Source organism: Rhinatrema bivittatum, chromosome 17 (assembly GCF_901001135.1).
Source record: "Rhinatrema bivittatum chromosome 17, aRhiBiv1.1, whole genome shotgun sequence".
NCBI lineage: Eukaryota > Metazoa > Chordata > Amphibia > Gymnophiona > Rhinatrematidae > Rhinatrema > Rhinatrema bivittatum.
In genome coordinates this window covers 35,727,809-35,871,987 of record NC_042631.1, presented here as the reverse complement: position 1 = coordinate 35,871,987, position 144,179 = coordinate 35,727,809, and the positions used below count along the sequence as shown (strand labels likewise).

The window sequence follows — 144,179 nt, the reverse complement described above, 5'->3', positions numbered from 1 at the left end:
GGTCTACCAACCTGTATAAAAGCAGGCAAGGAGAGAAATAGGTGGGACAGTTTTAGTTATAGTTAGAGGAAGAGGAGATTCTTAGTGGTTCTCCCATTTTAGGCCCCACTGCTTGACAGCAGGGAAAAAGGAGAAGGCGGATTCTTGGCCCAGTACCCAACTGGTTTGGCAGGGTTGGATAAGAATTTTGGAGAGATTGAGCCTTGAGATTGGAGTCCAATTTTAAAAAGTTCAAATGAGGGCTTTTTAGTAAAGTGTACTCGAGCCAGGCCTAAATGTGTACTATGCTGTCGCACCTGATACTAGAATTATCATATGGAAGGACTAATACTGACTGTATTTATATTTGTTTTAATTAATTTTATTCATGTTTTATTCATTAAGGGGTAGATTTTCAGACGAGCGCGAATAGCCTACTTTTGTTTGCGCTCCAGGCGCAAACAAAAGTACGCTGGATTTTAGTAGATACGCGCGTATCGGCTAAAATCCTGGATCGGCGCGCGCAAGGCTATCAATTTCGTATAGCCTGCGCGCGCCGAGCCGCGCAGCCTACCCCCGTTCCCTCCTAGGCCGCTCCGAAATCGGAGCGGCCTAGAAGGGAACTTTCCTTTGCCCTCCCCTCACCTTCCCCTCCCTTCCCCTACCTAACCCACCCGCCCGGCCCTGTCTAAACCCCCATCCTACCTTTGTCGGGGGATTTACGCCTCCCAGAGGGAGGCGTAAATCCCCGCGCGCGAGCGGGACTCCTGCGCGCGGGTACGGAGGGCGCGGCCACGCCCCCGGACCGCCCCGGGCCGTAGCCACGCCCCCGTACCCGCCCCCAAAACGCTGCCGACATGCCCCCGCAACGCCGCGCGCTCCGGCCCCGCCCCCGACACGCCTCCCGACACGCCCACTCCGAAAACCCCGGGACTTACGCGAGTCCCGGGGTTCTGCGCGCGCCGGTGAGCCTATGTAAAATAGGCTCACCGGCGCGCAGGGCCCTGCTCGCGTAAATCCGCCCGGTTTTGGGCGGATTTACGCGAGCAGGGCTCTGAAAATCCGCCCCTAAGTATAATTTTAAGTGTGTTAGGATAAGAGTTGAGTTATTTCTGATGTTTTATGATTCCAGGAATCTATGTATTTTAAGTTAAGAAATATTTTTTGGTTATGTTACTATGCAGTTTTTAGGCTTTTATTATGTACATTAGCTGTTAGGAACACTGTATTTGAAACTGTTGTGAACCGTTGCGATGGATCCTGAGTGACGGTATATAAAAATAATTAAATACATAAACATATTCAGCCGCTGTGTGGCTCTGCTAATTTGTCAGATAAAGTTATCTGGCTAACTAGTGCTATATATTCAGCGGTGCAGCTGTGCCGCTGGATAAACCCAGCTATTTAAAAGTTAGCTGGATAAGCTTATCTGGATGACTTTAGGACAGCTCTACGGGCCAACCAGAGTTAGCCAGATAAGTCATCTGGCTGTTAATTTATCTGGCTAAATCAATTCCTCCCAGTTATGCCCCCATAATAGACAACGTATCCAACCAAATTCTAGCTGGATAACATTATCCAGCTAAGATTTATCCGGATAAGTGCTCAAATTTTCAGTTTGAATATGATCATCTCTAGTCTTTTTAGAAGAATATTTAGTTTTCTGTGGATCCTGGAACTGTCTTTGAAAAATAATTTCCCCCCTCCTGGAGGAGGTCAACGTAAAAGAGCTGTGGTTTCCTTCCTGCACTACAGCAGAGAAGTAAATTGCAGTTCTGGAGAAGACGTTTGGTTCCTGTTTCTTAATGGAGTAACTTTTACCCACTGGTCCAGCTCAGGAAAAAAGAGCTGAGGAGAACAGTATTTTTTGTTGTTTAAGGCTCTGTATCAGTGAGGTCCCTGGAATACACCCATATTCCCAATAGGGACATCATTTCCACCCTCTGGAAGTACAAGGTTATCCTAGTGCCTTGCCATCCTCACATGGACTGCTTTTCACACCTGAATGTGGAAGTTTAAATGTGAAGATTCCTGTGATTACTTCTGAAGATTTCATTACAGTAAAGTTTATTTTGGAACACCTACCTGAGTGTTCTGAGCATCCTATGAGTCCTTGGATACTGGGAACCAAGACAAGGTTGAGAGAAGAAATCATCTAATAGTGAGTATTCCCATGAGAAAGAGTGTGCAAGAGAAAGAGACTATATTTTTCTACCTGCTACACATTGGGCCCTGAAGGTCCCGTCCTCCCCCAATCCCCCATAGAGAAAATCCACACCTCAGGGTTGAAAGTGAACTGGTACTTAACCTTGGGATTGAGTGTGTCCCCTGCACCAACTCGGCCCTGCACACCAAAATAAGGGGGCTACATCAGTAACAGTGACACAAACTCCTTCCATTATCAGGCAGGTGAAGTAACAAAAAACACTGCAAACAAGACACTCAGAATCTACACAGTAAAGCAGACCTTCCATACCAAAATAGCACCAACTCCTAGAACTCCAACAGCAACAACCTTACTTATGAAAATACAACACTGCAATTATTACACCAACATTACTATTCTTCTTAGCTGAGAAAAGGAATGATCTAACAGCTAGAGTAATGGACTGAGAAGCAAGGAAACCACTTGACCCACTGTCATTCTTTGAGACTGAGAACAAGTCACTCCATCTCCAGTTGTCTCAGGTACCCACTTCCATCGTGACTTTAGGGAAAGGACTTTTTGTACCTGAATTCTAAAAATGCTGTAATCTACTTAGAACATTTGGAAAGGTGGATTAAAAATCAACACTTATTATTAGCAATATTCCTCATTTTGGGGAAACAGAACAAGCTGGATTACATAGAAACTACACTTTAGAAGAATACCTCATGTTGGTCACACACATAGAACACAACAAATAACCCTCTCACCAAATACAGAGTAATTGACCACAAATTATAAATAGAAATATGCAGACAAAAACTGAACTCTTGTCCACTCTAACCTCATCCCTTCCCCTCCTGTTCCTTACCGGACAAGGGAGAAGAGGGTAACAACCAAAGAAGAGGATCTGGATCAGGAAATCGAGTGGTCCTATTTTGCTTTGCTCTGTCCAGTCTAACCTCACACCCTCCTATCCTGTCCTCTGCATGACAGAAGGGGAAGAGGGAAACAATAAGAGGGGAGGGACTGGATTAGGGAGCAGATTGACTCTTCCTTGATCTGCTCTGTGCTTTTTCTGCTTCAGGCTCTCCATCTCTCTTCCTGTTCCCTGCAGCTGCTTTTGCCTGAAATCGGAGTACTCATCAACAGCGTCACTCCTATGTGCTCATGCATAGAAGCCCCTGGTACCAGCCACAAAATTGCTGAACTCTTGGCAGTAGCCTAATATGCCTAATGGAAGAACTGGCTCTGAGCTAAAGGATATATCCCTGTCGTCCACTGTATAACTTCAACCATCTATATGATATATCACTCCTAATTCAAGTCAATTTTATTGCTGTCCCACTATGGTCTTCTACCATTTTAGCTCTTTTTATTGCCTGGGCAGTTTTCTCCTTTTTTGAGCTTTTGTTCATCTTTGCTTCCATTGCGTTACCTTGCCTTCTGTTTCTTTTTCCAGATCATTCTGCTTGCCCTCCGCTTGTGTTTTTGGGTGTTCTTGTATGAAGAACCAGCAAGAATGCCTTATTGAGAGATTATGTCTGCCTGTCTGTAACCTCGTATCCAAGGCTAGTCAGCAGCAGACATGGACTTGCAGTTTGGAGGCAGAAACCAAAATATTATCGAGGTCCCATAATACCTATTTTTGATGTTTCTGATCCTGTGAATTTGCTATTGAGACAAGGAACAGAGCGGAGCAGCAAAATGTATCCTTCACAGTAAAACTTTATTCAGCGATGCTAGGACTGCATGGTAGGGAGGAAGAGATGACAGCAATGTGACAGCACCAAAGACATCACAGACCTGCTGTTGCGACAGGAAGATAAAACAGAAAAGGGGTGGACTGCACAATCGAAGAAGTGTGAGAGCAAGCCACTGAAGGCGGTATAAGACGAGGCAGCTATGAGCTGCATGTCCTGATGTCACTTTAAGACAGCACTCTCTCAAAAAGAATGGCACTTCCACACGTGCACTCTTAGTAGGAGTACATTTCTTATACTTGCCTGTATTTTCTGAATACTAGGGATGTGCAGCAGAAAAAAATGCATTTTATGTCTAAATACATTTTGTGGGGACCCCAATTTGTATCCGTAGGTTTAAAAAATTGTTTTTTCTTTTTATTCATTTTTCATTTACCATTAAAGTTAACGGGAGAAGCATTACAGCCTATATTGGGCTTCAGAATTGGGGTTTTATAATTAATTATCTTGTGGGAAGAAATCATCAGAAGGAGAAAAAAACTCAAAGGTACGTAGAAAGACTGTGGAAAGCAGCACCAAAAAAGGCATGGACAGCGTAAGGGTCCTTAAAGGGACAAGGGGTACTGCATTGGTAGGAGTTCTCCAAATCACTGTGAGAGGAGTAAAAAAAGCAGTGAAAGTGGAAAGAACACCCAAGGCTCGAAAAGAGGTCTCCAGCAACAGTGACATGAACCCTTGATGGCATCTCAGGTGGCAACCTGGCACCTAAAGCGACAACAGCATCCTAAGGCACCATGGAGGAGAACGAAGCAGAAAAGGTGGCATGAAAAATCCCAAAGCAGGCACTGATAAAGGGACCAAGCAGCACAAAGAGTGGTTTAAAGACACTAAAACAACAGGAGAAGTACAAAGCAGTCCCCCCCGGACTGGCAAGAACAACTCAAAGTGTAACATCTGGGATATGACAGCAAGGCACAGTGGCAAAGAGAACTCCAAGGTTTAAGGTCTGGGCATGGAAGCAAGGCTGAATGGCGCAAAGATCCCAAGGTGCTGGGTGGAATTTTGATTTTCTTGTGCAATGGGCTTTCCAAATGAAACCGAGATCACATTTAGATCATGTAAATAGTTTCACAAAGGAGTTTAGATAGGTTTTAGAGTAAGTTGTGGGAATTGTGTTTTATTAGAAAATATTTCCTATATTCTGTATCTCAACTATAATATTGGAGCAGAATATGGAGCTGTTACTGCTCTCCTTGTTGGACACACTGTTATGTAGTTTAGTTTATTGGTCCAATTGGCCCTGTCTGTTTTGATACAGTAGATCATAATATCTTATTAGAAAGAATGCAGACTTTTGGAATTTCAGGAATGGTGTTGAGTTGGTTCCGATCTTTGTTGCAGACTAGGAAACTATGTTCAGAGAGAAGATCAGTGCTATGAATGGCATATTTGGAACTGGGGAGTGCCACAAGGTTCAGCACTGTCTTCTGCTTTATTTAATATGTACCTCTGCCCATTAGGGGCTCTTTTACAGACCTTAAATATTTCATATTTTATTTCTGCTGATGCTATTCAGCTGTTTTTTTCCTTGTCAAAATGATGGAGAATTGCCTGATAAATGTTTTCAAGATTCTCTGTCATTTATTAAGGACTGGTTAACACAAAATCACTTAAGTCTGAATATCAAAAAAACAGGAATTCTCTGGGTGGGTAAGCACCCGTTGGAAATGCACCAGACACAGCACATTTATCATTAAGGCGCCCCATTTCATATTCTTTTCAGAAATGCTGAGTCTTGGGGTTTACCTGGATTCCCAACTCATCATGATGAAGCAACACATTTGTCAGGTAGCCAAGGTAGCTTTTTACAAGCTCAAATTGGTAACACCATTAAAGAAATTACTGCCACCTGAGTTTTTTCATACAGTTCTTCAATCGTTGGTTTTAAGACTTATGGATTACTGCGGTTAGGCCTACCTGATAAACTTACGAAGGATTTACAGCTGGTTCAGCATGCCACTGCCCGTTTGATAAGTGCATTATCATGGTGGGAGCACATTACTCCGGTACTGAGGGTTCTTTATTGGCTTCCAGTAAAATGGAGGTCAAAGTTAATGATAATTTTTTAATTTAACAGTGACTAATCGTGCTTTACTAAATAGTATTATTTGGAATAGTCCTTCTAGAACCCTGTGCTCAGAAGGAACACGTTTGTTACAGGCTTCTTCAGTTGGCATCTTTAGGTACGAGCGACCAAGATCCAGAGTATTCTTAGACACAGCGATCACAGCATAGATCAGGTTGCCGACGAAGACGAGGGGGATGCAGGAGCTGAAGCCATTTAGAAAGCAGGTGAAAGCAATATTGCTTGAAGAAGCATATAATTGAGAGGGTCGATAATATGAGATAGAATATTTTATTTGTTAAGTTTTATGTGTTAAATCTCTGCAATATATTATAGGATGATGTTTTATACTTTTATTGCATGTGGAATAATGATATGATTGTAAGCTGTATTATCTGCTCTGGACAAATTGTTATAGGAAGATGCAGACTACAAGAAATTGGAAATAAATAAATAATAAATAAACTCTTGCTGTTCCATTTCCTGATTTTGTGGTTTTGCATGAGTTCTCTCTGCCCAGCGGATACTTTTAATACACTCAGAACATGTAAATGGTTACTCTAATGAGTGTGGTTAGGTTTTATAGTACGTAAGTTGTAAGGATTTTTTTTTTTAGAAACTTTATCCCATATTCTTTATCTGGCTGTTCCATTCCCTGATTTTCTGGTTTTGCATGAGTTGGCTCTGTTTGACTGACACTTTTAACACATTCAGAGCATGAAATGTTTGTTCTCCTCTGTGTTTTCTATTCTGCCTGTATTTCTTACTTAGGACTGAGGGCTTTTGAGGACAAACCACCCCAGTATAATCAACAGACAGGGTGGGAGAACTGGGTTGGGATCACTGCAGATGGGTTAGAACAAAACAAAGAACCGTAAAATATATAATTTTTTTCTTTTTTTTTCTGGGGAAAAACAAATATCCTAGTACAACCTCCCCCCCCCCCCCCCCAAAAAAAAGTAAAAAAAACAGCAAACAACACAGAGGCACCAAAACTCCCATCTTCATACATATTAGGCAGATAGGTGGAGCAGTAGCACCAAGACCTCTGTGGTGGTATAAGGGGCATGGCAGACAGTCAGGCCACTGTGGTACTATAAAAGGCATGGCAAGTAGACATATGGTAGTAACTTGCAAGTTCTCTAGGGTGGCATAAAGGGTATGTCAGGTAGGCATGTGCCAGCAAGCCCTCTATGGTGATATAAGGGGCATGGCACCTAGACATCAGCAGCAAGTCCTCTATCCTGGGACTAGGAGTATTGCGGGTAAGCTTTGGGTAGCAAGTCCCCTATGATGGCACTAGGGATATGGTAGCTGGGCATCAAGCAGCAAGTCCCCTATGCCTCTACTAGGGATATGGCAAGCCAGGGAGATATCAGGCACCAAGTTCTCTAGGGTGGTACTAAAGGTAAGGCAGGTAGGCATGTGCCAGCAAGTTCCCTTTGGTGGAATAAGGGACATGGCAGGTAGGCATGTGTCACTGCAACAAGTCACCTATAGTAAATGTAGGAGCACAGCAGGTAGGCATATGCCAGCAAGTCCCCCATGGTAGTATTAGGGGTATGGCAGCTAGACTGAGGCAGTCAGTCCCCTATGGTGGTACTAGGGGTATGGCAGGTAGGCATCAAGGAGCAAGTCCCCTATAGTGGTACTAAGAGTATAGAAGCTGGGCATCAAGCAGCAGACAGACATCACAATGACTAATACATGATCATATTATACCAAAATTGAAAACCTTGCACTGGCTTCCTATTGAAAAAAGAATAAAATATAAGATTGCCATTTTAGTAGTCAGGCCTTCACATGAAGGTAATCCTTTTTTGAAAGATTCTTTGGGTTGGTACTGTCCCCCCGTCCCCCCCGTCCCCCCCCCCCCCCCCCCCCCCGGACTCTGTGTTCAAAGCATTTATTTTTCCTGGAGTTACCCAATAAAAGGAAACTCCTTCTTAATAGGAGGTTATAAAGTATGCAGGAAGTTGTTCAAACACATTTGTATATGGAGGCTTTTACCCTTGACGTGTGACTTGTTTTAGCCAATATTGTTAGGTTTACTATTATGTTTGCATGTTTTTATATTATTTGTTTTAGATGATGTTGATGTTTTATTGTAACCTGCCTAGAACAGAGTTTGGAAATTGGCAGGATAAAAACAGTGCAAATAAACTAATATATAATAAATAAATAAGGAATGCACACATTCCATAGTACATCTCAGATATGCTTGGTCTTCAAAATCAGTGATGAGTTAGTTTATAAAAATGCTTCACTGCAAAATGTTGTCTCCTTGCTGTCTGACAAAGCAAATATGACTCACTGGGCTGGCTACTAATAGCTGTACAGTAGCAATTCCTAACTGATTGCATTGCACCTGTTATTCTCCATAGACTTTAATGGCCATAGAAATGAATGTTAAATGGGTTAAAAAAAATGAATGAAATTAATAGGATTTATTTAATTTGGAGATCTCTTTCATTTTGTTTTGGGAACCCCCAAAGAAACAAATTAGACCCAATTCATTTAGGGATTCCCATTCATTTTAATGAGCTGCACCATATGCAACACAACTTATTACTAAGCAAAATGTGAAATGCTCATTTTTAAGTGCAAATAACAATGGAAATAGGGATCAATCCTGTTCTGTGAAATAATGCAAACTTTTCAGATGCCCAACCTTTTTTTTCTATGGCTGCAGAGGGTCACTTATAGAAGGCTTTAATCCAAGTGATACAATGTTCCCAAACCTCAGATTTTGGAGAAGGTTAAACAAAACAAATAGAGCCATACCACTTGATCTAATGGCTTTCAAATGTCTAATTATGTCAACAAGGCTTTGGTTTTCTCCTTTTGCAGAGCATATATGATGTTTACTATTCTCATGACATTATCAACGATCTCCCATGAATGAATGAAACCTATTAAGGTATATAATTTGTAAATCATCTCATCTATTCTTTTCACAGGAATTTTGAGCAGAATTTTGATTCTCCATAAGTCTATGGAGAATCACAATTTAATAGGGCTATTGGTCGATAACTGGTACATGATTGCTTAGGTTTTACCCTCTTTACATATGACTGGTGTCAACCCACGTACTTCCAACTGGGCTTTTCATTGGGGTTCAGTTGCAAAAATGGTATGAGATGTGATTTGACTAGGTCAGGATATCAGGTTAGCAAAATGGCACAAAGTTGGCACAAACCTACATGTACCTTTCAATATCTTTCTTTCCTTGACATTCACAGTGATACATGAATGTTTGCAGCCTTCTTTCCACTGTAGAAGTGGCCGTACTTAGCTTTATATAGAGAAGTGTAGGATCTGATGTGTAGCTAAAAGTTACTGTATATAAGCATTCCTTCCTGTACAAAGCACCTTGGAAAAGCTAGTGTTGTAAACAATGTGTGGGAAATGAACCCTCAGGATAAGTGATACCTCTCTGTTAATATTATTTTCTCAGAAAATTCCATTTATTGCTCCTTTGGTTTCTATTAGTTCAATGGTACAATTTTCCCATTGACCCATTTTTCCCAAATGTTGAGGATGGTTATTTAGAGGTAGTCCATGCATGCTTTAAATTCCCAAGATGGACACATTTTCTTTTTCATTTGTTGCACTAATATAGAGTAATCAAATAACACCATGAACAGAGAGTCATTCCAGTCTTCACATTTCAGGTGTCATTATAAAGGATTCTGGGATTAAGCTGACCAATTGACCATAGCTATTTCGGGGCATGTGGTATAACTGAGGAACATCATAGAAGTCCATTGAAATACATGATATTGCTTGCAGGATAGTGCATAAAAATGGTCATGTTTTAAAACCAAATATGTATGATATGCAACCAAGTACAAGAAATTAGACTTCCTAAGGACTGGACTCTGATTTGATTCAAAAAGCAATGCCCAATATCCAAACAGGCTTTGGGATGGGACTAGAGTATTAGGAAGAGTGCAGGACCTTAGTCCTGATCACCCTACACTTAAACAGTTTCACCAAAGGTGAGCCATGCTGAAGATTTACCTACTCCAGCTTGAACAGAGGACATGGTGCAGCCATATAGTGCTCTTGTAATACTACCCTGCGTGAACAAACATTATAGCTAAGTCATTGTACTGCTCTGTTTTATTTTACTGGCTTCATTTTAAAATAAGCATCCAAGGTCAAACCACATGAACGTAATACATGACATTAAGGCATAACAGCGATGGCTGTGCCTGGCCATTCAAACACACTTGGGTGCATTATGTGGCAAAATGCCAAGTGCTGAGTGACAAAAGCACCTGAGAACAGTGGACACTGTTAGCAATCAGACACTGATTATTTGTCTTTCAATGAGGAAAAGCTATCATAATGCATTTAAGACTCAACAAACCCTATATCTGATCCGGCACTGTGAAACAGAGTAAAACAGAGCCTACGCCTCAGCACAATGCTTCATGGAATGGTGCACTCCTGAGAGAGAACGGAGCTTGTGTTGTATAACATGGGTACAGATCTGTACAAGATGTAGAAGGGGGCAATTTTCAAAGGCCCCAAGCAGCTTTCTGTAAGCTGCTCAGGGACCTACGGACCTGCACAGTTTTTTCAAAGAGCAACCTCTCCCCCCCCCCCCCCCCCCCCCCCCCAGTCCCCTGTGGCATTTTCTTTTGAAAATTCAGGGCACGCATAGTGAACACTTTTATTTTCCCCTCCCACAACCCCAGCTTCGCCCCTTTTTCCATCACTAAATGTAAGCAAAAAGTCATAGGGCACGTGTAGTGGTAAAATGCTGTTTAGTGCAAGTACGTCATCTTGGGCTTGATGACTGAGAAAAGATGCCTGATAAACAATTAAATTATAAAGCTTTGAAAATTGTCCCCGTTGTAGACAGAGCTTTAATAAGAGATGCATGTAAGTATTGTGTTCTTCGATGCGACAAGCCTATTATTTGTAATCATCAAGAAATGTATTTACAAAACTTTTCCATTTGTAAGAACAACTTTGACTGAAATGAAATTAATGTAAGAAAAGAAGTATTGGACAATTTAGTGGCGGAAGAGTCGTCTAGTGGTTGGACTATATCTCTGGAGAACTCCTTGGTCATGAGAATAAAGCTCTCCTCAATGTGACTCAATATGATGCTGGACACTGGACACATCAGGTCAGGGTCCGCTTAAATACCTGCTATTTGTTTTAATTTGACTTTCACTGTTGCATTTTCAGACATATCACAGATTATATTTTAAAATAAAATAAAAATAAAATATTAGTTTATAATTATTACTACCATGTTCTATGTACAACGCTCTGACGTTTTGTTTTGTTTTACTGTAAACCGACGCGATATCCTTGGATGAACGCCAGTATATAAAAACCATTAAATAAATAAATAAATAAATAAAATAAATTCTGAATGCGCACACTAGAACTAGTCAAAAAACAGAATCATAGCACAATAGGGCTGTAAGGAAGCTCAAGAGGTCATCCATATTTAATTGCCTCAAAGCTGGATCCTCTGCATCTAAACCATTCCAGTGAGATGTTATTATAACCTGATCTACTAATGCTAGCAATAATTACAATGCACATAGTTTAAAGCCACCATTACAACACATACTTGATTTTGGCAGCTAGTTGGAAGTCGTAGCAGAAAAGATAAGAACTGAATTTGCCTTTCTCGTTCCTGGAGGTGGTCCTTCAGAGCAAGGCTGAAGTACCATTCAGTTCATCAATGGGAAAATGAGCAAGAAGCTTGCATCACCACTGCCTGTATTGTTCCTATTCTTTTACGTGCGTGTAGGATGTCATTTTCCAGTACCATAAATCTGGAAATTGCCACCACAATCACTAAATTTGTAAAAAAGTAAAGGCAGGAACTCAAATAATGATGCGAACTGCTCTCCCAACTGCAAAAAGACAAGAGAAAACGCAACTTACCGGGATGGATGATAGCAGAAGCCAACAAAGATGTTCTGTAGAGAGATGGAACTTGTTGAGTGACTTCCTGAGAGTGCTGGCCACATTTATATGCTCATTGGCTTTGCTCTAGTTACCTCAGCAACTGGTCCTGCCCAGATTGGCAATTTTATTTTTGCCCATGCCCCTGGCCAGAATATATGCTGGGTAGGCACATTAAGGGATATAAGGAGCGTCAACAGGCCATTGAAAAAGAGACGAGTATTAAAATTTCTGCCTCATTTAATGGGCATTTGCTAAAAAGAAATCTCACAGCTTGCAATCCAAGTAGCTTTTAGCAGGAGATAACGCAACTACTAAACACCTAGTGGAGCACTTAGAGCAGTCCTTATGTGCACTGAGAGGTGTGACAGCTGCCCATCTCGAGAGCTGCTTCTCCTAAGTGATGGTTGACAAGGAGAATTAAGGCAAATAAATGCTATCATTGAATACCGTTCTGCCCCAGAGCTCTCAGTCCTTCTGACAAATATGTACTGGTTTTAGGCACTATTTGCTTGGTGATGAAGTCAATCAGTTAATAACATGGTATGTACGCTATGGTGCCCTGGGCTTGGTAGGCTTGTGTCTGCCAGGAAAAATGAGATATACACACACAAAAAAAAGCTGTAAAAAGTAAGGAAAGCTGCTGAGTATGAGTCAAACTAATAGTTTGAATAGACTGACCGAGAGTCATTAAGGCAAGTATTCCTAACCCTGCCCTGGTGATCCCTATAGTCAGTCAGATTTTCAGGATATCCACAATGAAAATGCATGATATTAACATGCATATATTGGAGATCCAGCATATACAAATTTACCTCATACATAATCATTGTGGATATCCTGAAAACATGAATGGCTAGACTAAGGGGTAGATTTTAAAATCCCTGCGCGCCGGCGCGCACATAAGTCCCGGGGCTTTGCTGGGGGGGCGTGTCCGGGGGTGGGCCGAGTGCTCCGGCACAGCGGCCTGTGCCGGGGCAGGGAGCCGGCGACGCAAGCAAGTTATGCCTGTCAGAGGCAGGCGTAACTCAACGAAATAAGGTAGGGGATTTAGTTAGGGCTGGGGGGTGGGTTAGATAGGGGAAGGGAGGGAAAGGTGGGGGGGGGGGACAAAAAAAAGTTCCCTCCGAGGCCGCTCCAATTTCAGAGCGGCCTCGGAAGGAATGGAGGCAGGCTGCGCAGCCTTGCGTGCGCCATATCTTTTAAAATCCGGCATACTTTTGTTGGCGCATACTTTTTAAAAATCTGCCCCTAAGGTTATTACCTATGGGGAGGAAAACTGCTTCTCCATTCCACTGCAGTGCTGAGTGCACTTCCCATAGACGCAAAATAAGAAAACCCCTTTATTATATCTGGTTTATAGGGATGGAAGCGGGTAATGAGTTGGATGCATGGATACATAGTTACTTTTCAGATGAAATGATAAACCAAACTGCTGGATGGACAGATAGTGGACATAGATGGAAAATAATAGAGAGACGTTTAGAAAAGGAGAGAACATTTGGAAAAAAGTATTAACTATTAATCTTGGTAGAATAATTGTTTAATCAGTTCCAATGGAAATAAATATTTCCTGCTTACTGTGGTTGGGGCTACATTAATGTTACTAGCTGGTGTTACGGTGATAGTACTTAACAATTCAAGGGATCAACATAGCAGGGAAGCCTATCTGTCCCCACAATCCTTTCCCTCAACAGTGCAATCTAGAACAATGAGGAAACTCACACTGCTAGTTCTTCTCCCAGAGGTTGGGAGGAGGGGCTGAAATGCAAATAAGGATGATAAATGCAGATCCAGGTAGGCTAGTTTGCCCTATTATATTCTAGATGTTAACAATAGTTTACAGTAATAGTTTTTTCATCATAAATTTATAGTCAGGACACCAATATTTTATTTATATTCAATTTTTCAATGCAGTGTACATTCAGGTACTGTAGATATTTACCTATCCCCAAAGGGCTTACAGTCTAACCCCTAGATTTATCAAAATGCTATAAATATAGCGGAAATAACTCCTGTGATAAAAAAAAGGGGAATCGTGCGTCATTAGCCGCATCGCGTACTATTAGCCGGGTCTTGTGTTGTTTTATGCACTTTGTGCAATTTTTGGGTTTTATACATATACCCACTTCCTGCAGCTGCCCCTTTGAGGGTGTCTCAGGAATAGGAGAGCGGAGTTGAGGAGTTGCAAAGAGCTCCTGGCTCTCAGTGAACGTGTCTGATCTCTGGAGGCTAGAGTGACAGACCTGGAGGAGCTGAGGCAGACAGAGAGGTATATAGATGAGACCTTCATGGACATAGTAGCCAACTCCCAACTTCAGACTGGCAGCCCTGGTGCTGCCTTGGAGGAAGAAGGTCTCATGATTGGAGAGCATCAACCTGATGCAGCAGGAAAGGATCCTGTAGCAAGGACCTGCTCTCCAGGTGATGCATTGTCCTTTCACACCAAGGATATCTCCCCCAGGAGGGAAGGGTTAGGTCTGCCATCATAGATGGTGATTCGATTATTAGGAATGTAGACAGCTGGGTGGCTGGTGGGTGTGAAGATCGCCTGGTAACATGCCTACCTGGTGCGAAGGTGGCGGACTTCACGCATCAGCTAGATAGGATTTTAGACAGTGCTGGGGAGGAGCCAGCTGACGTGGTACACGTGGGCACCAACGACATAGGAAAATGTGGGAGGGAGGTTCTGGAAGCCAAATTTAGGCTCTTAGGTAGAAAGCTTAAAACCAGAACCTCCAGGGTAGCATTCTCTGAAATGCTCCCTGTTCCACACGCAGGTCACCAGAGGCAGGCAGAGCACCGGAGTCTCAATGCGTGGAAGAGACAATGGTTCAAGGAAGAGGGATTCAGTTTTGTTAGGAACTAGGGAACCTTTTGGGGAAGGGGGAGTCTCTTCCGAAGGGATGGGCTCCACCTTAACCAGGGTGGAACCAACTGCTGGCACTAACCTTTAAAAAGGAGATAGAGCAGCTTTTAAACTAGAACAAAGGGGAAAGCCGACAGTCGCTCAGCAGTGCATGGTTCGGAGAGAGGTATCTTCAAAGGATACTAATGATGCATTAGAATTAGGGCATCCTGACAGTGAGGTTCCAATTATAAGAAAAGTAGTCCAAGTGCCTGTAACTAAAAACTCACCTGAGCTAAAAAAATTCTAACTTATCCCTATCAATTAAAAAGCAGAATGAAAATACAAACAAACAACAAACTTTGAAATGTTTGGGCCAGATCTTAAAATCTACGTGCGGGCGTAGTTTTGTTCGCGCAACCCGGTGCGAAAAAATCTATGCCCAATTTTATAACATGTGCGCGCTGCCATGCGCATGTTATAAAATCCAAGCTCGGCACGTGCAAGGGGGTGCACATATGTGCACCTTGCGCGCACCGAACCCCGATGGCTTTCCCCATTCCCTCCAAGCTGCTCCAAAATCGGAGCAGCCTTGGAGGGAACTTTTTTTCCGCCCCCCCCCCACCTTCCCCTCCCTTCCCCTATCTAACCCACCCCCCATCCCTAACTAAATCCCCCCCTACCTTTACTCCAAAAGTTACGCCTGCTCAAGGCAAGTGTAACTTGTGTGCACCAGCAGGCTGCCAGCACGCCATGCCCTGGTACAGGCCGCTGTGCTGGAGCACTCGGCCCCACCCCCAGACCGCCACCATGCCCCAGCCATGCCCCCGGAACCGCCGCCATGCCCTCGGCCACATCCTTGGACTGCCCCTTTTTGCGAGCCCTGGGACATACACTCGTCCCAGAGCTTGCGCGGGCTGCTGAGCCTCTGCAAAATAGGCTCTGAGTACTCAGGGGCAGCTTTTCTTGGATTACGCGTGTAGCCTTTGAAAATCTGCCCCTTTGCAGCTAATGCCAGAAATCTAAGAAGTAAGATGGGACAATTAGAATGTATAGCAGTGAATGATGACATAGACTTAATTGGCATCTCAGAGACATGGTAGAAGGAAGAGAACCAATGGGACAGTGCTATACCGGGGTACAAATTATATCGCAATGACAGAAAGGAGCACCCGGGAGGCGGTGTGGTGCTTTATGTCCGGGATGGCATAGAGTCCAACAGGATAAACATCCTGCATGAGACTAAATGCACAATTGAATCTTTATGGGTAGAAATCCTTTGTGTGTCGGGGAAGACTATAGTGATAGGAGTATACTACCGTCCACCTCATCAAGATGGTGAGACTGATAGTGAAATGCTAAGAGAAATTAGGGAAGCTAACCAAATTGGTAGTGCGGTAATAATGGGAGACTTCAATTACCCCAATATTGACTGGGTAAATGTATCATCGGTACTTGCTAGAGATAAAAATTTCCTGGATGGAATAAATGACATTTTTATGGAGCAATTGGTTCAAGAACAGACAAGAGAGGGAGAAATTTTAGATCTAATTCTCAGTGGAGCACAGGATTTGGTGAGAGAGGTAACGTGGTGGGGCCGCTTGGCAATAGTGAACATAATATGATCAAATTTGAATTAATGACTGGAAGGGGGACAGTAAGCAAATTCACGGCTCTCGTGCTAAACTTTCAAAAGGAAAACTTTGAAAAAATGAGAAAAAATTTTAGAAAAAAACTGAAAGGAGCAGCTACAAAGGTAAAAAGTATGCAAGAGGCATGGTCATTGTTAAAAAATACTATCCTAGAAGCATAGTCCAGATGTATTCTACACAATAAAAAAGGTGGAAAGAAGGTGAAACGATTACTGGCATGGTTAAAAGGGGAGGTAAAAGAAGTATTTTAGCCAAAAGATCTTCATTCAAAAATTGGAAGAAGGATCCAACAGAAGAAACTAGGATAAAGCATAAGCATTGTCAAGTTAAATGTAAGACATTGATAAGACAGGCTAAGAGAGAATTTGAAAAGAAGTTGGCCGTAGAGGCAAAAACTCACAGTAAAACCTTTTTAAAATGTATCCGAAGCAGAAAGCCTGTGAGGGAGTCAGTTGGACCATTAGATGATTGAGGGGTTAAAGGGGGACTTAGAGAAGATAAGGCCATCGTGGAAAAATTAAATGATTTCTTTGCTTCGGTGTTTACTAAAGAGTATGTTGGGGAGATATCTGTTCCGGAGAAGGTTTTCATGGGTAATGATTCAGATAGACTGAACCAAATCACGGTGAACCTAGAAGATGTGGTAGGCCTGATTGACAAACTGAAGAGTAGTAAATCACCTGGACTGGATGGTATACACCCCAGAGTTCTGAAGGAACTAAAAAATGAAATTTTAGATCTATTAGTAAAAACGTGTAACCTATCATTAAAATCATCCATTGTACCTGAAGACTGGAGGATTAGCTAATGTAACCCCAATATTTAAAAAGGGCTCCAGGGGTGATCCGGGAAACTACAGACCGGTTAGCCTGACTTCAGTGCCAGGAAAAATAGTGGAAAGTGTTCTAAGTATCAGAATCACAGAACATATAGAAAGACATGGTTTAATGGAACATAGTCAGCATGGCTTTACCCAAGGCAAGTCCTGCCTCACAAATCTGCTTCACTTTTTTGAAGGAGTTAATAAACATGTGGATAAAGGTGAACCAGTAGATGTAGTGTACTTGGATTTTCAGAAGGCGTTTGACAAAGTTCCTCATGAGAGGCTTCTAGGAAAAGTAAAAAGCCATGGGATAGGTGGCGATATCCTTTCGTGGATTACAAACTGGCTAAAAGACAGGAAAAAGAGAGTAGGATTAAATGGACAGTTTTCTCAGTGGAAGGGAGTGGGCAGTGGAGTGCCTCAGGGATCTGTATTGGGACCCTTACTTTTCAATATATTTATAAATGATCTGGAAAGAAATACGACGAGTGAGATAATCAAATGTGCAGATGATACAAAATTGTTCAGAGTAGTTAAATCACAAGCAGATTGTGATAAATTGCAGGAAGACCTTGTGAGACTGGAAAATTGGGCATCGAAATGGCAGATGAAATTTATTGTGGATAAGTGCAAGGTGATGCATATAGGGAAAAATAACCCATGCAATAATTACACTGTCGGGCCGATAGAGTACAGTGCGCTCCGGCGGAGCGCACTGTTAACCCACGTTTTCGACGCACTAGCTTTATCCCTTATTCAGTAAGGGGTAATAGCGCGTCAAAAACGCTTGGCCAACCCCCCCAAAACTAATAGCGCAAATGCATGTTGATGGCCCTATTAGTTATTCCCGCGCGATTCAGTAAGTAAAATGTGCAGCCAAGCCGCACATTTTACTTTCAGAAATTAGCACCTACCCAAAATTTAAATCAGCCTGCGGCTCGTGGGTTGAAAACCGGATGCTCAATTTTTCCGGTGTCTGGTTTCCGAACCTGTGGCTGTCAGCGGGTTTGAGAACCGACGCCGGCAAAATTGAGCGTCTGCTGTCAAACTCGCTGACAGCCGCCGCTCCTGTCAAAAAAGACTTTTCAGCTTGGAGAAGAGAAGGCTGAGGGGGGATATGTTTGAGGTGTTTAAAATCATGAGATGTCTAGAACGGGTAGATGTGAATCGGTTTTTTACTCTTTCAGATAATAGAAAGACTAGGGGGCACTCCATGAAGTTAGCATGGGGCATATTTAAAACTAATTGGAGAAAGTTCTTTTTACTCAACGCACAACTAAACTCTGGAATTTGTTGCCAGAGTATGTGGTTAGTGCAGTTAGTATAGCTGTGTTTAAAAAAGGATTGGATAAGTTCTTGGAGGCGAAGTCCATTACCTGCTATTAATTAATTTGACTTAGAAAATAGCCACTGCTATTACTATAAACAATAATATGAAATAGACTTAGTTTTTGGGTACTTGCCAGGTTCTTATGACCTGGATTGGCCACTGTTGGAAACAGGATGCTGGGCTTGATGGACCCTTGGTCTGAACCAGTATGGTATGTTCTTATGTTCTTATGTTCTTACCAACACAGGCCTCCATACAGGAGCAGCTGGATTTGCTAGAAAGGAGCCATCGTTTTCAGCTACACCAAACACAGGCAGAGCTAGTGCACCTGAGAAGGGCTGTGAGTGCAGTGCAGACAGCAGTGCAGGCACAGGGTCGCACTACAGTGGCAACATCTATAAATAATCTTACCGCCGTCATGACACAGATTCTCCAAAGAATGCCAGAGCCAGCACTTGTGCCTTCCTTAGCATCACAGGACTCAACACCACACAGCACCAACACCACACAGCACCAAGATGACTGAGAGGGAGCCCCCGCCCCCCCCGAGGACAAGCTGCCTCCCAGTGGAAAGTCACGATGTGGCAAAGGCCCATGAAGCCCCAAGACCTGGCCTCTAAAGCTGAAGAACAAGATTTGTAGGACAAGCCTGGCCAGGCCTCTGTACAGAGTTCCTGTGCTGGCTAGATGGAAGAAGCCTGCTGGGCCCGTCCTGACTACAGAGTTCCTGTGCCAGCTAGATGGAAGAAGCCTGCTAGCCCATCCTGACTACAGAGTTCCTGTGCCTGCTTGATGATGGCGATGGTCTAATGCATGGCACTGTAGTCCTGCAGTCTACTTCTAATGCCATTCTCTAGGCTCTGCCCATACTCCATCCTCCTTGAGGTCATCTCCAGTCATGGTTCAGCTGTTGTTTCATTTCATCATGTCTCATCTGCTGCTCCTGATGCTTGTGTCTCATCTCATCTCAGCCATCTGCTGCCTCATCATGTCTCATCTGCTGCTCCTGATGCTGGTGAGTCATCTTATTTCAGCCTGCTGCCACCTCCATGCTGCTGTGACTTCTCCTGGGCCTCCTGCCTCCATCTCCATGCTGCTGTGTCTTCTCCTGCTGCCCCTGCCTCCTTGCTATGCTCTTTGGTCCTGGTCATCTGCCTCCATGCTGTGCTCTTTGGTCCTGGTCCTACTGCCTCCTTGCTGAACTCTGCTGCCTTGGATCTTAGGCTATCCCCCTTTGAGTGTGCTCTTTCAGCATGGACTGCCTGTGGCCTTCACTTGAACTCTTCTGCCTTGGCCCTTAGGCTGTTCCCCTTTAGTGCACTCTTTCAACATGGACTATCTGGGGCCTTCTTCTTGCCATCACATAATAATGTTGCTATCAGCTCTCACCTGAGAGCTATACTATAGCTATTAGGGGTACCACTTCCACTTTCTATGTTCTTTGCGCTAATCATGATTGTGCAAAAAGGATAAGATGCAAAGCCTGTATATGTAATGATGCCATTTCTAACAATGTATATACAGGTCTACACGCAATGTGCTGTTCAGTTCATTTACAATGTTATGTGCTATTTACTATCTTGTCCTTGCAAAATGTGATTACCAAAGACATTAACTTGCTTTAAATCTGTTGACTAGATTGATTTACTCAGTAATAAACTGGTCACAGGTTAGAAATATACATTTTGTGATTGTGACTTTTCATTGTATGTTCTTTGTCTTAAGGGTTGAAGTGGTCAAAGGTGTGGCCTCCACATGACCTTGCATGCTAGTGTGCCCTTGCACATTACAACTAGGCACTTATCTGGCAGGCAAGACCATATGGCTTAGGCCATACAACTGAAAGCTCAGTGTATGCTCCCAAGGAAGACAGCAAAAGCTAAACCTGAAGCACCTTACTATGGAACTTCACTCTTGGCTTCTGTTGCCTTCTTCATTCAGCATACTGTTTGCTAAGTCCTGGGTACATGAGCCTATATGTGATATGGCCACTAGGTAGCTAGTGTTCTGCTCCATATACTGACTGGTTCAACAAACCATTGCTCCCTTCTATTGTGACGATATATCACCTCTGACTTAACAATGGGCCTTTTCTCTGGCTCTGGACCTGAATGCTCTTATTATATCACTCTTTACTCAGAGGCCTAAACAGTTACTAAAGTCTGAGGTTTTTTCATCAGTAGTGAGCCAAAATGTGCAGCTGCAGGGGCCAGGGCCAGAGAGTACATTTTGAACATGTCAAGCTTGTGTGGTGTTAAGTGGAAGTTTCAGTCATTGCCACACAAAACTTTACCTTGGGCCCTTACTTGTGTCCTCAGTTCAGTTAAAATACTATGTGGACCCTCCTTTTGAGGGGTCTGGAATGGCCATCCCCCTCAGAGGCTTTATAATAGCTCTCTCCTGAGAGTCTGTTTTCGGAGAGTTAGGAATCAGTGAGGAGCGTTACCTTTTTTCATGTTTTCCTGATAAGCTCTGGAGCATTTTCCTTCCAGGCTACTTCATAGCTGATTGGGGCACTCCTCTGGGTTGTTTTCAGGACTTTGAGATTTTCATGCTGGAGCCTTACTGGATACCTGGGCCTTTCCTGGATTGAGGGCATGGGGAACACTTTGTTTGGGATGTCCAGGGATAGAGAAGACCTGTCCATTTGAAGTGGTGACTTGCTGCAAGGAGTAACTCCGGTGTTATTTTCAATTAAGGGAAAAGGACATTAAGTTAAGCTATCCAGGAGGAGCAGGATAAGACATCTGCATCCAAGGATCCTTCCCATCAGGGATCCAGAGGAGAGACTGATTCTATGATAAAGAGTCACAAACCATGTGAAAGAGAACTGTAAATATCCTTGAGGACCCCCGTCCGGAGTCTTCACTCCCTGTGGAGAGAGAACATTTACTCTCTGTGCAATGATAGGATTTTTGGGCCATCTTTGGAAGGGGTTTTCCGATCGGCTTAAGGGTTACCCTGCCCACTGGGACCTGCATTTCACATAATCCAGGTGAGTGGATGAATCCCTTTCCTGCTTGAAAGATTCCTGAACAGACAGAGGTAAAGACTGTAACCAAAGTGAGAAACACTGTGAGGCTGCAAAAGTATTTATTGTGCCATTTGCAACCATGTTAACAGTAAAGACTTTAATTTTGGAACTAACCCAGTGCGTCCAGTGTATTTATTTGGGTACATAGCATGCACAGTGAAAAGAAATTGCCCGTCTCTCAGGGACACCCAGAAGGAAGGAAAAACCCACTGAGCAACTTGCCTCACATAAACTTCCATTGAAAAACTTGAGCCCTACAACTCCACTGATCCCTGCCGTTACTCGACTGGCAATAAAAGCTGTGCCCCCTGTACGGAATACGGTGCTGTCTTCGCTAGTGGACTACCCTGGGTTTAACACAGATCTCTGATTTCTATGAGGAGGAGAATCCTATCTGTCTCTCCTGATTTCATCAGTTTTCCTCCTCTCCGTTTTTTGCTTTTCTACAAACCAGAGACAGTATTTGTCAATGCTGAAATGGTCTGATGCAAACTTCGCAGTGGAACACTCTTTAGTGCAGGACATTCAAAATGTATTGGTTAAAGGAAACATTATCTCTGGATGGCACAAGCTATGTAAACTGCATCTCCGGGCTCAGTACTTAAATTCTCTCAGCAGCTACTAGACTGAAACACTGGAGGAAGAGATTTCTCCTGGGAATATAAAACACCATTTCAAGCTGTTCTACAAATATATTAAATATTCAAATCTGAGAGAAATGAAATTAAAATTACTACACCACTCTTAGATTGAATATGTCAAGCACCATAGGATGCGAATGGCTTCGACATTTTTGTGTATTTAGTGTCAGGCTGAACATGGGTTTTGATAAGTTTTGTCTGTGATTTGTAGTTGTACAGGAATTCAATTGTCTTGCACTGAAAGAAAGGTATCAGGCCTCACAAAGCACTTTCATGATTTGGTGAAATTCATGCATCTGGCTATATCAGTGGCATACAAATGCATTTTGCTTAACTGGATAGGTGAAATAATGCCTACAATCGAATTGTGGCAACTCAAAATATCACAGGTCATGCAGCTGGAATGGTTGGATACAAAAGTGGCCAAGCGCAAAATATCTATCCAATATGTGAATGAGTTTCTCCAAGCAACTGAAACCAGAAATGCTCTGCGGTACTCTGCAGATTGGGAAAGTATTTTAGATTTAGAGCACTAGCCCCAACATTTATGTAGCTTCTGTCTTGAAAACTGACCTATATCTGCAGTAAACCTTTGATGACTCTAACCCACCACAGCTTGGTTTATATATTTCTGGTTGTATAGGAATGGTTAGTGGTTTATGCGCGTGTGAATGTGTGGTTTATGTGTAGGGCTTAGGGGCCACTTTGACATTCAAAGTGAGACGTATCTCTATGGGAGGCCCACCTAGTAACTCGAGGTGAGGTTTAGGTATTAGTGTAGGGGTTAGGGGCCCAGGTAGAGAGTCCATCAAGCTAGGTTGAGAGAACATTGCACAAATCTCATCTTTGGGTGAGATTTGTGAGAGCACTGTTCTGTTCATACGTCTCACTTTGAATGTCAAAGTGGCCCCTAACCCCTACACTAATACCTAAACCTCACCTCGAGTGGCTAGGTGGGCCTCCCATAGAGATATAAATACCTATCTAGTGTGAGGGCATTATGGCTAGTCTCTCTCTCTCTCTCTCTCTCTCTCTCTCAGATGCTCAAAACAGCATGTGCAAAAAATATCCTCCCCTTTTTCTCAAACGTTATGGTGCTTTCATATGTGTTAATGTCGTTTTCGTATGCGTTAAAGGCATTTTTTGCATGCAAAACGCCATATAGTACTTTGATAAATGACCCCCTTAGTCACTTAACTGTGATGACTCAAAGAAAATATATCTATTATTATCTAATTTCATCATACATTTGCATGGATATCTAATATTGATCTGTGCCCCTAATTGTCTGACCTCCTGGCACATTCCCAATCCAGATGAGTGGATCTAGTGATATCAGGGTAGATCCAGATTTTCTGTCTGTAATACAGCTTATCTCTATTATGAAAGAAGAGTCTCAAAACTGAATCTCTGTCTGCTGAAAAAACAAGATACCAGTAACGATCCATGGAAATCCACTTGTTCTTCAGTTGATGATTCCAAAAATGCTGTGAGATCTGTGCCATGTATTTTATTACCTGCGTTCATCATACATGCGCAGGTTATAAAATACCGGAGCAGTTTTTCACACACCCATATATACATGCAAGGGCATCGCTAGGTAATTAAAAGATTAATTTATTTATTTAAAATAGTTATATGTCACTTCACCCAGGGTTCTCAGTGGCATCCAAATAAGCATTCATAAAATCAATAAAACATTTAAGAAAAACGGGTGAAACAAAACTTACAAATAAAAATAATGATCAACCACTGTAGATCAAAAGCAACCTTACATTATCATATTGTAACACTGTCGAAGAAGGTGGTCCCTTGTGGCTGCGGCATGATTGGCGCCATCTAGTGAGCAAACTCATTAGGCCCACATTGGCAGCTGTCAGAGAAGCCCGAAGGTGGGACCGGCTGGAGCTTTACCTATACCAGCTTCTTCCCCCGCAGGTTAAGCCCTTAGGTTCAGGCAGCCGGCAGGACTTAGATGTGTCACTGGAGCTAAGCTGAGTGAAAGTCTGATCTGAGCAAGGGTTGTGGCAGGCAGCAGACAGCGGCACGGGTAACAGGCCAGAGGTCGAGGCAGGCAGCAGACAGTGGAAGGTCAGGGACCCGGCCAGGGTCAGGATCCAGGTAGTCAGTGAGACAGACAAGACAGACAAGTCCAATAGGACAAGCAAGGCAGGAAACAAGCAGGGCCAGGAACAAGGGCAGACAGGCAAGGAACCAGACAAGGAACAAAGCACAGAAGAGGTAGGGCAATACAAGGAATCAAGATGCGGAACACAGAACAAGGCAAAAGGTAAGAACAAGACAAAGAAGCACCATGCACTGGAACACAAAGACACCAGGAAACCTGTTGCAGAAGCACTGGCTGATTGCAAGAGACTTTCTTAAATAGTGGATGTGACATCATCATTCAGCACCACTGGAAATCCTGGCTAGGGGACTTATAAAGGCAGTCCAGAGTTGGAGGAAGTTCTATCCGGGGTCCTTGGAACAGCATGCTGCCGGAGGCTCTGCCAGAGTCGCTTCGGATCGGAGGTGAGGGGCTTAACACATATCTTAAACATCATACTTTAAAAATACGCCTGCTCAAATAAGTGTGCTTTCAGCTGTTTCTTGAAGGTTTACAGCAGGCCTGCTTGCCTAGGGCCAAGGGTAGCTTATTCCATAACAATGCGCCTGCCACAGACAAAAATTTATCCCGTAGGTCTGACAACCTAATCATACATGGATTTGGAATGTCAAAAAACACTGACCCTCAGACCTTGAACCTTGTGCAGGGCGATGGATTTTCAGCCAAGAGTTGATAAAGAAAAGAGCATCATCACTAAGAGCAATATGTATATTGAATATGAAAGTCAATGGGTAACCAATGTAGAGATTTTTAAATGGGTGAAATATGATCATGTTTGGATGTCCCTGTCAGACCCTTGCAACCGAGTTCTGGATCATCTGTAAAGTTTGCAGAGTATATTTGTGTCCTTTCCTCTCCTTTCCCCCCTCCCCGAGTGTTGCCAACATTTCCACAGGCTGGAACTGGACACTTGAGGACAAGAGAGAAGAGAGACACCCATCCCAACCCTCAATTGCATACATTTGCATAAATATGCCACCATTGTCCTTGAACCTGCTTTCTCTTTTTCTTCCTTCTAGTCTTTCTAGTCTAGCATCCCCAGGACAGTGGCAATGGACAATCTACCAATGGATCAACAGAAACAACAGGGCCATCAATGACAAGTGATGCACTCATTAATCTATCTGAAACATCATAAGAATGATGGAGCATAATCTGCATAGATGCATGCATTCCATTAACTATGTTTATACATGTGTATTATGGGTGCATTAATCATTTTACCCAAAGTTATGGAAATATTATGAGTGCATCAATCATCCACACCTTTCACTGATCTCTTCTCAAGGTGCACTGACAGCTGGCTGAGGGACCCAGATATAGCAGAGCACATCACACAGTCACTTACATTCAGCCTTTGGGTTACAGTACTGCACAGATTTAATTAAATGTTGTCTTTGTTGCATGTACTGGCTGTGGCAGACCCACGGCTCGGTCCCCTCACCTCTCTTTGCCAAATCCAGTGTCTAGCTCCATGTCTCTGGTGGCAGTGGGCCGCCAGCTCTGTCCTCAGGCCACCCCCGGTGCTCCAGCTTCTGCTACAGGCCGCTGTGCTCCGTGACAGGCCTCTCCGCATGGTCCGCAGAGAGACGCTGCTGTTCAGCGCCGCGCATCACTGTCGCTTATGAAGGGCCCGCAGCGAGAACTTGGCCATGGCCCCGGATGATGATGTTGCCGAAGCTCCGGTCCTTGAGGCCGGGCTCGGCTCCAGGTAGTCGCCTTTGCAACAGGTTTCCACACTGGTCGTGTACTTCATTGCCTCTTGATGATTCTCCTGCGTTCCTGATCCCTGCAAGTTCCAGTTCCTGTTCTCCTTCGTTTCTGCATTCATGATTCATAGCCCTTCTTCGGATTGACTTCTTGGACACAACCTCTGATTTGTCTGACTATGCTACTGATCCTTTCCAAGCCCGGACCTCTGCATTGCCTGACTATGCTACTGATCTTCTCCAAGCCTGGACCTCTGCTTTGCCTGACTACGCTACTGATCTTCTCCAAGCCCACACCACTGCTTTGCCTGACTATGCCATTGATCTCCTCGCTCAGACCTCAGCCTCGCCTTGCCACCGCTCCTTGATTGCCGCCGGCCCTGACTCCAATTTGCTCTACGAAGCCTCTTCAGTCTATGTTCTGGACTTGCCTATTCAGGCTTCAGCCTATTCTTGCTCGGGCGCCCCCTGTCTGACTTTGGTTCTATTGGCGCTCGGGTCTCCGGGACTCTGCCTCGTCCAGTACAGACTTCCCAGCTTTGCTGTTGCTGCCTCTGGGCTGACCTCTCTACCTTTCCATTGACAACAACATATGGAGGCCCACCTAAGCCCAGCCAGCCCCGGTACCCAAAGGTTCAACCTGCGGGGAACGAGGGCTGATATTGGTGAAGCACCAGCCGGCCTCCATCCATCAGCCCACTCCGCCTGCTGACGGTGGGGACCCGTACGATCCTTCCTACGGGTAGCATCAACCCCACCTCGGCCCAAGGGTCTACTTCTGGTGCAATAGTCTTTAATTAAATGCGGACAACAAATTGGCAATGAATCCTCTGAAAAAAAGTGAATCACAATTACAATATAGTAAACCTTCCATACCAATAGAGCACACCTGCTAGCACATAAATAGTAACAACTCTAACTATGAAAAGGTAACACGGCAAATATTACACTAGACCCTACAACACCAGTACATCTCCTATCAGGAAAAAAGAACAAGCCAAGCTGCTATAGATCACAGAAACTACATGCTAGCAAAATACTTTGTCTTGATCACACATGCAGAACACAGACAAACCCTCACCAAACACAGACTAAAGAGACTATAAAATATAAAGAGAAACATGCAAACAACTTGAAACCACATTAAGCCAGACTCTGAATGCAGTACAATAATGGATAAACACAAACATCATAATTCTACATAAAACATAAAAAATAAAACCAATAAATATAAAACATCATAATAATAAAACCATACTCAGAGAAAGAATAAATATTTCAAAACAGCTGACAAAAGAAATATCCAATAATTAAAAACTCGTATAAAAATTTTAAAAAATTTCCCAAGCATCACAAATAATACACAATAATGAAAACAAATAAGGATAAAAGAGTCCTTGATCTCCATACTTGAGAACTTTTGATTTCCAATCACTCTGATATTGTCATGGATTAATGGGGAAGGGGGTGCACAAACTTTCTTTACTTTCTCTCTCTCACATACACACACTTGCTCACACTCACATACATGCTTTCTCTCTACTATAAGCTCTCTCAAATACACACACACACACAAATGCATATCCAGCATAGCTCTCTGCTTCAACGGCAGGGGAGAAGAAAAAAACTGATACCTCACGCATATCCAGCATAGCTCCCTGCTTCAACGGCAGGGGAGAAGATAAACAACCAATAAGGGCTGTATAACATAATCTGGGTAAAAACAAATAAGCATGGGTGTAGCTTGCTTATTGCGGTGGTTACTACCCCTACTACCCCCTAACTAATCAAGCTAGATATTTCACTTGGATGCAGCTCCATCACTGCTCTCTACATTAATGGTGGGGGTGGAAGGGAATTAGAACCAAGAGCTAAGAGAAACAGATAAGTATGAGAGAGAAAATGAGGGAAGCTTGCTGGGCAGACTGGATGGGCCATTTGGTCTTCTTCTGCCGTCATTTCTATGTTTCTATGTTTCTATGTTTCACATGCTTGCTTACACATATGCTCTCTCTCTCTCCGGAACATACAGGCAACAGCAGCCTCCTTGGACTTTCACAGTATCTTTTTAGCACACACACACACACATTCTCTCTCTCTCTCACACTCACATATACACTTTCTGTTTCACACACATACATATATGCCCTCTGTCTCTCTCACACACACATACACACACATCCTTTTACACAGGGATGGTGATCTCCAGTCCTCAAGTGCCACAAACAGGCCAGGTTTTCAGGATATCCACAATGAATATGCATGAGATAGATCTGCATACAACAGAGGCAGTGCATGCAAATCTTTCTCATGCATATTCATTGTAGATATCCTGAAAACCAGGTCTGTTTGTGGCATTTGAGCCAGCTGATAAAACTGTCTCCTCCTCTAGCCACACAGGCCTGGCCGACACAGCAGCTTCCTCCTCTTCCTCTTCGGACCATGCAGGCCTGACTGATGCACCAGTCGCTTCCTCCTCTTTGGGCCGCATAGACCTGGATGATGCAGCTGTCACCTCCTCCTCCTCAGGCTGCACGGGCACTGCCAACACAACTGTGCTTCAGCCTCCTTCTTAGCAGGAGCTAAGGCTGAGATTTGGGGCACTGAGGTGCTAATGAAGCCTCTGTATACACATATATGGGATGCACACGCACATTTTATTGGATATTTATTATTTTAATTTTTGTTTTATTGTTTTAGTTCTCATTATTAAGAGTGTTTATTTGAAATATTCTTCTGTTGTTCTTATACTGATTATGTGGCACATCAATCTCTTAAATAAATAAGATTATACCTGAGAGAATGGAGGGTGAAGGGACTTATCGCAGGTCACAAGAAGTGTCAGTGGGTTTTAAATCCTAGTTGTCTTGATGTCACAGCCTGCTGCTCTAACCACTACACTATATTCGTAATTTGTTACAGTCCATATCAGCCTGTGTTTCTTTTAGCAAGTTATCTTGCCATTTTTGAAATGTTAAATTAAAATAAAAAAAAGCAAAATGAAACAAAAAAATATTCAGTACAGAGTCCTAATATACTAGACAAGGTGAAACAAGAAGCAAGGTCCAAAAATAAAACCAAAAGAGGAAGCCAAACAGCCAAGAACCACGCAAGTTGCTAAATCTGAAGATTGTAGTTCACTATCAGGTTACAGTGGATGATCTACTTCCATGGCCCTCCCACTCATGAATCTTTTAAGAGTAGCTTGGCTTGGCTTTCTGTGTTTATTACTCCGGCTTTTGCCCGCTTTGCGTCACTGCCCTGGGGCCTCTGCCCGCCTTGCCCATGTTGCTGGGGCTGTCTGAATGATATCAGTTGCTGTAAAGTTTGCCACAAGCCGAGGCATTTTTCTGTTTCCTGCAGCTGAACGAGAAGGGCTCCTGGCTGCCGCCGTCTTCTTCCGAATGGACCGAGCTGCATTCCACAGAATGTCCCAAGGGGGAGTCGGGTTTGCTGAGGAGAGACAGGCCGGGAAGAGCAAAGGCAGGATAAGGTTACAGTTCATTTACCAGTGGCTGCCGGAGCTCATTAGGGATCAGAAGGCAAAAATAAGATGGATTTTTAAAAAGGAAAATATTTCTTTCTTATTGCACTTAATGAAAAATAATGTCTCCAGCCCCCATGCAGCATACTAGTGTATGAGATTCCAAAAAAGAAAGATAAGTGGGGTGATATCCACCCCCATATAAAATGGAAAAATGAGGTTTGCCTGGTCCTTTCTGAGAGCAGTTTCTCAGCAGCCATATATTCCAGATCTCATGGCAAGGGACAGTACTACTGGAAGCATTGTTAGTAAACACCCAATTATGCCTATGGTTTGTACTCATCTTTAATGACAGGATAGGAATATACTTGTGAAGCTGAGCACATCAGCATAATTGGGCCCAAAGCTGATGGGACCAGGGTCATCAGGAAGAGAATGAGTCAATCCACTGAAGCTTTTAGGACCTCCGACTTAATATCGCCATGATAATAAGTCGGAGGGTGCACAGAAAAGCAGTTTTTACTTCTTTTCTGTGCACTTCCCCGGTGCCGGCAGAAATTAGCGCCTACCTTTGGGTAGGCGCTAATTTCTGAAAGTAAAATGTGTGGCTTGGCTGCACATTTTACTTTCTGGATCGCGCAGAAATGACTAATAGCGCCCGCAACATGCATTTGCATGTTGCGGGCGCTATTAGTTTTGGGTGGAGGTTGGATGCGCATTTTCGACGCGCTATTACCCCTTACTGAATAAGGGGTAGAGCTAGCGCGTCCAAACTCGGGGTAACAGTGCACACTGTACTGTATCGGCCCAAATGAGTATTTGAGATACAGTACCTGTTGTGTGTTTAGAGATGCTGTTGTCTGTGTTGTTATGCTATAATGATATTGGTCTATGTATGGATTGTGAAACCTTACAGGCTCTTCAGATGTAAGGACATTATATTTTCTTACTGTTTGCAATGTTCAGAGTTTGAAAATCAATAAACAAATTACAAAAAAAAAGCATAAACTTTTTCCAAATACCAATAACATATTTCAAAACATCATACACTTCAAATAACACCCAATAAGTAAAACTAAGGATTACAAAAAAAATCCCCCACTCTCCATACCTGGGAAACTTGATTTCCAATTGCCCTAAGATTGTCACAGATTAGTGTGTGTTGGGGAAGGAGGGGGAAGGTTTTGCACACAGACTTTCTCTCTCTCACACAGGCTCTCTCACTCACACTTACATGTACAGACTGAATCTCTGACACTCATACATACACACAGATTCTTTCAGTCACATGTACATGCACACACAAACACACTGGTTGATACACGTAGACTCAAAGACATGCTCTCAGTTATACACACTCAGTTACATGCACACACACACACATACCCGCATGCTCTCAATCACACTTACATACAAACACTCACACACATGCTCTCTCAGACATGCCTTCTGTTACACATACACACACACACATGCTCTGAATCACATATATACACACACACATACACAAATGGTCTTTCACTCTTTTGTCCTTCCCTCCAAAAAGAACATAGGGCAGCAGTAGCAGTCTCCATGGCTGCTACTGCTGCCTCCCAGTCCCCTCCATGGGGGGGAGGGGACTGGGACTGCTGCTTATTTATTTATTTAATATTCCACTTTTCAGGCAGTTCAAAGCAGATTACATTCAGGTACTGTAGGTATTTCCCTGTCCTCAAAAGGCTTCCAATCTAAGGGCTGATTTACTAAGGCTTTTCTCCCATTCTGTGTCTATGGGGAAAATGCTTAGTAAAATGAGACCTTGTACCTGAGGAAATGGAGGGTGAAGTGACTTGCCCAAGATCCTGACAGCCGGGGGGGGGGGGGGGGGGAACTGCTTTTCCTCCTCCTGACTAACATGGCAGCGCACCTTCTCTTGAATACGAGGAAGATCGGCTGCTTCTTTGTCTGATCGTGCTAGGGCTGGCTCCTAGGCCTCCTGCTCCTCACCGCCACCAGCCAATGTTGCAATGTGCTATTCTCCCACTCCTATGGCAGATGGTATTCCTTCTTCCCACGAGTGGGTCCCACTAAATCACCTGCTCTTCTGGACCCCACTGGGGGGTGCAAAAGAGAAGATATTGTCCTCACGCCGCCTCCAGAACGGTGGCCGCCTAGTCCGCCTAGTGCTTCTACTGGCCCTACTAGTTGCAAAGAACTGAAGAGAAAGCCAGAGAGCCACTAGGGTCTCCAGCATGCACCGGGAAATAAATTGGGCAGACAAGATGGGCCTTAGGTTCTTATGCTGCCTACAGTTTCTCTGTTTCTATGCATTCAATGGGACAAAACTACCACTGGGTCAGCTTGTATTGATTGACCTGGTTGAGTTGGTAACCCTAGTCCTGCTTTTTTTTTAAGGCAGTGGTTGGCAGGTCTGATCCTAGAGGGCAGCACACCAATCCGTTTCAGAGGATATGCGCAATGAATATGCATGAGATACATTTGCATGCCCAGCCTTCAACTGGAAAGACAAGTCTGTAAATGCAATTCAGTAGAACTAGAACTGGCTAGCTGAACCGATCCCTTACGATGTGGCTGAAATCTTGCTTTGATGTTATGGATCTTTTATGGGCCACCCAGAGAGAGCGATCAGTCACAGGCTAGTGATGCAGAAATATAGATATTTTATTTCAGCAACAACGAGACTTCAAATGAAAATATTATTATTTTTTAAACAAAGACAGGCAGCAGGGGACAGACAGACATTCACAGTTGGTATTTCGCAGCAACAACAATGCTGTAGTCCACAGGTGTCCGTGGAGTTGTTTTTTCAGAAGCATAAGACACAAAAAATATTTAGCAGTCATTAAGAACTTGACATGAATCTGGGGAGGGCTCTGTCTCCTTGATATCAGACACAACTGGCAATATGAGGCTTGCTGCTCTGGGGATGCATGAGGAAGTGCAGTGAGTCAGCCTTTAGTAGGAAACTGAGGGCTTTGCACCCCAAGAAAACTGTTTTATAATGTTAATCTCAAAGAGGATCGTTTTCAAAGGGACAACAATGCTTTAGCCACAGACATGGCCCTTTGGAAAACTGGCCGGCCAATATCTGTGTGTGCCTATATCTGTGTATGCCTAATTAATTATAAGCACATCAGGGAGAGGCATTCCAGGGGTGAAGGGGAAGTGTCTGGGTGAGATTTGCCACTTCTAAATTTGGAAAAACTTGTATGGGAGTTTCCTCGAACACACTGCCCATGCAAAGCAGCAGGTGTAACTTTGGAAGGGTAGCTTTCATGGGATAATAACTTTAGGAGTATAAGAGCCCACAAAGTATGCAGCCTCCTAAGTCCTGGGAAACCATATTTTTGAAAAAATGCATCTCCCCCCAGTTTTTGTACAGTAGTGCAGCAAACAAGGATTTGATTTTAAATTACAGGAGATCAGGATAGCCACCACTGGTTAAAATCCATGTTTTTAATGCTATAAAAAATGTCATTTTTCAGAATGAAATGTACCTACTCAAGAACCGAACCTTTGAAGATAACTCTACATCCGGGGTGCTGCACTGGTTTTCTGTTTCTCTCCCATCTGTTTGATGCTCTAATATAACAGAGAATTTGAAAAAAACAAACCCTAAGAAAACAAACATTTTCAGACCTTTGTTCTATTTCCCGGTCCTTTCTTCTCCACAAATTCCAGTAAAAACAATAGGAATCGGATGTTGATAAGAAGCCCTTTATTTCAATGCCCGACTCTGGCCGAGTTTCGCTCATAGAGCTGCTACAGTAGCAGAATGAATGTCAGAGCATCCCGCAGGAACTAGTGCATGTTCGCATGTGATATTGTGACATTGTGACACTTTGAAAACAGCCCAGCAGGCAAATTTTAAGTCTTGCAAGTTGAATTGCCCCTGAGGCAGCTCTATGAGCGAAACTCGGCCAGAGTCGGGCATTGAAATAAAGGGCTTCTTATCAACATCCGATTCCTATTGTTTTTACTGTAATACAGCCAACTGGATCGGCTTCCGCTTTGTTTTCTGGGTCCTTCTCCACAAATTCTCCATTTCCCTGGTCACTGTTTTCCCCTCACTTCTTTTCTGTCTTCTGTCTTCCTAGTTTGATGTTTGCTTTGTTCCCTTTTCCTATCAATTTCTCTCACTGCTAGAAAACAAATGGTGGTATCTTTTGCTCTTTTTTCCGTTCTACTCCCTTTTCTCTTTTTGTCCAATGTTTTTTACCATCTTTTGTGTAAGTTTCTCCTCACTGTTCTGCCTAATCCCCTCTCACCCTTTTATTCCCTCCATTTTACCCTCTTTTTGCCTTTAGCCCTGCCCCCTTCATAGTTCCTTTTCCCCTTGTGTCTCCTCCGAGTGCCCCTTTGCGCTCCGGATTGCCGACTCTCATTGCCTCCTGCCATCGTGCCACTCTCATTCTCTTTTCTTCCTGAGCTGTACTTTCTTTCTGTCACCTCTTGTTTTTTTGGTTCGTCCCTGTGCCTCTATCTCATTCTCTCTCCCTCCTACATCCAAAGTTAAAAGGAAGGAGCCGTGTCCTGGAGATAATCCTGCTGAGATGCACATCAAAAAGAGAATATCTCTTAAATAATTAGAAAGAAATCAATGTTTAGGTTCAGCTGTCAGGGCTTTTCTGACAGCTGGAGAGCAGGAGATGGAGAGGGGGTGGCATAGGGACATTTCTTTTCTTTTAAAGTTTTAGGTTATGGGGATATCAGAAGAGGAGAGAGGGGGCCAGCAGGGGCATATTTGTATTTTTTTAAACGTGCTTGGACATTGGGACAGCTGGAGAATAGCAGTAGCAGAAGCAATTTTAAAGTGCACGGATATCAGGAGGAAGGGCAGTTTTTACAGCGGAGTAAGAGGGAGGGGGACCAGAAGGGCTGCCCTCAGGTCTGGGTTTTTTTTAAAATTACAGTCAGGAGGGTAGTTAGCCGGTCAGATTAAAGCCTGCTCTTGCACTGCCTAAATTTAGCCAGCCAAGTTAGGGACCTGGCACCGACCTCCCTGCCCACCCCCAGGCCTGCCCAGAATTCGAACTCCTCAATATAACCACCTAGTGAAATATAGGTGGCTAAATTATCTAGGTAGCCTGGCCAGTTTTCAAAGGCTTTGATCCAAGCTGTCTAAATTCTTACTTAACCGTCTAGATCCCTTTGAATATTGACCTCTTACTATTGGCCAAAGATCCAAATAGCTCTTCCAATACTGGAAATACAGTGTAGTACTAATTCTTTGCAATGTCACTATAATGATAAAACAATGCAGCTAAAGAAAGGATGCCGGAGCATTTATAGAAGGTGTGGGGAACCAGTTTTATTCTAAGGATCAAACTTCCCGATTTGCTTGGTTGTCAGGGAGTAGGTTCAGCGCGACTTCTTTCATTTTTTTTTTGCTGTGAATTGTCTCAGTTGAATGTCATGAGAATGGGTCATAAATGCTGCTTTGGGCAGTTGCCTGCTCTGTGACACAAGCCATAGAAAAGCAAGCCCTCCTCTTCACAGATTCATCCAGCTGCTGCTGCTTTTAGATCAGGGGGGGAGGAAGGAGGTTAGAACAGCAGGCTGAAAACGAGAGAAGCCAGGGTTCAAATTCCACTTCTCCCACGGATGCTCCTGGTGACCTTGGACAAGTCACTCCACCCCCTGTTACTACAAGGTACAAAGTGAGACCGTAAGCCCCGTTCCTGATTTGTAACTTGCCTTGTGCTCGGATTTGGAAAGGCAGGGAATTAAATCCAAATCCAGCAGGTCACCGGCCCTAGATGTGTGCTTGCAATACATCACCTCACTTCAGGCTCCAAACAAGAGAAGGTCCAAGCATTATACAGTCAGCAGTTTCTTAAAGTTACCTCCATCAGGATAGCTTTTACCTTTTTTTAACTTTAAAAATCTGTGATTTCAGCATTATCTGTTAGCAAATGATAGTTATGATAGAAGCTTTTTGACTTTGAGGCCAAAAAATGCTTCACTGGAATGTATCTTCATACGTTACAGCTTGAATACAGAAAAGGAATTCTAGGCTGGGATTTTCGTGCTCCTGTGCTGACGGGCTGGCTCCAGGCTCTTGTAGGTGGTCATTAATCACCAGGAAAAGCCCCTGCCCCCCCATCCCCCACCTTGAACATTATTGCCTAATTAACTAATAATATTGAAGGCGTCAATCAACGACTGGAGTTCATCTTTCACGCCTTCCAGGCAGCACCGGATCTTCTGCGGACTGTCCAGCACCTCCATGGTGAATGTGTACGGGTTGTACTTCACCGCAAATGGCCTCTTGATGTTGGTGGCATAACTCCTGCAAGGGAATCAAAACACCAAGAGAAATGTGTTGTCTTCTGCTAGTCGCACTGAACCACAGATGACGACATAAAGGGGAGGGGAGGGGGAGTGTGTCACAAAATACCATACATAAATACAAGATGTCCTCTGCGGTGGTTTACTGCTTTAACAGTTGCAGACTCAGACATTTTCAGCATATGGAAACAATCAGATTGTCAGCAGGGTATGAGGTCAGCACAGAAGAGTCCTGCAGAGAGATGGGTATTCTAAGCAGATTGGGGGGTCTGTTTTCAAAGGATTTAGGTGCTTAACTAGCTCCTTTCAAAATTGCTCAGAGCTGAATTCCTAAATTTCTGGCCTAGTTTCGCTAAGAGCCTAAAAAAGTGGGTGGCTACGGGAGTGGAGTTAGGACAGGGAAAGCTTAATAGGTGCTTGGTGCTGATTTTCAGAACTAGATAATTATGAATTAAAGGCCTAAATTTAGGGATCAGTTTAAGGAGCCTAAATTTAGGTGAATTTTCAGCTGCAAATCGATGTCCCTGAGTTCAACTGAAAATCTCCCTATGTTTTGGTGCTGAGCATTTGTTAAGCCCATTGGAGTCCATTTTCAAAAAATACCCAGCGCTTCAATTTTAGCTTTCTAAATTTAGGGTGATATTAAGTAGATGCCCACTTTTTAGGCCCCTAAATTTAGACTCCAAGGCATTTGGCCCTAGCCAGTTTTCACAGGGGCCAATTACGTGCCTAACTCCCAAAATTAAGTGTCTAAACCCTATAGACCAATGTGGCCATTTGCCCTAAAGGAAGAATAGTATGTTAATTAGAAAAATGATCTTATCTAAATTAATTAACCTTGGATTTTTTTCAGAATTAGGATATAGCAATACCAGTGATGGTGTTTATGCTATTGTACGTCAATGATTGTAATTGTATGCTTTATATTATAAATGCTATGTATACCTGTAGTACGGAAATTAGAATAGTAATAATTATATGGTTCTCTAGTTCTTCAGCACCATAAAGCTTAGACAAAAATGTCAGATTGCATAAAAACAATCTAATGTTAAACAATTGTGCTTTGCCTGTATAATCAGCTAGCTATTGCCTTATGTTTTGCAGATGGCTACTATATTGGATCCACCACTCCTGGTGGATCCAATATAGTAGCAACACCTGCTTGAAGACTCCTAGATCAGAAGTGAAAAAGTACAAAGGAAACTGTCATAGCAGTCCTGGGGAAGAAAGAGGCATTAAAGCAGGAGAAAGTCTGGAGGCTCCTAGGTCTTCACTTTGTAGAGCCTCGGGAGTCTCCCTTGTCATGAGATAGTTGCAGGTTACTGAGAAATAAATCCCATAGCACTAGGAAGCAGTAAAATACATTTTTACTCTTTAATCCAACTAATTAATATTTCTGTTCACCCAGTGGATTTACCCTACTTAAATTGTACTTATTTAGATGTAATGAGGACCACCAGGAGACAATAAGAACGAAAATAAATACAAATGTGAGAGGCTCTCTGTTCTGCATTGAGGCTCAGCTTCCTTTTGCTCCTTGACATCATACGCAATGGCTTTCCAGGCCCTCTGCGGGACCCCTCTTTCCTACCTCAGCTTGTCTTTGGCATCACTGAAGCTCTCGGAGACGAAATACACCGACTGGTAGCTCTGGTCCTGATAGGGCTGCAAGGCGGCCACTTCCGGCTCAAAATCACGCAGCTCCGGCTCATCGGACAGGGAGTGCTGAACCAGATGAAAATCCACAAAAAAACATCATGAAATTCAGTAAGAAGAGAATGGCAGAGTGATGCATGAGCGGGGGAGGGGACGGGGGAGGGGTTTCGGTTTAATCGCAAAGCTTTCTTTCCTTTTTTCAAATTTGGGCTAGGTCCATAACATTTTCTCAGAAACCCTTACTTTTGGTTCCTCGTCTTCCCACGGATACACCTATATGGAAAATTCGGTCGCTGTAAGTTACATGGTGCAGGAGACAGGGAGGTTAGCATTCAAAGCCTTTGCGTGCGTAACCTTTCGAGGTACGCGCCCACAAAAGTCAAGTTTTCAAATTCTGCTCCTGCCAACCATATACATTTTGTGCGCGCAACTTTTTCTGTGCACAGAAATTCCCCAGTCCAAACGGGGGCGTCAATGGAGGCGATCCAGAGGAGGGGGCTAAACTTTAGCAGGTGAGAGCGCATATTACATGCTAAAGTTCCAGGCGCACGTGTGATCCTTTATCCACGTGTAGTCTGCGGCAGCCTTGTACACAGAGGACCCACTGAATACTTAGGAAAGGTTACACGCGTCATTTTTCCCAGATATTTCTGCCACTCTCCGGCTTTTTGAATGCTGAACTCCGCGTAGGCACAGACAGACAAAGTAAGCAAAGCTAAAACTAGAGATGGAAACCCTAAAATTAATTAGGAAACAAATCTTCTTCACCCTGGCCGAGGAACGCTGCTGCAGTGGCTGAGCTATTTGCTGGGAGACGGGGAACCTTGGGTAGTGGTGAATGACAGGCCCTGGCACTATAACCCTACTAGGATCTAGTTCTGATTGAGCTGGATGCCTAAAGGAGGATAGAGAGATTTCCAGGCCAAAAATATTAAACAATGGGTCATCGTTTAGCTTGGCCCTAATTTGCACATATTTTTAATTGGCAAAAGAAATGCCGCCCTTGTGCAAACAGCGATGCCACTGAGTTCCATTGGCACGTGTCCGTGGACCTGATTCACAACGGAGGTCATTTTAAAAGGAGGTTCCACGTGTAAATGGAACGTACTATCACGGCAATTTTAAAAAGCCATTTACACGCACAGAGTACACTTCCACATGAATATCTTTGGGCAATTCAATGGCATGTATTGTAGCAGTTTACAAAATCCCACCTGCACAGGTAACGTGTATTTACATGTGTAAAACCAAATTCTCAGCGTGAAAATGATTTTCAAATTCAGGCCCTAAGCTTTTTTTCCCATAGGACACGGGATGGAGAAAAGCTTTAGTAAATCAAGCCGTATATTTATTTTTAAGGTTCTGTGTCAGAGCAGGGTTTGGCAGATTCTTGACTTTAAATGTGAGACTGTGCATGGATGTGCATATATCACTGGAGCAGCAGAATTTACATATGCCAAAACATTGAACATTCATATCCTTGTTGATACTTGGCATTGGGTATGTAAGTTTTGTGAAAACAATTCAACTGTTTTTTTCCAGCTTATGGTAGGAGCAAATGCTTTCTACTTCCTGCCCTTATTTCAGTCTGACATCATGGTCTCAGCATACTCACTGTGTTTCATGTGCCCTATTTCAGATGTCATTGGCAACATGCATGTAACACTACATATCTCATAAGGGATAATGAGAGTTCTAAATATTGAAATGAAGCCATCAATGTATTGCACCAATCTATAGAACCACATTAAGGGGGATTAGACCAGGGCCTTTAAGTTGTGTTTTTCAAACTTAGGATGTGATTATGTTTGTCTGTCCAACGTAGAAAATACTTTTCTTACATAAATGTATCTAAGGCTTGAATTTTGCTAATGGGTCTATTTATTAAGAAGCAATAAAGTAGTAACAGGTCTGTTTATTAAGTTGCAGTAGCATGTTATTGCACTTTCAACAGCAAAGTCGGCATTCAGTATATATCAAAAACAAATTATTGTATAATGTCTGTGATTCTCATGTAATTTTGTGCTTCAAAAAATAAGATGCCAAATTAATGAGCTGCGTCCTATACAAATATATGCAAAGTAGCTCATTAATATGAAGAGAATTAAAGTAGATTGCAATAAATAATGTGTAAGGAGTATTATTTGGTAAAAGAATATACAAGTAAATTTTAAAAGCCCTGTGCATGTGAATTACGGGGGTTACACGTGTGGCTGGGCCCTGCGTGCATTTTTGGAACAGCCCGGCCACGTGTGTAAGCCCCCGTCACGTGCCAAAGTGCCAGGCCTTTGAAAAGGGGCTGACTGGAGGGGGGGGGGAGCGGGTCTTAAAATCGACCCCATAATGCAGGTAAGAGGCTGCTATGACTGGGTTCTGCCAGCAGGTGGCAGGGCACAGGCTCAGTGAGTTTTGCAGGGAGTGCTAAGTTTGCCTTCAAAGAAGTAGGAAGTGGTGGAAAGAAGCATAGAAACTTTGGGAAAAGGCCTCTTCCCTAGGGCTCTCCACCATGCCCGAAGAGTTAAAGAGGAAGGCAACGAAGCTGTGAGATCTTTTCCCAGTCTTGCTGACAGAATACTGCTGAACTGTAAAATCTGCGGCAGAGAAACTGAAGGAGAGGAAAAGATCCAGTGCAGGACGTGAGAGGGAACCTTCTTGGCTGGATTCAGCATCAAATGAGGAATCCAGTGGGCCCAGCTCCAGCCCTCCCTTCTCGACCCAAAAGGGGTGTCATTCATCAACTGCTTGATGACGTGCTCTGCACAAGGCCTGTATGTAGCAGTTATTTTACCTTTCCGAGTGTATGCTTCCAGCTGGACTGTGACTGTGCTTTTTCTTTTATCTAGTTGTTATAAGTAAAAACATTTTTGCCAGGGGGCCACCATTTTTGTTGTACTGTGCGGTGACTGCCAGAGAGGGGGAAAAGGACTACACTTTCACTGGGAGGGCTGAACAGAGAAGTTTGCCCCCCGAGGAGAGGGCCCCCCGGAATGATTTTTATGACTGTGTGCGTGTGACCGTGCACGCCAGGAGTTACAAAAGCAATCTGTGTTACCTCCGAATGAGGACAGGGGTGGGGGGGCACAATTTATGGGGGTTTTTTTTTTCCTTTAAACAATGCGTCCTGTTTTCTTGGCTCCTTTGTAGGTAAGAAACAGAGCCGTTTCAATAGCGGGACCTCACCTCTGGAACTCACTACCAGAACACCTAAGATTACAAAACAACACTAAAATATTTAAAAAAAATCACTCAAAACCTGGTTCTTCAGACAAGCCTACAAAGACGGGATCGGCTAATCACTCACACGATAAACGCCACCTCCTACTATTATGAATAGTTAAATTCTTTGTAACTGACGATATACCCAATCTGTTGCTATATAAGCTGTTCTATATAACCAATTTGTATCCGTTGTTATAACCTATCCATATTTGTTGTTATACCAGTTGTGTTTTCACTTGTAATTCGTTGTTATACCTGTAAACCGGATTGAAGGCCTTTAGCTAAACTTCGGTATATAAAAGCTTACAAATAAATAAATGAACAAAATGGCTTTGTTTTCCTTTCCTTTCATTTACTTTCTGCCTGCTCTCACCCTCCTCCCAGCCTCCTACCGATTAAACGCGTGCATTAAACCTTTGAAAAAAAGACATCCAAGCTTTCCCTGCATCCTTCCCACCTCTTTTGCCTGCCACCCCCTTTAAGCTTCCCTGATCGCCAGGGTCCAAATGGGGCAAGGGTGATTCTCAGCTGCTCCTGCCCTGCGGATACCACACTTCAAAATACCATGCACTAAAACATAAATGAGGCAAAACAAACCCAAAAAAATCCCACCAGCAAAACAACTCCCCCCACCCCCGCGCATACCCCTACTATAATCTGGAACGCCATAAAGGCCAAGTTTCAAAGGACTAAGTTTCCATAATTTTGGCAGGCTTCTAAATTGGCCCTTTTGAAAATTCACTAAAGGCTTAAGTCCCTAAATATATGGCACCAAGGCCTTAAATCTAGGACCTGCAAAGAGAGTGCCTACGGGGACGGACTTAGCACAGGAAAAAAGAAAATTTGGTGCTCAGCGCAGATTTTCAGCACTAGGCACCTAAGTTAGGGATCTGAATGGAAGGCCGGTTTTAGCTCCCTAAATGTAGGCGACTTTACAGTTGGTTTTAGCTCCCTAAATGTAGGCGACTTTACAGTTGAAAACTTATGAGTTCATTTTCAAAGAAGTTCCATGTGGAAAACTGGAATATCTGCGCATAAGGTGCTTGACCACCCCGTCCATGCTCTTTTATAATCATCGAAGGTTAAGCGTGTGGTTTGGGATTCGCCCGTGCCTTTCCCTGCCCAAAAAAAAAAAAAGGGGCGTTGATGGCAGGGCCAAGAAGTAAGCGCAGGAGTTGCTATTTTATAGGCAATTTGTTCGCACAGTTTTACGCCTGCTGATTATCCAGTGCAACTGATTTCAGACCCGTCTGTTATTGGGTGGGAGGCCTGGCTGGGGGCAGTTCAGGGTGAAGAACTAGGAGGGTCTTGATGACCACGGGGAAGGACTGGGTGAACTGGTGGACGTATCGGCAAACTGGTGATTTCAGTTGTGTGTGCACCTCCACTTACGTTAGGGTTTTACACTAAGAAGATTTGTTTTCGCGTGTAGAGTATTCGCACGTTATGTTTGTAGAAGGGACTGAAAAAGTAGGGGCTTTCAATACATGGCTGACATTTGTGCATAATGATTTGAACCGCTTTAAGTTTCCTAACCAACATTTAACCTGTATTCAACACATAGTCGCTATTATTAAAATATGTTACCGTTCTATGTTGGCACATGTTTAATTTGTAATATATACCAATCGTACTATTTTTATTGTGCCTTTCTGTAAACCGTTGTGATGGTGAATTAACTTAACGACGGTATAGAAGAGTTTTTAAATAAATAAATAAAATAAATAAATGTGTGTATTTTAGAATCTGCCCAGACCAGAAACTATCAGGTTATAAAATACTGTACTAGATCTGCCTGCACCCCTATACACGTGTATATGGGGCCGGGCAAAGATCTTTGAAAGTTACCCTCTTAAGTTCTGATAAAATTAGGTGCCTGAATGAAGGTGCTCATTTTTGGTTATCAGGGTGTGTGATCGCTGCTGATACAGTTTTCAGTGCGGTTGCTATTTTCAGAGGTACATGGGAACTTCTAAAGAGAAGCACACAGAATTTCATAAGCAACTTTGAATTCGATTATTTAATTAGTATTTGTGGGTGCTGGGGTTTGCCACCTACATGACTGGAATATTGTACAGTGGCAGAGCCATCAAAAACTGTGTCAAGAGTCTAAGTGTTGAATCTTCAGACCCACATGCCGGCACATGCACATGTGTTATAAAATCGGCTATTCGCGTGTACATGTGTGCATGATTTTATATTGACGTACGCATGCGTGTGCAAATGCTGCCTCTGGCGAGGAAGTTCGCCCCAGTAAAGGAGACAACTTCCTAATCCCCCTAGCTAACTTGCCTCCCTTTTACCCTATTAGCCCCAACCCTTAAAACCCCGCTGACTAGCCTATTTTTTTTTTGTTACATGACTCACACGGCACACATAGCAGAAGTAAAGTTACTCAGTAGGAGACCCTGGCATGCGCTTGTGAGCGTAAACCTACGCGCTGACTTCATTTTTCACACTCAGCCTGCCCATGCCCCTTTTTTTGATTTTCATGATTTGCGCATTTAGTGGGAGATACGCACGTACCCGCACGGCACGCCAAGTCACGCACATATCTCCTGGCTTCGGCATGCATAGGAATTTTAAAATCAACCAGTATGAGAACAAAATATTTGGTTCCTCAAAGCAGACAGTAGTGCTCCTTTCTCCGAGCTCTTTACCATCCCTGGGCCCTGGGGGAATGGCCCTCGTCCCTCCACACCCTCAATGGCCCTGTCTAGGCCATTTTCTTGTAAGGATTTTGTAATGGAAAAACATTTCCCTTTGAAGAAACTGGAGTCATCCCACTGACCAGAGAAAGCAGGACGGCTGAATGTGCCAGGATGGTTTTTGGGTAGTCCTCAGCTCGTCTCCTTCCCCCCCCCCCCCCCCCCCCCCGTCTCAAAGTTTAAACATAAACATACTGTAATGTCGGTGACTCACTATTAACTCTCCATAAGAGGACAGGAGTCCAGCTCCATATGCCTTGATGGATCCATTCTGCTTGCAGAGTCCAAACTCCACAGTGAACCAGTAAAGCTAGGAGAAAAAAACCCCAGAAATCTGAGACATGATCTGGCAGTGATGGGAGCACAAGGCAATCGGTGTTCAGGAGAAAAATAGTTGAGCGATAAGGATGCACCAAGCTAGAAGTTTTTAGTAACCTACATAAGCATATTAATGTTAAAATCAAACTGCCTAATTTGTTTAATTTACACACCTAGTTTATTATTTTACATTGTTACCGTACTATGATGGCACATGAGTAATTTGTAATCTATACCACCCATATTTCTCTTTATCGTGCCCTTCTGTAAACCGTTGTGATGGTATTTAACTTAATGACGGTATAGAAACATTTTTAAATAAATAAATAAATAAATAAATAAATAAATCATGATATACACTTGATATGCAAATCCTATGTGTACCTGTTAATAGGTGATCTTCAGCAGATCATTTAATCTTCATGAGTTTAACTCAGCCTACTCAACCCCTAGGGCTGACACAGAGATAAATGAGGTTTAATTTCTATCCTTGATGTGGCTGCATGCTATTGGGCTTTGCAAGTTACCTTTGGATATGGAATGTAAATAAATACAAAACTTAGAGCACAAGTAAAATAGTGTAATACCGGCACACCCATCTCAGTAGGGTAAATAACATACACCCACGTCTCACAAAATCTCTCAACACATCATCACCTCTTACCAGCTCCACTGAGATTTAAGAGACTGCTATTGTAACAGAGCTTTGTTTCCTGCACCAGTAATTTCTATTTGCTTGTCTGGGGATTTTATAGTTTTGGGACCTCCCCATCCTGTTAACCATTCCCTTTTTGGGGTGGGCTCAGTGAGCCTCTATATTCTCTCCCGAGCATGCTCAGTATGAGACCCTTCTAGGTTAGATACACGAGAGTATGAGATTTCTGTGAGGAGGTTTTTGGTAGGTCTCACAGCCCACTGGTGGAGTGTTATCTAGAGCGTGTAATTTATTCTGTTTTAATAAACTCCCTAGAGCTAATCTTCATAAACACACACATACAAACCTGAAACCCCCCCTCATGTACCCCTGTCCCCTGGTCCGATCACTCGATAATTCACGAAAACTTCTCCATCAACACACCCACCCGCTCCTCTCCCAACCACACCTCCACTATACATTTCAGAAAACCATGCAAAATAGATGACCTGATTGAAACGCCCCCTCCCCCCCCCCCGCACTAAACAAATTAACAAACACCAACTCAGCCCTTGCCACATGGAACACCATCAAAAATAACATTGCCAACCAATTCTGCCCCTTAATAACCAAAGACATAAATCCCTCCAAACACAACAAAAACACTTGGTACTCCCCAGAACTAAAAAAACCTAAAACACCACCTAAGAAAAATCGAAAACAAATGGCAGAACTCCCACACCCCCAGCCTTCTGACCAAATATAGAACCACCCTTCACAACTATAGAACAGCAATCCTCAAAGCTAAACGAGATTACTACTCGATAAGAATACATGAATTCCAATTCAACCCTAAAGCCCTGTTCTCCTACATCACCAACTCACGAAAACTTCTTCACCACTAACACCAGATAACGAATCGAAAAACAAATGCAACGAACTCACCGTCTTCTTCAAAGATAAAGTCACTAACATAATGGCCAAACTCCCCCCACCACAGCAAACAAAATTATCCTACCTAAAATCCCAGACGCCGTATTTGATGAATTTGAGAACATCTCCTCCTCAGAAATAGAACCTCTCATCAGAAAAATCAACCCTGCATCACACCCAGCCAAAGCAATCCCAATTAAACACGTAAGATCGATCCCAAATATCATAGCCAAACCCATAGCAGACATCATCAACACTTCCCTGACCCAGGGACATGTACCCACCGACATAAAAGAAGCCCTAATCAAACCCATTTTAAGAAAAACCCAACGGAACCCCTCAGACCTATATCTATCCTTCCTTTTCTTGCAAAAATTCTTGAAAAAATAGTCAACAATCAACTAATGGAACACTTAGAAAAACACAATGTACTACACCCCTCCCAATTTGGCTTCCATAAAATTTTCAGCACGGAAACACTACTGCTCTCCCTCACCAATACCGTCCTCAGAGGTCTAGATAAAGGTCAATCCTTCATCCTAGCTATGCTTGACATCTCAGCAGCCTTTGACACCATTAACCTCAACATCCTCATTGACCGACTAATTGAAATTGGTTTATCTGGCATTGCATTACAGTGGTTCATCTCATACCTAGAAAACAGGCAGTACAAAGTCAAAATTGGTAAGACTGAATCCGAGCCCATCAAACTCACGCAAGGCATCCCACAAGGCTCCTCCCTATCATCCACACTCTTCAAAATCTATATGCTCCCCCTTTGTAAACTCCTAATTAACCTAGGATTCACCTTCTTCATATACACCGATGACGTCCAAATCCTTATTCCCATCCCTGAATCCATTTCCAAAGCCCTACATCTCTGGGACAACCACCTCACTGGCATTAAGCAACTCCTCAATCAAATTCACCTTGCACTCAATACCAACAAATCAGAACTTTTACTAATAAGCCACAAATCCACTGATATAAGCCTCCCTGAAACCTCCCTCCACCAAACAATACCCCCAATTACTAATGAGGTCAGAAACCTTGGCGTCACAATAGACAATGAATTAAACCTAAAAAAATTCATAAACTTAACCTTAAAAGAATGCTTTTACAAACTCTATGTGCTAAAAAAACTAAGGCCCCCTCCTTCATTAAAACGACTTCAGAACAGTCCTTCAGACACTCATTTTATCCAAAATATATTATTGCAATTCCCTACTCTTAGAACTCCCAGCAACCTCCCTAAAGCCCCTACAAATGCTCCAAAATGCCACCGCCAGAATCCTCACAATCACCAGAAAAAACGAACCACCCCTATTCTAAAAAACCTAAACTGGCTCCCTATACACCTCAGAATATGCTTCAAGAGTCTCTCTCTAATTCACAAAACCCTACACAACCAACATATAAATTGGTTCAACACCTCCTTCCACTTTCAAACCCCCCCCCCCCCCGAAGATCCACAAGATCTGCCAATAACGGCACACTACCTATAGCCTCTCCCAAACTCACTAACCTCTCCTCTACACGAGAACGTGCACTCTCCCTTGCCGGTCCTACCATTTGGAACACAATGCCCCTTGACTTAAGGCTTGAACCCAACATTTAAAACTTAAAAAAAAAACTAAAAACCTGACTTTTTAAGCAAGCCTACCAATAACTCCCCCTCCCCCTCACACTCAAACACACAAACTCTTCCTCCCTCAAGCACGTTCCAGTGTTATTCCCCCCCTGCACATTACAGTCACAATAATTATAGTTATTTGTTCCTCTTTACTTCTGGTCTCTTATTTTCCTGCCTTCTTTTCGCCCTTCGAACTAATAGTTGTCCATATCGTTATCGTTAAGGCACAGTTACTCATCTTGTTATGATGTAATTTCCTTTCATCCTTCGTTTACTGTAAACCGATGTGATGTGTCAAACGAATGTCGGTATATAAAAGCATTAAATAAATAAAATAAATATATATATATTTTTTTTTACCAGTGCCTGATACCAGGACCAGTTTTACTCTGGATAGAAGGGCTGGAGATTGATGGTGGTTGCATTCCCATGACCAGTAAACAGTGGGCTGAACATGCTGAAAGTGCATACTTTGGAAAACGTTTTTGTCCCATTGGGTGATAGAGGGATTTTCTGGATTTTGTTCCCTTGTAGCACATGCTAGAGAGTGAAGAGAATTTTCTCAGCCTTCTAGGAGATGGTTTTTGTCTGGATACCGATTCAGAGGAAGATAGCAGAGCTATAGGCCCATGCACTATGGATAAAGAGACTGGCCTTTGAAGGGATGATTTTTATGTTGCGCTTCATGATTTTTACATTATTTTTCAGACTTAAATACATTTTTGAGTTGACCACCACTGTTGACTCATTGACGTGCTTTGGGGTCCTTGCTTTGTCCTCTAAAAGTAAGTACAAACGGATCAGCGATTGTAACTGGGGTGAGAGTGAATGACTGTGATGCATATCCCCACTACTGCATCAACAGCCCCGGAGGTGTTTACCTCTTCCATGCCGGTGAACCCCGGCATCTCAGGAGCTAACAAGTGGAATGGCACACAGAGGAACTTATCCAAAAAGTTACTGTGCGGCTCTGGGAACTGTGTGGCCCCTAAATCAGTCTACTCAATGGTGAGGGGGGAAGATGTTACACTACAATACTGCTCCTTAGAGTATCATATTGTGGCCAAGAGGAGTCATTATCAGAGCATCTGACAGGGTGGAGCCTATCAGCACAGAATCTAAAAAAAACCAAAAACACGTAAAATAATCAATTCTAACATGCAAAGCCCCCATGAGACTGGCCTGGGAGAGCCTGAACTTGGACCACAGAAATTAAGTGGGAATAGGTCGGTGTAGTACCAGAAATGGTTAGAAAACAGATAGAAAAGCAAACAAATATACAAGGACACGAGTGAGTTCTCTTGTTGGCATTCTTCGCTCTAGCATGCATCATTTTCTTTTCTTTAAAATTTCCCTTAAGATAGCAGGACTTATTTTATTTACTTCTCATTTCTTATTTGCCATCTAAGCAGTGCTAAAAGATTGCAAACCCTAATCCCCTGTCTGAAGTGCCATGATCAGGCCTGACCCGGGAAGGACAGATGGGAAACTGCAGGCCATCTTATTATTGGTGCTACAAAAATGTTATCACTGCATAAATATAGTACTGAGAAGGTATTGATTTACCAAAGGAGCACACACTGCATCAATAGCACAGAAAAAGCAACACCAAAGAGCCGCACACTGGATCAATAACATAAGAAAGGTGCTGCTTTATGAAAGATGTGCACCCTGCACCAAAAGCACTGAAAAGGTGGCAGATTACAACAGGAGAACACAATAACATGGGAAAGGTGGCAGCTTAACAAAGAGGCACAAATGGAAAAGAAGTTGATTTACCCAGGGAGTGCACACTGCACCAATAACACGGAAAAGATGCCGATTTAGCAAAGGACTCTGTACTACTAAGGCATAGATTTGTCAGCAAATTACCATTTCGGGCTGCCTTGGGTTTATTTAAAGGTGACCAGACGGGCGGGGTCACGTGGGGTGATGTGCTGAGGAGGACGCGTTTCCTTCAGCTCCGTGCTCCCCGATCGCAAACCACCGGCTAATCACTGAAAAACGGCTCATTTCGGACTTAATTCTCATTCTCAGTTAGACAGCATATGTCTATTGTCAAATATATGAAAAAAACGCCGCAACCCATGGCTTCCCGAAGCGCTCGTAAGGAGAAGGAAAAAGACGCCGGGAAGAGCGGCGAAAACAAGATGGCGGCGGTGGCGGCAGAACCCGAGACGGAGGCCGGCACATCCGAAGTGATTACTGCGGATACGATGCGAGATATCATAGCCTCTGCCTTGGACGAGAAATTAGCTGGCATCCACGAGAAGCTTACGGGTGTGAGTGAAGCCCTGCTCGATCTGGGACCCCGGCTGGACCACGTGGAGACTCGAGTGCTTGCCGTGGAGACGGAAATGGACGCCACAACGAAGACGATTCAGGCACAGGAGAAAGCTCTCAGAGAATGCCAGGAGAAGCTAGACGACCTAGAAAATAGGTCGAGGCGATCGAACTTACGTTTCCTGGGCATCCCAGAGTCTATCAACGATGGAGGCCTGGGAGAATTTCTAGAGTCGTGGTTGCCAGAGGCAGTCGGTTTGCCGGAACTCAAGGGGCTGATCTTGGTGGAAAGGGCCCACAGGGTAGGCCCGAGAAAAACGGCGGACCCGCGCCCACGTATAGCGATCGCAAAGTTTTTGAATTATGCGCAGAAACAAAAGATCTGGGCGGCTTTCCGACAGAAAAGAGAACTAACTTATAATAATCAAAAAATCCGGCTCACACAGGATTATTCTGCACGCGTGACCCAGCTTCGGCGGCAATTCTCTACAGTTTGCTCGCACCTCGTGGACACTAATACAAAATTCGCCCTCCAATACCCGGCCATCTTAAAAGTGTGGAAAGAGGGTAATATGCATACTTTTTCATCACCAACAGATGCTAAAGTCTTCCTGAACCTGGGGTCACCCTAGCTGCCTGATGAAAAATCTGGGCTGACAGGTATGTTCCTCACGTTTTGGCCTGGAATGTTCTTGATAGCCTTATGGACTGTGTTGCTGGCCCAGCCGGAGTGGGCCCAACACGACAGACCGGATGGACACGGGATCTTGGCCTGAAGGACTGACGTTATAGCTGCTTGTTCTGGCTCGACTCGGTCGCAGTCAGGGGAGGCAGACTGCTGGGCAAGCACCCATGTTTATGGTGATAGACTAGCACTGTGTATACCTAAAGTTAATTCCCGGTACATCAGCGAGCAAGACATTTATTATTCTTGAATTTGTGGGTTATTATGCTGAAGCCGCTTTAGGCTCTCTTTTTGCGACGGGGAGACGGACCATCCTGACACGGTCCCCAATTTCTCTCCTCACTGTTATGAGGGAGATTTTTGTTTCACATGGTTCTATGGGGGGTTTGTACGGGGGGAGGGTGGGGAGGGGACTCCTAGGGGAATAGATAGCTTATGGGCCCAAATCGGGTTGGGAGTTGAGGAAGGTAGATTACCAATTACTAACAGATGGAGAGGAGTACGGAGGTGTCGAGACGCTGGGGGGGGAGGGGGGCTGGGCTCCACCCCCAGGAGATATGATAACATACATGGCTGGTTCACTGTAGTAATGCAAAGTATTACATGAGCACACTGGTATCATGGAACGTCCATGGCCTGGGCACTCCCATCAAACGAAAAAAAATTCTCAACAATTTTAAGAAACTCGGTTCTGAAATTGCTTGCTTACAAGAAACGCACTTGAGCGCGGAGGAGAGTCGTAAGTTAAAAAGAGACTGGATTGGTGAATGTGTGTTTGCGGCCGCGCAGGGCCGCAAAGCGGGGGTGGCGGTGTTGATAAATAAATCTGCAGACTTCACATTAAAGCGTTCAGTGGCTGACCCCGATGGCTGATATATTCTGGTAATCGGTCGATGGAATGGTTTGGATGTCACGATATGTAACCTTTACACTCCTAACGGCAATCCGGGACCATTCTACAAGGACCTCCTGGGTCTCATTCTCACTCATTTGGAGGGGTCACTATTGGTGGCTGGAGACTTCAACTGTGTGCATAATGGAGAGTTGGACAAGTCACAATCAAGCCCCCCCGCACGAACCAATACCTCCAATGGCGTTGATTTTTTGTGCCATAATCTGGACCTTCTCGATGTGTGGCGGATATTACACCCTACGGAAAGAGACTACACCTTTTTTTCCCACCCACACGGGTCGTTATCTAGAATTGATTACATTCTTTTGGCTAGAGATCTGTTCCCCAGAGCTCAAAGTGCTACTATTGAATCACCGGTTATCTCTGACCACTCACCGATTACAGTTAAGTTACAGCGGGGGAGGTGCGGAGACGGACCGAAGTCGTGGAGATTCCCAGCTAGCCTTGTCTCAGACCCAGAGTTCCAGTCATTTTTAAAAGACAAATGGAGAAGGTTTCAAGAATTCAACAATCAGCATAGGAATACTCCCCTTCTTTTTTGGGAAACTGGGAAGGCTGTCCTGCGAGGGGACATAATTGCCTTCCTAAGTGCCCGCAAGAAACGGACGAATGCAAAAATCCTTTCTCTGGAGGCCCAGCTGACTACGGCCAAGACTCAATGGCTTTCGGATCCGAAAGAGGAAACTAAGAAATGCTACTTTCGCATATTGGAACAGTTGAACACTCTTCTTCACGCCCGGTCCTTTCGGGAGTTACAAGCGGCCAACCATAATTTTTTTAAGTTCGGGAACAAAATTGGACGACCTCTTGCTAACCTAGTGCGAGGCGCTAGGAGACGGACCTTCATCCACAAAATGAAGACTCCAGATGGCAAGCTAGTCTCTACTACTGGAGATATGGGCAAAGTGTTTCGTGTTTTTTACGAATCCCTGTACTCGGATGACCTACTCCCATCGGACATCCAAGAACAAGAATTTTTCTCGGATCTTACTCTTCCGTCCTTGACCGACGAACAACGGGACTATCTCAATAAGCCTATTCAAACTTATGAAGTCCTCCGAGTAATTAAGGGAGTAGCCAAGGGCAAAGCGCCAGGACCGGATGGTTACTCATATGACTTTTTCAAAATCCTGCAGGACCTCATCACTGTCCCGCTCACCGAATTCTATCAAGCAGGACTTGACAGCCATAAATTCCCGGATGGTTTTAACAGTGCGATTATCACCGTTCTACCGAAGGAGGGAAAAGACCCATGTTACCCAGCATCATACAGACCGATCTCACTGCTTAATAGTGATCTCAAGATCTTGGCCAAAGTCCTTGCCAACCGCTTGAATGGGCTGCTTCCTTTGCTTATATCTGAACATCAAGTGGGCTTTGTTCAGGGCAGGAAGGCGACAAGTCATGTGCTCAAACTCTTGTCCGCCATGCAATTTTCACAACAAACGGATACCCCGTCATTGGCTGTCGGATTTGATTCCGAGAAAGCGTTCGACAGAGTGTCCTGGAACTATCTCTTCTCGTTTCTCCGACGCTATGGTTTTCAGGGGAACTTTCTACATTACATTGCTTTACTGTATGACCACCCGATATCCAGGATCCTTATCAACGGCCAACAATCTGAGGGATTCTCCCTTCAAAGAGGAGTACGACAAGGGTGCCCGCTCTCCCCTTTATTGTACATACTTTCTATCGACCCGCTCCTGCGTAAAGTTGCTGATCACCCCGATATCTCTGGCTTTCGGCGAGGCCGGATGGCCTTTAAGATAGCAGCATTTGCGGATGACGTTTTAGTCTTTCTCACACAGCCGAAATCTTCCTTACCAATTCTCTTGGACATACAACTGGCCTTTGGAACGTTTGCCGGATTAAAAATTAACCGGGATAAGTCCGAAGCCTTAGATGTCTGCGATACAGAGCGAACTACTTGGAACGCACCTTTTCCTCTAAAATGGGCATCCAGTCATTTGAAATATCTTGGCATTTACATTCCCTCGGACCTGGCTACCATATACCGACTTAACGTTCAACCGAAGTTGAAGTTGATGAATGAGACGCTTGCTCGGTGGGCCTCGCTACCTTTATCACTTAGAGGTCGGGTTCATCTTTATCAAATGGTGCTCTTGCCAAAATGGATGTACATCCTTCAAATGCTCCCTGTTTGGCTTAAACGGAGGGACCGTCAAGTAATCAACACGGCTCTGGTGGGTTTTTTGTGGGGAGGAAAAAAAGCCAGAATATCTTTAAGTACCATGCAACTCCCTGAGGAGCGAGGAGGCCTGGGCTGCCCTAACATCTTCCTGTACAATGTGGCATGTAATTTACGGTTTCTTAAAGACTGGATATATGAGACCTCAGTGTTTACACCATGCGCCTTCCTCAAGGAGTGGTACGGAGTGCCCTCTCTAAACGGGTTGTTGCATGCCTCTCCCGAGGACGTGCCCCGGGAACTCCGCTCGCACCTTTTTTTACGATCTTGTAGGAGCACGTGGCAATTCCTATGTAAACAGAAGGGGCTTAAGTACACTGCCACTCCCCTACTTAGCATAGCTCATAATCCTCAGTTCGCTCCCAGCCAGGAGACCACGGTATTTTCTAAATGGCGAGATAAGGGTTTGCGCTTCCTCTATCAGATTGCCCGACGAGACACAGGAACAGTCCATAGCTTTCAAGATCTTCAGGTCGGGTTTGGCCTCCCTAAGGCTGATTTCTATGCCTTTCTACAGCTGCGACACTTTGTAGAGGCGATTGGTAAAGATTCTTCAAACTGGCTCACCCATCAACCGCTCGTTGATCTTATTACAATATCGTCTAAGAAAGGCCCGACTATTTCCGGCTTTTATAAGGAACTGGGGATGCAATCTGCAGTGGATGTACTTGGCCCACTCTACCAGAAATGGAAGGCCTGGCCGCCGTTTCAACTTTCCCTCCGCGAATTCAGGTCTGCCTTTGAATCCATTCGTACCGTCACCACCAATGAGCTTCTCAGGGAGACTCAATACAAGTTTCTTTGGAGAGGATATATTTCACCGGAACTAGCTGCTAAGCATAAATTATGTGCCTCTCCCAGGTGCCTGAAGTGTGAGGCCCCCAGTGGATCCTTGCTCCATTGCTTTTGGGAGTGTTTCGAAGTTACGAAATTCTGGAAGGAGCTGCTCCAATTCTGTAATAAATTCTGGGCCTCGACCATACCTTATGATCCTACTCTATGGTTATTTGGCATAGCCCCTGGGAGCTTTGTTGTTGGGGAGGCCCAGCTATTGTTTATCTCCAAAGCGGCCCTGGTGGGAAAGAAGGTGATCTTAACAGAATGGATGTCAGATCATCTCCCCCACATAGACCACTGGTTCATAAAAATGTTGAACTTAGGAGCTCACGAATTTCAAATTGCAAGCACTTCTACACCTAAATGTAGAGAATCAATGCATAGGATATGGGACCCGTTCTTTTCTTATCTCAGACCTACTACAGGGATAGTTCAGAACCCATAGGCACAGCCATGGATCGCCACAGCTGAGTGATATCTGCTTAGACAGCTCCTACTCACACCTCTTAACACAGAGTAATACCGAAGTCTACCAAGGGGGGGGGGGGAGGGAGGGAGGGGAGGGGTATGGGAAGGTAAGGGGGTAGATAGGGGGCTGGGGGATAAGCTGAGAAAAAACAAAAATACCCTTGGGAAAGTACCATTGAGAGTATTCACCACTCTCCTGTATTCTTTTCTGTTGACATAATGAACGGTTTTTTAGTCTGAATTTTCTTGTACCATGTTCCTGTAGTTGTGGTGGATATTATGATTCTTGTATTGTATGATTGGATGTTCTGATGCTTACTTTCTCATAATAAACAGATTTAAAAAAAAAAAATAAAATAAAGGTGACCAGACAGAGTTATACATACCGTTGATAGCTTTTCAATCTCTTCATCTGTTGCTCCTAGAGAAGCAAGTCCAATGTCCTGAGGAAAAGAAATGGCTATGTAAAAGTGATAGTGGTGCTACCACCTTTCAATAATCCATCGTGATAGAATCTATATGTCTCAGGGTTTATTTCCTGAAACTGAGTCCTCTCCACTTCTGAACATAATAACATAGTCAGTCCTGCTGTAGGAGTCCGTAACTGAAGCAGCTGTGAGCTTCCCTAAGGCCAGTCCTCCTATGTAATTCCCTACAGTGATACCAGCTGCCCCCCCACCAATGCTTCCACACCATCATTTACAGACGCTGTTGCAGTTGGAGGCTGCAATTAGCTGAGCTAAGAGCTTCCTGGCAAATCCAGTTCTTGATGGCATTCCATCAGATCCCAGTGAATTCCAGTCTTCATTTACCTGTGAGAACTGAGCAAACGTATGGTCAGCCAGCATGGGGACATGTCCCAGGAGCTCATGGCAGCAGTCTCTTCAAAGGAAACAGAAAGGGCAAGGTGAGCCAGGAAGGTCTGAGACCCAGAACACTGCAGTCAGTGTAAATATTAGCCGGAACAATCTCTGGACTGTGTGCAGGAGAGGCCTTTTGTGCTGCCTGCGGAGAAAGCGTGGCTTAAGGTGATTAGAGCATTGAACCAGGAGTGAGGAATGATCTTGGCACAATAATTCAAATCCTCTTCTGCCATTTTACTGCCCCTGGTCTGAGTTTAATGAGCTACAATTGGGTGGTACTATGACACCACCACTCCTGCTCTCTGGACTGGCATCGTAGGATGGTGGTGGTTGGTTAGAGCACAACTGTAAATCCAGAGGCTCTACATCAAGGTTAATGAACAACAACACATGGGACTCTTTAATAGGGAGATTTACTAAGCTGTGATAGTTTGTCACGATCTTCCCAGTGCAACGGCGGCCCAACTTAGCTGGGACTGCCATCGTTTAAAGGGTTTGAGACCTGAAAAATTAGGGCCCCCCCCCCCCTTCATAGAAGAAGAACTCATCCTGTGGGTCAATGGTTTCAACAAAACCCAGAGCTAGGGGGTGCTCCAGGCCTCCTGCCGAGTATCCATGATCACATTTTGAGATGCAGGGGAGTTAAGGGGTGGGAGTCCACCTGTACCCCGCCTAAACTACCAGGGTCATTTTTTTGTAATTTGGCGGCGGGAGGTACCTTAGACACTAGGAAAATTAATATATTTGGATGGGGGAAGGCATAGAAATTTTGGGGGGATAACATAAGAACATAAGAAATGCCATTCTGGGTCACACCAAGGGTCTATCAGGCCCAGCATCCTGTTTCCAACAGTGGCCAATCCAAGTCACAAGTACCTGGCAAGTACCCAAACATTAGATAAATCACTATTACTTATTAATTACCGTAATAGCAGTTTATAGATTTTTCCTCTAGGAACTTATCCAAACCTTTTTTAAACCCAGCTACACTAACTGCTGTAACCACATCCTCTGGCAATGAATTCCAGAGCTTAACTATGTGCTGAGTGAAAAAGAATTTTCTTTGATTTGTTTGAAATGAGCTACTTGCTAACTTCATGGAGTGCCTCTGGTCTTTCTGTTATCTGAGAGAGTAAATAACCAATTTATATTAACTTGTTCAAGTCCTTTCATGATTTTGTAGACTTCTATCATATTCCCCCTCAGTCGTCTCTTTTCCAAATCAAACAGCCCTAACTTCTTTAGCCTTTCCTCATAGAGAAGCCGTTCCATGCCCCTTATCATTTTGGTCGCCCTTCTCTGTACCTTCTCCAGTGCAACAACTAAATCCTTTTTGAAATGTGGTGGCCAGAATTGTATGTACACAGTTCTCAAGATGCGATCTCACCATGGAGCGATACAGAGGCATTATGACACCCTCCATTTTATTCACCATTCCCTTCCTAATAATTGCTAACATTCTGTTTGCTTTTCTGATTGCCACAGCACCCTGGGCCAGCAGTTTCAATGTATTCTACCCAGAGGGAAGAAATGTTTTGTGAAGCTGTCGCCACTACACTATCTGATCGACCAATTTTATTTCTTCTGAACCCATGAGAGACTGGTGCTCAGCTCACAAACAGGTAACAGACCTTCTCTCATTTTTATGTGCCTAGAGAGCAGGCTAACATAAGTCATTAGGGACCAGAGTGCACCTCTGTGATTTTACCCCCCGAGGAAGCCTGATGGGTGGGACTTGACCCCGGGGTTTATGATGTGAACACTCTGCGTACTTTCACTTTGCCAGAAAAATTGTTCTGGATGCCCTCTCTCAGTGTGCGCTGGCTTGTGAAGGAGGCATTACGGCTTCCTGTCCTGGATCACCAGTCCATTTTGACTTTCTGATTCTGGCCTGGCCCGTGGAGTCCTGAAAACATTCTGGAATTGGCATTTTCCCTGTTCAGAAGGGCGCAGTATTCAAAGGGGTTGGCTCGGGTAACTAAGCAGTTGCCTGGTTCAATTCCTCAGGGCTAAAAGTGCACACGCAGTGTCAGCACTGCAGGGAAAAAGGAAGGGGATGAGGAGGGCACAGTGTATGTGAGGATATTATTATCAGGATTTGTATAGCACATACCCGGAGTGTGCGCCACAGAAATAGATAATGGGCAGTCGCTACTGCTAAGAGCTCACAATCTAGTTCAGACAAACAGAAAAGGCACACAACAAAAAAATAAGAGCTCAGGCAATGAGGCTGTGAAATCATTTTGCAATCCCCACGAGTTCTTTTTCATGTGCATTTTTACTTTTTCATGTGTATTTTGCAGGGGCAAAGCTCCTGCTGATCCCATATTCTCAAAGGGAAACTCCCCGGGGAGTTTCCCTTTGAAAATGAGTTGGCAGGTCCTGGACAGTGTCAGAATTACTCCCATGATGCCCAGAGAATAACTGAGTAAAAACAGCAAACGAGATCGCAGTGGTAGAGATGACCTGGGATCAGATGAGTGTGTGTTCTGGGAGAGGATGAGAGTTAAGACGCTGCAGCAGGGGCGGCCAACTCTGATCCTCAAGAGCCACACAAAGGTCTGGTTTTCAGGCTGTCCACAAGGAGTACGTATGAGATATATTTGCATGGATTTCCTCCATTCCATGCGGCTGTATCTCATGCGTATTCACCATGGATAGCCTGAAAACCAGACCTGTTTGTAGCTATTGAGGACCGCAGTTGGTCACCCCTGCATCACAGTCATTTGATTTCCATGCAGGCTCCTCAAGCTAGCCTGGAGCAATAGACTATTGGGGAAGGGGCAAAGAATTGGCCACCATCAGGGATGGCACCATGTGCAGCACATCTGCTGTCCAGTTGCTAAGGGATGGCACAAGTGGATGTGAAGATGTGGTCACCTGTAGTGGGGATGTGGAACCTGCAACCCCAAAGCAAACTCCTGAGGTAGTTGTTTTATGAATGTGCAGTTTGCTAAGAACAGGAAGATGCAGTGTGTGTTGTACTGCGGACAGTATACTCACGGCTCCGGGGAGTGCATGGGCGAGGACGCGTGGCGGATATACTGCGTGCATTGGAACACCCGGAACGCCAGGCTGGAGAGGAAATCTCGTGCAGAGAGCAGGCCAGCCACAGGTCGCAGCTGGAAGCCAGTTTTTTCTGCAGGAAATAGAAACAGCCAGTGACTGGAACAGTGTGTGTGTGGGACGATTTTATGGGTCCAAGAGTAACAAAACTATAAAAAAAAAAAAAAGTATATCGTTAAAAGCAGCATCAAGCAAAAGAGCTTTTAATGTGCCAAAGTGTGAAATGAAGCAGTATACTGCCGTTGTTATCATCACCAAGTACCAAAACGTGGCCAGCGATCACAGTGGAACGCAACGCCTGCGCTGAGCGCAAGTGCTCCCTCTCGCTCTTGGTCAGTCAGCGTTCTTTGCATGCTGTGATACTTTTAATTGGATCCAAGTAAGAAACATGCATAGATGGTGATGTGCATGGCTCTGAGACCACAAAGGTCTTATTTCATCCAAAAAATTCTTTATGCTAAAATATTCTTTTCTCCAGTGCATGCTGATGGGAGATGAAAGTTTCTCTCAGGTTTTCCCCTTTACAACTTCACAATGTTGCTATCTATGCTAAAGCATCAGAAGAAAACCCGACATGAAAAAACAGCAAAAAGGATAATTTTAAAAGAGTTACACCCATAAAAATGAGCCTATACACACACGTGTAAGTAGCTTGTTTTCGTGTAATTGCTATCTGATAAACACTGAAAGTACTTAGGTATCTCGTGCACATATGTGTGTGAAAAAAAGGAGCTGTCCAGGAGCACAAGTTATTATTTTATATGAGAGACTTATGCGTGCAAATATTTGACAACTTACTGGCATTATTCTACACCTGCTAATTATCTGGCACAATTGATATCAAACTTGGTTATTGTGTACTATTGGCTGTGTGGGAGTCTGAGTGAATTGGGGTGGGGGTGGGGGGAGGGCTTCAGGATGAAGAACCAGAAGGGTCTCGATGACCTGGAGAAGAACTGGGCGAACTGGTAGAAGAATCTGAAAACTGGTAATTGCATTTACTCTCGTTTTAAAATATACCGACAATGCGCGTAAATGGGGTTTTCACATGTATATTTTTTAAATTGATAGGAAAGAGTATGCACGTTCAGTGCTTTGAAATATTCACTTTCAATGCACTGCATGTATTTGTACGTAAGCACGAAGTACACTGTGGATTACAGGACGCTACAAACACAGTCAGTACATGGAAGTATGTAGCCAAAGAGTCGTGCTGTCTCAAGACAGTTTTTGTTTTATTCAAAGGGAGCTCCAACAGAGACAGTAGTTCAAAACAATGTGCAGTCCCCCCTTTGCTAATGAAGGCATTAGATATTACTCCCTGCTGCAGAGGCGCATGTAGGGTTAAACTGATGGTTTCTTAACGCTGGAAGTTTAACCCCTGGTCAGAGCTGGAGTAAACTATCAGACTACGGAGCTAAACATGCACATAAGCATATATATGCATGTATGTTGCAGGGTAGACATATGCATATGTTATAATACATGCATATCCGATACACACAGGTTAGAAAATACTATTGCAGATTTCCAAGTGGCCAGATACCCAGGTATATGCGGCTGCATAGTTATTTGAAAGTTATCCTCCATGAGCACAGCAGCATGGCACCAAGCAAAGAGAAAACAAAGCAGTAGGAACCTCCCTGACCCCCACTTACCCCATCCGTAGAGTGTCCCATTGATATAGCCAGCCCTAGGCATAGGCCTAAACCCGGCACATGGCCCAAGGCCTGGTCCTGTTGCTGAGACTGAGGCCTCAGTGTCAGGCCCAGGCCTGACACTGAGGCCCAACCCTGAGGCCGAGGTCTAGATACAGGCTCAATGCCAGGGCCTGGCCCGAATGTCTAGGTCCAGGTCTGATGCTGGGTCCCAGTCCAGAGGCCAGGTCCCAGCATTTCGATCTCAGCCTGGACCCAGGCTCGAGGCCAAGCTCCAATGCCAAGATTTAGGCCTCAGCCTGGAAGCCAGGAGCCAGGCCTCTAGACATACACTTCCATCCGACATGGAGGACACGCCGGAGTGACGTCACTCTGGTGCCTTCCTCCAGAGTAGAGGGCACCATTTTGATTTATGATCAAACATTTTAAAGAGGACCTGGCCTCCAGGCTAGGCCTCGGTGTCGGGTTGTGGTGGGCCATGACATGTGGTTGGGCCTAGGCTAAGCTTTAGGCCAGCCATGTCAATGGGACCCCCAAAAACGGGGTAAGTGGGGGCTGGGGAAGTTCCTGATCCAGGCAATTTTTGGGGGGAGGGACTGGCCCAAGGGGCTTTTCCTTTTTCTTTTTCGAAATGAACGAAAAAAACCCTAATGAAATCTTGTTTCAAACAATGCACCCCCCCTAGAGCACGTGCAGCTCCAAAGGGAAGTAGTAGAAACACACACAGCTCTCCAACGGGCAGCAAAGTGAGTTCACACAGCTCTGAAAAAACAATATTTTCTGTTTTTTTTAGATGCATAACACTACATTTTAGCTCTATAACTTGAAGGAAGTAACTTGTCAATTTAGCTGAATCTTGGCCGGAATGGAATATCCATTTCAAGGTAATGGCAAAGCACGCATGCTGGAGTTTGTACCTGCCAATTGACTCTTTGCTGTTTCCTGCTTGCACTCTTGCTCCCTGCAATGGCCTTTACTGTATTCAGGGCAATTTTATAAGCCATTCACCCGTGTAAGCAGGCTGTCTGAAAATTGCCCACGCTGTAATGGGCAAACGTATGTACAGGGATCAGCAATGCACACATTTACCCCCAGGATAAGTTATTGGATCAGAGAAGGGGTTAGATCAAAAGAGGCAACAAGGCATGCAATTTTACATTTTCAATCCTATATATGTTGTTTTTCAGGGAGAAATTATCCACAGGAAAAGCAGATACAAATCTCTGTGGGTACTTTTTCCAAATTTTAAAGGAAAGTGCACATGTACTTTCCTTTTCAGTACTGGAGCAGAATGCGAGGGGAAAAATGCACTTGAATTCAAAAGTGCGACTCAGACCCTGGCAGAGGAGGAGGAAGTCTCCACCCAAGGCTCTTCTCCTCCCGTTTCCTGACAGGAGGGTGAGTGAGGGGATCGGAGGGAGGCAATGCCCAATGTTACCTTCCCACTGCCACCAATGGCGCTTCTCTTCTGGGTAGGATCCAGCCCCCAGTTTGCTGCGGTAATTTGGCTAGGACCGGCCAATTCCGCAGCAAGGGCCAAATTTTGCGTCCTTTACTGTGGTTGCGCAATTGCAGGAGCCCGGAAGCCCTGATTATACTGATTAAGAGAGCCGGTAAACAAGAAAACTGCTGACAGCGTTTGGCTAAAAATCATTAAACAGAGCTGTGGACAGACGCTGGATTCAATGCCGTACATCCTTCAGAAGGAAGGATGTACGGCTGAGCAAACTACAGGAACCCAACATGCTAATATCTCGATTCACACTCCCAGTGCCAAGATTCCCCGTCCTAGTGCTCTAGCATCACGATTCCCACTTTTAGCATTCTAGCACTAGGTTACATTTTCTCAGTGCTCTAGTGCCAAGATTAATGCTCTCAGCCTTGCAGGGCTGGGATTCAGACTCGCCACGCTCTAGCACAGGGATTCATGCTCCCAGGGCCAGGATTCCGATTCCCAGAGCGTTAGGACTCAGAATCACACTCCAGCACAGCAGTACCCACCTCTCAGGAAGCAGGACACGTCCTCCAGCTGGGGGATGCTGTTCTCACTGTAACCGCTGAACCTCTCCAGCAGCTGGAAGGCCTCCCAGTGCTCACTGCAGGCATGCGTAGGGTATAGGCTCTTCAGCGTCACGTAAACTTCTCTCCTGCCAGGATCAGAGACATGCTCAATATATGAATCCCCAACTGCATGTCGGGGATGTCTTTGACCTGGATTCAATGCTTATGTGCCCACTCTGTCCTGTTGTGATGTATGTGGGCCTTTATGATAACTATTTTTTATTCAGCATTTATAGGATTTGTTCATTTTATACAGGTTTTAGTTATTTGATTCTTTATGCTCGTTAGTGTGATTCTTGGTGCAGTTTTGATCTTCATGTTTGCTTCTTTATTTATGACTGAGCATCTTCATGGCATTAGAACTATCTGCATGTTATGAGACTTGACTTTCGGATCCTCTTGACTCCGCATTTTTGTTCTTGGATCAATAATTCTTTCCTTGCTCATGGATGTTCAGAATATTGGCTAATGTGATTGCTGATGGTCTCAAATAAGAAAATTGGTTCTTACCTGCTAATTTTCATTCCTGGAATACCTAGATCAGTCCAGACAAGTGGGTTTTGCATCCCTACCAGCAGATGGAGGCAGAGAACAAAACTTTGAGGCACTGCTACATATCCAAGAGTGCCACCTGCAGTCCCTCAGTGTTGACCTGTACCCAGGTCAAAGAATTAGAACCTAAAAACCCTCTCCAGGGTGAACAGGAAAAGAAGGGCTGGAACCCCCTGCACTGGAGCCTTTGTCATCTCCAGAAACTCAAAAAAGTTATATACAAACACTCTTCTGAATATATTACATCAACTATCAGGAAACAGTCTTTCAGCAGCGATGGGGAGGGTCTCTGGACTGGTAAAAACCAATTTTCCTTTCCTGTACATACCCAGATCAGAGACGTGTTCAAAAATCGCCCGACTCAGGCTGAGTTTCGCGGTTCAAAAACCGCTGCCTTAGGGGCTTCAACGCTCCACAGTTATGAAAAAATCTCAATAGTGTATTTCTCATCCGATGTACAGTCAATTACTGTCAGCAATGCTTCTGCAAACAGCACTTCACTCCCGATCTCTGCTGCTATGAGTAGCCTGCTCGGCCAAGAACACACCAGAGTGTCCAGGCCTACTGCGTCGATCTCTCTTCTGTGACTGAATAACCTTGTCATCTTTGCGTTGGCCCGCATCACTATAAGATCCAACTGAGGCACACCCTATCTGGCACAGATATAATCCCAAGCTTCCAGGGATAACTCCCAATCCCCCAGATCCAACTGCTGCCTGCTGAGAAAATCCGCCTGCACTTTGTCTGCACCTGTGACATGAGATACTGCTATCCCCTCGAGATGGAACTCTGCCCAAACAACTCTCGAGCTTCCAGTGCTACCGCATGAATCTTCCTCCCTCCTTGATGGTTGATGTATGCCATTGTCGTCACATTATCTGAAAATACCCAGACCATCTTGCCTTTGATCCAGGGAAGAAATACCTCTAATGCCTGGCAGACTGCCCTCATTTCCAGGCGATTGATGGACCAGGTCCTCTCCTCCATTGACCAAAGTCCCTGGGCCGACTGCCCCAGGCACACCGCACCCAACTGGTATCTGTGGTCGCTACTACCCAGTCCGGGGTCTCCAGATCCACACCCTTTTCGAGGTTGGGACGCGACAGCCACAACGATAGACTGGATCTCGACTCTTGTAAGAGAGGTAAAGGCAGATGATACTCTTCTGACACAGGATTCCACCTGGATAAGAGCGTGTTCTGTAATGGTCTCATGTGTGTGAAGGCCCATGGAACCAAATCCAATGTGGAAGCCATGGACCCCAGAACCTGTAAATAGTCCCAGACCATTGGCACTGAAAGCCGAAGCAGATGAGACACCTGTGCCTGTAATTTGGTCACCCCGTTCGAGGTCAAAGACACCCTGCCCTGCTGGGTATCGAAGAGTGCTCCCAGATACTTCAATGACTGGGAAGGCACCAAGTGACTCTTCACCAAATTAATTACCCAACCAAGCGACTGCAAGGTGTCCATAACTTGCTGGATAGACCTCTGGCACTCCTCCTCTGTCTTCGCAACCACCACCGAAGCAGCCTAACACCTAAGGAAGCCTTCAAAAACTTCTTCAAACCAAATCTCTCTCTCAGTTTAAACTTTTGGTCAGACTGCAGGTTTGCACCTCTTCCATCTGCTGGAGACAGAGAAATACTGAGGGACTGCAGGTGGCACTCTCTGTTTTGTAGCAGTGCCTCAAAGTTTTGTTCTCTGCCTCCATCTGCTGGTAGGGATGCAAAACCCACTTGGCTGGACTGATCTGGGTATGTACAGGAAACTTTGATATCTTAAATTTTCCCAGCAGCATTGGAGATGGGAGGCTGTATAAGTACATAATGGTGCAGGACATGGTACTGTATATACTGAAGTAATTTGGTATTCAGGAGTCACTATTGTGATGGCTGAAATGGCAATCAATAGCGGATTTCCAACTATTTTTTCTGCAGTTAAAATGCCAAACATAAGCTAGCTCAGACAAAAGGGTGACTGAGGCCATAAATACAGCCAGGAGGTGTGGCCAGATCAGTGGTTGCAGGCTACTATGCTGCACTTATTTCCTGGGCCAGGACTCTGCTCCCCAAGGTGGCCAGAGATGCTACAGAGGCAGCATTCATGGCCCCTAGGTGGGAAGGAGTCTGAGCCTTTTCTCAGTGGTGCCACCTAGTGGACAGACTTAGGGTCTATGTTACTTGCATTCCAGAGCCAAGTACTGCCACTGCGATGACTGGGCTAAGACATTGGGAGGGGAACCCAGAAAGTTATGAATGAAGGCTCATGAGGCCATGGCACAACAGAGGCTGGTTCTGATGGAGCTGGCAGCACAAAGCAGGAAAAGGAAATTACCGGCGTGAAAAGGGCACTTACCAGGTTGCGATCTCTTCTGCCGTGTACTCCACGCGAGGAATGGGCTCCCCACTGTGAGATGAAAAAACAAGCAAATAGGATGAGGATGGCAGTCCTGGGTGGACACTGAGCTCACTCTTAATTTTAAATTATCATCCTGTTTCACTGATGCACCTCTGCTGCTCCTAACGGCCTTAGGCAAGTCATTTCACCTTTCATTCCCTCAGTACAAACTTAGGAGCTCATTCACTAAGCTAAAAATACCGTGGGAATCACAAAGCCGCAGTAATGGGCCCTGCCACGTTGCAATTCCTGTGTTATTATGGTTAAATACAACGGGGAAAAATTCAGCAGCGGTAAATATGCCCACAGATCATGCAATTTTGGGCATAGGACTGTGGGGCCACCATCGTTTAAAGGGGTCCAATGGCCCCTTTCACTCCCAAGGGTACCAAAAAGTCCCAGGGATCAGCATAGACATCTCTTCCCACCATCCTACCTCTGCCCTTGGAGGTGGCCTGTTGTCAAAATAAAGGGAAAATGCATTTTTAATATCAGCACCAGGCTCCACCCCCAACTCCTCCCCGTCAGCAAAAATCCCAGCCCCCAGAGGCCAGGATCCCCACTCCCCAGAGTCTCCTTTCTCAAAATGGTACTGCTCAGCCTTAGCCCTATTTCCTCTTAGGAATGAACCTCTGCAGAGCCCATCTCAGTATCCCTGGGAGGTACTGTGACCTGTAAATCCATAATACTTGCAGTCAGAACCTGAGGAGAACTGCAAGTTCTCCTCAGGGCTGGCAGAAGCATTAAGCAGGGTTAGGCAGTGGCCTAGGGTGCCAGAAGTAAGTGGGGCGGCAGAGTAGACGGTAAGGACGGCAGTTTTGAAAGGATGGATGAGATGATAAGTGGTTTGGGTGAGGCACAGAGCTGGAGGGCGTTTTCCATTTTTGAGTATGTATTTGATGAGCTGGGGTCGTTTGTCATTTGCAGAGAGAGAGAGAGAGGAAGATCTCGTGACATCATCACCACCTCGGGCGGCTGGACACCCTTCCACCAGCACTGGTTCTCCCTATTATTGGTTCCTTTGCAATTCATAAATACATGTACTTCAAACAACATCAGGGACACCTCTGTTGAGTCCAACCTTATTTATTTGATTCACATATACATAATATGACAAAATAGTTTCTCTCCAGTAAGAGGTAACTGTTTCATTTCAAGACACCAAATCCTGAACAATTATTGCACCAAGAGGAGGTAAAATTAATAATAGTACATTCACCTTCATTTTCAGCATTCAGAGCTCGTTAGCTGAGATTCATCCTCACTGGGCTAATGCTCACTGGAGAAATAGCCTGATACAGATTGCCATTTAAGCAAAAATCCAGATAAGTGTGATGGCATAATCCTCCCTGAAACTGGCAAATGTTCTACAGGGTCCTGCATCCACTAGGATTACGTGCTGAACCGAACACCAAATAGTCCGCGAGCTCTTCCCAGAGTGACTCATAATCTGAGCATGCTCAAAACACAACAAAAGATCACCCTATCAGCAACTCCCACATGGGAGTGCTGGAATAAACCATTTCAATAACGAGTCCTGGGTTATACCACCATGCAACGTCCACTTCAACGGAGTGTCACCACTGCCCTTAGCTGCAGCTGCTGGCCACAATAACCATAATGGAATTCAAGAAAGCTTGCAAGAAGCCCAGATGAGCCCTTGTTGTGAAAAAGTAGCAATGTGCTTTTGTTGAAATGAAATAGGAAATATTAACAAAATTTCCTGTTTGTTTCATTTCGTTTTTAAAACAAAACGAAAGAAATTGAACACATTTTGTCAATAAAAAAACAAAAACAAAATGACAAACACAGCAAAAATGACAAATGATGCCAACACCCCGCCCCCCATTCCTGGGCTGTCCCCTAATCCTCCTCAGCTCCCCTTCCTTGGACCATCTTATCTTCTTACTGCAGTAATCCCCAGACCCATCTGCCCTACAACTGCTGCTATTGCAAAGGGTGAGGGCAGACCAGGGCCGGCGCCTTTGTACGTTTGTGCCAAGCTAAATGGCATCACCTTCAGCCTGAGCCTGAGCCTGGTTGCCCCAGTCTGTGCTGGGCAACAGTTTACAAAGGTGCTAGCCTCAGTCTGCCAGCACCATTTATAACAGTGGCAGTGATGACCTTTACTTTTGGTTTTCATTTTGTTTTAAAATTTCATTTACTTTATCGTCATATGACAGGGCCCCTAAATTGGGTCCACATCTTGGAGTATGGTTTGGGAAGAGATTTTGGGTGAGGGAGCCCCAGGATTTCTTTTAGGGTAACTTGGAGAAAATCACTATGTGTAATACCAGGCAATCGCCACTAGATGGCAAAGAAAATTGTTGGCAGATACTTTGAATGTTATTCAATGTTGAGGTTCCTAGATGGATTCTAATGATAGTGCTTCTTTTAAGAGGGTAGAACTCAGGCAAGTCCCCAGGCTCAGCAGCCTACACAGATCACCGACGGACTATATAGTTCAGTCCTGTCAGCACTGTGGGGAAAAAAAGAAAGAGCAAAGAAAGGACATAAATACAAAACCTGCAGGAGCAATTTTTTTTTATTATTATTAACAGACTCTGTAAGGTAGCACAGGGGAGAACCCACCATGCGGCCGGCAGACAGTTGGAAAAAAGAATAAAACTACAAAAAAGAAAAGCTGCAGCTCTAGAAAAATATCACTTACAAACTGTAAGAAGAGAGCAAAGCTGAATATTGTGAAAAACAACGTTTTCTGATAAAAAGAGCACGAGCTCCACAACCGTGAGATGAGAGCTCTACAGAAAAAAAGCGACTGAGGGACTCTGCCTAGGGGGCAGGGTGATGACTACAGCTGCACATGCTCAGTGGGGCATGCTGAAAACTCTAGAATCTTTGAGATCAGAGTTCCATGCTGGGCTCTATTCGATGATATCATCCATGTGTGAGGACTACCATCTTGCTTGTCCTAGGAGAATGGGGTAAATTTATTTTCCTTATTTCTCCTTTTTCAAATCGAAGCAATCCCCAGTAGGGGGATGCACGTCCACCATCTGCTGGAGACGGAGAATACTGGCAGGCTGATGTCACTGCATGGGGTATATATACTGCTCCATCCACTGGTTCTGGATTCATCTGACTGGATGCTAAGAAAGGGCTGAATTGGCACAAGTTTAAAACCTCCAAGTAGTCAGTCCTTTCTAACTATACATGCTGAATCATTTCCTTTCAGGAAATGATTCAGCATGTTTGGCAATTCTGACTTGCTATTTTAACTTCATCATTATCCCATGCTCTTTCCTGTAGGTCTATGTTTATGCTGTTCCCTACACAATGCTTCCAAATTCTGGATTAATTACTGCAGAATTAAATTCTGGATACATTCTGATTTTTTCACACCATGAAGGTAGTCCTGGATTAATGTAGATTACTTTCCATTCAGGTTCAAATTTAGCTCTGGAGCTGACCACATGAATGTAATTAATCAGACCAGTGGTAGTTACTCCTGAAATAATTAATCCCAGCCTGTGAGACTGATTCACTCTTAAATTAGTTATTTCAGGATTATTATGGAAATTGCTCTCCAATCCCCTCCAAGTGTGAACACAAACAGCTGTGAGCCTGGAACTAATGTGCATTCAGAACTGGATTCCAGGTGTGTGTTTAAGAACAGGAGTTGTGTCCTGCCCTAATTTCAGAGCTCAAGGTGCAGTTCTAGGAATAGCCAGCAGAGGGAGCTCCAATAATATTTATATCCCTTAATGAGGATACGGAGAGACCAACTAGTTCTCCAGGCAGCCCTGTGAAAATATTATTTTTGGAGCAAATGTGAATGTCTTTCAGTAAACTTCTGGATATAATTTTGATGTTCAGATTTAAGACCATGTCAATGAAAATATACTTTTATTTTCAGCTACTTAACATTGTAGACAGCATATATGAGAGCTATTCTGTTGGACATTTGCAAGAATAGTGAACTATCATCTACTGAAATGAAACCCAGCATAGCTTCAACGGCAGGGGAGAAGAAAAAAGGATTCACACTCACAAAGCGGGGAGTAGCTGGCTTGTTACGGCGGTTACTACCCCAAACCAAATGTGCCTGATACTTCACTTTAGATGCATATCCAGCATAGCTCTCTGCTTCAACGGCAGGGGAGAAGAAAAACAACCAATAAGGGCTGTATAACATAGTCTGGGTTAAAACAAATAAGCATGGGTGTAGCTTGCTTATTGCGGCGGTTACTACCCCTACTACCCCCTAACTAATCAAGCTTGATATTTCACTTGGATGCAGCTCCATCACTGCTCTCTATATTAATGGTGGGGGAGGAAGGGAAATAGAACCAAGAGCTAAAAGAAACAGATAAGTATGAGAGAAAAAATGTGTGAAGCTTGCTGGGCAGACTGGATGGGCCGTTTGGTCTTCTTCTGCCGTCATTTCTATGTTTCATTTCTATATTAGAAATTTAAAAAAAAACCAGATAATGTCCAAATAAAGTTTCCTAGCACAGCAGCTTTTCCTCACAAATAATAATCTGTTAACTAGAAAAGTCAGATTAAGATAAATCACTGGTTTCCAACCAGATCTCAAAGACACATGAAGCTAATGTGACTTAATCATGGTCACACAGTCAGCAAATGACAGAGACAGATCCTGAGTTTGTTACAGGACAAGAAATATGTAAACTTAAAAAAGCAAAAAAAGTTCTTCTTTGACAAACTTCACTTTAACTAGTTTGGAAAACTTTAAAATAATAAAAAGAAACAATTCCAGTGCAGATTGCTTGAATGGTTGAATCTGGACCAGAGCTGGTGCAGATTCACCCTGAGCACTGTAGGGAGCAGAGGAGCCGGAGTCTCCATAGCAGGTACTTAGGGACTTTCGTTTTTAGCTTTTATTTTATTTGTCCTGGGAATTTCAATGTTATACCAAAAATAATCAGCGAAAAATTGACTTTCTTATAACAAACAGAAAAAAATCGTTGGAACTGTTGTATTTCCTGTGACTTTTTTTTTTTCGCTAAAACATTAAATTCCCAGGAAAAATAAAATAAAAAGTGAAAACAAAGGTCCCTAAATATAGTGCAGGTCTGTAATATAATTTTTATGGAAAATGTCTCTGCTAAGCATTATTGATGAGTATTTGAGATTCTGCATTTCTATTTGGTTATATGCTTGATTAGGTTACTCTGAACAGGTTTCCAGCCCCCTGCAGTACCTGTATGTAATTCACTTTGAATTGCCTGAAAAGTAAATATAAATAAAAAAAATGTAAGTGAATTGACTTGGTTGGCCTGCGAAGCAGAAACTGGACTCAGGACTCGCGCCCTGGATCTCCCACACAGCAGCGCACACAATGCTGCCAAAGATATCGGGCCAGCCTGATTCCGACAGCTTTTATGAGACGGGAGGAAGGGCCCGGTCGTTTCCTCCAGCTCCGTCAGAACTGGGACTGGAATCTGGCGCTACGAGCCTTCGTTCACAACCTGGCGATTGCTCCCCTGTTTTGTAGCCTCTTCCCAACTCACTAAGGGGGTCATTCTCTAACGCTATCGCACACAAAAAGGGATGTTTCGCACGCGAAAAGTCCCTTTTCGCACGCGATAGCTAGCTCGGGCTGGAGTCGGGGCGTAATCGACCCCAGAAGAGGAGGAGTTGGGGCGGCACCGGGGATCGATGCTGCGGACACATCGCTGGCGGTGAAAGGTAAGGTTCCTTATCGTCACCAGTTTCGCACCGAATAAGTGCACCTTTTATGGTGTAGGTATTCGTCGCAAAAGCCGGCAGCAATCACACCGCGGAGGTGCAATCGCTGCCGGCTATCGCAGGACCTCCCTCCGTTTTGCCCCCCGTTACCTAAGTCTAACTATTCAAGGAATGGACCTCGACTGGAACGCCAGCAGGAACGTAGCCAGAGCAGAATTTTCTGGTGGGGAGAGGGAAGGCTCAGTTTTGCCATGGGCTGGAACTGAGGCCAGAATCACCCCCCCCCCCTCCTCACTCTACCCCCATCCCTTAACCCCATCCTATGTGGATCTTCACAACCCATTTAATTTCTGGCAACACTTTGTATCTCCTGTCTCTTCACTGTCTCCCTGGCCTGTCTCTGCTGGTTCTCAGTCTCCCTCAGGCCAATGCAATATCAGATGCTCAGGTCGGCGCAACGCTAAATGCGCGGTTGGTCGCGCGTTTTGGATGCGCTAGACTTACGCCCGATGCAATAGCGGGATCAGCGCGTCCAAAACGCTCGTCCAAACCAGCGGGTAGCTAATAGCACTCATCACAAGAGCTATTACTCCACAATTCAAAAAAAGTCCCGTGCCCATTGTAATGTGGCAAATTTAATGACAGCCCGGGAGCTGGCAATAAGGAATGCTCAACCAAAACAGCAAAACTTTTGCTTTCTGTGGTTCCTCCTAAAAGTATCGTTGCAATACAAAGTAGGAGGAACCACAGAAAGCAGCACTGTACAAAAAATGTATGTGTGTGTATATTGTGCCAGCAGGAGGAATATGAGCGTCCGTTTTCCTAACCCGTACTGACAGCCACGTCTCCTGGGCACACAGTTTCCCCTGACGCCTCCTTTTTAACGCCTCAGCTCATTAGCCTACTGCATCGCCCGCCCGGGAGAGGCGGATGGGCTCGTGTTAGGAAAGCGGGTGCTGAGTGGTGATATTGCATGGGCCTGCCTCTGTGGTTAAGATAGGAGTGCTAAGTCTCTCAGGCTTGCTGAAGGACAATCGTGTAAATAGGCTTCCTCCCAGCCCAGGCACTTCTGGACGTTGAAGGGCTGCGAGGAGAAGCTGGGAATCTTAATAGCTGACTGTCAGGCCGATGCAGTAACCTGGGCGTTAAGAACCTGAGCACTGGATTTCAGCACAGATTTTTAATGCCCAGATTACATTTTTTTAAACTCCCAATGGAGTAAGTTAATGCCATGCAAATGCATCGAGAGTTTAAAAAAGTGCGTCGAGCTGAACTGTTTGTCCATTTTAGAGGGTTTTAAGTAGCTCTGGAAGCTTTACTCCATCTCTGACCCTAGAGTTAGTGTCCAGCATTAACAAACACAGGATGAGGGCCAATGCACCTCTCTGCAGCAGGGAGTCCTGCTCAGTGCCCTCATGTACATGGGATTTCCATGTGAGGACGCTAAGCAGGACTCCCATTTTAGAAAGCACCTTTCGTGAGCGTAAACCTCCTTGCTGCATCGGCAGTAAAGGTTTACAGTCACAAAATCGGTGTTCAAGGGCGGGCAAAGCTGTGCATCAGCCTGTGAGCATTTAAAAGGGCAGGGAGCGATCTGCCCTCCCATTTTATCTTTAACTGGTGCTTAGCTGAAAGGCCACTGTCGCCAAGTCATCCTGCCAAGTTCTGGGACACTGTCTGAACGCAACGCACATTACATTGCACTCTGTGCTTTTGGGTCCAGAGGTCGGCAGATTTGTAGGATGGAACATTTTGTCTACTTGCCGCCAGCAGCTGGCAGTGCTCCCTGAAAGAGTTTCTCTCGAAACCAACAACACATCCCTAGGATGTCTTACTGCTTATAGTGGAAGGCAATGTCCGCAATCATTCTCCTCCTCTTCCGATATTCTTGGTCAGAGAAGCCCTGCAAAGACGCAGATTAATGACAAAGTGTGAGAGAAATGTTACAGAATAAGCGGGAGAGTGAGAGGCGAAGAGAAAGATGTTACAAAGAGAGAATAAATCTTACAGAGCAAAAGGCCGATGTACTCAAGTGTGCTATATTTTGCAAAGGCCACTGTGCACGTTAAAATGGCAACTTTTGCCCCTAAATTGTTTTTTTTGTGGACAAGTTTCTTTTTTTTTTTTACACGCTAAACAAACTTTGTGAAATTGTTTGGCTTTGCATGTAGCAAAAGTAATTTACTCTTGCAAAATTTTAGGGAAAAATCAAGGTCAATGAGCTGCTGTGATTCAGCTTTGCGCAAAGCAGCTCATTAATGACGTCTGCAGCGCTAAAATACTCGCAAATAGGCCTCATTGAGATGGTTATCTTTATTTTTGGGAAGTTGTCTGTGGAAAACTTCAGTGCGTAAGCTTTCTGCCAGGGTGTATTTGCATGCAAGGCTCGGCAGAAAAACTCACAGAGAAAATTGCAAGTTCTGCATGAAATTTGGTGCATTTTAGTACCTCAGCCACCCGGTGAGGAAATGTGGAAATGCTGCAGCTCAGAAACAGGCAAGAACATGAAAGACAGAGAGAGGGCATGGAACATGCCAGAACATTTCATTCTGCTCTGCCAGCCACGGTTACACAAGCAGAATCCTTTCCTGAGAATTGTGATAACAGCAGGGCTGGGTGTGAGCCTAACTGAACTTTCAGGAAAAAGTCAAGCCGATACACTCACAGGGTGATCCAAATCCAGGTCTGGGTCAAACTTGGTTTCCAGGTGATGACACTTGTCTAGTTCGGAAATTTTCTTTGGAAACCAGTGAACTATAAAGAGGAAACAGGAGAGTCAGCAAGAGCCCTGGCCCTGGGTAACTCAGCCAGAACTGCATGCTCTTCCAGAGTAGGGCACTACAGCCAGGATTGTACGCGGCTCCGGGCCTGCTTGATACAGTCGGGGCTGACACAACATCACTCCTCGTGGGAACACCAATGTTTTTCATAATTACAGGATTCATTAGAAGTATGCCAAAGTTGTGTTTGTGCAGTCACTGGCGATATTCTCTGAATATTGATTGACCTTCCATTGGTCTACTAGTTTACTGGCCAACAGATGCTCCAAACGTAGAACAAGAGATAACAACATCAAGCAGAGGTAAATGATATAGCTGGGGACCTTCAGGTTCAGTTTTTCTTTTTCTTTTCCCGGAAACTGATCAGTGCTTATTACAACAAGAACAAAAACGATATTTACCTGGAAAAATGCCAGATCATTTTCTTCCACTGAGGTCTCCCGTTTTTGTTCTTGTTCTAATAAACACTGATCAATTTCCGGGAAAAGAAAAGAAAAGCTGAAAACGAAGGGCTCTAAATGGAATAAATAAATCAAATATTTATAAAACAAGAATAATTCAAATTCCAATCCAAAACGGGCATGGAATAAAGCAAAATGAGAAACATTATATTAGCAGCAAATCCTATCAAGCCTGATATTGAACTCCTAAGCTCCTAAATGTTGGCCCCTATTATCAGATAAACTCAGGTAACTAAATTTAGAGCCTGCTACTCATTTGTCTAGATTTAGGAGCCTAAGGGTTTGATTTACAAAAGCCTTTCTCCCATTCTGTGTTCATGGGGAAAATCTTAGTAAATCAAGGCCTAAGGTAGGGGCCTAGTGCAGAAAATCAGTGCTAAGTGCTTAAACCTTTTTATCCCTCCTCTAAATTCACCCATAGCCAATCAAATTTTAGGGTATGAAATTTAGCAGTCTGATAAAACTAGGCATTCAGAAAACTTTCAAAAAGTCCAATTTAGGCTCCTAAGCCCTTTGAAAATTAGCCTCGTAATACACATACTCTGTCTGTATGTTATAAAAATCTAAAGGGCTCTGGCTGGGCATCACGGCGCGCCTGTACACGTGGCTGCATAGCAAGGTGCACCCCGAGCTGGGACGCGGGCAGCCACTGCAGGAGGCATCAGGTGGAGGGGCGAGGTGAGGCAGGATCAGCACCATGGTGGTGGGGCAAAGGGAGGTGGGACCGGCAGCCAAGGCTGCTGGAGTTTCTCGGGCCCCACCAGCGGAAGAAAACCAGGCCTCAGCAGCAGGAAGGCTGGTGAGGTTTCCCAGACCCCCATCAGCAGCAGGAAGTAGCCTGAGGTGGCAGGGAGAGGAGAGAGATGAATGAGAAGATTGTAGGGGGGGGGGGGGGGATCAGCAGCATGGGCAGTGGAACCAGCACCTGGTTTCCCAGGTCCCACTAGTGGCAGGAAGCGGCCTGAGGTGGGAGGGGAGTGGTTAGTGAGTGAGAAGAGTGTATAAGGGGGTAGGTGGAGTGAGAAAAGTGAAGGGGGATGGTGTGAATGAGAAGAGAGGACTGGGAGGGAAGGTCGGGCAGGGGTGAGTAAGAGGAGTGCGAGGGGAGGGAGGGAGTGGGGAGTAGGAGAGGGGGATAAAGGACCAGGTGAGAGGGGTGCAAGGGATTAAATGGGGGAAGAGTGCATGCACACACCTACCTCACAGTCCCACCACACCACCACCTATCTCCCCTTATCAGTACACACCCACCCACACTTATTCCATCTTCTCCCCCCCAACCCCCACACGCACATGTAGGAGTAAGGGAGGGAGAGAAAGTTGAGGATGTGAGGAGGAAGAGTGCTCCCAGCTACACACACTACACACCCATGACACTCAAACAATCCCCAACATACACACACTGGGGGGAGGGAGGAAGAGAAGGCTACAAAGTGGAGAGGCTACAAGAGGGAAAGAGTACACACATCCATACACCCACAGATACCCCTCCACATCCCACCCCTATATCCCCACCCACACCATCAACTCCACCCCCTAGGGATACCACTTGGCTCCATGTCATGAGAAACAGGCTAATCCAGCCCTGGTTTTACCCTGTTGCATGTATGGACTTGACGTTCTGATTTCCATAGGAAAATCAGTGGGACAATCAGAACTACAAGTCCCTGCATGCAATAGGACAAAACCAGGATTGGATTAGTTTGTTTCTTATGACATGGAGCCTGGTGACCATCCACCCTAACCCATCCCAACATCACTACTACCACCATCACATGCACACACACACACCACACAGGGGTGAGGAGAGGAGGAAAGAGTGCCCTCACCCATACATATCCAACCTTCATCAATCAATGCCCCCTCCAACTCAGACATGTGGGGAGAAGGGATGGCAGAGAGGACAGGGCTACAAATTGGAGAGTGTGGGGAGGGAGGGCTGAGTGAGGTAGAGGGGAGGGGAGGGTGAAAGTAAGAGAGGAGATGAGTGTAAAAGGGAAAGAGGGGAAGAAAGGAGTTTGGGGGGACTCAAGGGGAAACAAGTACATGGACACACCCACAACCCTACCCTCCCCCAGTTAGCCCCTGCACTCTCAATCACACCCATCTCTATATCAACCCATCCCCCTCCCACACACACATCCCACCTACTCACACACACCCCTCCTACTCCATCACTTTCCCCCATAAATACCCCCTCATCCAGCCTACACCAACACCTCCCCTCATATATCCCACCTACAATGCCATGCCACTTCTCCCTCACGCACACCCACCCCAGAATAACACAAACACTCCCCAAACACACTCCACCTACACCAGCAACTGCATCTCCAAACCCCCCACCCACTTAGACACTCATCCCCTCCTACAGCACTACCTCCCTCCCCTCGCCCACACACACATCGGGGGAGGGCTACAAAGTGAAGATTATATAAAAAAAACACTCAACACTTCCCCCTCACACACAAGAGGGGAAAGGGACAAAGTGGAGAGTATGAGGGGGAGAGAGTGTCCAACCCACACACACCCCACTTATACCACTACCCCCACATTCCCCACCACTATCACTACCCCTCCTCCCCCCCCCCACACACAAACACATACTTTATATGCACACCCTATCCAACCACCCCACACGCACTCCCCAAAACTGCTCCAAATCCCCTCCCCCACCCCACTATCACCTCCCCTTCACACACACACTCACACATACCTGTATCACCACCCTCCTCCCCATCCCTCCCCCCCCAAAACACACACACAAGGGTGAGGAGGGGGGGACAAAGTGGAGAGGCAAGGAGGGAAATAGCGCCTCCAGCCATACAACCCTCCACTCATACACCTCCTGCCCTACAGCACATACACACCACCCCCACACCCCTTCCACAGACATCCTCCCACCAGAAGCGAGGGCACGTGAAGTGAGCAGGGACAGAAAAATTCCTAAATAATGAATTAAAATAAATCCTAAATGCATACCAACTCTAATGTGTAATAAGATTAGCCTCCATTTAGGTTTATTAAATACATAAAATAACAGTTGCTCAAACTTATCTAAAAGGATAGAGATTCAATGTAATAGCAAGTTCTGCCACGGTGCTAATAAAGTTGGTTGAATAGTTGCACCTGGCATCCATTACATAATATCACACAGAAGGCAGCAACCTTTTCAGCATTTTCCTTTTGCTTTCTATTTTTCCTTTTGCCTAGAATATCCTAATTTGTTTAGTTTGCATTGCCTTTTCACTTTTCAGATGTTCTGTACTTCAGGCTGCAGGCTGAACTCACCCCAGTCAGTCATTTCTAGCCATGAAAGAAAGAAATATCACAGGCATCCTGTTGGAAATGGGTTTAAATAAATCTCTGCAGCTTCCTATGCAAAATATTCCTGTGTCTGAGTGCTCCTTCTTATGACCGTCCCAAGTGCATGAGTCCTAACCTGGCTTGGCCAATGAAAGCTAAAATGGTCATTTCCAGCACTTAAGGCCGGACAGAGTCATCCAGCATCTCCAGTTTGAAATCTGCTAGGTCTTAGTGGTAATCTATAGGCTATTATTTTTTGTTCCAGGGGATTAAAAGGGCCAAGAATCAATATTACAGCCACAGAAATAATGTGAAGTCAGAAAACTCGGGATGGGTACCTTTGTCCTCTTTTGCGCTCCTTACGTCCTCAGAGACCCGCTTGATGGAGCTGACCAAGGTGCTGAGATCTGAGCTGTGAACTTCACAACGGACAAAGTATTCCAGCTCTGCCAGTGTGTCCTGGGCCTTCTTACAAGGCCTTGTCTCCAAGTGATGAATTTTGGCTTCAAACGTCTTCAGGAAAAATCAGAGAAAAACAGAGCTTAGAAATCATAGGTGTGACACATTATGATTTAATATAAGAATAGGGACATAAGAAGTTGCCATACTGGGTCAGACCAAAGGTCCATCAAGCCCAGTATCCTGTGTCCAACAGTGGCCAATCCAAGTCACAAGCACCACAGAAAACAGCATTGTTTGCTGTTTGCTTTTTTCTTGCATATATTAAGAGGTGACTTTTCATAGCCACTGATGCACATAAAACACAGGCTTATGCATGTAAATGGCTCCTTACAAAATTTCCTATGGTTGTATGCATAACCATATGGGTGTAACCCGATTTTGTGCATACTTTTATGCGCACAAAAAAAGAGGCATACCAGGTGTGGGGAGAGAGAGTCGAAGCTGGGGCAGAGTTCGGATTTATCCGCTTACTTTTTATTTTAAAAATTATGCAGGTAAATTCACATGTACAGATTAGGCACTGCAACAAGCAGGCGTTAACTATGGACGGATGAGTTTGTGAGCTTAATTTCAAATATAATCCTCAAAGCAGACTCATGCACATAAATTCACTTTGAAAATTGGTGTAACTTATGTTCATACACAAATTATCCAGGATGCTATAAAACTGCCCACCCTAGGTATCCTTGGCAAGTGTGCATCAGCTCAGACCTGTACACTTAAGCTGAACCCTTGCAGTAACCCTGTTTGCAATATGGCTGGTACTGGTCAAAATATCACAAATTACATTGCACGAAGCAATCAAATCCAGTATACGTGACAGAATTTGTGATGCTCCTACCATACATGGCCTTTCTAAGGTTGTATAAGAATTAAAGGAAAGCAACCTAAAGAGCTTTAAATATAATTTAAAAGCACATGTTCAATAAGCACCATTAGGGGTGAATTTTCAAAACTTTCCCTGCATAAAAATTTGCCATATACCCACATAATTGCCTCTAATTGTGTACTCTGTATTTTTAAAAAGTCAAAAATATGCACGTATTTTCACTTTCACGCTCACATATACAGTACAAACGTAAAATAAGGAGTCGTCTAGACGTATTCCAGGGCAGGGCCAACACATACAAGTATACGTTGCTATTTTAAGACACCCGCCTGCATTTTCCAACTTACTTGCAGATTTTTCTGCCTGCTAATTATCTGGCATAATCGATATTAAATGTGTTTGTTATGTAGAACTGGCTGGGTGGGAGGTCTGGGTGAACTGGTAGGAGGTCAGGCTGAAGAAGCAAGAAGGTCTCGATGACCTGGAGGACAACTGGTGGACCAACTGGTGAGACTGTTAATTTCATTTACGTGTGCATGCTTTAAAATTAGCTGACTTTTGCGTGTAAAATATCCGCACGTATATTTTTAAAATAGGTAGGAAATGCACGCACCCTCGATGCACTGATATACGTGGTTTCAATGCATCACATGCACTTGTGCGTATGCTGCAGGGTAGAGATCCGAGTATTTTAGAATGTGCATGTATAAAATGCTAAAATATAGCATGTAAAATGCTATACATGCATATATGTCGCCATGCGCAGTTGTTTGCATAGGCTGCTGCCACTCGCCATTTGTACTTTTCAAATATTTCACAGTCTGCAGAAGACAGTTTTCTTTTACTAGATGGTTTAATGTTGAATTGTATAAAAATAAAACAAAAACAAAACTCATACAGTGGATGAAGGCAAAGGACTAATTTAACATAGCAAAAAAGGATCCCTATACAATTAGGATAAGGAATCATGCGCCCTAGTCCTCATTTTATAAAACATAATTGTTCCCAGTCCAAAATCAGGTTTTTGAAAAAAATATTTTGCTATACAGTGCAACCAGCATAAAAAGCAAACAAGCAAATGATTCAGTTCTTCAACAACAAATAAATGATATTTAAAAACTGATGTTTTGTTGATATTACTCAATAAACAAATTCACACAAAAAAAAAAACAAAAAAAAACTGCCTGTCCCAAATGAGATCAGACATCCAAGGCATTCAGTAAACTTTCATGACGGCAAGGCGAATGTGTGAGCCAGAAACAGCACAGGGGAAAAAAACCTGCATCAGGGTATCCTTTGAGCCAATTCCCCAGCATATGTCACATCGTCTACTGTAGTGAGCACCGTCTACAAGATGCTGAACACTAAGAAATGCTGTGGGAGTTTTAATCCCAAGTAAGAGCCTCCAGAGAGGGCATGCAGCCAGTCTGGCTTGGCTGTTACATGCGTAGGTTAGGGCTGAAAATGTGTGCTAGGGGGTCGGCTTCCCTCCCCCAAAGCCAGGAGACGTGCACAGAAATCAGGCCGGCGTGCGCCGAGCGGATTTTAAAAGCTGCCCGCGTGTGCATCTACTTGCCGCTGTGCACACAAATGAACAGCTCTGAAAAAGGGACGGAGCGTGGGCACGGTCTGGGGCAGGGCATGGGTGGATTTCACCTTGAAATTTGACTGTAGCAACATTTACTGTCCTGGGGACCTCCTCTCCAGATGGCTCTGTCTTTTTGTCTGATCTTCTCTCAGCCTCACTCTGTCCTGGGCCTCCCTTCTCTGCTCTTACTCTGCCTTGTTCTTTGGCGTTTTCCCTGCCCCTCTTTAAAGGGGAGGGCCTGGCAGCCATCAAACAGAAAGAGACCAAGGATGATAATCCCAGATGCTCGAGCAGTTTAAGGTACCATTAAAGGAAGAGGAAAGCAAAATTACAGCTCTAATCTATAACTGCACATTGATAAGGTAGAGATACCAAAATGATGCATAACCTGCACTAAGAGCTATACATTGAGAGAATTAAGTAGTTGAAGATACAGAGGCAAGAATCAAAGGCTTGTAAATCTTTTAAGAACATAAGAAATTGCCATGCTGGGTCAGACCAAGGGTCCATCAAGCCCAGCATCCTGTTTCCGACAGAGGCCAAACCAGGCCACAAGAACCTGGCAATTACCCAAATACTAAGAAGATCCCATGCTACTGATGCCAGTGATAGCAAAGGTCATTCCCTAAGTCAACTTGATTAATAGCAGGTAATGGACTTCTCCTCCATGAACTTATCTAAACCTTTCTTAAACCCAGCTACACTAACAGCACTAACCACATCCCCTGGCAAGAGATTCCAGAGGTTAACTGTGCGTTGAGTGAAAAAGAATTTTTCTCCCGATTAGTTTTAAATGTGCTACTTGCTAACTTCATGGAGTGCCCCTTAATCCTTCTATTATCCATTATCCACTATGATGCCTAGATCTTTTTCCTGGGTGATAGCACCTGATATGGAACCTAACATTGTGTAACTATAGCAAAGGTTATTTTTCCCTATATGCAACACCTTGCACTTGTCCACATTAAATTTCATCTGCCATTTGGATGCCCAATCTTCCAGTCTCGCAAGGTCATCCTGTGATTTATCACTATTTCCCACGACCTCTCCTATTTCACTTCCTGTCTTCTCCATCACAAACCTCCCCTTCCCTGCTGCCTCTCTTTGCCTGTTTCTATTTTTCTTCTTTTTCATTTTCCTCTTCTTGCTCGATCCCTGACCTTCCCAGTCTCTTCTAAAAAGGTTCATATCAGCGGCAATTCAATCCTGGCTGCACCACCTCCCCCTGCAGTTCTGCTGCCTGATCAGCTGTGCTGGTATCAACTAAGTGTCAGCGGGCACCACGATTTCACCTGCCAGCATGCAGTCGTATCAGTGACTGAAGGCAGGGGCGGCTCATGGCGATCTGCCGCCTGAGGCGAGGGTCGGTGCCCTCTCGCCCCACTCCCTTTCACTTTACCCCCCCCCCCCCCACTCGCCCCACTCCCCATCCCTTCAGCTGCCGCCGGCCTGGCCTCTGACAGTGGCATCCCTCCTCCACGCTGCCGGCGTGGCCTCCAGCAGCAGCCCACGGCAGCGACCCTCCTCTTCTTCCACCACCGGCCTGGGGTCGGCAGCCGCTGCAGGGGCAGGCAGGGTGAGGCAGACGCCACAGTGGCGTTCTGAGAAGGGCGTTTTTTTGCCCCCTCAAAATTCTGCCGCCTGAAGCGGCCGCCTCACCCTGCCTCATTATGCAGGGTGGACCATGGAAAAGTAGCCTGCCTCCTGGCACTGGTATTGGAGGCGGGCTACTTTTCCATGGGTCACCCTGTAGAACCGCCCCTGCCTAAAGGAATGTCCTGAGACTTCCACTACACAAGACAATGTCCGTACGGGTGTAGGGGGTAACTTGTGCAGCGGTGTAGGGGTTAAGGATGTCTGATCAATGCTTAATAATGTTGTGCCTGGGAAATGTACTTCGTATTCCTTTGGGAAAAGCTAATTCAATAATAATTGTCTTCTACTTAAGCAGGAACTTATGCCCACTTAATCAACCTATGAATTTGCTAATGAACTTGACTCTGTTCCCATACTGTTTCTTCTGAACTATCAGATAATGAATGATTGGCAACAGAATCTGAGTAGGATAGGATGAGGGATTTAAGAGTCTCTGCTTGGAGACCATGTGATCCGATGAGCGGGTGAGACGTGCAACTGGCTCGCTCCTGGTACCTCCTCCAAAAAATGACCTGTTTCCCACCCTTTTCTACTACCCAGGCTGACACCACGCTCACTAGAGGCTTTCCAGATGTGCATTGAGGATTTTCTATTCTGGAACGGTGGGGATATGGCCAGCAAACCGCAGTGGGAGAAAAAAACACTGGGTAAGCCAACTGAAAACAAAATGGTCGACAGGCCCCCCCCCCCCCCCGTGCTCGCACCAGGCTGCTAAAAGTAGCGCACTAGTCCAGGAGGTGACTCGGGCCATGCTGCAGGCCCTGGATGGACGTTTTCATGATTTATCCCAGCAAATAGCGTCGGGAAACGAGAGGCTGAATGCGATCAAGCAGCAGGTGGAGGACACTCAAAAAAGAGTGGCAGAGGTTGAATCAGAGGCACAAGCATTGAGGCAGCAGCAGGGGACCATGGGAAAAAGATACTAGATTTGGAATAAAGTGGATGACCTGGAAAACAGGTCCCGGAGGAACAATCTCCGATTTGTGGGTCTCCCTGAGTCTCTTTCTGATCGCGTCATCCATACTTTGCTGGAAGGTTGGCTCCTAGTGGAACCGGGCCTGGGTCATCTTCAGGGGCGCTGCCATGTCGAACGTGCCCATCGCCTGGGGGCTCACGCAGTGGGATCTACAAGGCCGTGAGCTGTGATCGCTAGATTTCTTAATTTTACACATAAGCTGGCCATACTTCAGGCCTACAGGGAAAAAAGTCATCCTTGCTTTATGAGGGAAACAAAATTGTACTTTTCCAAGATTCTTCTGCTTTGGTTTACCAGAAAAGAAGAGAATATTCACCGATTTGTGCGGATCTTTACAATCGCCAGCTGAAATTTAATTTACAATATCCAGCGAGGCTGCAGGTGGAAGACAACGGAGCCTGGAAAGTGTTTGACTCTGTGGCTAGCACACGGACTTTTTTGGCCTCACTGTCTGTGAAGTGATATTCTTTTTCTGCAAAGCATTTGTTGTGCCTAAACGTTTTGCATGGCTACTGGGATAACATAGCTATGGTTCTTTGTTTGCACATTGTGTTTTTGACTGCATCCTTGCTGTCATTTCATTTTTATTTCATATGTTCATGCTATAGCGTTCCGGATAATATGCCCATTAGTTGGAATATGGGCTTCTCAGGTGGGTGCAGGTCTATAGGGCTTGGGGGACGGGGAGGCATCGGAACGGATCTGAAATGTAGTCTCTGATCCTACTTGGTTTCTTGGAGATTTACTGGAGATGGAGGTTAAGTCTGGGAGGAGGTGGGGGGGGGGGGGGGGGGGAGGGGCAGAGTCAGGTATTTGGTTAGGGACAGAAGGGATTTTTGCTGGTAGAAATTGTGGGAATTGAGGCATGTGCGGTAGCTGGGGTTCCCGTTACAAGCTACTGATCCCCTAGGCTGGGGGAGGGGGGGGGGAGCAGTGAAAGATTTCACAGAAGGGTGGCTCTGCAGGCCCGATTGTCTTTTCCTTTGGATTAAACATGGCTGATACATTGCGGATACTCTCGCAGAATATTGCCGGCTTGGGATCCCCTATCAAGCGAGCCAAAACGTTGGCCCTGCTTTGCAGGCAGAGAGACCAGATTGGGTGTCTGCAAGAGACACATTAAATGATCAAGAACACAACAAGTTGCTTGGAGACTGGGTAGATCAGGTCTATTATTTCTCAGCAGTCAACCAGAAAGGAGGCGTTGCTATCCTACTGGGCAAAGGCATAGCCTTTGAACATGTCTCCACATATAGGGATAGTGAAGGCCACTTTGTGCTTATCACGGGGAATTTGTTTAGATGGACAGTTACCATATGCAGTGTGTATGCTCTAAATGTGTATTCTCACATGTTCTTCACAGAGCTCATGCAAACCTTGACAATCCCAGGGATTTTAACTGTGTAGCAGATCCTTCCATGGACCGACAATCTCGAGTATCCATCCCTAAACTGGGGCGTAATAAGAGAATACCGTTTTTGTGTAAGCATTTACATTTATCAGATGTATGGAGGATTATGCATCCAGAGGAAAAGGATTTTACTCACGTCTCGCGGGCACATGACTCCATGTCTTGGATTGATTATATTCTGGTTTCCATAGCAAGCTTCTCCCAGATTCATAAAGCAGAAACAGGGTCCACCGAGTTTTCTGACCATGCCATGCTCTGGGTGGATCTTAAATGGGGGGGAGGGGGGAGGGGCTACTAGTGTAAGACAGCGCAGATGGAAATTCCCTACCCATCTCTCAGGCAATGGTGAGTTTCTTAAGACAAAATGGACTGTGAGGATTATAACTCATCGCATAAGCCGAATCCTCTGTTATTCTGGGAAGCAGGGAAAGCTGTGATGCAAGGGGAGATTACGGCTTAAGTGATTAGGAGAAACAGATTACCTAATAGGCAGATAATTTAATTGGAGCAAGAGCTTCAAAAAATTAAAGCTCGATTCATTGAATTTCCACCTGCTGCTATCAAACGGCTATATAGAGAGACCCTATATAATTTAAATTATCGCCATCAAAAGACTAGGAAAAAGTCCATTATACCCTTCACATTGGTTATATCATTTTGGAAATAAAGCTGACAAATTATTGGCTAATTTGGTAAAAATTAAATTAACTTAAAAGGGGGCATAATTATATAGAAGCTTTGCAAGACACTTGTGGGGTTTGACAGACTTCTGCTGAGGCCATATGCCGGATTTTTAGGTCCTTCTATGAACAGTTATACTGTGGGGCCACAGTGGCAGGGGCTGGGGAAGCAGAAGACAATTTCTTTCAGGGGCTACCTTTGCCGAGAGTGATGGAGCAACAAAATTCTTGGTTAAATAGACCATTTCAGAAATCTTGGAAGGCATTAAATCCAGCCTTCTGCATAAGACTCCAGGGCCAGATGGCCTTAATGCAGATTTTTACAAGGTGCTCAGCATGGATTTACATATAACCCTCAAGGAATATTTTTCTGAGGTTTTACGGCAAGGTACATTCCCACGAGATGCCAAAAAGGCATACATTATGGTCCTTCCAAAGTGGGGGAAAGATCCGACAACAGCCTGCATGCTATAGGCCCATATCTCTTTTGAATTTTGATTTGAAACTTTTTGCTAAGATTCTTGCCACCTTTTTGAATGTAATATTGCCAGCTTTGATTTCTCAGAATCAGGCGGGTTTTGTGAAGTGGAAGATAGCGAGTAAGCATATTGTTAGATTGTGGACATCGATGCCTCAGTGTCAATTTTCCCAGACACAAGCACTAGTGGTGGGGTTTGATGCCGAAAAAGCATTTGACCAGATGATACGGCGCTATTTGTTTTCTTTAGTCCATCGCTATGGCTTTGAGGGTGATTTTATTCGCAATGTTTCTTTATTATATCAGGAACCTTGCTCTATCATTCTGGCACAAGACAAGGTTGCCCCCATCCCCTCTTTTATATATTCTCTCCACCCATTGTTGCAGAAAATAGCTGACTCCCTGGCAATTCACGGGTTTGAGCAGGGTGAAGAATCGTTTAAAGTAGCTGCTTTTGCAGATGACGTCCTATTTTTTCTGACTGCCCCAGTTCCCTCTCTGCAAATTGTTGTGCCCTCCAGGCTCAGTTTGGTATCTTTTCTAGGCTTAAAATAAATTGTGATAAGTCGGATGCATTGGACATCCTTGGGACTATGAAAGTCCACTGACCAGGGCCGTTTCTATTACACTGGGTCAACACCGAGGTGAAGTATCTAGGGAGTAACATCCCAGCTGATATCTCGAACATTTATAAAAGTAGTATCCTCCCACTGTTGCTTAAGACCAAGTGGAAATTAACTGAGTGGTGGACACTTCCACCATCCATTAGTGGGTGGATACATTTATTTAAAATGGTGGAGTTACCGAGATGGCTATATGTACTACAAATGTTGCCTATAAAGCCAAATTAGTAAGTTAAGATCAATGTATAAATTGTAATGTGGCTCCAGGTACTTTCTGGGGCTGAGTTATGTTACGCAAGTTCTGGAAGGCGATTCTGGAATTCTTAAGCAGACTGCTTCAATTTGCCGCATGCCTACATTTTTTCATTTTTAACTTTTTAGAGGTGTTGGGGCTGCCTTGATGGTGGCCTCAGGTTGAGATGGGTTGAGTACTGATCCCCACTCAACCTTCCCATTTGCCTCAACTTTTATTTTTCTGGTCAGCAGCCCTTTAAGGCGATGGCATCCTATGAGGTTGGGGCCAGCATCACTTTAAAGAGCCACTTGTGTTCTTTTGTCCTACAGTGTTTGGACACGAGTCAAAAGAACACAGCATACAACCATGATGCTTTTTCAGGGAAGGGGCTCAGCTATTGCGTGATACCCCTCCATGACAGTGGGAACCCTTCTACAATAAAACATCGCGGTTTGATGGCCAAAGTTAGCCAGATAAACTTATCAAGATTATTTTGCAGGGTTATTCAGCAGTGTGGGTGAACCGCTGAATATACTCAGTTATATCAAACTTAGCCAGATCAGTTTATCCATCTAACTTTAGGACTTCTCCTCGACATTCCTAGTTATCCAGCTGTGTTAACTGGATAATGCTGAAAATCGGCATTTATCCTGCTAACTTAGGTCTAGATTCACAAATCCGTGATATGGCTACAATGTCCTTTAAATGCTGTATATTGCATGATATCACGCAATGTTTGAGCCTGAAACAATGAGCAACTTTGCATGGCATTTACATACATGAATTTTGCAAATCTGAAATCCAAGCAAAGCAACTCATGCATTCCTAGTCCTATGCTAATAAAATAATGCAGCTGACTTAAAAAAGAATCAGCCCCATTATTTTATTGCATTTGAGGGAGGAGTTGTTATTTTCCTGCAGGAGCATCGGGAAACTAGCGTGGGTCCCCGATGGTCCTGCAGAAAAATACAAAGGACCAAGCGACACAAAACTCATCCCCAGTAAACCTCACTAATGCCCTGTGGGGTCTATGGACACCTTTCTCCCGCCTCTCTGCCGCCTGTAGAGGTGGCTTGGACCCCCAAATTGATATGACAAAATCCTCGAAAGTGATCGGGAACAAGAAAACCCAGACACCAGAAAACCTGCTCAATGCACTAGAACTACCACCTCTGAATGAGACGCCATCATCTATAAAGGAGCAAGTAAAGGCACAGAATGAAAAAAAAGTCCTATACCCTTCCCATAGATACTCACCTGAACTCCAAGACCTAAAACTTCAAGAGAAAAAGCTTGAAAGAAAATGGGACAAAACACTACTGGAAAAGATGCGAACTACACATTAGCATACCCATAAAAGCTTATTTCTCCCATTCTGTTGCACAAGCTCCAAATCCAACCAAGAAATTATTTGAAATTGTAAAACCATCACCACAACAAAGCCAAACTGAAACTAACGGCAAATGACATTGCTACTCTTTTTGAAAATAAAATCAAGGTCCTTCAGCTTTCTACAACATCAATACACCCCTTTCCCAGAGTCAAAGGTAAGTCTGGCAGCGCCAAACATACCAGAGATGTAGGATTCTTCCACCTCAGTCGCAGAAGATGATCTCAGAAAGACGCCCGCACGCTTCATCCATGTCCATTCAAGCTAATAAAACTAGCAAGAGAAGGCCTCACAGTCTGGGCAACCAAAATTATAAATTATAAGCCAAAATCACTGAGGGTGTGCTTCCCACAGAGCTAAGCAAAAGCTATGGTATGGCTGCTTATAAAAAAAAAAAAAAGAAATCAAACCTGGATCCAGACAAACTGGGAAACTACTGCCCGGTGTCTAGCATTCCTTTCCCGGGGAAATTAATGAAACAGTCAGTAAAAGCTGAAATGAACAACTAGCTAGCTTAAAAACCATGTCTGGAGTATCAATCTGGATTCAGGAAAGGCCACAAAGCAGAGGCAGTCCTCACTGCCCTGCTGGATGATCTCTTGAGATACAGTAATTGAAGCTGGGCAGCAGGACAGCAGTGTTGGTGCTATTAGATTTCTCTGCAGCATTTGACACTGTAGCTCATAACATCCTGTTAGATCAACTTGCAGAAGTTGGTCTAAGTGATAAGGTTCTTACCTGGTTCAAATCCTTTCTGACAGAGAGAGAACAAATTGTATGTTTTGCTGACCACACATCAACACCATGGACATTAGATTCTGGGGTCACCCAACATAAATCTCAAGCCACTAGCAGAGCTGATCCATGACTCTGACATAAAAGCTTACGTTTACGCAGATGATGTCCAGCTCATGCTGCCAGTGGACTCAGACCTGCAAACAGCTATAAAGAGGCTTAGCACACACCTTGCAACCATACAAGAATGGACAAAAAAATCAACAAGAACCTCCTAAACTCCAGTGAAACTGAGATCCTCTGGATACAAAACAATCATAGATAAGTTTTGGACCTAAAAATTCCATTTGTAACTTATGAGCTCCCAATAAAAACACAGGCCAAAAGTCTTAGAGTCATACTGGAGTCAAAACTCACCATGCCTCTGCAAATCCAGCCAACAGTAAAGGGCTGTCATCGTCAACTAAGAAATGTATGAAGACCGCATCTATTCATCTATTCACGGTGGTCCATGCCACAGTACCCACATGACTGGACTACTGCAATGCATTTTACAAAGGCCTAACAGATAAGGCCCTCCACATACTCCCCCTTAATTTAAAATTCCATCACACAACTGATAGGATGCAAAAAGCCCAATCACATCACACGCTCTACAAAAGCTAGACTGGTTACCAATAATGTACTGAATGAAATTCAATGCATTGTCATTGATATTCGGCGCCTATATACCCGAAATGAAAGGTTATCTGCATACTTACCAGCTAGACCACCGAGATCCTCACTTGGATCCTTGAAGTCAATTCCGTCCTCAAATTCAATCAATTAAAAGAACGGCCACCCGAAACAGATTCTTCTTGGGAACAGCACCAGCCTTTGGAATTCCCTTTCAATAGGGCTCCAAGAAATACATGATTAACTATCATTTCAGGAAACAATGACAAGCCTGACGTTAATGCCAAATCCCAAGCCCAAAGAAATCGAAGGGCAAAGGGACACTGCCTGGCATCTCCTCAAATGCCTTAAACATGCTGTTTTAAGTTGCTGCTGTATTTGCTATGTTATTTAATTCCAGAATTTAATCACTAGAATAGTACACTATATTTATCATACTTGTAGGAAGACTTATCAAGCTGTGATAAGGCTATAATGCATGTTAAACAGCATATATCATGGAATAAATGCTATATATTGCACAATATAGTCCTATCATGGTGATATCATGCAACATTTGGTCCAGAAACAGACTCCAAATCCATGCAAAGCAGTTCATGCATACCTAATCCTATGTAAATAAAATAATGCAGCTGATTTAGGATTTGTCATCCACATTATTATATCTACACCTATTTCAAAAACATTATTGTAGAATTAAAGGGCCCTGTGGCCCACAACAGCTCCCCTCACACATAAAAAAAAGTCACCAGGGATCTTATTAGACCCCCCACCCACTCAACTGCTCCTTATTAATGCCAACTCCTCCAAAGAGTGAGCCTCCTTCCCTCCTCTCCATTCCATAAAAATACAAGGAGGGTAGTAGCCTCCCACCCCCACCCTCAACTGTCCAGAAATTTAGTTGATGTGGCTAGTGATCCCCCACCTCAAACCCCCTCAGACTCCCTGACATTCCCATTATCTTAAAAACAGCTTGGTATTCATATGGAGGACCCGAGGAGCCTAGTCCTGGGCCTGTTCCAAAATGGCACCGACCTGACCTTGCCCCTATCATGTGATATGCAAGGTCCGGGGCCCCTCATTCTTTTGAGGAATTTTCAAGAGGTGGGATGGGGGGGGATTGTTGTCATGCGGCAACTTGAAGCTGTACTTTTTTTTTGGTGGGGCCGGCTTAATTGGCAGCACCGGGATGGGCCTGGGGGGGGGATCTAATAAGGCACCCATTGACTTTTTTTTTGTGTGTGTGGGGGGGGGGGAATCATGGTGGGCTGCAGGGTCACTTAAGGTGATGGCGGCCCCATGCATTGGGGACTGCCAGCACACTTTGTATAGGCCTCTGCCACATTCTTTTGTCTTGTAGGCTTTTTATGTGAGGTAAAAAAACGCGGCAATATGGTCATGGTATTTTATCGAGGAGGGGCAAAATATAGCAGAAACACCCACACACACATGATATTGGGCCCTTCCTATGATAAAATATCACAGCTTAGTGAATCCAGGCCTTAGTCAATAGAACTTAATATTTGTTAAGCGCCTTTTCAATGCGAATTTGACATGGTCTAAATTGCTACTAATTAAATTGCTGCAACTTTAAATTGCTTACACTATCTGTTGTAAAGTTGCAGATGGCCTTTTGCTCATCTGCTGCTCTTCTAATTGGACTGGAATCTGCTCTGTATGAATTTTGCATTCAAAAAAGCGGGCAATAGATCTAAATAAATAAATAATAAATTCCATGGGGAACAGAAAATTCTGAGGCAGTTGCCACAGAATTTTCGTTTCCCCATGGAATTTTCGTTTCGGTCTGCTTTTTCATTATGGAGATTTGTTTTTTCATCGAGATTCAGTTTATTTAATTGTTTTTTTTATGGTTTGTGTCCCAAACTGAAAAAAGAAATAAAACAAAAACAAAGAAAAAAAAATTCAAACAGAAAAAACAGGCCTCCTCTGGGACAAGGCCTTGGAGTCAAGACCCAAGGCCTGGAAACCAGTGCCGGAGCCCAGCCTGAGGTCTTGTTTCAGTGCCAAAGCCTGACCCAAGGTCTGGTCCCAGTACCTAGACATGACTTGAGGCCTGGTCACAGTGCTAAGGCCTAGCTTGAGATTTCATCCTGGTGCTAAAGACTAGGCCCAATGCCAGGGCTGGCCCAAAGCCTGGTTCTGTCAATGAGGCCTAGACCTGGTGCTTAGACCCAGCTCATCTATTGCTTTTTTTCCTTTACCAAGGCCTAGACCTAGACCTGGCATCAGGGCCTAGGCCTAGGACCAGGCCTTCTGACATCTTTCTTTGTCAATCTTTGAATAATGATGCTGTCCATTTGAAAGATGCACTAGAGTAATGTGATTCTGGCACCTTTCTCTGGTGCAGATGATGGCATTTTGATGTACGGTTGTTGAAATGTCCAACTATACATCAAAATGATGCCATCTGCTACGAAGGAAGGCACCACAGTGATGTTACTTCAGCATGTCCTTCAAGGAGACAACTGACGAAGAAAGAAAGACATTAGAAGGCCTGATCTTAGGCCTACAGGAAACCTACAGGAAACCAAGGGCTCTGACTATGAGAGAGGCACTGCTAGAGAGGATAAAAGTATGGTAAATAGAACAGTTAGTGTTTCCTTCATAAATTCTCCCACCACAGGAGAGAGGAAAGGAGTCTCCTGCACTATTACTACAGGAAGCAGGCAATGACCTAGGCAGACCTAACACCCCTGAAATCCTCTAGCGCTTCAGCAGGTGAAAGAGGAGCAGAGACTTTGATTTTTATTTAATTAGAAACAGAGATGCAAGAGGGAACAGACAACAAGTTACCAACGAATTCAATTTAGGCTCCAGCTTTCTAATTTATCTCAGGTTCTCTGTTACCCTATCCAGGCACAATTAATGGATTAGTGGTAATTTGACAGCTGTGATTGCATTAGGCAGGGCTGTGACCACACACAGAGCAGACACAGCCCCCTCACCATGTAAATGTCATTCCAGCTGCCTCTCCTCATATCCTTCCCATGCATGGCCAGAGGGAACTGCAGGTATGAGTGATCCACAGGTTCCTGATGGCTTCTCAAAGCCGCCATCTGATGGAGATCACTGCACAGGACTGGAATGTGAGCAAAACAAGTGACCTAGCAAGAAGGGACAGCAGCAGCTCTCAGGCTCTGTTTCTGCAATTCTGCAGGTCTTCTCTAATAAATATATTCTTTTATTGCATGCTTCTCTGTCACATCAGGGAGCATGTGTGTGAGCATTGAGCATTTGTCTATTCTATCCAGAGAATGGGTCATTTGCAGGTTGTGATACCAATTATGTGGGGGGGGGGGGGGGGGGGGGGTGGTGAGAGATTTTTCCTGTTCAATTGGGCTTCCAGTTCAATTAAAACCTCAAAACTGTCCCCTACAGGGGTTACAGCTGAGCATAAGCCTTCATTCTTAGCTACCCAGTTTTTACCTTCATCCTCCCTTGTTTATCTTTCCCATCTGGTCCAGCCATCGCAGTGACATTTGTCTAGCTGAGATGCACTGGCCATAGCTCACTCTGGAATCAGCACAAACTGGTTCTTAAGCCAGCCACTAGGTGTCGCTGTCATGCAATACCTGGTACTTCCTTCCCTCACCCCCTCCAATCCCCGCTGCAGCGTGCTCCCTCACCCCCGCCTCCCCAGGGCCTCTGCCATGTTACCAGCCAACGATGGCCAAGAGAAGCTGCACTGTGTAATCAGTCCTAGCTTTCCTACATGGCAGCAGGCACCAATGTCAGTGGGCCAGCTATGTGGTGTCTTTTCTTAAACCCACATAAAAATAACCCAAAGATGAGGATGGGCACAAGCATATTGTGCCTTCTCCAGATCATTCAGAAAGCTCATGTACAATGATAGTTCTTATGCCGGCCCAAGGAACGGCACCACAACCCTCAAAGAATTCCCTTTTCTGTAGGACAATACAGCTCCAAAAGTCTGGCGTATCCAGAGTGTGAGAAGCACAAATTAATGCTCCCTCCTCAGCTTAATACTTTAACATTAATCAGAAAGTTTGCATCCTATCCGGGAAGACAAGATGCAGAACGTATGGTACGACTGGGGCCGGGCAAACCGAGTTACAGACAGGGAGAGGCCGGAGTCCACACACGTAGAGGATGCACAGAAAGGAGATGTCAGGGTTTTGTTGCAGATCAGGATAACTGATTTTAGGTTTGGAATACATTCTCCCCATCAAATACCAGAGGATTTCTTCTCTATTTTATATCCCACAACAACTTACCTAATCTGGTCATTGCAGTGTCAGTCCTAAACCAAAGACCTTGCACCAGGTCTCCTGCTCCACCAGCAATGCCATTCACCAGTGAGCAAGAGTGACTGGGAATTGGCTCTTGCCCGGGGAGGGGTGAGGGGTAACAACCCAGAGGCTTGAACAGATAGTATGGGAGGGTGGAGAATATCAGAAGCCAGTGAAAGGAGGGAGTCAGCTATGTGCAATATAAATGTTTACTGTGTATTTTAGAATAGATCTGTATGTGCAAATTAATGGGCTGAGTGGCAGGTATGTATTCTGTATCAAGGGGATTATATTTATTGTAATTCTTTTGCATAATTGTTAGGGATGTGCATTCGTTTAAAATGAATGCACAAAACGTGACAGCTAAGAGTAATTGGGTTTATTTGAGGGGCCCTGAGATGAATCGAGAGCCCCCTCCAAATGAAACAAACCTTGTTCGTTGCATTCAGGCAGAAGCTTGGGCTGCAAGCGGCAGATCTTCTGCACGGTAATGTTTCCCATTCAGCCAGGGGCCCCATCCACTTGATCTTTTTTAATTTTTTTGCATGAAATCAGTGGATTCTTTAAGAAAGAAATTTGCTGTGGGAGGATTTTATCACCTCTATTATAGTTTTGCCAGATGTCTCCATGGGATTGCTTGTCCCTATCCTTTGTGTCCTGGCTTTTTTTTTGATACACATTTTGGCCTTGCCCATACATATATTAAATACTGATCAGTGATATCAACCATGAATGTTTTAAAGTATGATGGGATCGAACACACTGTTTATTTATTTATTTAGAAGCTTTTATAGACCGGTATTCGTAGGAACATCATATCGGTTTACAAGGAACTTAAATGTAGTACATGGAACACTGTGCATTGAACTTGGAGGGGGTATAAGATAAAACATAGTGGATATGGATATACATATACAACTAGGTAAGGATAGGGGATATACATACCGGGGCAGATTTTCAAAGCCTACACGCGCCGGGCGTAAAGCCCTGGGACGCGCGTATGTCCCGGGGCTCGAAAAATGGGGTGGGGCGGGGGTTTGGCTGGAGCCTCCAGACACAGCGGCCATTTGCTGCTGTGCCCGGGATCGCGGGCCAGCCGTCGGCCAGCGCGCGCAACCTACGCCTGCCCAGAGGCAGGCGCAACATAAAATAAAGATAGGGGGAGATTTAGGTAGGGCTGGGGGGCAGGTTAGATAGGGGAAGGGAGGGGAAGGTGGGGGGAGGGGGCTGAAGGAAAGTTCCCTCCGAGTCTGCTCCGAGCAGCCTTGGAGGGAACGGGGAAAGCCATCAGGGCTCCCCTAGGACTCAGCGCGCACATGTTATAAAACTGGGCATAGATTTGTGTGCGCCGGGGAGGATTCTGGGGGTGGGGGGGGGGGGGAGAGCAGGAAATATGAGAGGGGGGAGGTATTAGAGACTCTGTTCAGGGGGGAATATGGAGGAAATATTTAGTGCCTGATGGGAATTTCAGAGGTTAGGGAGGGAGAAGGGGGGAGGGGGTGAGTGTAGAGGAGGGTAAGACCTGGGGGAGGGGGAAAAATTTGGTGGCTGAAGGGAGTTGTTATTGGGTGATGTGGGGGCGTAGCGTTATTCAGGGAATGCTTGTTTAAAGAGCCAGGTCTTTTGGTTTTTTTTTTAATTTCTGGGTGCATGGCTCTAGACGGAGTTCAGGAGGCAAGGTATTCCAAAGGGTGGGTCCTGCAATCGAAAGAGCTCGATCTTTTGTGGAGCTAAGGTGGGTGGGCTTGTGAGAGGGAGTGTGTAGGGTTCCTTTGTATGCTGTTCTAGTGGGGCAGTTGGACGTATGAATGCGGAGGGTTGTTTCTTGTACATTTCTTCTAAATGCCCACTGCTTGCACCTGCTGGAGACAGGATATTGGGCTGGATGGAACTTTGGTCTGACTAGTATGGTAATTCTTACATTCTTTCCCTGGCTTAAAACAAAACTAATTAAAAACTAAAAGGAATGTAATAGGTGTCTCTGTGTCACAGAGATCTGATCTCCTGACTTCTACAGGGGAACTGAATGTTCTATTTTGCAGGATTGTTTTCTCACTGTGTCACTGATGTGATGATCCACACGGCAGCGCACAAATGGACAAGAGTAAGACACTTACTTCAAACACCTTGAGTGTGCGAGACAAGGCTGAGGTCTTGCTATTTTTCAGGGTGAAGAGCAGGTTCACTATGGCCCTCCCATTCTTCTCTTCAAACACGATACTGTCCATGACGTCACTGGCTTCAGCGGCTGCTGCCGCCGCTGCCGCAGCTGCCGCTGCCTCTCGCTCCTTCCGGGCATCTTCAATGAGGCTTTGCCTTCTCCCTATGAAGCGTGGAGACTGAGAGGATGACAGAGGAGAGATGGTTACAAACTCTTCAGTCTTCAATGCCTAGAGCCTGATTCCTCCTCTCTAGCCTACCCTTCCTCCAGTCTCTAGAACATGTAAAACTGCAGAAGGTCTAGCTTTCTTTAACAGAGCTTCTGAGAGACCCAGACAGAGATATCATTCAGCTTGTACCCTACTATATTGTGGTATTTGTAGGCTTCAAAATGTCTTTTTGCAATCATTTCTATAAGTACCAGAATGCCTCAGGATGGTGTTTCAAAAATGCAGGCTCGAACAAAATTCTCGCTCCAGAGACTGGATCACTTGGCAACTCTGCACCAGTTCTAGAATATTCTTTATTTAGACATCAAGAAAATATTGTTTTACAATTTGAAATCACATTTTCCAGGAACTTACATAAGTTTATTTGTATAAATAAACCCCACCCCAAAATATTCAGTGGAGATAATAAATGCCATTCTATTTCAGATATAATAACCCAAGACCATTGGAAAAAGCACAACATAGACAAAAAGAATGAATCTCTGTCACTGTGGACATAACAAGAATTAAAGAGTACAGAGGTGCGGATTGTTCTCACTTATATTTGCTAGCACATGCATCCAATCTGATCTTGACAGAGGGCCAAAGGGACAGTATTTCTGATGGAGTGGATGATCATCTGGGAACCTGTGACCCCCAAATGGTGTGGTTCAATATTAGGATGCAAGAGATGAAGGTTCATTCCAAGGTGAAGGTCCTAGACCAGGAAAACTAACTTTCTCATAATGGGGGAGCACCTCAAGAAGTCATTAGCTGGACGGGAAAATCTAGAGGAAGTAGAAGAGCAATGGGCAAAACTAAAAGGAGATATCATAAGAGCAACTAATCTTTTTGTTAAGAATATAAATAAAGGGAAGAGGAAAAAGAGACCATTATGGTTTTCTAAAGAAGTAGCTGAAGAGGTAAGCGAGGAAAGATTAGCATTCATAAACTACAAGAGATCACAGAAAAAGGAAGACAGTCAACAATATCTGGAAAAATTAAGCGAAGCTGGGAAAGTAGTCAGGAATGCAAAAATTCAAATAGAAGAAAAAATAGCAAATGCGGCAAATGGGGGAGAGCAAGACTTTTTAAAATATATGTTAGTGATAGAAGGAAGTACAAAAGTCGCTTGCAGGGTCATTCTTTAAAACACGATGTGGCCTTATCGCGTGAGTTATGGCCATATTGCATGCGATAATGCCCTAATGCATGTGATAGCAACCGCATCGTGACGTTAAAATTTAAATGAGGGAAAGGGGAGGGGTTAGGGCAGGGTTTGGGTGGGGTTAGGAACATTTTTTCTGGTACTGCTGTGGGCGATAATGTTTTAGACATTATTGCCGGCAGTAGCACCAGAAATAACACCACCTTTTAGGGTAGAGCTATGGGGGTGATAGTGTGTGCCATGCCGTGACCGCGGTAGGTGAAAGCACTGCTGTGATGCAGCCGGGTGCACACTATCACCCTCCGCTCCTTTTTTCTTTGCGGCTCATCATTCAGAGTAACTTGACCAAACCAGGTATGGCATGCCCATGAGCTGTGAAAGGATCGCTACCACTCTGAATTGATTTGGTCACGATTTGAAACTCCAGGGAGGAAGACTTAGAACCATTGTCAGGAAATATTTCTTCACGGAGAGGGTGGTGGATGCCTGGAACGCCCTTCCGGAGGAAGTGGTGAAGACTAAAACTGTGAAGGATTTCAAAGGGGCATGGGATAAACACTGTGGATCCCTAAAGGCTAGAGGATGGGAATAAATAAAAAAGCTTAACCGGCACGGAGCGGCAATTACTACCTTGGGAAGCTTGCTGGGCAGACTAGATGGACCATTTTGGTCTTTTTCTGCCGTCATTTCTATGTCACTATGAATAGCCTCACAGAGAGGGCAGGAGCGAGGTGACTTGGCCTAGTTGTAGGTGGAGCTCAGTACTGAAAAAGCTGGGGGCTGTTGCAGGCCAGGACTGAGGTACATCGGCAGTGGGAATAGCAGGGGTGCTGCAGCTATCATATGAAAAGCACTTTTAGGACTTTGTGTGGGATCTGGTGAACACCGAGCTCCAGTAATCTCAGGCAAGAAAAAGATCTGGTGCCGTCTCTGGAGAGAGAGAAATGATTTTCCTAACACAAGAGTTTGCTTTTCACCTCTCTGTCCTTTCTCTGCCACTATTAGCACAGATAATCATTTCTAAAGAATCTGAAGGGCTCTTAACTGGATTATGAAAGACAGCTCTGAAGCCTGGCCACGCCTCGCAGCCTCCTCTGGGCACTGCCGCCTATGTTTTATTTTTCTGCTTGTTTCCCAAATTGGTTGTAATGTCTGTGGCTCGTTTGCAATCCGGCAGCACATCCATACGCAAATAAAGAAATGTCCCCTGGATCACCAGTTCTAGCTTTCTGCCCACCACTTCGTGTGAAGGAAAATCTGGCTTGAAGCACACTAGGAACTCAAAAAGAAGAAGAAAATAGCACCTAACCTTACCACGCTGCCATCCACTTTGAGGTGTCACAAAGAAGTGGAATTTAAAAAGCGTATAACCCCCCCCCCCCATAAGACCCAACGTTTATCTCCATGAGAAAGACACTCCACATAAAGGACCCACTGGATGACACGATGGATGGCCCAGTGGATTATGTAAAAAGTTATTCATTTTAGGGTCAAGTTCTAAAACTGGAATACTTGAATATTGTATTGTCAAAAATGATAATCACAATTAGTTTGATAATCCTCAGTGGATTATTGGGCAATTTCCTATTATAATTCCATCGGATAGTTGTCTAAGAACTTCTCCAATACATATTGTTTCATATATTAATGACTATAGTAACTCCCTTTCAGGGGTGACATCAAATTTGGTCATAATAAATGTTGTGGTCAAGGCAACTAGTATAGTTGGGTTTAAAAAGGGTTTGGACAAGTTCATGGAAGAAAAGTCCATAAGATATGCCATACTGGGTCAGACCAGGGGTCCATTAAGCCCAGTATCCTGTTTCCAACAGTGGCCAATCCAAGTCACAAGAACTTGGCAAGTACCCAAAGATTAAATAAATCTCAAGCTACTATTGCTTATTAATTATCGAAATAGCAGTTAATAGATTTTTCCTCTAGAAACTTATCTAAACCTTTTCAAAACCAAGTTACACTAACTGCCGTAACCACATCCTCTGGCAATGAATTCCAGAGTTTAACTATGCGCTAGGTGATAAATAATTTTCTTTGATTTGTTTTAAATGAGCTACTTGCTAACTTCATGGAGTGCCCCCTGGTCCTTCTATTATCTGAGAGAGTAAATAACCGATTTACATTAACTTGTTCAAGTCCTTTCATGATTTTGTAGACTTCTATCATATCCCCCCTCAGTCTCTTCTCCAAATGGAACAGCCCTAACGTCTTTAGCCTTTCTGTCCCAGGAACACCCCCAACTTATCCAGCTAGAATTTAGCTGGATAAGCCATTTAATATCATGGCTAAACCATTTAGATGGATAATTTTTAAGTTATCCATTTAAATGGCTTTTGAATATTGGCCTCCTGGTGACTCATGGAGACACCCCACCCTTCCACCACATAAGTCAGGGGACTTTAAAAGGGGTAACTATGTGCCCACACCATTCCCAGTTTACGAATTCAGACCCCCCCCCCCCCCCCCAATTCACCCAGTTAACAGGTAGGTCCTCCAATCCTACCCCCTGACACTTTAAATCCCTCCAAAATGGCTTGATCCTTTTATAACTTACACATCATCCATAGCAGAAGTAAAGTTACATAGCAGGGGACCTCGATGCGTGCTGGGGTGTGCAAGTATTCTCGTGCAGATCTCTTGGCCAAGCCCCAAAATGCTCATGCCCTGCCTAGATTCCACCCAGACCATGCCCCTTTTGGAAATAAGTGAGATGTGCATGGGCCCCTCGATGCGCGCAAGCCCCGGGACTCGCATATGTCCCAGGGCTTTGTGAAGGGGCTGGACCGAGGCCTCTGGCATAGTGGCTGGGGGGAGGGTTAGGTAGGGAAAGGGAGGGGAAGGTGGGGGGGGGGGTGGAAGGAAAGTTCCCTCCGAGGCCGCTCTGATTTCGACATGTTATAAAATTGGACGCACATTTGTGCTCGCCCGGTTGCGCACACAAATGTGCTCCTGCGCGTACCTCTTAAAATCCGGCCCACAGAGAATAATTTTCAATTGCGTGCATAAAGCAGCACATACATATACAAGTAAGTGTGCCTAAAGCTATGCCAATATTTTATAAACTTTACAGTGGGAGCTGCAAAAGTACCGTGTCTCACAGCCCAAACACCTCGCACAGATGTTTCAATCCATGTACGTTTATTTTAATGCAGGGATCTGAATGTTTACATACCTAAAGTATGTGCACATAGTTTATGCATTAAATAATTTAACATGCACACAAAATAACTCTGTTTATGTGCTAAGGCAGGTATTTTATAGTTGGCTGACGTATGCACATTCTGGCTTATGAAAATACTTCTGCTCGTTCTTCCAAGCACCGGTTCACAGAGACCTACACCAGTTCATCCCCACCCTCTGCCAGTTCATCCACACCCTCTGTCACTTGCTCCAAACCCCCCCCCCCCCCAAAAAAAACTGCACATAAAAAATAGTCTTTTTTAATTTCCATGACTTGATAGCAGATGTAAATGCATGTGCTTATGGTTGATGATATGTGCACATATTCCATTTATAAAACACATACATGTGCATGCACTTCCAAACTCTACCCTGTAATGCACTCAATGTTCCCTCTAACCCTGCATACTTTTCTGCAGAGCAGCAGCAGTATGCACGTACTCCCACCGTTCTGGAAATTTGCTTACCGGGCATAGAGGACACGTATGCCTTGCATGTATATGCTGATGTTATGCACACAGCTCCTGCATAAGTCTTTGAAATTTACCCCAAGCCATAAAGCACATGTACCAAAAGCATACAATTTTTATACAGATTATATACCACAACTATACAGCAAATATATACCACAAGCATGCAATATATACACAATAAATATACCACAAGCATGCATTACCTGCGCTTCTTCAAAGCATAATACACAGACAAGGCACTATTCAAGTGGACTGACCCTGACTCCATGTAACACTCTGGGGATGATTGAGCGGCACAGGACAGACAGCACTGAGGGCAATCAGCAGACTACAAGGAGCAAGTTATAAGTCAACCAGTTGCAAGAAAATTAGTTTCACTGGAAAAGGAAGAGGAGAGGGGCAGCAGAGATGCACATAATCTGGATGTTGTCAGCCTCACATCCTGGCCTCATGAAACAATAGTCCAGTTCTGACTGGACAATAGTCCTGTCGCTGTCTGGCATCTGCTGTCTTGCAAATTGCATGGAGATTAGAGTTGTAAAAAATCAAGTCGATCTAAATCTCAAAGTGACGGAGAATTAGGTTGGCAGTGCTGTAAATGTACAAGAATCGTGACAGCACTAACCTGTCTTCACAGGAAAGGAGACTGCACTCCTTTTTATGAGATTTAAGGCACAATATTATTTGAATACAGTTTAAATACATGAGTAAAAGTCAGGCACACTAATACATATAGAAAGTTCAATACATTAAATGAATCCACTATCTGACATTCCAGTCTCGTCCTTACTATCCTGACATGCCTGGCTTTTTCTCATTACATTCCAGTCTCGTCCTTACTATCCTGACATGCCTGGCTTTTTCTCATTACATTCCAGTCTCGTCCTTACTATCCTGACATGCCTGGCTTTTTCTCATTCATTCAGGCTTTAGCGTGTTTGTGAGTTCAAATCATCTATTTTTCTCATCTATGTATTTTGCCTGCAACGTACAGCTTCATTTCTTTACCATTAAATAAAATTATTCCCAGCAATGAATGAGTTAAAGGACTTTTTTTTTTAATTATAACTCTCTTTCCCCTTCCTGCCCTGTTGTGTCCTCGGCCAGTGCCATTTACATGCTAATGATGTGAGAGGAGGCTATTTGCCTTACACAGCTGTGTTTGTGAGATAGATGCAGATCTCTTACAGTGTCCGTCCGATAAAGTAATTCATCTGGGAAAAATCTGCCTCCTGCGTGCCTCCCTGTTATCCAAAGCACTCTTTAATGTGGGCGGATTAGGGATGTCGCCTCCTCTGGCCCAGACTGGCAGGGAAGGAGAAAGAAAGATGAAGCATGCCAGGAAAAGTTAGGTGACTTGTTCAAAGTCCCACAGCGCGGAGTGCAGGTATTAATCACACTGGAATTCGGATTTCACATGTCTGTACTCTGCATCCTAGGTTAAATGGCCAGTCTAAATTTCTGTGCCTATCGTAGAGTTAATCTATCTGAGAAAACCCAAGCTGTGTTCTTTTCTTCCTCCCAGTTCACCACTTCCAGAATCCCATTCAGGTAAAAGAAAGAACACTACTAGATCTTGCTCTGCTAGATCTGCTCTGCAGCATGTTGAGACCTGCTAGAACAGACATGGACTGTGAAATTATACAAACGTGATCTGGAAGGGCCCCCCCCCAGAGATCACGCTGTGCTGAGATCAGGTGGTCTGCACCGACAGCAGATATGCAGCACGCTGCAGGGGAAACGCTTCAGCACTGGACAGCTCCACAATGGTCCTGCTGTGACATTTACAGGTTTTTCTATTTGTAAGGATGAGGAGGTTAAAAGCTACACTAACCCCTCTCCTCCTGGACATTTATTTATTTTTCTGCAATACAGCTCCAGCATGATAAATTATACTTCGCTGGGTCCTTTCCTCTTCCCGCCCCTCACGGTGTCCCATCTACGTGTTACTTTGATATTAAAGGAATGTCACAGTGAGTCGTCGTGTCCAGTTTGCATAGTTTAACCACCCGTTAACAATAACTGAATTACTAACTCAAGACGTGAAAACATGACTGTTAGTTTTAGATGTGATATATTCTCTTGGAGCAGGTCTGAAAAGTTTTCACTAGCCACGTGATCAAACGTCACCTCTTTGCAGAAGGGTGGCTCAGATGCACATAGGGATTCTGCTAGTTTGTGTCCATGGGAGAAGCTGTAGGCTTTGTCACATCACAGAATCCTTGGTACTTCTCTAGCTCAGACTGAATGAGGGAACCCTGCACTATGTAACCATTCCATTGCCCTATACCAAAGATTCTTCCCATGAGGACGAATTGGAAAGGCCCCTTGAGAAAGGAGATCCAGGTTTACTGGTGCTCCTTTCAGGGAGCCCAGGTATCCTCTCAGGCATGTGTGAACCCCAAGTGATGCTATATGTAAGAAAACAGAGTCACAAAAGAAAAGGGCCTCGCTGACTGATTATTGAACACTATTGGGCAGATTCATAGTCTCTACTGCCATATACCCTCACTTTGATCACTAGAAATAGACAAATTACTTAAACAGAATAACTATTTAGTCATTATGGGTAAATATCATAGAGATGTATCAGACACCTGTGAGGTGTGACCTAAACACAAAGGGGTAGATTTTCAGATGTACATGCGGATGCACACACATGTACGCCCGATTTTCTAACATGCGCATGCAGGCGCGCACATGTTCCCTCCGAGGCCACTCCAAAATCGGAGTGGCCTCGGAGGGAACTTCCCTACCCCCTCACCCCACCTTCCCTTCCCCGTTCCCCCCTACCTTTTTCCTTTTTTCTTGTTGTAAAACTTACTTCAGCCCTGGGGCTGAAGTAAGTTGTGCGCGCCGGCCAACTGCCAGCACGCGATCCCCGGCACAGTGGCAAATGGCTGCTCTGCCAGGAACCTCTAACCCCCACCCCACCCTGCACCTTGGATGGCCCCGCCCCACCCCCTCCCTGCCCCTTTTTGCAAGCCCCGGGACTTACATGAGTCCTGGGGCTTTCCGCATGTCACTGGGCTTTTTGAAAGGCGTGTCCACAGCCCCTTATGCTATAAGGGGATTAGCATGTCCACAACGTGCGACCAACGTGCCATGAAACTAATAGCTCTCATCACATGCAAACGCATGTCGATGAAGCTTTTAGTTATTCACCCCACATGCAAAAAAAAAAAATGTGCACTGGACTTGCACATTTTTAGACTCAGAAATGAATGCCTGCCCAGAGCAGGCGTTAATTTCTGAGCACCCCAAAAAGTTGTACAGAAAAGCAGAAAATACTGCTTTTCTGAACATCCTATTAAGTCGGAGGAAACAAAAGTTTAAAAAGTTAAAAAAAATTTTTTTTGAAAGAGCCGGTGGTCAAGTTAGGGAAACGGATGCTCAGTTAATGAGAGCCCATTTTCCTAACCCATGGCTGTGCACTAGTTAGGAAAATGGACACTTGTAAAGTTGAGCATCTGCTTTCCTAACCCGCAGACAGCTGACCTTTCCTGTGCACCCACTGCCAAGGAGGTGCTAGGGGCGCGCAATCGACCCTAGTGCCTCCTTGGCAGCGCGACTCCTAATTTAAATATTACATGGCGCCCCCAGGAGAGGTGCCTGGGTATGCATTAGAAAATCGGGCACTCAACACTGAGCGTCCACTTTCGGAGAACTTTTATTGCATCAGCCCCAACATGTTTACAGCTGTTAGTCATACAATCTGTATTCACTAAGGCTTCACCTAGCCTCTACCTATAGTCTATTTTACATCCAAAAACAAAAGTACAGACTGAAATGTCTTCTAAAGTTGTTCTTTAAAAATTGGGGTCTTTTAATTGTGATACTGTGAGATAAGTTACAAACATAAATACGGTGAATTTTCTGATTTATTTTTTTTTAATCAAAATTCAACTGACCCGTTGGGATTTATTAATTATTCTCTAAATCTCTTCAAGAAAAGAAACCATGTAAGCCAAAAAAAAAAAACCTTTTGAATATTCAGTTTTGAGAACTCACTTTTTGAGATCAGAAAACAAAAACATTGTTTTCCATTTTTAAGAGTGCGTGGACAGAGTGCAGCCCTCCCAGTCTGAGTTCTGCAATCCCAGTGCTTCAGAGACACCTCCCAGAGTACTCACTGATTCAGAGCAGCCTAACTGAGCTAAGCCACGTCTGTGCAATCACAGGAAAATTAAAACTGTTCAAATGATCGCATCTTAAAATGAAACAAATTCCAGAACAAAACCTGGTGTCTAAACTATACCTAGATGCACTGAGGAGTCTGAAAACTTGCGAGTTTACTACTGAGAACATTTTCATTAGATGTCGCTCTGGTGGCCAGGATGCAGTAATATTAATATGACACCAAGATGTCTCTCTAAACAAGCTTCAGCTGGGATTTTTCAGAGTTATGTGATTACCATACACATGCCATTGGGTGGGTTTTAAGCAGTTAAAGTACCAGGTGTTTCCTGGACTCTTGGTCCAATACTTCTATACCCAAGTTGTGCTGCATATCTGGGACCATTTTAAAAGGAAAATACTCTTTGCACAGATTTTACCTACAGTGATGGTAACTTTAATACGAGTGCATGGGAACACATATACATGCGTATGTCGGCTTGCGTCCAGAGACACGGTCATTTTATAACATATGCGCATATAGACACACATGGTATAAAATAGACTGTACGCGCTTACATGTGCGCACAATTTTATATGGACGCACGCACATGCCGCCTCCACCATGTAAGAAACGTGCACCGATGCAATTACCAGTTAAACCACTTTGTTCGCCCAGGTAAGGGATAGGGCTTCCTAAGCCCTCTACTAAAATGGCCATCCTTTTCCCATTTTATCCCCGACCCTTTAAACCCCACTGACATGCCTATATATTTTTTTTGTTTTAGGACTTACACGCCATCCCTAGGAGAAGTAAAGTTATGCGGTAGGAGACGCTGGCGCGCTCATGCACCACAAGTTTTTATGCGCTGGTTTCATTCCTAAATTCAGGAATGCCAAGCCCTGCCCAGACCACGCCCATGCCCCATTTGTTCCACTTTTTCATTTGTGTGCATAGCGGGGAGGTATGTTCGTAACTCGGGCAGCCTTTAAAATCCACTTGGCACACGCCGGCCAAACATATTTGTGTATTTTCCAGTTTTTGGCACGTGTCGCACTTTGAAAATTCACCTATGTGTGCATTACCCTAGTAGAAGCGATTTCTTTTTTTCTGTCAGGTGAAGTTCAAAGCATAAATAATTACTTTGGAAGTCCCTGGACTCAGGACACGCAGAGCCACCTTGCTACTCTGCTGGTGCCCATAGTATGTATCCCAGGATGCACTCTTTGACATCAGCGCTGTTTCCTCTGCATTCTGCTTCTCAGAAAAGCATTGCCTGTGCCGGTAATTAGGTACAAACACTTCTGTTTCTAATCATGGCATTTTGCAGAATGCCTGGCAGAAGCAATCATTTTAGTGACAGTAATACTTTAACAGGGCATTGTGGAAGTGACAGTGAATTGTCAGGATCCCTAGCCCAGGGATGCCCACACTTGGTCTTGAAGAGACATAACTCAGTCAGAATTTCAGGATTTCCAAGGCGAATATGAATGTGATCTCTTTGTACGCATTGCTTCCATTGTATGCAAATAGATTGCATGCATATTCATCATAGAAAACCTGAGTGGGATTCTGGCCCCTCAAGGACTGATTTTGGGCACCCATGCAGTACACGATACCAGTGAGTGCACTGAGCACTGTGACATCGCTTTTACCCACAAAAAAACTCATTGCAACAGCAAATATGAAGAAGCTAAAGTCTTAATTCATGGGGAAATGGCCAAGCCAGGTCACACTACAAGTACCAGGCAGATCCTAATAGGAAAGTCAGAAATCTTAAAGTAAGACAGCCAGGAAGGTGCTTGTATCTTTAATGCTGCTTTCCCTCTAATGCCTAATTACATCAGGGCTTCAAGGACATAACATAATACAGGGAGTCAAAGAATTCTGTAATAATGAAGGGAAACTGATTTGTGGCAAACTTCCCCCAAAGCAGAAAGGACAGTGAGCTCACCACTGACTTTCTCTAGTTTTCCCTTCACAGAAATCAGTTGGAATTCTGGTTAATGATATTTTAAAAAAAAGATCTTGTTGATCCCTAGTGAGCAGCTCTGGAAGAAAAGAAACATGAATTAGTTTTTCTAAGACAGGTTGGCTCTGCAGTATCCTAGACTAAGAAAAGCTACAGTTTGCTTGCGTGGCATGAATCTCTCGGAGTGAAAATAATTGCTGCCTTACATAAACTGATTTCCTTAGTGTGACTCTATCAGAGATGAGTGCATTAAGGGATACAATTACAAATTAAGATTAAATATCCTCTTGGTTTTTACCATTTCTGAATGGTGTGAGTTTTTGCTCTACTGTGTATGGATCCTGCTTCAGCCCCTGCATGGCCCTCTCCTCGGTATTCTGCCAATATATACAGCTCGGCTGCTCCTGGTGGCACCAGATAGACTGCCACCCTGGTGTTCTTATTTGGTTGTAACCTGCCTTGAGCGTGGTAAGGCAAGCTACAAATTTCAAAATGTAGAAAAAAGCAGGTTGTGATAAATTGCAGGAAGACCTTGTGAGACTGGAAAATTGGGCATCCAAATGGCAGATGAAATTTAATGTGGATAAGTGCAAGGTGATGCATATAGGGAAAAATAACCCATGCTATAATTACACGATGTTGGGTTCCATATTAGGTGCTACAACCCAAGAAAGAGATCTAGGTGTCATAGTGGATAACACATTGAAATCGTCGGTTCAGTGTGCTGCGGCATCAAAAAAGCAAATAGAATGTTGGGCATTATTAGAAAGGGAATGGTGAATAAAACGGAAAAGGTCATAATGCCTCTGTATCGCTCCATGGTGAGACCGCACCTTGAATACTGTGTACAATTCTGGTCGCCGCATCTCAAAAAAGATATAATTGCGATGGAGAAGGTACAGAGAAGGGCTACCAAAATGATAAGGGGAATGGAACAACTTCCCTACGAGAAAAGACTAAAGAGGTTAGGACTTTTCAGCTTGGAGAAGAGACGGCTAAGGGGGGATATGATAGCGGTCTTTAAAATCATGAGAGGTCTAGAATGGGTAGATGTGAATCAGTTATTTACTCTTTCGGATAATAGAAAGACTAGGGGGCACTCCATGAAGTTAGCATGGGGCACATTTAAAACTAATCGGAGAAAGTTCTTTTTTACTCAACGCACAATTAAACTCTGGAATTTGTTGCCAGAGGATGTGGTTAGTGCAGTTAGTATAGCTGTGTTAAAAAAAAGATTGGATAAGTTCTTGGAGGAGAAGTCCATTACCTGCTATTAAGTTGACTTAGATAATAACCACCGCTATTACTAGCAACGGTAACATGGAATAGACTTAGTTTTTGGGTACTTGCCAGGTTCTTATAGCCTGGATTGGCTACTGTTGGAGACAGGATGCTGGGCTTGATGGACCCTTGGTCAGACCCAGTATGGCACGTTCTTAGGTTCTTATGTCCTTAAGCAAGTGCAAACTGCTCTGTAAGCAACCAGAAGCCCCAGAGCAGAAGTGCGGAGAGACTCTGATACCTTATACATTGTTTCAGCAGTAGGGGGTGGGGAAGGGGGAAGTAAAGCAGAAAGCAGGGGCAATGCGGACTTGTAGCTGATTTCAATCAGAAAGTTAAAGCATGTGAAAGGTCAGGGATGAAAACTGGGCAGCATATAAAAGCTGAAGCTTTCACGGTGCAATAGCGTAGGCTCCCTTCATTCTGAGAGATAACTGCCAAATTAAAGACAAAATTTGTGAGAACAAATGTGAGTAGCTAGCTGCTGCTACAGCCTACACGGAAGGCAAAGTTTATCTTGCACTTTTGTTTTCACCAGCTGAACATTTGGCCGAAAACCAAAAGCAAATACACTTTTGCCTATTACTTTTAAGATTTATTGAATCCGAATTCGCCCCCTTGAGACATCTGCCGTCAATAAATAGAGAGAACCCTAATGCCAAGACTGGAAGCAGCCTCGCAGTCTGAAGATACAAACCGGTTCCCTGCTCCGCGTGCAAGTCAAGTTAAACTGCTCTGAGCTAGCCAAAGGGCTTCGGGAACGGCTCGGTGATCTATTGTCCGCCGAGAATCGAAAATGGGATGGAGAATAAACAACGCAGAGACAAAGGCGTTACAATCCTCGAGGAAACCTAAAAGCCCAACTTTTGACAGCCACCGCCCCTCCCACCAGGAATTCAGCTTATGGAGAAGGGATTCACCCCCCATGCCCCACAATCCGGTGCTGGCATTCTGGCCACCAAGCTGGCACACTGCCACGAAACCCGAGCCCCGGGCATCAATGGGATCCAAACTTCAACAGGGGGAAAACGCTTGAAGAAACGGACGAAAGCAAAATATCCATTTAACCTAACAAACTAGAGAAAGGATCGTTTCACCGGCAGCGTCTGTCGGCAGCTGAGCGGCACACCTCTTTCCTCCCCCACGTCTAAGCCTTGCCATCCCTCCAATATTGACCTGCTCCAGGGTGGCCCAGGGTGTCCTTCCCCGGCAGGCGACCCTCGCCTTAGCGATGAGTTGCCTGCTCCGCTTTCCTATGGGGTCAGGCGGGGATCCCTAACATCGCAAGCAGAATAAAGATCGTCCCCTCACACCCCTCGGCAGCTGAAAAGTTGCAGCCCACACGCTCCAGGGCTCCTGCTCTACTGCAAAGGAGCCGGAGAAAGGCACCCGGGAACCTGCCAGCAGTCTCAGCTCGTTTCAGGCTGATCCCTAAAGAGAAACGTTTCTTTTCTGTATTTAAACAAACGAAAAATTCTCCCTGCCCCCCACCCCTCCCCAAAGATCCAACCCTGTTTGTGGAGTGGTATTTTTTTTATGTCTTTTAGCGGGGTCTGCGTTTTCATGGGAAATAAAGTTTCATTTTTACCAAAAGAGCGACAAAAAGTAATCCGTCCCCCCCAGGTGTGCGGAGCCCCTGACATGCGATGAGCGCTCTCACCATGATGGCCTCAGCTTGCTTGGAGTCCAGCTCGGACACGGCTCGGCGGAAGCTCTTGGCTGCAGCGCTGGAGGCGCTGGGAGTGGGCATCGTGGGTTCGTGGGCTTGGTACCGGCTCGGCTGTGAGAGAGCCCCTGCTGTCCGGCTTTTTATAGGGCATGGCTGACGTCATGGGGGGGAGGGGGGGAGAGAGAGAGAGCACTTCTGTACCCGGACCTGCAATGGCTTCAGAGACAGCGGTCACCCAACCTCACCGAATGACCCCCTCCTGCTTCTTATCTTACAGCCTCCTCCTCCTCCCTCATGCATGGACTGAGTTTAGTCTAACGAAACAAAAGGGAAAGACAGAGAGCCAGAGAGGGAGGAAAGAAAGAAAGTCAGGGAATGGGAAAAGAGAGAAAATGAGAAAAGAAAAGAGAGGGAAAGAGGAAAAGAACAAGACAGGAAGACAGGCGACAGGAGAACTGACCATCACCAGAATCCTGGAAATGTCTTTCTTTTTTTTCCCTACTTTGTAATTTTATTCTATTACTATTGCTATTCTACATTGTTTTGTCTTTTCTTTTATTTTTAACCACTTTAGGCAACTCTGAACAAAGGCATTGTTCTTATAGACACAAAGTGGGAGAAAGGATTGTTAGTACATAGGCATTCCCCTGTGTCGCTTTGGCAACGTTGTGTACACATTGTCAGGTCAATAAAGATTCCTGGATCTGAAGCTGACAATGAGTGGGAATCAGAGAGAGAGAGAGCAGAATAAAGAAAGAGAGAGAGGCAGGAAGATACCCAGACGGAAACAGATTGGAAGGAAGAAAAGAGAGAGAAAGGGGAGGAGGCTAGAGAGGGAGAAAAGGACAGGAGAAGGATGGAGAAAAGACAGCAAAAGGCAAAGTGAGAAAGTGAAAGAGAAAGAGAAAAGACAGTGAAAGAGGAGAAAGAGGGAGAACAAGAGTGAAATGAAGAAAAGAGCAAAAGGAAGAAAGAAAAAGATAGCAGAAGGGGGAAAGACTGAAAACGTGGAAGAGACGGTAAAATTAAGAGGGCAAGTGAAAGAAAGTAGAAGAAATAAACACAAAGTAGAAGAAATAAACACAAAGAAATCAGGTTGGCTGAGAGGAAAGAAAGAAGAAGGAGATGAGACAGGGTTTGCTATTTCAAAGCAGGATGGAACTAGGCTGGAGGGGCTTTCTGTATTTCTTGGCTGAGAGTTGTCAGTTTCTTTTAAACTGTGCTAAAAGAAAAACAATCTCAGTGCACATGAGCAGAGACATAAAAGAAAGAACTACAAGAGAGCTTGTGTTCAGTCATGGAAGGAGTGGGAAAGAAAGGCGAATAACTATAATACTAGCCCTTCTCCGAGGAGAACAGCAGCTGCATGTGCCGGGCATCCTTGCTAGAATTTGCGCCTTGCTCCAAAGGACAACGGTTGCCTAAAGGAGGCTCTGCCTTGGAACACAATTTACTACCTTTTTACATATCCAAGACATCTGGACTCTTACTGGAAACAATCTTAACACGTAACCGAGGCTCAGTTCTTTCAAAGAAATCAAGCAGCCACCTCTGGGGGTGACAGTCATGGCTGCTTTTCCAGCAAAAGGGCACTAAAGCAACCTGTGTAGAGTGGAAAGTTAAAAGAACAATGCAGTCCCAAGTGTAAATTGATAAAAAAAAAAAAAAAGAGAGAAAGAGCAAGAAAGTGACTCTCCAGATAATGGGAATCTTTGAATCTTCATTTTTACGGAAGAAATGTAAAATGTTGTAAGCGATGTGCTTAATGTTACCCTCGGTAAGCAATCATCCAGAGCAGTGGTTCTTCTCAACCAGCAGTCCACGGGGCAGCACCAGTGCCCGGCAGCATTTCTGCCAGCCCGCAGCTTGACGGTGATCGCTGGGGTACGAGGAGGAAGCGGGACCTGCCCCGCAGCCAGCAGAGATTCTTTTTTTTTTAATGAAGTTTTAAACAAACAGACAGCAATAACCGCTTGTCATTAGTTAGGTTCAGGTAAACAGTTATACAATAACAAATATTGATTAATGGCCGATATATATGCAACAAAAGGAAAATATGTTTACAGTAGTAATCTAATAACCATTATATCTCAGCCAATAGGAAATAACCCTCTTATAAAGCAAAAGAGAACCCAAGATAGTTAACAATTGAGCAAATTCAGGCAAAATTACAAAACATTTAGAATGAAAGTAGCGCTTTTTCATACAACACCCACCCAGACTAAGGTACAGTAACAGGTAATCTGGCATCAAGAAATTTGCGTAACTCAATTGGTTCTAAAAACACAAACCTCTCTTTCTGATACTTTACTACACATTTACTCAGATAGTATATTGTAGACTGAGCCCCTAAGGTCTTAACTTCCTGGCTCATTTGGAGAAAACTTCTCCTTCGTACCTGTGTGGTTCTAGTAATATCTGGAAAGGTCCAAATTTTTTGACCTAGGTACAACTTATCTCTATTCTTTAGGGATAGCTTGAGTACCTTATCCCTATCTATTCCATACACAAATTTTACACATAATATTCCATGATATTCAACTTGTTCAGACATAGTTTGTTCCAGAAAAGCAGTAATATTACTTATTTCATTCTACTGGAGTTCATTTTGTTGTTTAACCACATTCTTTTTTTTCCCCAATGATACAAAAATTTTTTTTGCTATAGTTGGAATCGCTTATAAAGTTAGCATTAAATTCTCCATCACATATTTCTTATATTGTTCATATGGGGGTATGAGCTTCACACTAGGAAAATTAAGAATTCTTAAGTTGTTGTATCTCATTTGATTTTCCATAAGTTCAATTTTCCTGCTGTTTGCAAGCTCTCCTTGAATCAATCCCGTCTGGATCTTTTCAATTTGACTAAACCGATTTTCAAATCCTAGGATGTTCTCATCATGTTGTGATATTAACGGTTCAACTTTTAATACCCGATTTTGTGTATCTACAACCGTTGCATTTAGGCTCAAAATGATTGATTTTAAATCCATTAAAGTGGGCCAAATACTTTCCAGTGTTATAGGCCTTGTCTGTGAAACACTCGAATTATCAAACAAACTCACTTTTCCTTGTGGACAGGGTTCCTTCCTCATCTCTGAGACCTCCGTCCGGCCATTTTGCCCTCGCGGTGTCGATGTTAGTGGGAGCCCGTTTTTCCCATCAGTATTCCCTCTAACTTTAGGTCTCGCACCTTCTTTCTCCAGGTTTCTCCCGATAGGGACAGCTTCCTCCGACGTCTCCAGTCGGTCGCCACCGCCCAAGACCGGAGACTGTGCAGGACGCGGTGGCAGAGGCATCTCGGGTTCTCCGGGACTCAGCGAGATATTCAAATCCAGCGGCATCTGTGCTTGCTCCGCACCCACGCCGATGCCTGGAATCGCTCCCGGAGTTTTCGCGCCACTTGGTGAAAAGAAGTTCCCAATAGTAAGCTGAGAGGGGACAAAGGTCGTTGGGGTCGGGGGTTCCCCTCTAACTCTTCCCTTCCTCTTAGTATGAGGCATCTTTTCGAAAGAAATTCTAATTTGGGAGAGCTCCTTATTCACGACCTTCTAAGCAGATGCCATCTTCTTGGGTCCCCCAGCAGAGATTCTTTTCTAACCCTTCTCCCACTGCCCGGCAGATGGGGATTTTTTTCTCAGTTGGAGCCAACCCTGAAGCCCCCAACTCTGGGAGGGGAGCATCTTGCAGCTGAATGTTAAGGCGCCTGCATGAGACTGAGTCGGCATCCCCTCCGCTCTCTCTCAGGCCCCCAAGTTGCATACAGAGGCTAGGAGGGGGGGCAAGGCTAGTGTGGGGGCCTGAGAGCAGAGCCAAGGCTGACAGTCTCATGCAGTGGCTCCCTCCCCAGACATGAGGCCACACCTGGGGGGGGGGGGGGGGAAAGTCCATGGCACCGAGGCATTAAATGTAGCAAGTGTTGCTGGCTGGCAGGGGTGAGAGAGGCAGGGATTTCTCTTTTTTTTTTTAATGATGAGCTGGGGCTGACTGGTGAGGTAGGGAAAGAGAGTTTTCTTAAATGACCAACTGGTGGCTGGCTTGGAGGGGAGGGAAAGAGAGAGAGATGCTTTTTTTTCAGTGATCAACCGGCGACTAGCTGAGAGAAAGAGGGCGATTTCTTTGTTTGAGGACAGTACTCTTGGCTGACTGATAAAGGGGAGAGGAAAATGGGAAGAGAGAGAGAGAGGTGTTTTTTTTTTTTTTTAATTAGAGCAGTAATTTTCTATACGATAATTTTCTTAAACTGGCTAGTTACCTTCTTAAAGTGACACAGACCAGCTGCAGTGCTGACCCATGAGATTAAAGACCAGGTGGGCGAGGGGAGCATTTCCTGGGGGAGCCCTCCCACCTCTGGTCTGCATAATTTAAGGAAGGTAGCTAGCCAGACCCTGGTTGAAAACACTGATCTAGAAGGGTCAATACCACATGGACAAAGAGCTATAGTAGGGCTTTCAAAACTTTAAGCCAACGTGACCCCATCTTAGCACTTGAAAATTCACATGAGCTCAGAGAGCGACCAAAGCAAATTAGTAGGGGTGTGGTCCCCTTCCAACAATCCCTCCACTCTCACCCTCACCATACTCCAGCTGATCCTCTCAATCTCCATCCTCTCCAACTGACCCCATCTCTCAACCTCCACCCTTCCTGCTGACCCCCTCTTACACCCCCCAGCTGCTCTCACTTCCCCAGCCCCTCCCTCCCACCAACTGATCCTCTCTTACCCCTCTTCTTATAACTCTCAATAGATACGCTGCTGGTTCTAAATGAGATTTCTTCAAAACTGGCTTTACCACAGGCCTTTTCAAACTTTCTGGAAGACAACCGTCCCTCCATGACACCGCTATAATCTTCGTCAGCCATTCTAATCCCATCAGAACAGCTCAGAATCTGATACCCATGTAAACTTATACCTGCTATTTCTGTGGGTTGACTTACATGGAAGAACTACATGCACATAGTGGATAAGCCAATATGCATGTGTACTTTTCTCTCCCAACCTAGACATACCTCCTGGGACAGCCATTTTTTTTCAGTGGCTAAACATAACTACCTAGTGCTACCTAGGCAGCTATATTTCGTTGCAAAAAGTGAATGAGATAGAGGAAGTGCAATCTAGAGACACCACAGGCCATGGGGGTAGCAGGTTGTGCCAGCAGCCTACACATCAAGAGTAAGGATGAAAAGAAAAAGGATGGTAACTGGATTGGTCTAGCCAGTTACAAATTAAGGGGTCAGTGACTCAACCACAGCCAGGTCTGTTTGGCAAGCTCACAGAACTAGAAGTACTCAACTGGACTTTGACTGTGTAGAATAAAAGACAAACCATAAGATTTGGGCCTGACTACTATAGACAGAAATGAATTTGACATAAGAACTCATTATATTGTCAATTGTTAAAGAGATAAAACTACAATTTCCCAGAGACCAACAGGTTGGTGGTAGCAGGGGTACCATCCAAAAAGGCCGCAGAGACCTAGAAGGGAGGTGTGCTGGGTGTGAACTAAATAGAGATCTTGTATACCCTTCCGCCCAAAATGAATAAAAGAATACAAAGAAGGAGGATGATAAAAATAGTTTTGGACAACCTTTAGTAACATTATAAGATAATAATGATGGCAGAAAAGGACCAGATGTTCCATCTACTCTGCCCAGCAAGCTTCTTATGGTAGTATCTGCCGCTCCGTGCAGGATACCCCCATGTTTCTCTCAAGGGTAGTAACTGCCGCTTCGTACAGTTACCCCCAAGCCTTATGATAAGAGTAGTAGTATTTGCAATTAATCAAAACCAAGAAACTGTCAAACCCATATTGGGTGAGGAGCCTTAAGGAAAAAATATCTTTTAAGCAGTCATGCTGTTTGACTGGCAGCTGGGATGTATTTTTAGCAATATGGACAGGAATAACTGGGCAGGTTGGATGGGCCAATTATTCTTTTTCAGCCACTATTTAACTTTGTACTATGTCTTGTCTTCTCCCATTCTGTATCCAGTACCAAGCATTTTTCCCATAGGCACAAAGGTATTTATTTATCTATCACTCACATTTCTAAAACTGCCCTGCCAACCAGAGCCCTGGACAAGAAAACGTCCTGGTTCACTTAAACTGTTTCCTATACACACAGACTGGGAGAAAAGTCTTAGTGAATCAGGCCCAAAATGGGAGACACATACTATCTGGTCCTATGTCCAATCCATACTATTACCAAGGAGTTCTGGAGATTCAACTTATTCCCTTGATAAAACGTTGGTGCTACTGTATGCGGTGCATAAAAGTTTCTCTTTTATAAAACATTGCATCATGAACTAGTTTCAAAGTTTAATTTCGCAGATTGGAGAGAACATGTAAGAAAAAATAACAGGACACTAGTAACATTTATTTTCTTTCAGTATATACTTTCTACTGATATTTTTAAAGGTTATACAAACAGATAGAGACAGTACAAAGTCCTGTCAGATTACAATCCAGTGCAGAAGTCAGATATCAAAATGCATATTCAAGTATGGGACACCAAAAGAAACTCGAGTTTCTTGGCATACATCGTCAGAGTTATTTGCAATAAGTTCTGCAGTTAACATTATTCTGAGCCACATCTCATCTCATTCCATCCCTTGAGGCTTAGACCAAGACAAATTTAGGTAAATTGAAGTAAGTGACGTTGTAACATAGAGGTTCATCTTCAAAAGATTTGCCAGGTTAACGTTGGGTAATTTAAAAAAAATGTTCCCCAGCTCATCGTTTACATTTCGTCCAGATAATTCATTCCCTGCACAGAATTTAGCCGTATAAAAAAAGAGGTGATGCTGGTGTGTTCCAGGACGGGATTTGACTTTAGCTGTGCTATCTGAATAAAGTTGTCCAGGTTAAACTGGTCGTGCCAGAGGGCTGTCCTAAAGTTATCCAGATAACTTTATCTGGGTAATTTTGACTTTAGCTGGGTTCAATCAGCTAGTTATGTTCTGCTGAATATCCAAATAAAGTTACCCAGGAGACTTTCACCAGATACGTTTCCTGCTCCATGACTTGCTCAATATGACGGCAGAAAAAGAGCATCCAGCCCATCCAGTCTGCCCAGTGATTCTGTCTTCACTGCTAAGGATACATCCCAGCTGCCAGCCATAGAGTGTGACCACCTGCAAGATACCTGCTTATCCAGGACAGTCTGATATTAATCTCTCTATTAATTTCAAACTTACAATCAAGAGAAGATTAATACATGAAAAACATAGCAGAGAATGTGGTTCGTGCAGTTAGTATAGCTGTGTTTAAAAAAGGATTGGATAAGTTCTTGGAGGAGAAGTCCATTACCTGCTATTAAGTTCACTTAGAGAATAGCCACTGCCATTAGCAATGGTTACATGGAATAGACTTAGTTTTTGGGTACTTGCCAGGTTCTTATGGCCTGGATTGGCCACTGTTGGAAACAGGATGCTGGGCTTGATGGACCCTTGGTCTGACCCAGTATGGCATTTTCTTATGTTCTTATAGCAGTCTAAATGCAATAGTATTCCTAGAACAATACAAGAAAAATGTAAAGCAAAAATACCTCTATTATTTAGGCCACAAATAGTGGGAGATTTAAAAAGTCAAACTTTCTAGATGACAATACACAAAAAAAGTATAAGGACCTAATCCAAATTTCAGTATCATTTGGCAGAACCTATAGGAATTGTCTTCTTCTGCAAAAAAATCCCTCAGGCTGTATTGGGTCAAAAAATATATACTTACCACCTTGATATTTCACAATACAGCTGTATGGAAATTTTAATAAGAAAGCAAATCTTAAGGCAATCACTCTCTGTTTTGTTTTTGGGTTGGTTTGTTTTGTTTTAAAGAAACATTTTCCTTCTTTGCTGTATTTCTTTAAAAATATCCGAGAATAATGCAATTTTCTGACCTAAAAAGTGGGTGTCTTTCATAACTTCATCATCCATTGCTTTTCTGATTCCTGGGTAACTGTTTCAAAAGAGCAGCTCTTTCTGTTATCTCCATCACGGCTCTAAGAATCCTGAAAGATCAAAATTATCAAGACAATGTTCAACCATACCCACTTCAGAATCAAAGCAAATGACTTTATAACCAGGCCAATAAAATAAGTGAGAATTGGAAGGAATAATCTCCTTAGAGACTTTCAGAAAACCCAGAAAGAACTTCCTCATCCATCCAGGGCAATCTATGTTAAGTCTCCATCCTTTGTGCTCCACCATCTTGGATAGAAGAGCATACAAGATCCACACTTAGTTCTCCCAGTGACAACCTATCTCATGCCTACCTACAAAGCACTGCAGTTTTGTTGAGTAAGAAAAGGTCAACAAAGCATAAAGTTTTAGGAAGTGTTAGCTTATTATGCTAAATTTATAATGAATTTTTATTGCTGCTATGATTATTATGTTATTTCAGCCCAATTGCACATGCAAATATTGCAATGCCTGCATGGGCTATCAAATAGTATGAGAGGACGGATTGCAGTAGGAGAAACAAATGCTGACAGGCCGATGCAATAAAATGTGCCCAGCCTAGCACTCAGGTTTATGCACGGTGGGACGCGCGTTTTGGATGCACTAGACTAGCACCCGATGCAATAAGGAGATTAGAGGTAGATTTTTTAAAAACCGCATGGGCATCCATGTGCGCGTGGTTCCTGGTGTGTGTATATGGACGCGCCGATTTTATAACATGGAAGCGTTGACGCGAGCATGTTATAAAATCTGATACCCGTGCACACACGCGTGCCCGATTTTATAGCGGCGCATACATATGCGTGCAGGTTCCAACTTGCGTGTAGAACCAGGGGGGGGGATTTTATTTAAAAAATGCACAGCAATGCAATCGGGCCTTCCCCAGTTCCCTCCCAGTCTGCTCCAATGAAGGAGCGATTTGGGAGGGAACTTCCTTATGCCCTTACCTACCCTGCGAGCAACGCGGATTTTAAGAAGCTGCGAAGTACGCGCGGATATTCTGGTGCGCATGTCAAAAATAAGAAAAGGGGCGGACCATGAGCGTTCCAGAGCTGGGCCAACAGTTACGCGCATAACTCTGTATTTTAAAACCGGAGACTGCGGCGCGCATCAGCCTGTTCTCCGCAAAAATTTACTGCTGCTCCAGATGAGGAGCAAGGCTGTAGATCTCTAGGGCTTACGGGACAGGGTGAGGGGTCAACTGAGGGGGGTGCAGGATGAAGAACCAGAGAGGTCTGGAAGACCTCGATATTAACGGGGCAAACTGGCGGACTAATTGGAAAAACTGAGCTGTCCCTTGCGCGAACATGTTTTAAAATCTGACTACATATGCACATAAAAGCCGATAAAGTCCTAGGAAAGGCATACTTCTTTGTGGTTGGTATATTTTAAAATATGCGCAGGCTAGTGCACGCACGATTTAAAATTCCAGTGTATCTTTGCTTGCGCGCTGATATGCGCCTGTATGAGTGTTTGTGGGAAACAAGCTTAGTTTATCAGTCCCTCAGCCTCGGTTACGTGATCCCACCTGCAGCCTATAACCTGCCTGCATTGGCAGTTTGATGTCCCAAAGCAAATGAACGGCATGCGGCAAAACGTCAGAGGGTGATCATCTGATAACGCCTACTGCCACGAATCCACCACTATGAAAAAGGAAATTCACCGTTTTTCACAGTTTACTTGGAATATTTTATGCATGTTCTTCTTTTAACCGGATGCAGCAGCAGATTCAGTGGCATCTATTCTCAGTTATTGTCCATTGGAATTGGCCTTGGACTCCATTCGTTCCGGGTTTTCAGGTTCAGAATAACATGCAGAAAAATGAAAGAGGAGAAACAGAACTGACGGACTCTGGCTTGCTAAGGTTTATTCTCCATTCTGCATCCAGGGGTAAAAAGCTTAGTAAACGAGACCCTTAGTCATTCACAAGGAAAGCAAAGAGAGTGAGGAGGAGCGCACAGGTTAAAGATGGCTGACATCCAAAGTCTGGGAATTATTGAATTAATAGAATCCTTTTATTGTACAGCAGTACAGTGTAGAGCAATTCTTTAACAAAAGTCAGTCCTCCCACAGATTTTTTAACTGTGCCCACCTCACTCTCTATGACTTACAATTCTGTGCATGAGGTTGATTCCTTCCACTTCCCTTCTGGAGGTTCACTGACAAGGAAGGGCCAATTGAGAGTCCACTCACTCAGCACCCCTCTCACTCACCTCGTCCATACCTACACAAACACCCATTCCACTCTGTCACTCCACCTGTCACTCCACTTGCTGACTCCTCCATGCTCTCACCTACCCACGTACACACCCAGCTACTGACACCCATCCCTTCACCCCACGCCCTTATTTACTCATCTGCTCCCTCACTTACCTACCCACATGCCCATACCTGTCCAGGCCCCTCCATTCCTCTCCTTCAAGCCTCCCTCAAAAGAGCTGCCAAAGTTTTCTCAGGAAGAAAAATCAAACATGAAAAACTGATCCAGAATTCCCTTATAGGGAACATAAAACATAAGCACTAAGAACTAAGAACTTGATTTCAATAGTTTGTAAGGAAAGAGAAGGGAAGTTATAGGATTAAAATTAGCTTCAAGGACAAAAAGGCTTTATCCCCATACTCTAGGTATGGAGATAATTTAACTTTTGTGATTAAGGATATCTATCTATCTATCTTTAAAAGGCTTGTGCCAATCATGCTGTCATGTCTGTGGCCGCCATATGGCGCCCTGAACAGTGGAAGGCGCATTGTGCAAAGACATTATCCTCTGACTGCAAGGTCCTGTCTCTCAGGTACCCACACAGACACACAGGCTCTCTCACACACACAGGCTCATCCTTTAATTTGTTAAATCATTAAAATAATATCTTTTCCACTTTTATTTGGTTGTGAAAATGTACATCAGTTGTGAACCAGACAACTCAAGCAACACCGGGTACGTTTTGCTAACATGCTCTGTCTGCAAAGCCCTGTCTCTCAGGCTCTCATGCACAGGCACAGGCAGGCACAGGCAGGCACACACACATAGTCATACACACAGGCAAACACAAACACACACACATATAACCACACACATACCCACACACAGGTATATATACATACATACACACAGGCTCCCACATACATGTCCGTTTGCTTTTCTACATGTGGCTTTTAGAGGCATTCTCGCTGTTTTGAGTGCCCTTCCACATATGCTTTGTGCTTTAATCTGTGAATTGGAGACTTAAAGCAGTCTTCTGTTAATTTTTTTTTATTATTGTTATTATTTTATTGTTTTTAGTGTTAAAAGTAAATATTTTTATCATTAGAAGCAATTATGATACATAATATCCATACTGTATTTGATTTAAAGAAGGAAGGAACAACATTTTCTCTTCTCTGTAGTGCAACTAGATAAAAGCTACCACAAGGGGAAGGTGTCTATTCATGAGACAGGCAAGGTGTTCAATGGATATCCAAGTGAGTATCCCACTAATGGTATGTTGCAATTTTTTAGGATTTATTTTTATCTTTTATTGTTTTATCTTAATTATATTTCCTTATTTTTTATTTTTATTTTACATCTCTCTCTCTTTCTGTATATATATATATATTTTTTTTTATATATATATATATATTACATTTTAGATATATATTATATTTTCAGGTGATTTTGTGTAGGAGTTACAAATCTAAATACAACATACTATGGTGCCCCACATTAAGTGCACTTAGCGTGAGAAAAACCTATTGACAATTCAATGGCATATATTATAACAATTTTCAAAAGCCCACTTACTTGGGTAAAGTGCATTTACACATGTGTACTTGAAATCACTAGTTTGCTGTTCCCTCCGCCAGTTCACCTTGTCCTTCCCCAGTTCATTGAGTCTCTCTAGTACTTCACCCTGAATCCACAGTTCACCCAGACCTCCCACCCAACAAAAACAGATGAGTCTGATATCAATTGCATTAGATAATCAGCAGGTGTAAAATTACATGAATGAGTTGCCTAATGTATTCATGTAACTCTCTTATAAAATAGAAATTTTTGTAGCTACTTCTTGGCCCCTAACTGCCACTTTTCTGCATAGGTAAATGCATTCACAAAACCCAAAATATGCGTGTACTTTTGATGTTTGTAAAGCAGCATGTATGAGTACAATCTGCTTACACATGTATATTCTAATTTTAACTGTGGAATTCTTTTGAAAATTATCTCCATTGGATGCCAGTTTCTGCCTAGCACCAGAAACCTGTGGTAATACCATGGGATGGTGATTTTAAAATGGCCGCACAAGCGTACATGTACACACATATGGAAACTTGCACGAATGGATGCGCATATGATATAAAATAGAATGTACATGCATACATGTGTATGCAATTTTGTCTAGATGTGCGCTTGTGCAAGCAAAAGCTGTCTCTACTGCGTAAGTGGGGGGATTTTATTAGATACACGCATCGACGCAACTACCAGTTTCCCCAGTCCATTCCCTGTTCACCAAGGTAAAGGCTCCCACCTTCCTAACCCCCCCCCCCCCCCCCCCCCCCCCCCCAGTTAACCTTCTTCCCTTTTACCCTATTAGCCTCGACCCTTCAAATCCCACTGACTAGCCCTGATTTTTTATTTTAAAACTTACATGCCATCCATAGCAGAAGTAAACTTACATGATAGGGGACCCCTGCGTGTACATTACAAGTGACCTTCCTGTAACGCCCATATCCCGCCCATGCCCTGCCTTCACCCCTCTCTTTTAACTTTTCGATTTGTGCACATACCAGGAGATATGCGTGTACTCGGGCACTTCTTAAAATCCACGTGGTGCATGCTGGCCTGAGACTCTTCCCTTCCCGATACGCACGCCTCACTCTCTACACACAAACACACTCACACACACACACACACAAATCAACAATTTATGGGCAGTGTATGGATACAGAGAGCCTCTGGAGGTGGAGTGAATATGGGAACTTCCAGGCTCGTATAGTCTTATGAGACATATTTTTGTGCTGACCCAGAATTATAAGTCACACCGCAACCCAGAGAGCAAACTCAAATGAATAATTATGGATAATTGGTAAATTGCTGACCTATTTCTCCTTCTGTCTTGCTTGTCTCCCTTCCTTTTCTATTCTTCTAATTATTATTCTTTTCTTCTGTTCTTCATCTGTCAGGTCACTTCCCTTCTATTGTTTTTCCTCTCTCTTTATCTTACTTTTCCTCTTTCAGTTACTGTTTTGCTCTCTTTTGCTCCTTTTCTCCTATTCTGTCAGTTTCCTAAACTCTCATTCCCCTTATGGCTCACTTTCACTTCCCTCTATTCTCCCTTTTTCTATCCTTGTTCTCTTCCCTGTTTTCTCTCGCTCCTGCTCTTTCCCTCCCTGTTTTTCTCCTTCCCCTTGTATTTCCCCTCTTTCTTTCCGCCTGCCCTGTTCTCTCTCTTTCCTTCTCACTTTCTTCCCCTTCTGTTTCTTCCTTTATCTCTTCCATCTGTTCTTTCTCTGTCCCTTCCTGTCCTCTCTCTTTTCCCTCCCCTTCTCACTCATCCCCCCACCTCTTCTTGTTTTCAGTTCTTTTCTCTGCCCTCATTTAATTACAGCCTGGCACATGAAGCAATTATAGTACAGTTTTACCCATTCTGCTGTGTACAGCTTAATTTATTCCCAATCACCGAAAGTCACAAAAGCATTTTAATAACCCATAATCATAGCTCACAACCCCCCATCTCAGCAGTGATGGTAGCCTCCTCAGGACCCAAAAACAGCAACAGCAAAATATAATTGCAAGTCATATTTCCCTATTAAAGGGGAAGCAAATTCACATAGTTTTCAAGGATTAAGCACCATGCTCTTGGCTTACCTGGAATTTGCTTTTATCGCACTCTTCTGTATTTCATTTGCTAGTATCTGGCCAATAAAAGTGTGTTTGGAGTTATTTCCTCTAACCAGTTCTGCAGCAGTGTAAAAAAAAAAAAAATCTTTCCCGATTCCAAATCCAGCGATCAGCTCAGAATTGCTGGGCTCGCACTTTTCTCTAGTGTTTAGCTATATCGTTATATTCACTAATATCATTTTCCTCTAGAATTTATTTAGTGTTGTGGCCAAAATGACTTCTGCTGGCAAAATCTTCCAGAATTTTACCTCTCCCAGTAAAAACTCCCCTTATTGAGGGTGGCGTTATTTACTTTTTCTTAATTTTAGGGGACGCCTCTTGTTATGTTTATAGCTGTTCAGTAAATAGAGTGCCTATGAAATCTCTGTAGGGTACTTTGATATGTTTCCATAGTGTAATTAGATTTCCTCTTAAATATCTTTTTCCTAATGGAAATAGCCCCAGTTTGCACAGTCTTACCTCATGCGTATGTCCCTATATCCCCTTTGTTAATGTAGTGGCAGTTATTTGTACCTTTTCTAACATTTGTACCACTCTAGCATATGTGTACAGGGGTAAGCGGTTAGAACAGGATGGAGCGGAGGATTTATGGAGTTTTGTTTCTCTTGGGTGTTAATGGTAGGATCTGTCATGTTGTATCTATAGGATGGTGTGCAGAAACCACTCACCATCCAGAATGTGTTTGTATTGATTGGTAAAAATGAATTAAAAAAAAATTAACCTAACTATGTACACCCTAGAGAAAAGGTGAGATAGGGGAGATATGATAGAGACATTTAAATTTCTCAAAGATTTCCATGCACAGGAGAAGGCTCTAGAATTAAGTGGTCATAGGATGAGCTAGAAAGGGGCAGACACAGGGGTAATCTTAGGAAATATATTTTTACAGAGAAGGAACATGGAACAGCCTCCCAGTGAAAGTGATAGAGACAAAGACAGTATCTGAATTCAAGAAAACATATGATAAATACAATAGATCTATAAGGAAGAGATGGGAATTATAAAGCTAAATTAGGCCTAGCTTCATCATTTTTCTATAAATATAGCAAAAATAGCGCCCACAATAAAAAAAAAAAAAAAAGAGGGTGTAGTTAGGGTAATTTTCCTGGAGAGCACCTCTGTAGAGGCTCACTAAAAAGTTAACTAATTATACCACTGTAAGAGGGGGCACTAGTAATTCGGAGTGAGGTTTGGGGAGTGAGTTGGGTTTTAGGGGGCAGTTTAGCATGCACAGTCATACATACGAACCTCACAGTTACCATCAGTGAAGATTCGATGTGATTTGGAGGGATGAAAGGTTGCCAGGTTCTTGTGGCCTGGTTTTGGCCTCTGTTGGAAACAGGATGCTGGGCTTGATGGACCCTTGGTCTGACCCAGCATGGCCATTTCTTATGTTTCATATGTTCTTATGTTCTTAAGAAGAGTAGATTTGTTCCATGATCTCTCTACCTAGCTTGATTGCAGCTAGGTAGAGAGTGTGTCAAGCAAGGTAGAGAGAACATGATACAAATCGCCTATATGTTTCTATATTTCTATGTATACACACTGCTTCACTTATCTGCAAATTTATCTGATAAAAGCATAGAAACAGAGAACATGATAACAGATAGTCCATATAGTCCATCCAGTCTGCCCATCTATATCTCCTGCTCAGCTTTATAGTCCCTTCCTAACCTTCAGAGATCCTCAGTGCTAGAGCCATGTTTTCTTGAATTCTGATATGGTCCTCTACCACCTTCACATGAAGACTGTTCCATATATTTACCAAATTTTCTGTAAATAAATATTTCCTTAGATTACTCCTTTCAATGCCATCCCATGACCCCTCATTCCAAATCTTCCTTTCTGTTGAAAGTGTCCAGCTTCCTGTGCATTTATTCCTTGGAGGTATTTAAAGGTCTTTGCCATATCTCCTCATATCTCCCCTTTCTTTGCTTTCCCTTAGTTTAGACATGTTTAGATCTTTACATCTTTACATCTCTCATATGCTTTATGATAAAGTGGCTGCTCTTGATACTTTTTGGTTAATATACATTTGAAGGTGTCGTGTTTAGAAATGAGGTCCAGGGATTTATACAGAAGTATTATCACCTCCTTTTCCTACTGGTTATTCCTCTCCCTGGGCAGCCAAACATCCTCCTGGTTTTTGCCTTGTCTACCCTAGATCCCACTCTTGTACTACTGACCTTGGTTTTGCAACCCAAATGCATAACCTTACATTTTATAGTTTTAAATTTTAGCTGTCAAATTCTAAAACATTCCTGAAACTTCACTAGATCCCTCCTCAAATTTTCCACACTTTCCAAGATGTCTACCATGTCGTAGATTTTAGAATCATCTGCAAAAAGGCATACTTTTCCTGATAGCCCTTCTGCAAAATTGCTGACAAAAATGTTGACGAGAACTGGATCAAGGCCCAATCCTTGTGGCACACCATTGGTAGCCCCCTTTCCTTGGAGAAAACTCCATTTACCACTACTTTTTGTTACCTCCCACTCAACCAGTTTCTAATCTAGTCAGTCACTTTAGGGCCCATATCTAGGGTGCTGAGTTTGTTTATAAGTCGCCCATATAGCCCCATCAGTGTGTCAAAGGCCTTGCTGAAATCCATGACATTTAGCACTCTTCCCTGACCTTTGGTCACCTGGTCAAAGACATTGCTTAGATTAGGTGGCAAGACATACCTCTGGTGAAATCATGCTGCCTTGGATCCATTGGATTTCAGAAACTGCTCTTTCCTCCATTTTGGTACTGATTCCATTAATTTACTCACCACTGAGGTCAGATTAACCAAGTTTATATCCAGTTTTGTGAAGAGAAAACACATCTGTCTGTCTCCAATCCTTTGAAAACACTCCCAACATTAAGGAAGTGTTAAAAAGGTCAGATAATGGAGCTGCCAGAAGTACCCTAAATTCCCTTATGCTCATGCATATTTATTAAGAATATTCTGAAATCTGGAGATTGTTTATCCCTGCTATGGTTTTTGTTTTAAAATTAGTAGCAGTACTTTAAACCAAACAGTTTTCGTTCAACAATGGCTCCCATCTGCATCATTAATTTTCCGTTAAGGTGAAATGGCTTCAGGATTAGAGGTGAGAGCCAGGTTGACTGGCCAGCTCTCTCACCACATCAGCAGTGACTTGACCCTTTTTTTTGAGAGTACAACATCAGCTGGAGAATAAGCAAGTCCACCAAAGCATTTCCAACCCTGCCAGACACAATTGTGTTGGAAGATGAGCCAGCTATTACATACACCTCAACCAGTTGCTAGAAGTAGTTCTAGCAACTTCAGCTGGTTGTGCCATACTAGTTGTGCCTCTCAATGAAGGAGATAGAAGGGACCTCTTCTTACTTTGGCAAGATTTACAGACTGTCATGCCAATAAAGTTTATTGAATCTGCATCTGACTGGGACAGTAAATTCCAGCACTTTTGCTTTGTACTGTAGACCTGCAGCATTCAGGTGCTGAGTAAACCATGGCACACATCCAACTGGAGGAAGCACAGTGGTAAAGAAAACAATCACGCCATACGCATCTCGCTGAGCACTGAAAAGGACAGAGGGCAGAATGAGACGGAGTGACAGGACAGGAAAGCAGAGGTAGATAGGCCTGACCTGTCCCCAGAAGAATGCTATAATATCTTGAAAGGAAAGTGAAAAATGGCTCAGCAATTAATCTTAATGAGGAACAGAAAATGGATTTAGATTGCTGAGAGAAAATTGATATTGATGCTGCTGCAAGCAAAAGATCCACAAACACTAATATTCCTTCGAATCAATAGGAAACACTTATGTGTAATCTGGTTCTTATATGCAACAAGCAGACAGCCAGTATAAAAAGAAGATAGCAACAGGGTAGCAAGTTGGACTAAACTAGTGGTACCTCAGACTTTTAAAAAATTAAAAACAAACTAAATTTTAGTGAAGTTCAGGGCCCCCACTGGTATGCAGAAAAGGAACAGCACAATCAGGGGCTCTACAAGCTGTGAAGGTAATTCAGTTTCCAGGTCCATTCAGTCCTTGGCCCCTCTGCTGAATGTGTCAAAATATCTAACACTCAGGATAATGGTAGCCTGAACGGAGTGGCTGTTGCTATTACCCTTAACAGACGTCTTGCTGGCAGACTAGGTGGACCATTTTGGTCTTCATCTGCTTTCATTCACTATGTTGCTATGGTTTTAGCCAGGTGAACCACTGCTGGGCTGAGACCAACTCATTTCAGGTAGGATAATGAATGACTTCCAAAAATAATTGTTTGTGGCCACCCTGTATCCAGGTTGGAGGTCTAGAGGTGTCACTCTACAGAGCTACCCACACACTCATTTCTAAACAGTAAAAGCAGAATGCCAGCATCTGCAGTTCTCAGATTGGAGGCTGATATTGACCTCAGAATGAGATACCACTCAACATTCCTGTAAGCACCTACTTCGATCAGAAAGCGCATTCAAAATCTGAATGAATTTTCAAAAGACAGTTTACACCTCTAAAATCTGGTAATCTTCAATAAATTAATTTTAAAAAGCCCATTTCTTTCCGGAAATGGTAGTTGTGATTAATATGTTTGAATATGCAGATTGTTGTATCCCCCTCCATGAAAGAGAGCATCTCCTAATGAGGAACTTTTGCCATTGCCCAATTCTTTATATTTTCATTTTTCTGACCAATTTCACAATTGATGATACCATGCAATCAAGGTCTCTAGTTCCAAGCTGTGAGGAGAGCCTCCTCTGAGACTGAAACCCTTTATAATGTATAATTTACCAACAGGGGTCTCCCATCTTGCATGTGACTGTCAATTAAACAACTACCTCTACCATTTATTTAATTTTATTTAATTTTGAATGCATGTATTCAATATTTAATCAATGCATTACTCACCATAATTGCCAAGACATTCTAAGTGGGATACATCAGTAAAACATCAAAATGCATCAATAGTACAGCAAAGACAATTGTGTGTTCTGAGACTGCACCAATGAATATTGCCACCAACCCATACATCAGGAACTATTAAACCAGCACTTTATCAGACTCAACACTCAAACTGTTTAAGCTAATGTAACCCCCCTTTCTTTATAGTCCTCTCTGAAACAGATAAGTAGCCTCCATCGAGTACTGTAGAGTTCTGTCAAGATTGACAGGCCTTGAACCAGTGACCCTAAAAGGCAGAGGCCAGAAAACTGCAGAGGATCAATGGGCAATAAAGAAGAAGCAAAAGACCAGGGAACATTTACCCTCCAGTTGCTAGATAGTTAGCCACCCTCTGAAGATCCCATTAGTTCAGCACAGGACACACCTTGATTATTGAGAGTATACAAGAAGAGTAACTGAGGGGCACCCTTGCTTCCTGGGATATGTTTTCTGGAACCTCTGTTAATCTGGCCTTGTACCTGCACCACATTCAGCTCTGCAGTTCAGCAGTGTTCCTGTTCCAATACTCTCTCTTAGGTGCCTGATTCTGACCCTGCTCCAGTGTTAGAGCTGCATGCCAAGATGCTCCCCAAGCTAGGTGTGGTTTTACAGGTCTTGGTTCAACCCTCATCTGGCCATGAACCCTATTCAGGTACACCGCCTCCTAATGTGATGGGGTGTCCATTTCTGCCCCTAACTAGCAGTGGTTGCCAGCAGTATGAGTCACAGGTCCTTATCTAGACCCTGCTCCATTTGTGAGGTCAATTTAATGAGGTGTGCTAATATAGTGCACAAGTCTCCATTGGGAGAGGTTTGAGTGTTAACAAAACTCCTGTGCCAATGTGGCACATGGGGAGTCAAGGATCAGCAGAGAGCTGAAGGGATGGATGTCTTGCCTTGAGGAGGACTTTGGTGGGCCTTATCTTTCTGCGGGGAAGGTCTGGGAAGAAGAGAAGCAGTAGAATTTCAGGATTTCAGGAGAGGGAATTTCTGGAATTCTAGAGTTGGAAGAAGTGTTCCTGAGAAAGTATCAGAATATGAGGTCACAAAAGAGAGAAGGGAATTCTGCAGAGTCATTGCTGAACATACAAGGAAGCCTCAGTGTTGGCTGATCAAGCAAGTCATCCAGAAGATCACCTAAGAGAAGAAAGGAATTGAGAGGATCTACAGTCCCAAAAGATACTGGGAGCGCCCAGGGAGGAAGGCATGCTAAGAGCCTACCTTTCTGGGGAAGTGTGTGAGAAATACCTCACCTATCCCATGGGTTCTTGAATCCTAAATTATTACTCTGCATTTTGTAGCATTAAAGCTTAGCTGCCAGTCTCTAGACCATTCCTTGAGCTTTCTAGATCCCTCTTCATGTTTTCCACACCTTCCTGGCTGTCCACCCTGTTGCATATTTTGGTATCATCAGCAAAAAGGCAAACGTTTCACAACAAACCTTTCAACATGTCACTCACAAAAATGTTGAAAAGAACTGATCCCAGGACTGATCCCTGAGACACACCACTAGTAATGACCCCCTCCTCATAAGAAACCTCTGAGGCCAGCTTCAAACACCAGATCCTTGGCCAGGTCCTGATGCCATGGCCTCGACTTAGGCCCAGGCCAAATGCCAAGCCTTGGCTAGAGACTGGCGACCAGGCCGCGGAGCTCCTCTTTGGGCTTCTGTCTTCTTAAAACAACGTCTTCCATTTGAGGACATGCGGAGTAACTTCCTCCAGCTTTACATCAAAATAGCACCCTAAGATGAAGAGCGAGGCACAGAGTGAAGTACCTCCAGTGCATCCTCAAGCAGAGAACATCATTCCAAGAAGACAGAAGACCGAAGAGGACCTCCACTGCCTGGTCTTTGGACTCTGGGCCTGGGCTTGGCCTTGACCCTAGGCCAAGGCTGAGACCCTCGTGACAAGACCTGGCCTCCAGCTGAGCCTGAATTTGGGCCTGGACCTAGGCTAAGACCCCAGTGTCAAGACCCAGCCTCTGGGCCTTGCCTAGGCTATTAAAGTTATTAAAACCAAAGGCTACACAAAGAAACACTGGAAGCACCAGGATATCATCAAAATATGATCCTGGTGTAGAAGAGGATTTTTAGAGATACTGGGTGGGTGGAGGGTTGGGGCAGTTCATCAAATGATTGTGACTGCCAGGAAGTAGGGAAGGGAGGAGCCCGGCCATACCCTCCCAGTTTTTTTTCTTTTCACACTTGGAGAGGGTTGGAGGCCAGAGTGGGGCATTGTTCAACAAACCTATTTTTTCATTGAATGAGGGAATCAGCTTCAGGCTGCTAGGCCCACACACACCAGTTGTTTTTTAAGCTTTATCACCTCTTAACTGGCTATAGCTCTTGAATATAGCCAGTTAAGGCTAAAGTTATTCAGTCACATGAGGGCGAATAACTTTAAACCTAACCAGTGATATATAAAAGATAACTAGTTAAATTTGAAGTTGGCTAGCTAATGTTAGCCAGAAAACTTTATTTGGGAATATTCAGGGGGTTGTTTATCCTGTCGAATATCCAGGATAACTTATTCAGCTAACATTAGCAGGATACGTTATCCAGTCAAGGTTTTTTTGAATACTGTCCTCAAGAAGTCTAAAGAATAAGATGGGAGAGTCAGATGTAAGAGTATATGGCACTAGATGAAGGTATTAATATAAAAGGAATCTCAGAGTCCTGGTGGAACAAGGACAACCAATGCATATGATGACAACATAATAAATACAAAATATTATATTGAAATGAGAAAACAGACAGACATTGTGGTGATATGGCACTTATGGGCCTGATTTTATATGCATAAAACACGGCTTTTTGAGTGTAAGTAGGCTTTATGAATATCGGCTTGAGGATTGTGCATGTGAAAGTATGCATTAAAATGATTTCATGCGCACTTTTATGCATGATGGAAGAGGCATTCGGGGGGGCAGAGTTGGGATATAATTTCAGTTTTGAACATTATCGCATAAATGAACACATATATAGATATGAATTTGTGTGTGTGCATATGCCACGCAAAGTTCTACATACATCTGCTAATTTTTCATAGCAAACTTACACGTGCAAGTCTGCTTTGAAAATTCAGGCTGAAGTACGCATGTACTTTCTACACATAGACTGCAGCCTATGCGCGCAGTCATAAAATTATCCTCCTAAGGTTAAGGATTGCATAGAGTCAAGCAGGATATAAATTCTACAAGTAACTAATTGTGCTCTGGAATCTCTATGAATAGAAATTCCATGCACAAGGAGGAGTATAGCAGTAGGGATCCTCTACTACCCACCCAACCAAGATGGTGAAACAGATTAAGAAATGCTACAAGAGATTAGACATGCTACTAAGCACGTCAGGGGGGGTTAAATGACTGCTTCATGGAGCAGCTAGTTCTACAATCAATAAAATGTCTTCATCTAGAAACTGAACCTTTGACGGCACCTGTTAGAATGTACTATAGTACACTTTTACCTACATTAAATATGTGCCTACATGTAAACCGTTGCGATGGTATATAACTTAGCGACGGTATAGAAAAGATTTTAAATAAAAATAAAAAATAAATCTAGAGCCATACCTTCTAACTCTCCCATCTTATTTTTTAGACTTCTGGTATTTGCATACAGATACTTAAATGTATTATCTTTAATTGGAGAAAATATTTTATTTCACTTATGGCATAATTAAACTCAGTTTAAAAAAGGGTTGGATAAGTTCCTGAAGGAAAAATCCATGAACAGTTATTAGCCATGTGGACTCGGGGAAATCCACCACTTATTTCTGGAAGTGAGTGGCAAGGAATTAGATATACTTTTTGGATCTGCTGGATACTTTCTAATGATCTGGATTGGACACTGTTGGAGACAGGATTCTAGGTTCACTGGACCTTTGGTCTGACCCAACATGGCACTTCTTATATATAGATTTTGGACAAATGACCCATCCTGTAAAAGATGGATCCTATCACTCACAAACAATCAATACACATGGAACTTCCCATTACTGGAGAAGACTTAAATAGTCTTACATTAAGATGCTGCTCTCCTGGTGTAACATTCACTGCACCCTTTAGAAAGCTAATGAATTTATTCTTTGTTATATAATTTTGGGTTTGGTGTATTCTAGAAGCTACATTTCCAGTTTTATCCAGCATCCTTCTGGCCCACTGAAAGCCAGAGAACAGTTTACAACATGGAATCCCAATGAAAGCCCTGCAGATTATATTCAGGTTGATTTTAAAAGCGTTGTTCATGCAAAAATGCCCACATACATGTGTATGTGGACCACATGCGAGCAACGCAGATTTTAAAAAGCTGCAACATATGCGCCTATGTATCCCTTATGCACGTAAGGAATAAGGGGGTGGGGAAGGAGCAGGGAACAGGAGGGGCATGGGTGTTCCAGGGCGGGGCCAAGACTTACTTATTTTAAAACCAAAAACCACAGGATGTGTACCCTAGATATCCGCGTAACTCTACTGCTGCTCCTGGTGAGGAGCAAGTCTAAGATCTTGAGTTTTAGGGCTTATAGAATAGGGTAAGGAGTCCGGATCAACTGGGGGGCGTGCAGGATGAAGAACTAGAGAGGTCCGAGAGACCTTGTTATTAACTGGACAAACTGGTGGACTAATTGCATAACTGGGAATATGCGTCGCGTAAGTATGTTTTGAAATTCGCTGACATATGTGCATAAAAGCTGACAAAGTCCTATGGAAGACACATGTGTGCTAGCTGTGCTCAATAACCTCTTAAAATTAGGAGCATACTTACACGCGGTAGGTGCATTTTAAAACAAACACGAGCAAATGCGCATACAAGTAAAACTTCCAGCATATCCTCGCTTGCGCACCAATATGTGTGCGTATGGGTGTACCTGTGTTCGTTTTAAAATCGAGCACAGTGTGAATTATACACATGCACACACATTTTAAACCCAGCCGATCACAGTTTCAGAGGTGAGAAGAGAGCTCATGGCACTGGGCTTGCAGAGCAGAGAACAGCTCACCATTTGTCACCAGAAGCACACACTTGACAGATTAAACATTTGAAAATCAATAAGTGGCGCTGCAATAGGCTTTATCATCATTCCCCAACCATGTCCAGCAGCAACAGCTAAATGGTGACACTAATCATCATGGGTAATTGCAGAGTGCATGTTACTTCTCACACTCTCCTTCTCTACGTCTCCTTATTATTGCTTTTCTTTTTTCTTTCCCACTTCTACTTTCCTGTTTTTCTCTTTCCCAATGTAGCGGGACCCCTGTTTGGGCAAAATGCTGCATCCGGGGAGCCACGTTTTCCAGTTCTCATGCAGCGTGGGGAGGGAGCATAAATTTCTTGGGCCCCCTGGCGCGATCGGATAAATCCAGTTCCTAAATACCTCTGGGAAAGGGAGCTGTGGGAAGAGACAGAAAAATGCCAGAAAAGTATAGTGCAAAAACAATTCCAGTAGCCACACCACCCACTGTCCATTCACCACCAAGAAAGGAAAAGAAATGAAAGGGAAAAAAATGTCTTGAGTCCAGCAGGTGTTCAAAGAAAAATTTACTTCCATTTGAGAATAAGATTCCACGCCAGGATTGTAATGATAAGAAACAACATCAAGAAAATAAGTATCAAAGCCCACAGTTTCCTTGTCCATTTTTCTTCCCCTTGTTGTTCTCCTCCCTGCTTCACCAGCTTCCATCTCCTTCTCCCTGAAGAGTCAGGTAGCTTGACTGGATTCCAGCATAAACCAGGAGAAGATGACAGAAATCCCCAAGTTCAAAAACAGTCTTCTGAATCCAAATAAAATCCTATTGGAATGTCAACAATCTCAAACTTCTCGCCACCCATGCCTTTAACTGGTAGCTAGGGCAAAAAGATCAATGTCCCAAGTCCCTTCTGGATATCGGGGGTCACCCTTCCTCCCAGACTGGTCAAAATCCAAAACACTGCTTAGAAACTTGATCAGTCCACCTGGTGGATGGCAGAGACCAACAGCAACAGCTCCTCACCCCCTTGATCTCTTGGGGAGAGGCAATGACCTAGATCACATGTCTTGAGGGAACTTTATAGTCTTCTCAAGCCTTCCCACAAAAAAAGTGAGGTTGCATCCAGGGGAGGATTTCAAGAAGACAAAAACCCACTCCTACTGCCCATGATGAAAAATTTAAGGGGAAAATCTGTAGTGACGAGCAAAGCCGGGTCACACCTAGTTCACCATCTTTCTCGCACTCATCACCGTAACATCACCCATGTTCCCTTCTCATTTTTCCTTTTTTTCTCTTTCCTTACAGGTTCCCTTCATAGTGCAGGGCTTGATGGTCCCCATTAATCCCATACTGTGACAAACCCCTAGGAGTGCATGCTTAACCATTTTTTCTTGATCTGGTCCTTAGGGCCTATCTTGCTAGTTGGATTTTCAGGATATTCACAATGAATATGTTCATTTATGTCTCCATATAAGAACATAAGAACATAAGGACATGCCATACTGGGTCAGACCAAGGGTGCATCAAGCTCAGCATCCTGTTTCCAACAGTGACCAATCCAGGCCATAAGAACCTGGCAAGTACCCAAAAGCTAAGTCTATTCCATGTTACTGTTGCTAGTAATAGCAGTGACTATTTTCCAAGTCAACTTAATTAATAGCAGGTAATGGACTTCTCCTCCAAGAACTTATCCAATCCTTTTTTAAACCCAGCTACACTAACTGCACTAACCACATCCTCTGGCAACAAATTCCAGAGTTTAATTGTGCGTTGAATGAAAAAGAACTTTCTCCAATTAGTTTTAAATGTGCCACATGTTAACTTCATGGAGTGCCCCCTAGTCACCTCTATCATATCCCCCCTCAGCCGTCTCTTCTCCAAGCTGAAAAGTCCTAACCTCTTTAGTCTTTCCTCATAGGGGAGCTGTTCCATTCCCTTTATCATTTTGGTCGCCCTTCTCTGTACCTTCTCCATCGCATCTACATCTTTTTTGAGATGCAGCGACCAGAATTGTATACAGTATTCAAGGTGCGGTCTCACCATGGAGCGATACAGAGGCATATGATGGGAAAAAACAAGTCATGCAGCAAATTTAAAACAAAAGGCAGTATTTGTTCACACTGTGCTTAATCAACCTGTGGGATTCACTGCATGGGAGGTTGTGAAGATAAATAGATTAACTGGGTTCACAAAAAGAACAGACAGGCTTATGGAGGATTGATCATTCACATGTTATTGGACACAACAATCAGGTTTGCCAGTTCATTGTTAGTGCACCATGATTGCTGGAAACTAGAAGGGTATTAGAGAGGCTAGACCTCTCTGTACATATCCTAGACCCTTCCTCTCGCACCATCTACTTGACGCTAACTTGACAGTCTGGCAGTTCTTTTTTTTTTTTTAATTAATATAAATATGAATTACATTTCCATTCTTAACACAGTAAAAATGTCAAAATAGGAAAATAACACAAATATCCTTAATACAAGTAAAGTAACTTTTCCTGTTATAACAAAGCACTGAGCTCACATCTACCATTTTTTAATACAACCCTCTAACTGTGATGTGAGTGTCACAACACAAAAACACAAGACATTCTTCCACACTCATACCAGTTCAGAACTCCTATTCTACCCATTTGGGAACAAATTCCAATGATCTTAAATGGGTCTTCTTTTGTATAATCTTTGCACAGGAACCGATGCATAAATAAGGTATCCAAATGTTCAATATGCATTCAATCAGTCATAAGATTAGTCCAATAAGAAAAAGGGGATCTGACTGCAGTCAAAATGTAAACATAGACAAAAAAGCCATCGATAATGCCACATATACAAATTTCATAAAACTCTTAAGTAATGCCCATTTGAATTTAGAATAAAGTAATAAGAAATAACCATCAAAAGTAGGCCAAACGTATGTTATCGATTCAATGGTGGACAAAACCTCCCAAAAAGAAAAAATCTTGTGACACAAAATTTTATAGATAAAAGAACCTCTCTCTATTTTAGATTTATTATATACAATAAATCAGATTCAGTTATATCAAACCTATAAACCTTAACATTATCCATATAACTATGTTGCAACATTTTAAAATACATTTCTTGTTATTTGGAATCCAACGATAGCTTTCTACAGTGATCAAAACAGTGCTGAACATCTGAAAGGATAACTTCCAACCCAAGGGACTGAGACCAATATTGTGCCAAGTCCGATAAGATCGCAGGTTTAAAAATATGTAAACTAAACTTGGACCAACAAGCTAATTTATTCCTCTTTTCTCCCAGAGTGAAATGTATATCTGGAATATTAAGTACCCCATATTTTTTAGGTCTCATCAGTTACGAGCCCTCTTTCCTCTCCATAGGAAACTCACAAGCATGGCTTTGATAAGGGTTAAATCTTTACTAGGAATCCAGCAGGGAACCATCTGGAATTGATAAAGAAATTTAGGAAAGAGCACCATTTTAAATAAGGCACCTCCCCAGTAGAGATGGAGGCAATGCCAACCATGCTTTTATCTGAGATTGAATATCCAGCAATAGGGCATGTATATTTAATTGATCTAATAAGGTTTTATCCCTGGGGACCCAAATTCCCAAATATTTAATTTTGTTATCCACCCAGCTAAATGGAAATCTCCTTGCTAGGTCAGATGCGAATCCTCCTGAAAGGGTATCGCTTCTGATTTAGTAAAAATAATCTTTAAACCTGCAAAATTGCCGAAAGCTATAAATAACTCTAACACATGGTATAAGGAGACCCGTGGATTACCCAGGAAAAATAACATATCAACCGTTAAAAATCAAATACAGCATTGTAAAGGACTAATATGAAGTCCGTGTATAATAGGAGATTCTTTGATTTTAATAGCCAAAGGCTCTACCTTCAGCAAATATAAAGGAAAATTAACAGAAATAAAATTATTAATTCTGATCCTTGCTTGTGGGGAAGAAAATAAGAACCACAGGGATGACAATAAAGGACCATTTATTCCATATTGTCCCAAAACCCAAAACATACAGTCTCATTGTACCTTGTCAAAGGCTTTTCTGCATCTAGACATACTACCATCCTTTCATCATTACTAAAGTACAGAGTTCAGGGTGAAGGATTAGGAAGGCCTTGATGACCTGGAAATGAACTGGATGGAGGTATCGGCAAACTGATGATTTCGGTTATGCACGCATGTTTTAAAATATATCAGCTTCTGCGTCAAAATCAGAGATTTGCGCGAGCACATTATATTTTTTTGTGCATACAATATGCACACATATGTTTATCAAATAGGTAGGAAAAGCACATGCTTTCGTTGCATTGCAGATATTCACGCATAACCAAACATACATGTGTATGTTGGGGGTAGACATATGCCTTATAATCTGCATGAACCTGATACATACAGGTTATAAATACTGTAGTAAATCTCTGCACCGTCATATACACATGTTTGTGGGGCCATGTGGAGTTTTTTTTTAAAATTACCCTCTCAATTGGGTAGGATAATGTTTCATGTATTTTATCAGTTATTGGTAGGATTCATGAGTTTTCTGTTAAAGATTCCCTCTCGCCTTCAACTCTTTATTTATTTATTTATTTATTATCTAATGGCAGGAGTTCAGAAGGGTAGGAGGCAGGGGAAGGGAGAAAGGAGGGGGTGCTGAAGGTTAGGAGGGGGAAGGAGAGCAGCTTGTAAGTAACTTATGATAATTGCAGATCTGAATAGCTACAAAAACCAAAATCTCTCCTTGACATTTCCAGTTCTGAGCACCCACTGATTCCAGTGCTTTTGGTGATATTTAGATAAGGATTATCAAGTTTTTACTCTTTTTCTTTCTAACTGCCCATCTGGATTAACACTTTGAGAACTGCTTTCTGCCAGGACCATGGACACATAGGCAATTTTAGAATTTATTGGAAGAACTGGGACTTCAGAGGAGGGCAGGAAGGCAGATACTGCAGAGTACAATGGAAGAGAAAGGTTTACTATGGAATATTTTCCCCCTCCAACAGAACCTGTGAGCAAGGGATAATGTGTCATATCTAGGCCTGTAACAGACTAGGATCACAAGAGGCATTATACCTAAAGTTCTATAGATTCAAATTCAGGAAACTTTATTGACACAGCAATTTGTACATGTGTTGCCAAGAAATATATAGGGAAAAACAATCAAAGCCATTTCTGCAGGTATACTGCTGTTTTGCTCAGATAAATGTTTATTATTATTATTATTATTGCCCACCCTCTACATGGATAAAAGTACCCAGGTATGTCAGCAAAGTGTGTTTTTGGAGTCACTCCTGTAATGGGGTTTGGTCAACGGAGGTGCTTACATGGGTAATTTTAATTGATCAAAACTATCCGTGTATTTTGGCCTTGAAAATGTACCACCAGAAAAAGCAAGTGCAGATTTACACAGATACTTTTTCATATGGCAATAATCAAAGCAAAACCCTCCGCAAAGTTTTGCTTTCGTTATTCCAGCAAACTCTGCAGGTAAACTTTACCAATAAATGCAGGCAGTATGATTTATTACCTCCAAAGTGGTTAAAATAAAAGGAAAAAGAGAGAGGAAAAGTATGTAATAGTGATAGCAGAAAAATAAAATAAAAGGATTACAGATAGGTGCAGATGCACACTTATGAAGCAGTGGAAACTAACAGTGCAATCAGAGCGGAGTTACCCCTTCTCTTATGGAAACCACTTTTCTCCTGCTACTGTTTTGCTGCACATCACTACCATTAACTACTGGCTTCCCTGAACAAGGACAGGAATTCCCTAGAAGTCTTTGCACTTTGGAACTCAGCTACATGGGTCTGGCCACCTTGCCAATCTATTTCAAATGTGTTGATAGCTAACCTGATGACTCAGGTGCAGGGCTACATGCTGCTGCTATGTGGGGGAACCCAGGTACCAGAGCTGGTTCTGGCTCCTGGGGTCAGCAAGGAGTGGGGGACACTGAGGAGGTAACCTTCACGGACCCCAGCAGGGAGTCCCAGCTTATCGCGCAATGGCCAGTAGTTGGTTCCTGAAGGAAACTTCAGCCCCTGCCATGACTAAAATAGATGAGTGAGAGGAAAAGCAATACAAAAGAGGAAATCCCTCAGAGGTTCTCTGTGAAGCTCCAGTGCACAGTGGGCCAGTTTAGAACGGCTTGCAATTACAGTCCCAAAGAGTAGAAAGAAACTGCTGGGCGACGTGAGCGATTCTAAGCTGCCGTCTCCTTTGCTACCTTTCCTTCATCCACCCTCCTGTGCTGCCCCCTCCAGCAGCAGAGGCCCTCAGTCATGTTAGACCCCCGACTCTAACCATGTCAAGCAGTACATGTGAAGATGGCTTGGCTACAGATAAATTCACCATTTTACATACAACAACTGAATTTGCAAAAAATGATTTTCCAATGACGCAACTGTGAGCAAGAGACAGAAATTAAACTGCACAGGAAAAAAAAAACCCACACACATTAGAGCTTGTGTTTTTGGGACCAATATAGCAATATTATCTGTGATATGTAAATATATGTTGAATCAACTGAATGAAACATTTTCCCTAAAGACACAGTACGGGAGAAATCCCTAAGACATCTGTCTCAATAGCAAACACAGCTCTACGAGTTTATATTAATAGCTCTGCTATCCAAAATAATTCGCACTGTTATTTTTTTTATAATATATGTCACCAGTCACATAAGCAGCATGATACAGAAGACAAAGCAGACAGAATAAGTGAGGCACACCAAGTTGTACACAGGAACTATCTATAGAGAGGGCTTTCCCCCTAAAAGTATGAGATACATGAGGGCAGTGATATAAGCTGGATATGACTTGTGAGGGCTGTAGAGGGAGTCAGGAGTTGGATTCTACTAGAAAGCTTTACAGTGTTTCTGTTTTATTATCACCACACTTTACATTTAATATAGTATATACAACATTATGGAGGGAATTTTCAAAGAGTTACGTGCATCTGTATTCATGTAATCGCTATTTTCTAAAAGCCAAACATCTGCGCGTACTTGACGTTTCAATCGCACCTATACACATGTAAAAAGGGCGCGTTCCAGGCCAGGGCCAACAGTTACGCCTATAAATTGCAATTTTAAAAGACACTTAGGCGTGCGTACATTTGGCAACTTGCTCACATAATTTTACATCTGCTAATTATCTTGCCTAATTGATATCAGACTCATTTATTGTGTATTATTGACTGGATGGGAGGTCTGGGTAAACTGGGAGAGTTGAGTCTGAAGAGCCAGGAGAGTCTCGATGACTTGGAGGCAGACTGGGTGAACTGGTGGAGTAATTAATTAGTAAACTGGTAATTTCAGTCACACATTCATGTTTTAAAATATATCGGCTTACACGCGTAAATTGGGTTTATGCGAGTAGGTCCTCCTTTATTTTCTCACGTAAAATAGATGAATGTATATTTTTAAAGTAGGTAGGAAAAGTATGTGCGTTCGATGCATTGAAATTCTCGCTTCGAATGCATTGCATGTATTCACATGTAGCAGACACTCCAGTTCCAGTACCAATAAGCCCTGGGTATTTCCTATAGAGTTAGTGCAGCACAGGTTAGTGAAGGCAGGGAGGAGCCATTCAAATGAAGCCCCTCCCCTTTCAGGGTGCTGAAATGGTCAGCCCCTTTGAGAGATTTTGTAGCAGCTCTCTCCATAAAGGGGCTCTGGCAGCAGTTTGTTTTGATTTTGAAGTTAGTGGACATGATTTGAGTTTTTCCTGTTTTTAATTTTGGGCCTGCTCTTAGGGCTCCAGCAAACCTTGCTGGGAGTCTGGGAGTTGGCTCAGGGATCTGCCTTTCTTTTCCGCACCCTGGTGGGGAAGGTCTGCATCCCAGGACTGTTTTGGGCTTTCAAAGAGAATTTAATTTGTAGGAAACTTGGTGAAAACCTGTATACCACCTGGGCTCAGGGCACTGGAAACCCTGTGTCTGGGACTGCCCAGGTTAGAACATAAGAACATAAGGTATGCCATACTGGGTCAGATCAGTATCCTGCTTCCAACAGTGGCCAATCCAAGTCACAAGTACCTGGCAAGTACCCAAACATTAAATAGATCTCAAGCTACTATTGCTTATTAATTAATAGCAGTTTATGGATCTATCCTCTAGGAACTTATCCAAACCCTTTTTAAACCCAGCTACACTAACTGCTGTAACCACATCCTCTGGCAATGAATTCCAGAGCTTAACTATGCGCCGAGTGAAAAATAATTCTCTTTGATTTGTTTTAAATGAGCTACTTGCTAACTTCATGGAGTGCCCCCCCCCCTCCCCCTAGTCCTTCTATTATCTGAGAGAGTAAATAACCGATTTACATGAACCTGTTCAAGTCCTTTCATGATTTTGTAAACCTCTATCATATCCCCCCTCAGCCATCTCTTCTGCAAACTGAGCAGCCCTAACCTCTTTAGTCTTTCCTCATAGGGGAGCTGTTCCATTCCCTTTATCATTTTGGTAGGCCTTCTCTGTACCTTCTCCATCGCAATTATATCTTTTTTGAGATGCGGCGACCAGAATTGTACACAGTATTCAAGGTGCGGTCTCACCATGGAGCGATACAGAGGCATTATGACATTTTCCGTTTTATTCACCATTCCCTTCCTAATAATTCCTAATATTTTGTTTGCTTTTTTGACTGCCACAGCACACTTAGCCGACGATTTTAAAGTATTATCCACTATGATGCCTAGATCTTTTTCCTGGCTGGTAGCTCCTAATATGGAAACTAACATCATGTAACTACAGCATGGGTTATTTTTCCCTATATGCATCACCTTGCACTTATCCACATTAAATTCCATCTGCCATTTGGATGCCCAATCTTCCAGTCTGGGAAGGTCCTTTGGCAATTTATCACAGGGACAGGTTACGGAAGACCTGCCCCTCTACACCCTCATAGAGGTTGGAGGAGGTGGTGACCTGATGTCTTTCAGTGTTAACCTTAGTTTGGGAAAGAAGATTTTTGTAAGAGAATCTGGGAGGACGTTTTGGCTGTCCCTCCTCCTGCCCATCAGAAGGAACAATCCGAGCTGCTGTTCCATCCTGGATCCTTCCCATCAGGGATTCATCTGAATCAAGAGAATACGCAAACCAAGCTATATGTGAGAAAAGAAATAATTAAGAACACTGAAGCCACCCGACAGAAGTCTTCACCCTGGGGAGAGAGAAGTTTAGGGATAGTGATTACTATTTTGCCAGTTTGGAAGGAGCCCACCTGGGGGCTCTGTGTTTTTCCTAACCCTGGAGGGTAGAAGTTCCCTTGTCGAGGTGTACGAGAATCCTGCACAGACAGATATAACAGACTGTACCAGGCACAGAAACTCTGTGGTGCTGAGGATTAAGTTTAAATTGTGCTATTTGCACCTGACATTTTGCAACAGTAAAGAACTAAATTTCAGACATTAACCCAAGTGACTCTTGTGTGCTTATTGGCACATTGAGGAAACAGTGCCCCTCTCCCAGGGACAAAGAGCAAGGTAAAAAAGGGTCACCCCTAGAACTCTGCCCCCCCCCCCCCCCCCCCCATTAACAAATAATTCTAGCCTTGGGGGAAAGGAAGAGCCATGCTAGTGCTTGCCAGGAGAGATTCCAGCCCTGCAGAGTTAAGAAATTCTTTTATGGCCCCCCCTTGCAGGACAGGCACATCGGGGTGGGCTCCCACACACATACGTATATGTATTTTATAATGCACGTGTATATGATGCACACAGGTTAGAAAATACTATCATAGATCTCTGTGCAGCCATATACGCTTTTATGTGCCGCCACATAGCGTCGTTTGAAAGTTACCTTCCCTTCGTGGTAAATGGAGATATATCAATTTAGTGATACAATGAGCAATGAACCCAAGATACAGGTACAAGAGGCGATGGAGTTTTGTGTTCTAAAAAGCTTACTATCGGGTACCAGGGGAGGGTAACGATATAACAGGGGCTGCTGCAGAGAGGAACCGGCAATGCATCACAAAGAGAGAGGGGAGTTGCACCAAAGTTAATGGAAGCAATGTGTCCAGGTGGGACCTGAAGGGGAAGATATGTCTGGCACACCGAAAGAGGGGGAGAGTTCCCGAGGCAGTGCCAACACAGGGCCCAAAACTAAAAATAATAACAACAACATTGATTTAACTCGTGCAATTTAAGAAACCGATATCCTTTTTCTGTCAGAATTATTAAAATGCCCAGCAGGTCACCCTGTAAAATATACAGGCCTAGCTCTGGCACTAGGCAGCAAGGGGAAGGATATGAAGATAATAAACATGAGCTGAGGAAACAAAAGGAAGGAGGGGAATGGTCTAAAAGAGGAGCTGATACAGAGGCGGAAGGAGAGATGAGACGCCAACACCCTCCAAGCCTTCTCCTTCCTGGAATCTACATTTGCTGCCAAGACCAAAGCAATGCACAGAGCGTATGAGCAAAGCCTCGGTTACTGACTCTCACCCCATGCTTTGATAATCATCCAGCACCTCTCCACGCACTCAGCTTCAGTGGAGCCTTGCATTTGAGCATACTTCAAGCTCAGATACATCATGACGTTTGAAATCACTGGTACTGGCCCTCCAAAGGCTGAGGACGTCCCAAGGCTCTTTCCCTAACACAGCAGGGTCTCACGGCACCGGCCCTATTCTTCCTGCTGCCCTTGGCAACCCTGAGTACATGTGCCTTCTGGCCCTCTCAGCCACAAATCTTACTTGACATGGATGGGTCAAACCTCAGATGGAATCTGCAGTTGTGAGTGTGTTGAGCGCTTGGCCGTATGGTATTTGCCAGGTTTTCCGCAGAGCATGTCGGCTAAAATGATATTTTGTGCTGACAAGGAGCGTCTGGCCCAGTCCAAACAAAGCCTTTGCCTGTGTCCATGCTCCTCTGTGAGGCGGCGTCTGTTTCTTCTTTAAGAGCTTTGGAATGCAAGAGATCACTCGTCCTGATCAGCAGTCATCACCTCACGCTCTCCACTGTCGCCGCCTCCTCCATGTACCAGCCTATCTCCTCAAGAGCTCCTCCATTAGGGCCCGAATGGAACCACTTATTTCCCCAGATTGGCCTAGAAATA

General features: G+C 43.8%; 1 protein-coding gene across 1 annotated transcript; it reads right to left on the bottom strand.

Annotated features, from left to right (window-relative positions):
- Positions 1-33,271: 33,271 nt before the first annotated feature.
- TH (tyrosine hydroxylase) lies at positions 33,272-109,506 on the bottom strand. The gene is made up of 13 exons (XM_029583035.1): positions 109,393-109,506; positions 95,275-95,496; positions 77,487-77,661; positions 73,267-73,355; positions 72,437-72,504; positions 64,887-64,937; positions 61,918-62,063; positions 58,196-58,331; positions 55,142-55,211; positions 54,716-54,772; positions 43,631-43,726; positions 37,425-37,558; positions 33,272-35,834 (listed from the first exon to the last, which is right to left on the bottom strand). The coding sequence occupies exons 1-13, from the start codon at positions 109,480-109,482 to the stop codon at positions 35,675-35,677; spliced, it is 1,494 nt and encodes a 497-aa protein (XP_029438895.1). The 5' UTR covers positions 109,483-109,506; the 3' UTR covers positions 33,272-35,674.
- Positions 109,507-144,179: the final 34,673 nt, after the last annotated feature.

What these genes read in the sequence shown, in the direction of transcription:
- TH (XM_029583035.1), bottom strand. Translation starts at nt 109,482, where the DNA reads ATGCCCACTCCCAGCGCCTCCAGCGCTGCAGCCAAGAGCTTCCGCCGA. An exon ending in GAGCGCAAAAGAGGACAAAG is followed by an intron (nt 73,356 to 77,486) that starts GTACCCATCCCG and finishes TCCTCTTTATAG; the next exon opens with TTCACTGGTTTCCAAAGAAA. An exon ending in CGTTTGCTCAGTTCTCACAG is followed by an intron (nt 54,773 to 55,141) that starts GTAAATGAAGAC and finishes TCTTTTCCTCAG; the next exon opens with GACATTGGACTTGCTTCTCT.